This window comes from Rhinoraja longicauda, chromosome 8 (genome assembly GCF_053455715.1).
Source record: "Rhinoraja longicauda isolate Sanriku21f chromosome 8, sRhiLon1.1, whole genome shotgun sequence".
In the NCBI taxonomy this organism is placed as follows: Eukaryota; Metazoa; Chordata; class Chondrichthyes; order Rajiformes; family Arhynchobatidae; genus Rhinoraja; species Rhinoraja longicauda.
In genome coordinates, this window is record NC_135960.1 from 71,565,327 (window position 1) to 71,709,505 (window position 144,179).

A 144,179-nucleotide genomic window follows, 5' to 3' on the forward strand; every position below is an offset into this window, starting at 1 on the left:
GAAGAGGACCAGGCAGAGGCCAATCGGCAGCGGACCAGGCCACGGCTCTGCTCGGCGGGGCCGGGTAATTCAAGTGGAAGCGGAGCCCGGCTGACTGAGATGGCGAGCGGTGACAAGGGGCTGGAGGGCCAGTAGGAGCGGCCAGGGGCCGAAGAGCTGCAGGAAGTGAGGTACGGAGCAGGGGTGCCGAGCCTGGAGGAGCGCAGGAACGGGGAGAGGTGGCGGGACACTCGGAGCGCTGGGCAGGAGCTGGGGACGTGCTGATGGTGCGGGTGAAGCCGAGCTGCAGCAAAGTGCAGCCGCAACATTCAACTGCAACACTCTCTCATTTGGACTGGTGAATTGTTCCACAACAAAAGTAATTCCAAACATAAAATAGAAGAAAAAGACTAAGCAAAGAGCTGCACTGTAAGTGATTACCTGCAGTACACGGCGTGCCCCCCAGTAGGCATTGTGTGGCAACAGTACGGGTCAGGGGTTATGACCTCGCCTGCCATGCAATCCCCCAATTCATGTGGCTCAAAGACAGTGGCCATGGCTGGGGATACACAGTGCAAAGACGCAAGTACACGCCACCTATAGTTAACTGTTTTTGTGTGGAAATAATATGTTGAGTAATTAACACAAATTTTACTGGCTTAGCTGGAGCTATCAGCAGAATTCCATGAATGTCCCAACAAAATATGGATCAATGCAACAATGGCATAACTCTTTTATTTCTAGGAAATTTTACGAGTTACAGCTTCATTATTAATGCATCACCATTATAGTGCAAAGTTTCCAGAAAATTAAGCTCTAACGTTTCAGAAACGGAGTGCAGAAACTTTTTTAAAAACATTGCTTGCAATTCAAAACTGTAATTCAAAAGTTCAGAATTACATTATCTATGTCTGACCAGAATCCAGTTTATCTAAAGCCAGAAGCAAGACATGAGGTGGACTTGACTCCACAGTATCACTTTGTGCAAGGAGGAAGTAACAATATCTTAATAATCACTGTGTTGTTGAGAATGATCAAAAGAAGAAAAACATATTAATCACTTCACTTTGCGAATAGAAAAATGCTTTAAAAATGAAAAAATACACATTTTGTATTGAAACATCATTACATATCCATTTAATATTAAACAAATATGTTGCATTTTTCACTCACCCTCACTATCAGTAAATATATTCATGAAGAGAGAGTTGAATACAAAGAAGGTTAATATTGCACATCAATCTCTTTCTCATCACTCTCATCAATATACCAGACTCATATTTTAACACGTGATATTATCCAATGATTATCCAATGGAAGAGGCCACTGCTTCATCTCTGAGCCTATTTGCTATATTTCTCTTGACGTTTGAGAAAAAGAGGCACTCTGGCTTGTGGAATACATAATGTTCATTTACAGAAGTAATTAGTGACACTAGCACCAGTAATGCAAACTAGCACAAAAACTCACAAATGTAATAAATCATTTTGAAGTATTTAAATTACAAATGTATCTTCGATGCTGGAAGAAAATGTGCTGCATCTCAGTAACTTAAATGCCCTATCATCTTTCTGAAACACGACAATTTGAAATGGCGCTGTGAATGGCCCAACAAAATATCAACTTAAGGCCTTCAACATTAAGCTAATTGACAAACATTTGCTCTTCATATTTTATTGTACTATCCTTTGAGGATATTTTTTCCAAAACTATCAATAAGGTTTTGAATGAATTAAGAATTTGAGCATCATAAAACATCTTAGAATTTACTGAACAGCAAAACATTACAACTCCTGATTTCTGAAGATAATTTTGGTAGTAGTTCTCTTGAACAAGCTTCTAAAATTAATTTTATCTTGTAACTGAATTTATATCTTAGATACAGATAATCTGTTCCTAAACATGATCAAAACAACTTTTCACAGTGCACTATTAATAACTGTTACATTGATTTGTTGTATAATTTTTTTCCAGTATTAGCTCTATAAAGACATTTGCATGAAACTGGAGCATAACATTATTTGCTATTTTCAGGACTATTTACAAATCTATTTCTGTACCCGTGTTACAGCAAAAAAACAAACAAAAGTGCAACAATTGGATAAATACTGCAGTTGAACTTCTTTCTAAAACAGCAAAAAAATATGGCCACTGTTCAGAATTTTGAAAAATCGTTTCAAGCTCCATCTACCCTGAAGATGCATATTGCAGTGGGGCAGTTGAGTCAACACTGAAATTTATCCAATCTTTTACTTACAGGCAGTATAGCTTGAATACAAATACAGAAGTAGCATGTTTTTTTTATATATAGCTTTCACTGAGATTTCTTTTTAAAAATCTCATTATAACATGCATTTTTCTACATTTCGCAAAGGGAATTTTTAAGAAAACAATTACTATGCATGTGTGTACACAGGCTGAACTAGTGTCTGAGAATATTTCTGTGCTTTTGTGAGACAAACCCTCAATGAATTGAGCCTTATCACACAATTCTTTATTTTAAGCACAAAGTAGAAGCAAACTTCAAGTTTAACAGGTCTCATTTACATGGTCTCAAATAGGACCATTTGAAATGTTAAGTACACTCTTATTTTTTAAAAGAGGAACTTTTATCCATTCAAATTACATTTCAAAATTAAACGCTTCTCAGTGAAACTGGCAAATGATTTCTTTCTGTTCTGATGTAATACTGTAGGAAATATTACCGTTCAGTGTCAATGACTCAGTGCTGTTCATGGAATGATCCCTTACAAAATGGACATTTATCCTCCTCGTCAGCATACATTCAGTAATGTTGTAATCTTGAGTGCTGCCATCTTTTCAGCAGTTCACACCCAGGCCTGTCCAGTGATCTGGCACCTTTAGGAAATACTTGTCCATTGCTTCGCAGAATCGTGTTCTATAGAGTTCTGGGGAAACCACAGTTGGCATTTTCCCTATGCAAAGAAATTAGTGATATTATCAATTTTTGCAAAGTTAAGGTGATTTAAGATTTCTATTTAGAACCACATTGAAATTAAACTCGACTCAATTGCTTGAAGCAACATACTTGATAGATTAAAAAATATATAGATCTGAAAAACAACAAAGTTTCACAATCCCTAATTAAATTTGTGCTTGTTTGGATTAGACACCAAGTACAGAAAAAAATACATGCAAGTACATTGAAGGGTCTTGACCTGAAACGTCACCTACCATATTCTCCAGAGATGCTGCCTGACCTGCTGAGTTACTCCAGCACTTTGTGTCCTTTTGTGTATTAACCAGCATCTGCAGTTCTTTGTTTATATACGTATATTATAAACTTGAATCTTAACTATTTATCACTATTGCACTTCGTTACACAAATGCTGAAAACCCCTCCACATTGTCTACATAATACTTGGTTATTCCAACCAGGAAAATTATTAAACTAGAGAAAGACATTTCCAGAAGGAGGAATTGGATGGCAATAAGTGGGAAAAAATGCCACATGTGAAGTGGAAAGCACAATGTATAACAACAAAAACTGAAAGAAATAACAGCAAAGTTATTCTTGTGGTTACAACAAAGGCACAGTACTGCAGAGTAATTTCTTGCACACAAAAGACAAATAGTAGTTGATTGCAAGTAAGCTCTGAAATCCAGAGTTTGTGTTTAGCCTACACTACACAGTTTCAAGGTGGAATATACAGATGTAACAATTCTTCTAAATTATTATATGGATGAAAAGAAACAGGATAAGAACACTTTTTCTCAATCATTTTTGGACTTACCTTGTCCACCCAAGATGCCTGTGGACTTTACAACCATTTCAAGCTTTTTATCCCAAGTAAATGTCCTGATATAATCTAAATTGAAAATAAATTAGTACATTATTTTGAGGGAAATAATCTGGGGGGGATGTTCTTTTCATGTTTATTGACACTTCAGTAAGGATTAAATTTACAAACACAAACTAGATCCATCAAATGCATCTACATGAGGCACTGCCTCAAAAAGGTGACACCTATTTTCAAGGATCCCCGCCACCCAGACCATGCCCTTTTCTCACTGCTACCATTGGGGAGGAAATACAGAAGCCTGAAGTGCCACACCACCAGCCTCAGAACCAGCTAATTTCCTACAACTATCAGGTTCTTGAACCTACCTGCACAGAACACTCCACTCCACTTCATGCACTTTTTATTCCCTAATTTCTATTGCACTAAAGTCTTTATTTTTGCACAATCCTCTTTCGTTTAGAAATATTACGTAATATTTATATAATTTGTTTAGTGTGTTTGAATTTATATGGCTGTGATGCTGCTGCAGTCAAGTTTTTTTCATTGTATCTGTACCTCACCACACTTGTGCATATAATAAACTCGCCCCGACTTGACTTGCTGAGTTTCTAATGAGAAATCTGAAGGAGCACCCTGGGTTATGGAGCTATAGCGCAAATCTGACATTATGCAAATTTTCCAATATATTTTAAAAACATTTATCAAGCTTGTAATAATAATAAACACGTTTCATAGTTTTCAATTCAATAATGATTGGATACAGTATCCGTTCCATTAGTTTAATTATTGGTAGTGTTAAGGTGATTATTCAATGCGGTGAAAGAATTAACGCATGTATGTTGAGCAATACTATATGGGTAGCTGCAGAGAATGACCGATTCACTCAGGGAGAAATTAGATTACAGATGGTTCTCAGGAACAGGATCTATATGTAACCTGAGCTGTTCCATTTTGGATTCCTACCAGGCTTGTATTGGTTCCTGGTATAAGCAAGTTAGCAAGTTTAAAAAAGAGCAATTCTTTTTGCCTATATGAAAAAAGATCCTTCATTCTGCACCACTCAAATCCAGATTCATCCCATGTCTACATAGCTGTGGGAACAATGTCCATATTGCATTAAAAGATTAATATTAGTGCAGCTGTGTATGAGTAGGACATAGAAGGACATAGCAATTGTTTGAATTTTACATTCATAAACTATTTTATGTTTTATTTACCGATAATTCCCACAACTAATTCATTTGTTGTGTCATCCCGGCCCACGAGCAGAGAATAATCAATGATGAGATGGCTTGATAGAAAATATGCATCACTATGAATGGATGCCCGCAGCACAGCTTTGCAGTGTGATCGAATATAAAGAGGATTATCACGAATCATTTTTAAAAGGTTTTCATCCAGTAATACCACGTCACATGTCTCCTTTCCAGTTTCTGTTTTAACATTTCGATTTCTCAAAGAACCTTTTAAATCAAAAACCTGAATGGGAAAAAAACCACAATTATTGTCGTTGACGAGACATTCAAAAACACAAAATTGGCGTGCTTTCATTAAGAAAGTATTAATAATCTAAGTCCAATAAGCCTAATGTGTAGCAGCATTGTTCAAGATGTCTATGGACTGGATATTAGCTTGTTGCACAAAGTTTTAACATGAGTGATGTTTTAGTGAGATTATACCATCTATCTACCATCAGTTATTTATTCACAGGATCAGAATAACGTAGCAATTTATGCATCTTCAGTTGTAAATCTATATACTTTGCAGTGTAATGAAACCATGTACTGCTGTGTATGAGTAGGGCATATAATAAAGACATAGCAATTGTTTTAATGTCACAATTCTTTATCATCCATCAAGAGATAACATATTATGAAAACAATTTTGAATTACAAATCAAAACTGGACGTAAACCATTTTTAATTGTTGCGGTTACATACCTGGGCCATTTTTCTCCCATAGAAAAGATTCTCCATAACCAAAAGATCAAGTTTCTTCTCAGTATTATTCTGCGAGTTTTTGTAGCCTATTCGATATACCCCCAGAATTTTGGCCAGTGCTGTTGGTCTCTGCATATTGGGGGATGGGCGACGAAAATTAATTAGACATGTAATTTTAATCGCTAACCCAGCAAATTAAAATGTGATGCAATACATTAGAAAAATGGTCGCCAGGCAACTCTTCAAACCTTTGGAGTTTCTTTTGTAAGATCAAGTATGACTTTCTACCTCCTACCAGTTTTCCACCATGTTAAAAAAATCATGAATTGTTGTCTTGAACACAGGACTCAGATTTACAGAGAAACCTTCTAAAGAAACATCTCATCTCAGTCTTACATGGCCAACACTTTGTCCTATTGGTGGTTCCTAATTCTAGACTTTCCATGCTAGGGTAACATTCCCAGCATCAACACCATTAAAATGTACAATTAAATCATTCGTTGTATTGTCTGTCAGGGAAGGTTGCCAGCAGGCCCGCTCCAGACTGCAGGCGTATGTGCACTGTACTGAAGCTTGGAGCAGCCAATGCCAAGGCTCTGTGGGGGAGGACAACAGTCTAGGGTCCTTCCGCTGCTGGACATTGTGGGGGGGGGGGGGGGGGTGGAGGTGGGGTGGAGACGCCCCTCAAATGATGAAAGGGATATCACTCCAGGAAGCCACATGAATGGCAAGGGTGATCTTTCTGTGAACGCTACGATACGAATCTAGTGAATGTACTGTATGTACAGGCTCTGAGAATGTCAGGAGTTTTTGCACAGTTCTTGTTTTGTATATATTTTTTATGCTGAATAAAGTTTATTTTGGGGTTTTTTTTAAAATTTGTACTTACATACTACTCAATCTCTCCTCAAAGAACTATCATTTTTGCAATCTACCAAGTGATTCACTATTGCTTACCCTTTAAAGCTAACTTATCCTTCTTTTAGTAAAGGGACTGAAACTGTACAAGGTACTCCAAGTGTGATCCCAACTAAACACTAATAATTGATGATGGAGCTGAGGGCGGCACGGTGGTGCAGCGGCAGAGTTTGTACGTTCTCCCCGTGACCACGTGGGTTTTCTCCATGATATTCGGTTTCCCCTCATATTCCAAAGAGATGCAGGTTTGATTGGGTTTGTTTACTTGGCGTAAGTGTAAATTGTCTCTAGTGTGTGCAGAGATCGCGCTGACATGATGGGCCAAAGGGCCTGTTTCCGTGCTGTATCTCAAAACTAAACTAAACTTCCTTTGTTTTAATTTATCCTTTGCTTTCTCAACTGGTAGAGTTTGTTATAACATAATAGGCAAGACCGTTATGGTGATGTGCTGATTCATACTGTTTTTCCCCCTGAATTTGCAATTGTGGACCCTTGTGCCAGTTAAAGGGCTTGGAATTTCCAATGGGATGCTGCATTCCATGGGAACTCTGTTTCAAAGTGGACACCATCAGCATCTACTGAAATTGTAGAATTGGCTGTAAAATGGCAGAGTATTCCAGAGTTACTGATACCTTACAGTAGAACCAGCCCTATTTCCAGTCCTCCCACACTCCAAAGACGTACAGGTTTGTAGGTTAATTGACTTGGTAAATGTAAAAATTGTCCCTAGTGTGTGTAGGATAGTGTTAGTGGGTGGGGATCGTTGGTCGGCACGGACCCAGTGGGCCTGTTTCCGCCCTAAATCTCTAAATTATATTTTTTGCACAAAAGTACCATAGAACGTGTTTGAATTATGCAGTGCACATTTCCACATTTATCCATATAGGATAATGAGTAGAGATCAATGTTACTGGCATTAACTCGAGGTACTACAGAAACTAAACATTCTACAGCCATGCCACCACAGATCAAAAACCTGGGCATGAAAAGCAAACAACTGGTAGGAAAATCAGTAACTCATCCAGATCCCCACAACCTGCTGCAATTACCTTTTGCTGAACGGCCGTTATAATGTAATTAAAATAATGAGGAGCAAAATCTAGGAAAGACTGGACTTCCAGGCGAGGCATCTGCTTCAGAATAAAGCGGTCATCTGGGAAAAAATAAAGCCAACAAATCTGTCAGATATTCGAATTAGAAGAACTCAAGTAAATTCAACTTGAAGATAAGCAAGATTTCCTAATCAACAAGCATTCGGTAATAATTCTTAAAGAAATATTCCAAATTGCATTTTCAAGTTAAACAGAATTTAAGGTTAATTTAGATCCAATTGCTTTGTTTTGCTTTATCTACCGTATTTCCTTAATATTAACCAGTGAGCACAAGACTCTGATCTGACCCCATTCATGACCTGTGGGTACAAAAACCTATCAACCTAGTTGGCCAGAGTACCTGTTTTCAATTTGAAGTTGAAGATAACGACAGATCGTTTCTCACGTTGGTACTGCTTGGTGGAACTTATCATTAGCTTTTATTATTCTTATAAAAGTAATTGGAGGATGACTAATTGCTTAGTTCTGCTAACTCCCATTGTTCACTCAATATCACGTGAAATTGCCAAATCAAGGTTACTGTTGAAGTTTAAAACGATCCTTTAAACTCTTTACACTTTACAATTAAAATGATAATGCATGCAGTTGTGGTGAGCCATAAATAAATTGCCGATGCTTCCCGAAAATCTACTCAAAGAAATCTCTCAACTCAACAAACATTAAAAATAATAATGTAAGTGAATGTATATTTTGTACTCTTAATTTTGCATTCATAAAATCATTTTGCTCTTTCAAATGAAATATTGCATCAGGATCGCATCTGCCCACATCAGTAAAAATCGCAGAATACCATTTATTATACCGTATATTGCACAATAAATATCAAAAAAGGACTAAACAGATGTCTGGATTTAGGAGGGTATTGTCAAACATCAAACAATATAACCCCACTTAACTGGCCACGACGTCAATGTCTGCATGCATAAGAAGACAGCAATCTTGAAGATATTGTTATGCTTCACCCTCTGTCCTTTGAAGGTACTCAGCGTGGAAACAGGAATTGGAGGTACCTGACTTTTATGATCTAGACCCGACAAATAATCTTGAACCAGGAACTAAAAAGGCACCTTCAGTCTGAAGAAGGGTCTCGACCTGAAACGTCACCTATTCCTTCTCTCTCTCTCTCTCTCTCGAGATGCTGCCTGACCTGCTGAGTTACTCCAGCATTTTGTGAATAAATCGATTTGTACCAGCATCTGCAGTTATTTTCTTATACTAAAAAGGCAGTCTGTTCTCCTTCAAATGAAAGGAAGAGAGTGGCCATACGCAAATACCAGAGTAGAAATATTTTAATATCACAAGTTACAGGAGTATTTTTAAACCCGAGATTAAAAAGAAGCTGAAATTTAAAAAAAAAATTTACTTTGAAATTTAATTTTTTGAAAGTAGTTTTTCAGTGCTTTAAAAACTGTCCTTCACATGCTTTAGGTTTTACTTTAAAACTTTTAAATTTAAACTTAGTCAAAACTGTCACAGCATCAAAAGAATCTGAATATGTTTAACAAATACAAAAAAAAACTTTAAAGTAATCAGACAGCACTTTGTACTGAATATAAACAGCTGGTCATTACTCCATTGGTTGTTTCTGGGGCCTCCATATGCACAAATTGAGTTCCATGCACCCTCATTAAGTACTATCCTGACATCTTAAAAGACTTTATACTTATCTGTATTAAACTTTATTAAACATTCCTCAGCCCACCTGCTCTGATTTCATGACATATATGTCAGCAGTTTTACAATCCTATGGTTTAATCCATGGAATTAAATGCCCCATGTTAACATATTCTATTATGTTGCCTGCCACAACTAAACTTTCCAGATATAAAGTTCAACATTTCCTTCTTAAAAATTATATATTTAACAAATATGCCACATTGAATCTTCATGCCATGATACTGAATCAAAAGATTCCTGTTACCTTCTGTGGCATAAAAAGCTGCTCCTGATTTGCCTCCCCGGGCCTGCCATGGTACACAGTGAGACAGAGATCGGATGAAGTCATCCTCATTGCTTGCCAGAATAACATCCCGCATTTTGTGGAATTCTTCGGCATAATAAATTCGACAGTAGAACTTGGCATTGGCATCTGAAAACTCTGTGCAAAGCAGTTTAAAAATTACAATGAACATCCAATCCAGTGTGGAAATGTACAGTTAATCTGGTAACTTCTGAATGCTGTTAAATAGTTCAGAATGATCAAAGACCACATGCCCTGTCTATTTCCTGCGCTCCACGGCTGCAGTAAATGCTACCAAGTTCCCCTGGTAGCATTTCCCAAACATACAACTTCTACAACCCAAAAGGAAAAAATAGCAGACGCATGGGAAGATCATCACTCACATTACCCTCCAAGTCACAAAGCTGCCTGGCTTGTTTAGTTTTGTTGATTATTGTCACATGTACCGAGGTCCAGTGAAAAGCTTTTTGTTGCGTGCTATCCAGTCAACGGAAAGACTGTACATGGTTACAATCGAGCCGTCCAGTGTACAGATACAGGATAATGGGTACAATATTTAGTGCAAGATAAAGTTAGATCAAGATAGTTCAAAGGTCTCCAATGAGGTAGATGGGAGGTCAGGACCTCACTCGAGCCGGTGAGAAGACTGTTCAGTTGCCTGATAGCAGCTGAGAACAAACTGCGCCTGTATCTGGAAGCATGCATTTTCAAACTTCTGTACCTCTTGCCTGAGGGGAGAAGAGGGAGTGACTGGGGTGAGACAGGTCCTTGATGATGCTGCTGGCCTTGCTGAGGCTGCATGAAGTGTAGATGGAGCCAATGGAAGGGAGGTTGGTTTGTATGATGATTGGGGCCAAGTTCACAACTCTGCAATTTCTTGCAGTCTTGGATGTCAATCATAATTCCTGAAGTCAATCATAATCTCCTTTGTCTTGCCAATATTGAGGGACAGGTTGTTGTCTAGGCACCAGGTTATGAGGTTCTCAATCGCATTAGAGTACTCCATCTCATCATTATTTGATATCTGGCCCACTACGGTGGTGTCTTCTGTGAACTTGTAAATTGAGTTGATTGGTATTTGGCTGCAGTTATGAATGTATAAGGCGTAGAGTCGGGGGCTGAGAACGTATCTTTGTGGGGCACCCATGTTGAGGAGAATCGTCAAGGGTGATTTGTCCCCTATCCTCACTGATTGTTCGGTATTTCATTCGGTATTTATACCGAATGACAATAAAGTTCTGTTATACTGTTATACTGTTGGTCAGGAGGCCGAGGATCCAGTTGCAGAGGGAAGTGCTAACTCCAAGTTCCACGAGTTTGGAGATGAACTTGGTTGGGATAATGGTACTGAAAGCAGAGCTGTAGTCTATGAATAGGAGTCTGATGTAGTTGTCCTTTTTATCTAGGTATTCCAGGGATGAGTGTAGGGCCAGGGAGATGGCATCAGCCGTGGACCTATTGTGGAAGTAGGCGAGCTCCAGTGGAGCAAGGTAGGTTAGATTTAATGTGTGCAACAACCAGCCTCTCAAAGCACTTCATGATGGTGGATGTTAATGCCACTGGATGGTAGTCATTGAGGTATGAGATCTTGCTTTTCTTTGGCACCAGGATGTTAATGGTCTTCTTGAAACAGGTGGATACCTCAGAACGGAGTAGGGAGGGATAAAAGATGACTGTGGCTAGTTGGTCCACGCAATTCCTAATGCCACGGCCAGGGACTCCGTGCGGGCCAGCTGCATTCCTTGGGTTCACCCTCAGGAAGACTGATCTAGTGACCCTGGGAAAAGGTACACTCGAGTCTGGCAGGACAAATATCATCGCCTTGTTGGCCTTCTGCTCAGGGCGAGCATAGAATGCATTATGTTCATCAGGGAGGGCCGCACTATCACCAGCGATACTATCTGGCTTATTCCTTCATTACCAGGTCAAAACCTGAGAACTCCCCAAGATAGAGCAATGGAGGAACACCCCCTACCAAATGGACTCCAGTAATACAATGCTCACATTCTCACGGGCAATTAGTGATGGGCAATAAATGTTGATCTCATGAGTAAAGCCAACAATCCATGGATGAACAATAAAAAAGCAATTCATAATGCCATAAATAGGAAAATTAAAGATATCTTTTGCAGAGGACAGATGATGGTTATGATCTATTGAAGCTAATGATTTTAAATGAAAAGTTTTGCTATCACGTCAAGTCAAATTTTTAGAGTTAGCCAGAGTACAAATTGTCTTCATGAAAGAGATAATTAGAAATTGAATTATTTATAGCTCAATTGAGATTATTTGAAGTTTACAATTCCTTTACAGTTCATTAGCTAGTCGTTTTACTGTAAGATATAAAAAATGTCACTGCCTCAGTTCATACTTTGGACTTGATGCTTCACACGAGAATGCAATGGAGTGAACGTACAGGGAAAAGAGGCTAATGTCTTTCATGGCATGTCATCACGGATGTGGTATAAGGTTCATCGTATTATGTCACAGACTGTTCCTAATGATGCAGTCGCAACATTAAAGCAAATTATTGTAAAGTATAAACAAGTAGTACCAGCAAGAAACTTTAAATCATACATTTCTTGGCCCGAGGATGATTGAAATGCCATGTAGCTAATTAAACAGTCTCCAAGCACGGTCATTGCACAGAGGTGCTCCATTTAAAAAAAAGACCAAATTGTACATTTGGTGAAAGGATAAATATTGTCCAGGATTCAGAAACAAATATTCTCAATTTATTTTGGAATAATACCAGGGGATGGTCTGATGAAGGGTCTCGACCCGAAAAGTCACCTATTCCTTTTCTGCAGAGATGCTGCCTGACCCGCTGAGGGACTCCAGCATTTTGTGTCTATCTTTGGTGTAAACCAGCATCTGCAGTTCCTTCTTGCAGATTTTGTTTAACTGTTTCATTTACAGGACAAAGCAAACAAACAATGCAATACTGATGTGTCAACCTGCAACCTGTAATCTTAACCTATAATCTTCTAACTTTAAAGAGCGCTGATCTAAGATGACACTAAACCTAAAATCTGGAGGGTTTGGAAAGGAAGATTTGGGTGCCTAAATTAATTAACACTAAAGGTGAGTAGGGTTTGTAAGGGGAAGTACCAGATTTACAAAGAACACTTAACATAGAACACCAAACAGTACAGCACAGGAACATGCCCTTTGGCCCACGACGCCTCCACTGCCTGTGATGCCAACTTAAACTGCACATCTGTATGTACATGGTCTATATCCCTCAATTCCTTGTCTGTCATGTGCTTGTCTAAATGCATTGCTATCATATCTGCTTTCACCCTGTTGCCCTGGCAGTGTGTTCCAGACACCTACTACTCTATGTAAATAAACTTGCCTGATAAACCTCCTATAAACTCTCCCCCTTTCACCTTAAAGCTATGTCCCCTATTATTTGACATTTCCACCACTTCCTCCATTTGATATAATTCTATCAGGTTGCCCCTCAGCCTCCAATGTACCAGAGGATACAATCAAAGTTTATTCAACCTCTCCTTATGGTAAATACTCTTTAATCAATGCAACATCTGGGTAACCTCCTTTGCAAAGACTCCACATCCTTCCTGTAATACAGCAATCAGAATGGCATACGATACTTCAAATGTGGCCTATCCAAATTTTATACAACTGCAACATGACGTCCTACTTTTATACTGAACATGCAACAGTTGAAGACATTCACAAGCATGCTATGTTCTAATCAAAAATGGCACTGTAATGCTTCCCTCCAAAAACTGCTCAACTTAACACGTGTACCTTAAGGCAACTTCAAATGTTGTCATCTTTCAAACATAAGTGCCTTTGTCTGCCCTTCCATCAATTATTCATCCAAAAGGTTTATTGGATTTTTTTCACTATTCCATAATTTTAAACTCATGCAGCCACCACAAAATGACGAGTCTTCTGATCTTCAGTTTCATATAAACATATTAAGATAATAAACACTGCACATTTAGAAACCAGGGCGATGCCTTCATGATCAAAATGAACCTATGAAAAGTTTTTGCTTGTTACGTAATTGCCATTTGCTTGAGCCTGATGCAGATATATTAGAAAAATTATATTAAAAAAACATAAACTGGAAGGATTGAGTGCATCAAGTGGCCTTTGTGGAAGCGAAAGCTAAAGTGGTGTCCGGATGCAGGGCCCCGACCTGAAAAGTCCACTTGCACCCTTTGACTCCACAGATGCTGCACCACCTGCTGAGTCCTTCCGACGTTCTGTTTTTTTACTTCAGAATCCAGCAGCTGTAGTCTCTATTGTCTTTGGAAAAATGATACTGTTGTAATAAATTGCTGTAAATAATACTGCTGTAATAAAATGCGGAGACCAGAGTGGAAACTATATTACTCCTTCCCACTCTTGATTGGGCTTACCAAGGACAAAGGTGGCATTTCTGCTGTGATCCCTGGAGGTTAATGAATTTATCTCAAATCAGGAATTCAACTTTGAACTAATCTTGGCCGTATTGCTCAGTGTTAAAAAATGTGCAACTTTATTTATAATTGGCTGTTGGATATATAAGCTGCAAATATTTTATGTACGGTTAAATGAAGAGAGGAGCTCTAGAATAGCTCAGCACATAGTCAATAATACTTACGCAGTTCCACATGAGTGTTTCCAAGCAACTTCTTTTGTTTGTCACCATCACCATCATCTAAAGTAAAGCAAAGCACTTAATGGAGGCACACTTTAATTTTTTTTGATATGCAGCTATATAAACATAGCACAAAAAGTAAGGAAATTTGTGTTTGGTAGATTATTTCTTTATTGTAACAATGCTTCTTGGCAATAAATCTTATACCGTTGGAAAGCCTGTTTATTTCCCTTTTAAATGGTGCCACATTTGTAAGGAACATGCATTTGTGGGATGAGCAGCAGAGCTGAGTATATGGGATGCGCCCATGAAAAATTTGCCAAATCTTCTCTGCCAATGCCAAACAGCTTATTCTGCCATTGACTCTTGTTCGGTGTTGTTTGGTGGATTGGATGATTGGTCTGAAGAAACAAGACATATTGGCAATTTAACAATTTATTCATTTAATAAACAGGAGCCACAGTAGCGTGTGGAAGAACCATACACAGCCACAACAGCCTGGCACCTCCTCCTCATGCCGGTCACCAGCCTGGTCACACACTGTTGTGGGATGGTATCCCATTCTTGTCAGCACCTGGGGGTACCAGAAGCTCAAAACAAGAGTCAATAGCAACAGCAGAATAAGCTGTTTGGCATTGGCAGAGAAGATTTGGCAAATTTTTCATGGGCGCAACCCATATACTCAGCTCTGCTGCTCATCCCACAAATGCATGTTCCTTACAAATGTGGCACCATTTAAAAGGGAAATAAACAGGCTTTCCAACGGTATAAGATTTATTGCCAAGAAGCATTGTTACAACAAAGAAATAATCTACCAAACACAAATTTCCTTACTTTTTGTGCTATGTTTATGAGTAATGCCAGATGACATCACCATTTGGTCTCTTTTATATTTACATGACCAATATGTAATCATATACCGTTGGTACAATTACAAACCATATTTCTTCCTTATAATTCTCTTTTCATGGTACATACTAGAAAAGTGCAAGTCTAAAATAAAGGTATAATTTCTGTTCAAATATATGCACAAACCTACTGACAAATATCTTAAGATAACGGTTAGTAGTACAGATAGTCATGCTATGTTGAGATATTGCACTCCAAAGAAACTTTGTGTTACAGAAAACTGCATTGTAAAAACAATCATGCTAATTGGGAAAAGAGGATTAGAAAAATTTGGACTGACAATAACAGTTATTTCTCCCACAGGAATTTCAAATACAAAGGTCTTTTTAAAACCCACATTTCTATTTGTTATTTGAAGCTAAAATGACTGAAGGCTGTGTTACATTTTTTTTTGAAGAATCATTGCACTAGTGTCAATAGAAGCAACTCTTCAATTTCAATGACCACCCCAGGTGAAACTGACAGACCTTAAGAGACGATGGTATCTGATTACTGTGGGGAGGTTAGATGGAAACAGTTTCTTTTCCCAAGACTGTTTATTTTCCAAGGCAGTTTTCTTTTCTGCTTGTCAATTTCTAAAGTAATTTTTAAATAGTTCTTCAGTTCCCAATAGAAATTGCATTAAAACTAATTTGGCCTTTGTAATACAAAAAGCGTTGCCTAATGCATTTGCTGTGTTATATCCAGAGTTGTTTTAAACAACACGTGTTATAGCAGAACTACCTGTATATCAAGCGTGTAAAACCTCATTAATAAGTAGATACTTTTATATCAGTGCCAGTTATTGTCATAAAACAACCAACAGCGTGCTTATTTTATGTACCTAATCTGATTGCGAATACATCTACAGAAAATAGATTACAATAAAATTGAGTAGGCAATTGAATAATTACAATGATTACTAATTCAATGTAGATCCGTACTTTGCCACAAATCTAAATTCACAATCAATGCATCAGGGTGCAGACAATAAGCCATGTTCTGCACACATTGATACACCTGCAGTGTAGAACCCATTTACAGGCAATCTGGTGTTTAGGAAGGAACTGCAGATGCTGGTTTAAACCGAAGGTAGACACAAAAAGTTGGAATAACTCAGCGGGTCACAGCATCTCTGGAGAAAAGGAATAGGTGACATTTTGGGTCGAGACCTTTCTTCAGAGTCCGAAGAAGGGTCTCGACCTGAAACGTTACCTATCCCTTTTCTCCAGAGATGCTGTCTGACCTGCTGAGTTATTCCAGTTTTTTGTGTCTAACTGCCAGCAATCGGATGAGTTATGGATCATCCTTTCTTTGAAAAAACTGTATGGAGGCAAATCTGCTTTCAGAGTCAAGGAGACTTGCCACTATTGAAAAGGATTTTATATTCATGGCAAAGGGACAAACAAAATTCAATACTTTGAAAGGATTTCAACACATAGCAAACATTTATCAAAAGGTTTTGGAGATCAAGCATTCTGGCAGACATACAGGAGAGAAATTGAGAAGATATGTAAACAATATTTTATAAATGACATGGTATAGATTATAAAGTGTGTCATTACAGATAATCCTGAGGAATACTTTTCAGGAACTAAATAACATTGATTAACAAAATGTTATTGGTCCCAAAGAGAAAAAGATCCCATTTCACATTATTAGAGCAACTGCCCCATTCACAGCCCTCAACACGTCACCCGGTTGGTGCCACGGTCGGAAATCAGTTGTTTCCAGTAATGGTATTAATATAGCAATTTTGCAATAAAATGAAAGAAAAACAAACGTTGTTAGCAATGCAGAAGTTCAAAAGGCACATACAATGTCATTGTATAATGTTTAGTGTGTCAGTGACTGGGACTTCACTGTACCTTGTGGCTCTGCAGCATGATTCTCTGCCCCTTCTTTCCCTGATTGTATGACCTGGGAAAAAGCACTATCTGCACCTTGTAAAGCCTCTTTTCTTTGTATGGACAGTTCAGGGCTTTTACCCCCTGAACCTCGGAAAAATGATAAAACTCCAGAAGTTTTTCTTGCTAGAAAAAAGCAAGAACATTTTATATAATTTTGATTAATTTTTTTGCCAAGATCTAAAAGTAAGCCAGCCAGCCCGCACTAGCAAAATAAAATGTGATGCTGCTGAACTTTTTAAGCTATAATGCTATAAAGCACTCAAAAATAGGCACTGCATTTGAACAAGCCTTTCAAAATAAACTTACGTGTCTGTTCAGAGTCAGCCGTGCGATTCCCTTGATCACTGCTGCTTTCCAAGTGCCTTGCAGGACTGTTGGTTTTCGCTCTGTCTGTATGACTGAAATAAGGAAGAGTTGAAAGATGAAAAATTCTGTTTTGAGGATTATCCTAAAATATATAGGAAATGGTAATTGCACAAAATATTCACTGCTGGACCTCCCTTCATGGAATAAAAAAGGTCAGATTTAACAGTCATTGCACTAAAGCACTGATAGTTGTTAAAGACTGTTTCAGCAAATTCCATCCTGCAATCCTCAGGCTTGCAATTTTCCATTGTTGGATATCAGAAGTAAAGAGTTTGCCGCAGGTTGCAGTGAATCTGACAGCAAACAGTTTTTAAAAAAGCTTTAAAAAAAGTTTAGATAAATAAGCAATACAAATCAGAAGGAATTCCATTGCACAGAAATAAGATTTTTTTAAATCCAGGTGCTACAGCGATTTAAAATAATGGGTAGCATTAAAGTTCCATTTAAAAGAGAGGATGTGAACGTAATTGAAGAACCCAGATATCATTGTGTCACATCCACAACTGAGCAGTGACATTGATAAATGCAACTAAAGAAAGTGTTGCTTCAGCTATATTCTTGACCCCAGCCCAATTACTTTATCTGCTGCATGCTCTCATCACTTCCACTCTTCACAGATTCTCTTCCAAGATCTTCTACGACATTCTTGTATTCTTTACAGCTACAGGGAATATGAAAAGGTTAAAGGCTAGTATTTACTCAATTAAAACAGGTGAAAAAAAAATGTCTTAAAAATTAAAACACTACCTGAGTGCAAATGCAATGATTGAACTTGGCTCCCTCTCACACACGGTAATTGGGACACACTCATGTTCCCACATAAGGTAGTGTTTATCTGGATCACTGTTAAACAATGTAATAAACAAATGGTCACATCGTTTTGCAAAGATTGTATCGGAAGGAACTGCAGATGCTGGTTTAAACCGAAGATAGACACAAAAAGCTAGAGTAACTCAGCGGGTCAGACAGCATTTCTGGAGAGAAGGAATAGGTGACGTTTCAAGCCGAGAGTCAGACTGAGAGTCAGGGGAAAGGGAAACGAGAGATATAGACGGTGATGTAGTCACATTGTAATAATAATAATAATAATAATATGTTCGTTTATTTGTCCCACACCAGGGAAATTTGCAGTATTACAGCAGCAAAGTGGATAGCAAGAGACATTCATTATAAATAAAAATAAAGATAAGGATAATTGTCATCATTTACTGTGTTTTCCTTTACTGTTACTGTTGACTGGTCTGCTGGGAGCAGTGCTGGTTGTGCAGTCTCACAGCAGCGGGAAGGAAGGACCTCCTATATCTCTCCTTCACGCACTTGGGGTGAAGGAGTCTGTCACTGAAGGAGCTACTCAGTGCAGTGACAGTGTCCTGCATGGGGTGGGAGTCGTTGTCCAGCAGCGATGTTAGCTTTGCCATCATCCTCCTCTCTCCCATCGCCTGTACTGAGTCGAGGGGGCAACCCAGGACAGAGCTGGCCTTCCTGATCAGCTTGTCAAGTCTCTTCCCCTCCGCTGCTGAGATGCTGCTGCTCCAGCAGACCACTCCATAGAAAATGGCTGATGCCACCACCGTGTTATAGAAGGTCCTTAGGAGTGCCCCCTGCACTCCAAAGGATCCGAGTCTCCTCAGCAGGTAAAGTCTGCACTGGCCCTTTTTGTACAGTGCATTGATATTTACGGTCCAGTCAAGTTTATTGTTAAGGTAAACACCCAGGTACTTGTTCTCAACTAGCACACAGCTAACAATGGCCTGTTTCCTTTGTCATCTATACTTTTTTGCATATCTTTCATTCATTTGTTCTATATCGCTCTACACCATCTATATCTCTCATTTCCCTTTCCCCCAACTCTCAGTCCGAAGGGTCTCGACCAGAAACGTCACCTATTCCTTTTCTCCAGAAATGCTGTCTGACTCGCTGAGTTACTCCAGCTTTTTGTGTCTATCTTTGTCTTTGCAAACATTTTTATTTTTGCACATTGCCTCATTGTTATTTTTGCAAATTGCACGTTCATTCTTAATACAAAATATAATAATGCTTTAACCTGCTTTAAAAATATTTGTAGATTCTACAGTGCACACAGTACCACAGTGCATCCGGTATATTGATAGTTAAATTTAGAAGCTGGTTATGTTTCACTTCCAAAACTATGAAAGTTATTAACTTCCCCCAACGCTCAATAGTGAAAGATATTTGAAGATATTTCAAATATTTGATATTTGAAAATATTTGAAGATGTTCAATAGTGAAAGTTGACTTATCATGAATTAATAAATTTTAGGCATCGGGTTGACATCCATAGGATCATCTGGTCCATAGTTCTCCATAAAAATTATATCATTGATGTGATCAATGGATACATTGCAATAAAGTGAAATAGTTTTGTACTTTGCACTGAACCATTTTTTTTTAGAATGCAGAAACAAACTCAAATCTCTGGATATATTGTCCAAATTTCAACCCCTTAATTGCAAATGATAGTCTTCAAATCAGAGGAATGTAATTGAGAACGTAAAGCAATCATATGTAATTTTCTTTCAAGTTAAACATGAAACAGTTTGGCTTTTTTCGACAGGAACAAAACTCACAATGGGAAGGGAATGGGGTTATAGCTGCTTCCTGGAAGTAGGTTTGCAAAAATGGCCTTCATAGTTGACTTTTCTTTCACTTGACTGTCACAGGAGCCCAGCAGGTGTCCATCACACACATCTGCAAATGTTAATATAACCTGATCAAACTCATTATATTGAAAACACTAACATGTGATCACAAGATGGTGGAACAATACCAAAATATTAAATGTAGCTTTCCATTTCATTCCCCTTGTCTTTTCCACCAGAATTAAATTTTAATGAGTACAAACTAATTATGCAGCATGAATTCCATATCTTGTCATCATTAAAAGTTCAGCAAAAATAAACAAACATTATACGTTGATTAACAGCATTAACATTTTTAGCCCAAGATCACAATCTTGATTGTTCAGGGCTGTGAACACACATCAGTACAAAGATAAACAAACTATACATCCAAAATTATTGCATCATATGGGAGGCGCATTCCCAATCTCGTTGTACCCCTGTACAATGACAATAAAGATATATTGTATTGTATTGTATTGTATTGTAATAATTTTGTTGAAAGGTCATCAACAATTCATTAACGGCATTCTGCATTTACGATTGCTATTCTGTTCATATACATGCAATATCTGGCATAGGTCATTCAACCCAACCAGTCCATATTGACATTCATATTCTGCCTTTACACACATGTCGGTGAGCTCCTGAGAGTGTGCAAGTGCGGGCCAGATGGCACCAACGAGATAGCTTGCGTTTGAAGCATGTGGAAAACTGTTTTCAAGTTCCGTGTCTCCCGTTTAAAGAACAGCTCATAGTTACTCAAACATCCTTTCTTCCAGTGCTGCAGTTAATGAAGTCAAAGTTCTGGCCAGCCAAAGTGCAAGTATGTCACTGACCTTGAAAATAAAATGTACTTACCATCAACATAATTGCTATCTTGGTCATTGGTAATAGACAGTGCAGGGATGACAAGCCCAGCATATGGCTGCTCTGTGCATACATCTGGAGTGGAGGGCAACTGAGAGCTGCCATTGTTTGTGCAGCAAACAGCCATATTAGTCAATAAACGATCCTCTGTAAAAATACATTTTTACAAATCACAATTTCAAATATTTGACATTACAGAATCTGATGGTAATTTTTTTTATAAACTAGTGCCAATTAATATGAATAAACTTAAAATAAAAAATTGACAAGATATGGAGATTAAACGTTTGATTATAGACCATTTTCAACTATCAATAGCACATACACACCAGTCCACGCAAGAAAGGGATTTATAATAAAAATAACTAAATTAGTAAACTCAATAATATTTCAATTTCTGACCATGTTGAAAATGTTTTGGACAGGAGATAAAAAGACAACTCAACTTTTTTGTGTGGTTGTGCAATGTTGTGCATTCTCAATCCTCAATTGACAGTGCAGAATTGGCATTGAGAATCATTTACAATTCAAGATCCTGGGCTCATCACAAGGAGCAATGCAGAAAGAAAGCGATCTGCTCTCTGTGCAGCAGAGATAAGCAGACATCTGCTGTCATAAGGGGAGATCTCCTTAGATTTTAAATTATCCAGTCATTGCGATAAAGAAACCGGTACAGTAGATGAGAATTAAAATTTTCAAAATACATTTATTTCATACACGAATAATGCAACATTTTATTTTTGATTAGTTTTGCATCCAGAAACTAATCACCATTTTTGAGCGACTCTAAACAAGCTACTGATTAACCCCAAATTTTGCCCACCCAAAAAATAGCACATATTTTGGAAGGGTGGCACAGTGGCGCAGCGGTAGAGTTGCTGCCTTACAGTGCTTGCAGCATCAGACACCCGGGTTCGATCCCGACTACGGGTGCTGTCTGTACGGAATTTGTACGTTCTCCCCGTGACCTGTGTGGGTTTTCTCCAATATCTTCGGTTTCCTCCCACACTCCAAAGACGCACAGGTTTGTAGGTTAATTGCTTGGTTCCTAGTGTGTGTAGGATAGTGTTAATGTGCGGGGATCGCTGGTCGGTGCAGACTCGATGGGCCGAAGGACCTGTTTTCGCGCTGTATCTTTAAACTAAACTAAACATATCATCTCCCTGGGAATACTCTTGGCTCACCCGGATAAATGCCAAGTTTAAAACCTGTGTCTGCAAAAGAGCAAACATCATGATTAAATACTGGATAAATTGCAGCATCTGTGTAAAGAATTATCTCAAACTGAACAGGTCAGTTACTGGTCATTGAGATGGCTCTATTTATCAAGCACATAGGCTCAGAGCTATTCAGCACAGAAACAGGCCCCTTAGCCGAACACATCCATGGTTACAATTTTTATTGCTTTAATGCAGGAAGTCCTTACTGATAGTGCTCCTTGATTTGTATTCAGTCACACAAACTGATCAAAGTTTAAAACATAAGTCAAATCATACCTTTGTCTCCATTCTGCTGTCCTGAGGAAGAATTTCGTGGTGAAGAATCCAGTGTACTACTCTATGAAAAAGTAATAAAATCACATCTTTAAATAAAGGGTAAATCAAAAAAAAAAAGAGAGATCCACAAAGTCAGGTCAAAAGTTAATTTAAAAAATAAGTAATCTGAAGTACAAACAAAACATTTTGTTCGGAATGTGAGATAATTTTACTGAGCACTAAAATTATGCGTAAAGCGGAATTTGTTTTTCCTTAATCTTTTGGAGGTGGAAGAAATGAGAGGTCACCTCAGGGTAACTGAACACTGTAGCAGAGAGAGAGAGATATATGCTATCTGTGGGCTGAGGGAATATATGGGACAGTGATCATCACAAAGATGATCACCCTGAAAGATGCTCAAACTTATTTGTATTGAGGCAATTGAATACCTTTGTTTCTTCAGTTGATCTTAATCTACCAGGACTTGGTGGAACCGCTGGCCTCTTGCGTCCCTTTTCTTGCTGAAATAAATCCTGTAGTCTAAAATAAAGTATTTTGGGGAGAATAATGAAACAATGCTATAAAACTGAAGAGCTAAAGTAAAGAGACTACAAAAATTGTGACAAAATACCAACTCCTTGGCAATTACAACAACTAAATCACATAAACAATGAATACATCCCTTTTTAATTGTCGTAACTACACAGAGTATAACAGCTGGTAGACTGCCTGCCTTATGCTACTGAGTTGAATCCTGACCTGTGAGACAGTGTTTGTTTTCTGTGGGTGTTCTGGTTTTCTCCCACATCCCAAAGATATGGCGATTGTTCTGTTAATTGGCTGCAAATTGCCCCTAGTGTGTAGATGAGTGGTAGAATTTGGTGGTAGTGGTATATGTAGGAAGAATTAAAAAGAGATTAATATACAATTAGTGCAAATGGATGGTTGATGGTTGATGCAGACTCAGTGGCCAAGAGGCGTGGTTCTGTGTTGTATCTCTCCATGACTCTGTAATTGATGTGCTTTGCAAGTAACAGGCTGCATCACGGTAAAACCACATCTCTTTAGCTCACCAGTGTGCCTGGTTTATATGGTTGCACAACATAAACTTAAAATACACTACTCCCCATAGCCTCAGTATAATACAATTATCTTTCAAAGTCTCTGTCCAAGAACTATTCAAGAATGTGATTTATGATTAAAGGAGTTCCAATCTCACCTGTTATTCCAAGCCTGTAATAACTCACACAAGCTCTGCTTCTTGGTAATTAAGCAATCGTTCACAAATAGCAACTGTAGACAGTTGTCGAGTGCAGAGGACAACAATCTTGCCTGGGTTTTCTCAAACCAGTTCTGAAGCTCTGTTTCTTCCATCTACATCAACAAATGCACTTTAGTCTCCAGAACACAAAAGGAAGAAACTGGCATTGTTTTAAATGTCATTTTACACACTCTATTATCAAATTGGTATGAAAATGTTAAGTTACTTGTTTCTGTGCAAATAAATCTTCAATTTTTTCTTCTCTAGTTTTGTTGAATGTGTCAGTTTTCAGAGAGACAAGCCGATCATCCACGGTTAAATAGATCTGCGATATCCTAAATAATAACATCCTTTTGTTAGCAATTAGCTTAATCAAGCAATACCCGAACAAGCAGAGAAAATAGTTTTACCATTTGAGTTCAGACTTACTTTTGTGAAAAATCCTTCAAATCCTGGACAATCAACTGTTTTGATGGCATTTGATGTTTAATATGTATTTCTAGTGGCGGAAGGCAAATTTCAAGCATTCTAATTGGAGAAAAGCTAATAGAATAAAAAGTTAGCATTTCTTAATCATCAGTGTCAGCAACTTGATTTTACATTTAGTATACAAGAAATGAAGACGCTATATGTATTTAACATGGGACCAAATTAACTTGTAATGAAAAAGCAGAACAAACTACATCACAAGAGTCAAGAGTGGTTTATTGTCATGTGTCGCAGATAGAACAATGACATTCTTACTTGCAGCAGCACAACACAATATGTAAACATAGTGCACTGTAAACAAGATAATAAACGAGAGTAAAAAATAGTTCAGTTTGTGTTTTATATATCTACTAGACCAAGTGGACCCGTTGGGCCCAAACCTCTCCTGCATTGGTGCAGCACCCTGTCCTCCCCCCCTCCCCTCTCTCCTCAATCCCCTCTCCCTTCTCCCCCACTCCCTCCTTTCCCCCTCCTTCCCTCCCCTTCTTTTAAACTTTAAAATGTGAATAACTTTAAAAATATAAGACCAATTTCAATAAAACTACTTGCATTATAACTAAAGTGAGTAAGGTGGGCCTAAAATTGTCGCGCTATCGTGTACCGTTTTGGCTGAAGTTCAGTCACAAACAAGATAACAAACGAGTTTTAGTATATAGATATATATCTATCTCTATCTATATATATATATATATATTTATATACACATATACATACATACATATAAATACACACACATAAGTACACGCAAAAAACAAACAATAATAGTGCAATAATGACAATAATAGTCTACGTGGTTCAGAGCTTATTTGTGGTTGTAGTGTTTTATAGCCGAATGGCTGTAAGGAAGAACTGTTCCAGAACTTGGACGTTACAATTGTCAGGCTCCTGTACCTTCTTCCCGATGGCAGGAGTGAAATGAGTGTGTGGCCAGGGTGGTGTGGGTCTCAGATGATGCTGGCTGCCTTAGGAAGCCGTAGGAAAGAAAAAATGTGCCATGACCTTGGTTTAAAGTATGTGGGGCTATTTGGTCCATTTTATTTTACTAGCTTGTGGAGGTAGTGGGCTCAGGATTCCTCAAGTACAGGGTGTAGAGGTTTGACAGGAATAGAACATTGAAGAAACTTGGTCAGATTCGATTTTCTGTGTAATTGAACAATTGTCCACAAATTGCTGAGAGGTATTGAATTGTGAGAGCAACCACCTAGTGTGGGTTATCGCAAACAATCTTGAAACTTTGCTTCTTCAATCTACATTAACAAATACACTTCCGTCACTCAAAGGATGCAAATATTGCCAGCTGCAGGCTATCATGTAAACACATCTTTTGTTCTTTTTTCCCTTGTTTTGTTGAAAGTGTCTAAATTTTAACAATGATGAATGTTGATTTCACCTGATAAGTCACAGAATCATGAGAAAATAATTCAAATCTTAATATCAGAATTCACTTATATATTTTCTTGAGTAATTGAAATGAAAGTCCGAGGGTTCTTTACACTTTTCTGATGTAACTACCAAGCTAACTCCAATTTAAAGCAGCTATGATTTATTGATTGATATAATCACTTGGGTGGTGCAAAAAAAATGGTTACTCATTAAAGTGGCCTGTCAGCCACTTCTTTCATCATTTGACTTTGACTTTGTAATAAGCTGGCCATATAATTTTGTGGTCAATGGCAATGCATTACCGAGTTTCAGCACTATGTACGTAGTGGAAAATGACTGTTCATCCCAAACTAAAACTGCAGTAAAAGTATCCTTTGGATGGAATAGAATTGTACTGGTCTGTGGAATGTATTAAAATGAATAGGTCTTCAATGTTTTTGTTTTACGCTTCTATTTTCACTTTGACCAACAGGAATTTTTAGGATTGCACCAAATTAGAGATGTGAAACAGACAATTTACAATTAATCCTATAGCATTCAAAGTCATATAACCAATTACACAATTGATGCAGATGATTATCTGGCTTTGAATGTGATATGATTAACCATTAATTGTCCACTGCATATCACTAATATCAAACAGGAAAATTCAAGTTGATGCAAGTCAAATCATTGATTTTGATAGAACATTGATTCTATCAGTTAAAATAAAATAGCATATTTCTGGAGTACAAGGGAGGCAATGAGGTAGCTTGGAAGATCGAATCTACACTGTTCATGAGAGGACGGCTCAGTGGTCTGGTAACAGTGGGGAAGAAGATGTTTCTGAATCTGGTGGTAACCAGATAAAAGTTTAAACATGCAACAATTTGTTTCTAGAAAATATTGGTAGCAATTTAAAGTAGATTACAGATTGATCTATTTTAGTTACCTGAAAGAAGCAACCATCTGATTGTAGGAGAAATACTGATGATAATCATGATGCATTGAGTGACCACAAGGTTCTGCATTTGCTCGTCGTGTGTACTGGTGACCATATAACCTCAATTCCAGATACTTAGCAAAAGACATGGACCATGAATCCCTGGACAGTGGAACCACTGGAGTTACCTGTAACGATGTTCAATATATTATATACATTGAAAAAATATAAAACCTAACAAAAAATTATTTAAACCCTATAATATGCAATTTTTTTAACAATAAAATTATTTTGAAAATAATCCCATTGGCACCTGTTTACAGATTCTACACCAAGAGTAGGTAAGAATTGTGTGTTGGTAGCCAGGAACGGGAGAATCAAGCTCTTTCAGTACAATCTGCACACAGCCATTGCCATGTACAAAACGACGTATGTGGTGTACCATAGGTGTTTCACAGAACATGCTAGGACATTGGTAGGATGGCCTGCAAAAAAAAGAAATATTTAACCCCTTAAGTATATTTAAACCCAAAGATTTAAATTATTCTATATGATTCAGCCTTATATTTTACACTTGCAGTACCTCTCCATTCTTGTAAGAAAATAACCTCTCCATTCTTGAGTATGTTTACTCAACTCCTCTCACCGTTGCTCCTAAGATATCCTCATGCTACAAAGCTCTGTTCAACATGGAGAAGTACTGATTCATCAGCTGAAGAAATGCAGTAAGATTTTGTATGTTCTCGCTATACAGGAGACATGGATAGCACAGTGGCACAGCTAGTAGAGCTGCTGCCTTACAGCTTCAGTAACCCAAATTCAATCTTGACCTCTGATGCTGCCTGTTTGGAGTCTGCATCTTCTCCTTGTGCTTGTGTGTGTGTGTGCACGTGTGCATTTCCTCCACGCTTGTGGTTTAATGGGGCACTGTAAATTGCTCTGAGCATGTGGATACTATAACTGAATCTTGAGTAGGGGTTGATGTAAATGTTGGGAGAATAAAATGGGATAGTAGTGTAAAAACAGGAATGTGAAGCTGGCCTTTTTTGGTACTGTATCTATCTGTAAAGTGTGGTCCGTTCAATCTCTTCTCATATGACGAACCTGCCAAACTAGGAACCTGTCTGGAAAATCTTTGCTGCAATACTTTGTAGCAAGCAAAAATTGTAGACGGTACTCCAAGTGTGGCCTCAACAAACCCAATATTCAAATTATTTAATAATTGTTATATTCCGGAAGGCAGAATGAAGAACTAGACTCACACATCAGTTGCCAGTATCACGCACCTTTTTATTACCCAGAATTACCTGCTTATATTGAACACCAACTCATTAACATAAAACATGAATATGTATGAATACGTTACAATAATAAAGAACTATTTCTTTATCTCTCAGTGAATTATGGAAATTTTTCATTCAAAAGGGCATGGAGATAAAATTTATCTGAATTAAACTGATGAAACAGTGTAGGAAAATGATACTGAGATAAAAGCTCTGCAGGAAAATAATTGCAGATGCTGGTACAAATCAAAGGTATCACAAAATGCTGGAGTAACTCAGCAGGTCAGGCAGCATCTACGAGAGGGAATGGGTGACGTTTCGGGTCGAGTCTGAAGAAGGGTCTCGACCCGAAACGTCACCCATTCCCTCTCTCCTAGATGCTGCCTGACCTGCTGAGTTACTCCAGCATTTTGTGATAAAAGCTCTGCCATGATCTTGACAAACACTGGAGCTTGTTCTCATCGCTGTTTATATTCCCACATTATTTGGTAGCATACATAAAATGAAAAATGTTATATTTGGTTCATGGAAGCAAATCTTTGATATAAAGTGTGACCACACAGCCTCTGCAGCTGTCCCTATGGTACCCCACCAGTCACAGCCTGCTAATCCACTAAGCATCCATTTATTCTTACTTTGTTTTCCGTCTCCAATTTGCAAACACCATTATTACACCACTTGCATGCTCCCTAATCTCCTTGACCAGCCTTCTGTGTGGGATCTTACCAAAAGGCTTCAGAAAGTCAAAATACTAACACCCTCCAATTTGTGGGAATTATTCTGGAATCAATAGAAACTTGGAAGATAACTAGATGATCTCATCTCTCCATTGGCACAACTGAGGAATGCAGAACATCAGGTCCTTCGGATTTAATCAGCTTTCAAGTTCTGTAACCTCAAAGACGTTACGATCAATTTGATGCAGCAAATAAAAAATGTCTGCATTCATCAAACATGAATCAAAGTCACAAATTTATATCACATTAGCAGAGAACCACAGGACTCACCGGAAGCAGTATCTCTCTAAAAATATTCCTAAAGTTAGATCATTTTTCCCGTAAAATTCCATTGTGACAATCCTAGAAGCAAAACCACCACAATCAATAAAATATTTGACAAAAGAAAATATATGCTCATGTATAAAAACAGTAAACTTCCAATTGCATTATTGTTAGACAACCCTATCAAAACAAAAATGTCATAAAATCTGTTAGTAAAAATTGGTGCATAAACACTGCTTTTCTGACACCAGGAAAATTATTACATACGTCAATATTTGACGTATTAAGTATGACTAGATCATACACTAAAATTTGGACTTGAAGTAATTAGCTTCAAAACTAATACTGTGAAACTTAAATAAAAATTTGTTGACATATAACGGCCGCTATTGTTGACATATAACGACCCCGTAGAGGTCAGCATGCCAGACTACCACGGCACCTCCCTTTGTGTTTGCTTATAATAGCAGGATTGCTGTAGAGTGGGTGGAGGGCTGTATGTTCAGAGGAGGTGACATTAGAGTAGTTATGGGAGTGGAAAAGTTGAGACGGTTGATGTTACGCCGGCAGTTAGAAATAAAGTGGTCTAGAGAGGGTAGAAGGCCGTTCTGTGGAGTCCAAGAGGAGGGGGACATGGGTCAGCACTGGGTGGTGAGGACTCCTTCCCATAGAAAAAGGTACGGAGGCGGAGGCGACCTGATCTCCCGGTTGCTGGACACTTTAATTCTCCTTCCCATTTCTGAGTTACTCCAGCTTTTTATGTCTATCTTCGGTTTAAACCAGTATCTGCAGTTCCTCCTCACACATGTTCCCAGTGATGGATGGGTCAAGAACTAGAGAACTTCGAATGAAAGCAACTTGAAAAAGAACAAAAACAAAGCAAGGAAACACTTTCGTTGTGTTGAGCACAGCAGAGGCTGGAATCTAGAATGCACTACAATAAAATGGGGAAGTGGGTGGAGGAGGCTGTATAAACTAAAGAACTTTTGATTTCGGAGTAGGAAAAAAAGAATACATTCTACTGTGGATGTCAAATTAGGAATATCTTATAATACACCGTATAAAGTTATAAAAACAAAAATACCAGTCACTCACCATGGACTGACACATGGATTTGGTGCATTGCTCGATTGGGCAGAGGAACTGCTGAAGAGAACACAAAGCTTCTGGTGGTTTGCAGGGCTCAAACAGTCCACCTTAAAAGAAATAAACAAACCTGAAACACTTTGCTATTATTTTCTAAACTACTCTAACCCTTCCTGCTGTCCTTGTCAGTGTTGAGTACAAGGAGAATAATGCTCATGAATAATTCAGTGCTCGTAGTTTTCCTGTGCGCCAAAAGCAAAACACCCGTAATATAAAAGAGCAGATGCTAGGTACACCCAGCTGCCCGGGCAGCATGGAGAGAGAAAGGAAGCTAACATCTGAGGTCAATGACCTTTCATCAGAACGTAAGCTGCCAGTGGCACTTGCTGTTCATAAATCTCTTGGATCTATTGCACATAATGTTCAACTGTTGGGTTCTAGGTATATTAAATCTTGTGGGACAAAGTAATAATTTTTTCGTTTCTGGTGAGACACTTGAGAGAACAGAAATGAATTGATTCACTCACAACTGCCATAATCTGTTGGTTAATTTTTGAGAAACACCCATGGTTTGACATCTGGCTCAATGGATCCCTAAATCCCTTGAATCCCCAGGCTTGGGTGTGTCAAAATACGTGTAAACATCTGCTGTACGAGAATTTTGCCGGAGCAGTCCGTGACCCACCACGCTGAGGCTACAGCGCTGTGTTTAAAGCCCATAGCGCATTGGGCTATAGAGCTATATTTAAAGCCCATAGCGTTGTAGCCCACAGCGCTTTGTTTAAATCCCCACGCTAAGCTAAAAGCGCTCTGTTTAAACCCTTGCGCGCCAAACCGGCAGCGCTGTGTGTATTAACTTCACGCGCCAGCTTTGTAGCACTGTGTGTATTGCTTTATGCGCCAAGTCTGTAGCACTGTGTGTATTGCTTTACACCAGTGCTGTAGTGCTGTGTGTATTGCTTTACACCAGTGCTGCAGTGCTGTGTGTATTGCTTTACACCAGTGCTGTGTGTATTGCTTTACACCAGTGCTGTAGTGCTGTGTGTATTGCTTTACACCAGTGCTGTAGTGCTGTGTGTATTGCTTTATACCAGTGCTGTGTGTATTGCTTTACACCAGTGCTGTAGTGCTGTGTGTATTGCTTTACACTAGTGCTGTGTGTATTGCTTTACACCAGTGCTGTAGTGCTGTGTGTATTGCTTTACACCAGTGCTGTAGTGCTGTGTGTATTGCTTTACACCAGTGCTGTGTGTATTGCTTTACACCAGTGCTGTAGTGCTGTGTGTATTGCTTTACACCAGTGCTGTAGTGCTGTGTGTATTGCTTTACACCAGTGCTGTAGTGCTGTGTGTATTGCTTTACCGGCGCCAGTCTGCGGCCGGTAGCGCTTTGTTTCCGGGGGGGGGGGGGGGGGGCTTGCTCGGATGCAGTCCCCTGCCATTTGGTGCAGTTTGATTTTGGGAGCAGTGCTATTAGTCAGTACTTACTGGCAGTTATTTCAACAGTTGATTTCTGCCTGTATAAAGGCAGGCGTCGGTAAGCCATAAGGTAGTTCATGTACAAGAGGGGTTCACTGACGGGTTGAGCCGTGATCCGGGCCGCGGACGGAGGCAGGGAGAGAAAGAGGTGTGCTGCTGTAATTTGGAATCCGCGCATACCAACACAAGTATTGCTTTTGTTCTCTCTCTTGCCAATAAATCTGATTCGTAAGTAAACAGATGAGTGAGCTTTTTTCTGTGCTACTAGTCAGATCCTTGAACCTGTTCCCTTGTAACAACATCCTAACACCTCTTTTTAAAAACTGAAAGTAGTTCTGTTATTAATAAATATACATCGGCGTTAAGTAAAAAAGTAATCTTTCTTAAAAGATTGGGGCAGTACATTTTATATACCAGACTGCATATTAATAATCTAAATAGCACTTTAATCATAATATTCAAGGTTACTCATCTCCACCAGCCTTAAACTCATTGCATTTTCATCTATTTGTTCCAGCACTGAAAGTCTCCAGTCACTCATCTCCATTTCAAAAGAACATTCGTAGCTCTCCATCTTTCTTGGACCTGACTCTACTGGCACGGCTCCGAATACAACAAAACAAGAGGGCGTGACAGTCAGAGGAGGAAGGAGATGGGGTCAAGGCTGAAATACCAGGGAACCCGCCCTCAGTCAGTTAGAATTGGTCATCATATTTCCTCCACGCTGACCCTCATCACTGATGCCCCTCAAGATCATGAGCTCAGTCCCTTGCTCTCCTCCCAACTTACTCATGATTTTATGGCCAAGTACAATGCCACTCAATCTATAGGTCTGCTAATGACATCACTGTTCCGGATCTGCAATAGCGATGAGATTAAGTACAGGAAAAAGATCAGGAACCGGGTGTCATAGTTGCGGTCACTAATGTCAACAGGACAAGAGAGTTGGCTATTGACCTTAGGAAACAAAGGGGTGAAAACAACCCTGACCTCTTAAATGGAGTGGCAGTAGAAATGGTCGACAGCTCAAATTTCTTGGCATTCGTATCACCAGCAACCTAATCTGGTCCCTTTTCAGTACTGCAGTGATCAAGAAAGCGCACTGGTACATTTACTTTCATAGGCACTTTGGAAGATTCAGTATGTCCGCAAGGACATCAAACGTCTACAGCTGTTCTAAAGTATTCTGACAGGACGCATCTCAGCTGTTAGAGAAACAGCTTAGCTCTTGACTGCCTGAACATACAGAGTGATGAACACAGCCCATTCCATCACAGGCTCGTCACTTCCTTCCATTCAATCCATCTTCATGGTTGTTGCACCATGAAGGCTGGATATCTCATCAAGGATGCCCGTCACCCTGGCCATTCCCATTTCTCTCTTCTACCTTCTGGGAGAAAATGCAGGAATTTGAAAGCTCGGACATCCAATCTCAAGAACAACCCCTTCCCTACTGATATCGAACTCCTGAACCAATCATTCCTTTCGCACAACATTCCCGGAAGCGCTGACTTACTCCAGCTTTGTGTGTCTATCTACTCTTACTCTTAACTCAGGCTCATTCCATTATTCAATTTTTATACTTTAACATTAACACTACTGTTATACTTTAACATTAACACTGGGTCCTGGACTTTCTCACTGCCAGGCCCCAAGTGGTCAGGATGGGGGAACACACATCTAGCTCCCTCACCCTGAACATAGGATCCCCCCAGGGCTGCGTCCTTAGCCCCCTACTGTACTCCCTGTACACACATGACTGTGGGGCCAGGTTCAGCTCAAACGCCATCATCAAGTTTGCTGATGACACTGTGGTGGTGGGCCGGATCTCCAACAACGATGAGAAGGCCTACCGGGAGGAGGTGGCTGATCTGGCACTCTGGTGTCAGGACAATAGCCTCCTCTTGAATGTCACTAAAACAAAGGAGCTGATTGTGGACTTCAGAAGGGCTAAACATCCAAGGACGTACACGCCACTCGAGATAAATGGGTCTATTGTGGATAGGGTGAGCAGTTTCAAATACTTGGGAGTCCGCATCGCAGAGGATCTGACGTGGGCAACGCACATTGCGGCACTGGTGGGTAAGGCTAAGCAGCGCCTTTACCACCTTAGACAACTGAGGAAATTCAGAGTGTCGCTGAGGATCCTTCATTGCTTCTACTCTGGGGCTGTAGAGAGCATCCTGTCCGGCAACATTACAGTCTGGTTTGGGAACAGCTCTGCCCAGGACAGGATGGCCCTGCAGAGAGTAGTGCGTTCGGCAGAACGCACCATGGGAACTACACTCGTCCCCCTGCAGGACCTATACATCAGGAGGTGCAGATCCAGAGCAAGCAAGATCATGAGCGACCCCTGCCACCCCAGTAACGGACTGTTCCAGATGCTACGATCAGGCAAACGCCTCCGCTGTCACGCTGTGAAAACGGAGAGGATGAGACGGAGCTTCTTCCCACAGGCCATCAGGACTGTCAACTTTTATAACCCCAGAGACTAAATTTTTGTCGACACTTTTTGTGCTATGTTTAGTAACTTATTAACTTTATTTATATGCTGTAACTGTAATTCTTTTTGTGCACAACCCGCAGGCATTGCCACTTTCATTTCACTGCACATCGAGTATGTGTATGTGACAAATAAATTTGACTTGACTTGACTACTCTGATTTATCATGACAATCATGCACCATTCTACTGTTTTTCACGTTGTATTTATCATTACTGTATGCATTCCTTTTTCTCTGTGAACTCCATGTGAACAATGAATTTCATTGTACCCCAAACTAATCCAACTTTTCTGTGCAACTGCAGGAGTGTAACAACAGTCCCTGTACCTCCTCCCCCATCCCCATCCATGGACCCCAGTAGTCCTTCCAGGTGAGACAGAGTTCCCGTGCACCACCTCTAACCCCATCTACTGCATCCGATGTTCCAGATATTTTCTCCTGTACACCGAGACCGGGCGTACACGCGGCAACTTTTTGGCAGAACACTTGCTGAACGGGCAGCATGGTAACACGGCGGTAGTGTTGCTGCCTTACAGCGCCGGAGACACGGGTTCAATCCTGACTGTGGGTGCTTGTCTGTACGGAGTTAGTATATTCTCCCGTGACATGTGTAGGTTTTCCCCAGGAACTCTGGTTTCTTCCCACACTTCAAAGACGTACAGGTTTGTAGGTTCATTTGTTTGGTAAAATTGTAAATTGTCCCTAGTGCGTGCAGGATAGCGTTAATGTGCGGGGATTGCTGGTCAGTGCGGACCTGGTGGGCTGAAGGGCCTGTTTCCTCGCTGTAAACTCTGAACTAAACTAAAGCTAAACTTCCAAATGGTGTGCCAAGGCCCACCTGTCTGGCAGAGTGAGGCCATATGCAAAACTGCAGGAACAGCACCTCATGTTCCTCCCGAGAAGCTAACAACCCAGAAGTAAGATCAGTGAATTCGCCAATTTTAAGTAACCTCTAACAACCCCTCTCCTCCCCCACTCCTTTCTCCCCCACACCCACTTTTTTCCACCCCTCCCCTGTGCCCCACCAGGCTCGCACCCATTTCTAGCCCCCTCCCACATTCCTTCCTCTGACTTCACAATTCACAACTCTTCAATCCTTTGTCTCACCTTGTTTTTTTTCATCTGTGCCTTTATCCAACCATCTGCCTTTCAACCACTCCCCCCCCCCACCACCTTGCCTGTGTTCACCTATTACCTGTCACGTTTAGTCCTGCCCCCCCTCTCTTCCAGGATTCATTCCATCCTCAATCAATCTGAAGAAGGGTCTCGACCTGAAACATCATCAATCCATGTTCTCCAGGCCTGCTGAATTACTCCAGCACTGAGCATCTTCAAATGTATTCTAATCATTTTTCCAAAATGCTTTATTTCTTATTTATCATATCATATATATACAGCCGGAAACAGGCCTTTTCGGCCCACCAAGTCCGTGCCGCCCAGCGATCCCCGTACATTAACACTATCCTACACCCACTAGGGACAATTTTTTTAAACATTTACCCAGCCAATTAACCTACATACCTGTACGTCTTTGGAGTGTGGGAGGAAACCGAAGATCTCGGAGAAAACCCACGCAGGTGACGGGGAGAACGTACAAACTCCTTACAGTGCAGCACCCGTAGTCAGGATCAAACCTGAGTCTCCGGCGCTGCATTCGCTGTAAAGCAGCAACTCTACCGCTGCGCTACCGTGCCGCCCAAAACATTTTCCCAATGATAATTATGCAATGACAACTGCTTCGAAATGCAGAATGCCCTTTTTAAAAATACCTGATATGTGAAGACTTCCCAAAATAATATAAATCTTGTTTCTCAGAATACCGTTGCAAAATAAATATTACCTACCACACAGTTTTGCCATCTGTTACATTACACCAAAGGAAATTTAAATTTACATGCCAAAAATAACCATAATTTGTTTCATGTAACAAACCCTTTTTGTTGCTGCTGCAAGAAAGAATTTCATTGTTCGGTTTCGGTACATATGACAATTGAACACTCTTGATTTTCAGATTAACAACACATTAATGATTAGCCCAAAAGTGTGGTGAATCAATAAGTAATTATTAGCTCAATGTTTAATGACTTGGATTGGTTTTAGGACTAATGTACATTCTTCAAAATTAGGAGATACTGTAACAATGGGAAATTAAAACCTCCAATTTAAAGCTAAAAGGATATTGACATCCTTACCTTTGTTGCCCACATCAGCTCGTTCTGGGTCTGTGCTCGCTGGATTTCCTCATCCCCATCTTTCATGGCTGTTTTACTGCTGTTCTCTTTATTCTGTGTAAAAGGATCTATTTCTTCATTCTTTATCCTACCACCCCGAGCTCTGTAATCTGCTAACAACTTTGACAAACTTTGGTTACTTCCCAAGGAATGGGTTATTCTGGTACTCAGCAGATCATGTGATGGAAGAATTTGTGTAGATTTTGCCTGGACATTTCCATTTAGTCCCTGCAGATTTGTCACGTCCTTAAGAAGTTGCTTCTTTCGTCTGCATTCTATCTCCTTCACTTCTTTGTGCAAGAGAGGGGACCAATAGATTTGCTCTGGAAAGTAGTCTCTTGTTGGGCATTTCATGCCTTTCTCAGTCAAAAGGAAAGGTTCTCTGAATGTAATAAAAGGAGATATGCAAAGGATAACATCTTTCAATTCTTGCTTGAAAGCAATAGAATAAGACTTCAGTCGGTCTTCCGAGGAAGTCACCTGCTCAGCGATGAACAGATCTGTATCATCCTGAAGGGGATCACGGAAAAGTTTCGGCTCATTCCCCGCTGACAGATCACGCCCCGCAGAGTTATTTAGTGATTTTGATTGTTCATTTAAAAATCCACAATAATTGTCTGGAGGAATTTGGTCTTCCTTATTTTCAGCTGACAGTGAGTTTATTGGGGATGAATGGACGTCAAAAAAAGGGACATCTAACTCTGGAGGTGCGCTATCTGGTGTGGAACAGCCTGGCTTGGCAAAAACACTGTCCTGAGAAACACTTTTTCTCATCAGTTTATCTTCCTCGCAAAACGCATTTTCTGATGAACACTCAAAACTCAGAGCTTGAGAAAATTCAGGTACCAAGGAAATGCCTTCGATTGCAGCATCAGTGTCTTTGGAAAGATAGCCAATCTTTTCATCATTAAATAAGTCTTGTCCATCATTGTCTGTAGCCTCTCCATCAATTATGGAATTAATTGATCCACTTTTAGATAAACTCGGAGGCATTGCAAATTCATCCATGAGGAAAGAAAGTTCAAGTTGAGAATGGTAAGCTACGCAGACCATGAAAATGAGAATTTCTTTCACCCTTGCTAGCTCATATTCCGATGCACCCCTTAGCTTCACAGTACATCCCAAATGTTGAGCACATCCTTCAAAAAACATAAGCGTCTTTGCGTGACCTGTGTAAGGAAAATGTAAAGTCATTACATTTCCAAAACAAATCCATGGTGTAACAACAATATCAACCACGTATATAAGGTGCTAATAAGCATTGTATTCTGATTGATTATTGCATCAAGCAGAAACTAAGTGCTAATTTGTTAAGAATGGAGCCTCCTACAGCAAAATGAATGGTCATCTGACTACGCAAGGTGTAATTAAGATGTATTTAGTGCAAATGCTGCTGCAGTATCATATTCTATGAATTCCTAAATTTTCAGGTTCCAGCTTGACTTGGACTACAATTGCTCCAAGAAAGTAAAAATGTTGGTTTGCAACTAGTTTATTATAATTAATTATAAGCAGTTATAACAAGTGGGGGTGGGATCTCATACAGGACAGAGGCAGGTGAGAGGTTAGAAGTTGGTATGGAGGGTGGTGTGGGAAAGGTTATTGGACAGAATAGGCGGGTGAAAGGCGGAGAGCGAGGAAGGAGGGTTGGTTTAAACTGCACGTATTGTAATGCAAGGGGCCTGACGGGTAAGGCATATGAGCTTAGGGCATGGATAGGTACGAGCAACTGGGACGTTGTAGCCATGATTGAAACATGGTTAAGGGAGGGGCAGGACTGGCAGCTCAATGTTCCGGGGTACAGGAGCTTCAGGAGAGACAGGGGTGAGGGAAAAAGAGGAGGGGGGGGTAGCATTGTTGGTTAAGGAGGATGTCACAGCAGTGGTCAGAGGTGACATTACGGACGGTTCGTCTAGTGAGGCTATATGGGTGGAGCTGAGGAACAAGAAAGGGATGATCACCTTGTTGGGGGTGTTCTACAGACCCCTGAATAGTCAACGGGAATTAGAAGAACTGTGTCGGGAGATTGCAGACAGCTGCAGGTCAAATCACGTTGTTGTAGTAGTAGGGAATTTTAACTTTCCCAATATTGTCTGGGAAAATCATAGTGCGAGGGGTTTAAATGGGGTTCAATTCCTCAAAAGTGTTTAGGAGAGTTTTCTCAAGCAGTATGTAGAGGCCCCCACATGTGAGAGTGTAACACTGGATCTAGTATTGGGAAATTGGGAAGGGCAAGTTAATGAAGTGTTTGTGGAGGAACCTTTTGGGACCAGTGACCACTGTTTGATTAAGTTTAAGATAATTATGGATAGGGAGGGAGAGGGCCTACGTGTTAAAATGCTCAACTGGGGTAAGGCCAACTTTGAGGATGTGAGAGAAGGTCTCACTCAACCTTGCCTGGAGCAGGTTATTTGAGGGGAAAGGAACATCGGCCAAGTGGGATGTTTTTTAAAGTGTGTAGACAAAAGCTCAGGATACTTACATCCTCGTTAGAGTGAAGGGCAAAGCAGGCAAACGTAAGGAAGCTTGGCTGACGAGGGAAATCGAGGCATTGATCAAAAACAAGAAGGATGCATGGGACAGGTATAAGCAGCTGGGACAAGCTGCCAGAGGAGGTAGTTGAGGCTGGGATTATCCCAGCGTTTAAGAAACAGTTAGTCACGTACATGGATAGAACAGGTTTGGAGGAATATGGACCAAGGGCAGGCAGGCGGGATTAGTGAGGTTGGGACATGTTGGTTGGTGTGGGCAAGTTGGGCCAAAGGGCCTGTTTCCACACTGTATCACTCTATGACTCTATGGCTCTACGACTCTATGTAAAACACTAACGTTGCTGTCATTTATCTACAAAAGGCGACTTTAAAAATACAAGTTTTCCTTAATGGAAATGGAACATATTAAATCAGAATAACTGGAACAATATTTCAATTAACTTAACTTTTAATATTCAAAAAAGATCAATGCAGCAAATAGTGGCACTAAGATATGCCGATCTGTAAAAGCTTTGGTACAGGTAGTTCTGCTATAGTAAAACAGCGTTATAAAAACAATTGTGTCAATGGGGATTGAGCTAGGGAGTTTAAGACTCTCAAAGACAAAGTTTGTTCCCACTGCAGAATTTTCAAAAATAAAGATCTTTTTAATAACTCTAAGTTTAATTTTGTTACTGCAATCTAAAAAAAGCGAAACCTTGTATTTACATTGTTTAATCGTGAAAGGCCTGGATAGAGTGGATGTGGAAAGAATGTTTCCACTAGTGGGAGAGTCTTGGACAAGAGGCCATAGCCTCAGAATAAAAGGACGTCCTTAGAAAGGAGATGAGAAAGAATGACTTTATTCACAAAATGCTGGAGTACTGAAGAAGGGTCTCGACCCGAAACGTCGCCCATTCCTTCTCTCCCGAGATGCTGCCTGACCTGCTGAGTTACTCCAGCATTTTGTGAATAAATACCTTTGATTTGTACCAGAATCTGCAGTTATCTTCTTATAAGGAATGACTTTAGTCCGAGGGTGGTGAATCTGTGGAATTCATTGCCACAGGAGGCTGTGGAGGCCATCAATAGATATTTGTAAGGCAGAGATTGACAGATTTTTGATTAGTAAGGGTATCAGGGGTTATGGGGTGAAGGCAAGAGATTGGGGTTGAAAGGGAAAGACAGACCAGCCACGATTGAATGGCAGAGTAAACTTGAAGAGATCAATAGCCTTATTCTGCTCCTAAAACTTATGAATAGAGTTGTTATTGCACAAGTGTCAATGGAAATGACTGCCTGTCAATTTCAAAGGCCACCTAAAGTGCAATTGCCCTTCTATGTTCTTAAGAGACAATGGAATGGTGCCTGATTACTGTAGGGAGATTACATGGAAACAGTTTATTTTCCCTTGACTCCGCTCCCCCCCAACAACACAGCTTCTTTTCTACTTTTCAATTTTCCAAAGTAACTATTCAGTGATTTTCTAGCTCCCGATTGAATTTGTGTAACAACCACTTTGGCACGCACAATACAAATAGTATTCCCCGACTCATCAATCGAGTTATAAACAACTCACATTATGAAAACACGTGTTACAGCACAACTACCTGTATGCATGTGTGAGAGAGGAAATGTCGAGGAAGAATACATAACAGCCAGAACCCAAAAGTCAACCATATATCTCATAAATAAAGGCCGTTTCTCCCATTAATCACATGCACAAGCCTATCTTCAGGGAGGGAGAGATAATGTGGCCATGCAAAATTTGCAGTTGCTTACCGTTAGAGAGTTGGAATGGCTGAAGAAAAAACTTATGGCATGTACCGAGACGAGGCTTTGTTAGAAGCTGGTCCATTGACATAACTAAGTCACCTTGGGTAACACGGCTCACTCGGTCAAGCACATTCTGTGCACATAAAAAAAGGGGTGTTTTTAATCACAGATTCTTGCAGAAATCAATCAGTAAATCTTAACATGCCTCCACTTCAATTAACATCTTTTTGCACAGAATATGCCAAATCTGTATAAAAATCTAACTAATGAAAAAAAGCTGCAGACTTTCAACGAGAATTGCTGCACACAGTAAATCATGCAGTAGATGAGTTATGAATTGTATTGACTTTCTCACCCACTGAGTAATTTATCACAGCATTGTGGCTGGCAGTTGAAAATAACCCAGAATTAATCCAGGTAATCACTATTCAGTAAAATATTTTTCTCAGCAAACTTTGAAATAGTACCAATAGGAAAGATAGTAATAGATAATCTGCCCATAAAGTTTATTAAAATGCTTCTGAAAAAGTATTTTATGAAAAGGCATCAGATTAAATCTATACCAATGGGAAACTGAGTAGCTGACTCCATGACTCTACAAAACATTTACACATCCATTAGCTTCTCATACAAATCTAGTTTGCCCTTAATACACTTCTGTGTATAAACATGAAAAGCTGGAGTAACTCAGCAAGTCAGACAGCATCTCTGGAAAAAAGGAATAGGTGATGCTTTGGGTTGAGACCTTTCTTCAGACTGATTCCTTCGCACCTATTCCTTCTCTCCAGGGATGCTGTCTGACCCGCTGAGTTACTTTAGTTTTTGTGTCTATCTTCGGTTTAAACCTGCATCTGCAGTTCCTTCCTACCCACTTGTGCGTATAATGTATTGACAGGTGTTAAGAAAACTGAATTTTGAATCCAGCTTGGGGGTGGAGAGTAGGGTGTGTGCAATATGTTGGGGGTACTTACAGGCTTTACATTAATAACTAAGGTGATGCCATTCTCCAGAAGCATATCTTGAGCAATACGAGAAACTGTCTTTTCCACAAGAACCAGATTTGGTCGAACGTCCACTATTCGTTGCACATAATTCTTCAGAAATTCTCTTTCCTAATTATCACACAAAGATTACTGTCACTCTGATGTATTTATAAGTTACAAAAACATAAGAGGTAGCATTTAAAACCAAAATGACAATATATTAACGATTAGCTGGATGCAATATATATAACATATCCAGTTGCACACCAGAATTTAGGAATGAAAAGCATAAGTAGTGAGCAATATTTAAACACAAACCTGGAGAACAATGGGATCAATGCATGTAAACTTTGTTTCCTCTCGATAGAGATATTCAATTGAACATTTCAACAGCAGAATCTTTGGATTTTTTATGTAGGCATTCATCTGTGAAAATTTCAGACACATTGTTATACTAAAACAATATTACCAGCCCCAACATTAAAGGCATAAAAAAATGATTGTCAATAACTGCCCTCTTTCAAAATGCAGAAAAACATAGCAATGGACAATTTTCTTCTCACCTTCTTGTGGGCTATGTTTTTGGTGCAAACAAATCCATTTACAACTGCAGAATCAAATTTTTTTCCACCAGGTATCTCAAAAGAAAGAAAAATAAATAATTTTTGGAAATATCATATGTTTAGCAAGCAAATTCAATTTTGGCTGGAAAATGTATTCAAATTTATAAATTAATTCTGAAATTAAATGTCTGTTTTAAAAGACAAATGCATGGCAGAATCCAAAATCGAACTACACCAATGAGCCAAAACATTATGACCATTGACAGGTGAAGTGAATAACATTGATTATCTATTCATTCACCCATTCCTTCTCTCCTGAGATGCTGCCTGACCTGCCGAGTTACTCCAGCATTTTGTGAATAAACATTGATTATCTTGTTACAATGGTACCTGTCAAGGGGTGGGATATATTAGGCAGCAAGTGAACAGTCAGTTCTTGAAGTTGATGTGTTGGATGCAGGAGAAATGGGCAGGACCTGAGCGACTTTGACAAGGGCCAAATTGTTATGGCCAGACGACTGGATCAGAGCATCTCTTAAACGGCAAGGCTTGTGGGGTGCTCCCGGTCAGTAGTGGCGAGTACCTACTGACAGTGGTCTGAGGAGGGACAAACCACAAACGGGCGACAGGGTGTTGGGCGCCCAAGGCTCATCGATGCGCGAGGGCAACGAAGGCTATCCCGTCTGGTCCGATGGGACCAGATGGCACAAGTCACAGAAAATTTTAATGGTGGTCATGGGAGGAATGTGTCACAATACACAGTGCATCGCACCCTGTTGCGTATAGGGCTGCACACGGAGGACCAACAGCATATTAGGCAGTTGGTCATAATGTTTTGGCTCATCAGGTCATAATGTTTTGGCTCATCGGTTTATATGAGATTCAAGCAAATAGACAATCTTCATACGAAACTAAATTTTACATAATTTTTCATATTGTTGCAAAAGCATGTAGTTATCACTCAGGAATAGCAGCTGATACCTTTTTGATATGAACAAATTGACGGATATCCATGTCATCGTCATTATCCTTAACATCTGGATGCACAGTCTGAACAACTTGCCGGACCACAGGGACAATTATATCTCTCCATGATAACGAGAGGGACTCACTGTACAGGAGCTGCTGTAATAAGGCCATCATATGACTATGATTAGCTGAACTGCATACAAAAAGAGAAAATAAAAATCAATGCATGTTTCTGTTGAAACTAATATGCAGACCACCTGATAATGCACAATGAGCAATTATTTTCAAAGTTAACATTAATTTCTAGGTTCATGTGAGTAATTCTGAGGAAAAACCTCACATCTTTTATGGGTTCATAAAATATTTACCAGTGCAATTCAAAGTTATTACTAGTCAATTCTCCATCCACAAAGTTATAAATTATTAAAGTAATCATCATTTTTACTTTTTGAACAAAATTTTGAGCACCCAAATCTGTCAAATGTAGGAAACCCTGCAATTTACTGCTGTTTTTAAAGAATGCACAAATCAATATTTCTGTAATTATTATACTGGAGATCATCTTAGCTTAAAATAACAGTGTGATATTCTATATAATACAATTCAGATTGATGTTGACATTAAGAAAAACATAAATGAAGTCATGAAATCTGATTTAGAAATAAATATCAAAAAGACTGCTGCTTTTTATATGTCCTTCAAAACAATTATAATAGCATTACCAATTGTTAATTAAAGTTGATCTTCGTTTAAACAAACATTTCTGACTATATTAGTACCAACAACAAGAATAGAAGTTTTATGCATTTTAAACATAGGTGCATTGAGTGCCACACATATCTTCCATACGAGCTAGTTTCAAATTAGCCAATTACAATTTTACTTGGAGTAATTATAATGGAGTAATAACATATTATACTCCATCTTGGATAGATATACTAACAGTAGTCTCTCCATTGCTAGTTTCTCTCCATTTTCTTCCCTGAGGTGTTCCAGTGAGCTGTGATGCCACCCAAGTGGTGTAAAAAGAAGATCTTTTGATTTTTCTTCAACCCGGCGATTAAAGAGAGATTCTGGAAGCAAAACATAAGAATAATTTGAAGATGTCTTTCATTAGCTCAGAAGAAAAAGAGAACACTCTTTTTTTTGAAAATTATAAAAACTGAAGATGCTGGAAATCTGAAACAAAAACAAAAAATGCTGGATAGCTCAGTAAGTCAGACAACATCAGTGGAAAATGAAAGAGTTAATGTTTCAGGTCTGAGGCCCTTTGTCAGAACTGAGAAAGAGTGAGATACAAGCTAGTTTTCAGCAGCAAGAGGGTGGGCTTGGGACGTGTAGAACAAAGGAAATGTCTCTAATAGGATGTCGAAAAGGATGAATTTCAGCAATTAAGAGAACATTGAGCTTTTTGGTCTTTGTTATGTAAAGTATAGAGCCTTACAATATGGAAACAGGTCTTTTGGCTCAACTTGTCCATGCCGACCAACATGTCTATCGAAGCTAGTCCCATTTGCCTGTGCCTGACCCAAATCTATCCAAACTTTTCCTATCCATGTAACTGCCCAAATGTATTTTCAAATGATATTATTGTACCTGCCTGAACCACTTCCTCTGCCAGCTGTTCTAGATACATGCTGTCTTCTGTGCGAAAATGTTGCTCCACACGTTCCTATTAAATCTTTCCCTTCTCACCTTAAACCTATGCCCTCTAGTTCTTAACTCTTGAACCTTGCGATAAAGGCCTATGATTTTATACATCTCTATAAGATCACCCCTCAGTGTCCTCTGCTCCAAGGAATAAAGTCTTAGCCAGCCCTACCATCCTCATTGCTCAGTCTCTTGAGTCCTGGAAAGAATACCAGCCTGCTCAACCTCTCTCTATAGCTCAGATCCACATGTCCTGGCACATTCCTCATAAAAATCTTCTGTGCCCTTTTCAGCTTGACAAGATCTTTCCTGTAACACGGTGCCCACAACTGAAAACAATACTCAAAATGCAGCCTCAACAACATCTTACATAACTGCAACATGATCTCCCAACTTCTGTACTCAGAGGATATATTCTAAAGTTAGATAATGAATATTGTATACATCAGATATAGTATCTAGATAAAAGAAAATATAAGTGAATCACAGCTTCATTTGAAAAGAGTGTTTGGGTTCCTTGGTGGCGGGAAGGCACACGATGAAAGAGCATGTGTTCACCTCCTATGGTGGCATGATGGCAAGTTGTGAGTGGGGACAAAAGACCAGACAGCAGTTTATGAAATGATAACAGGGAAGGGGAATGCACGCATGGTGGTGGAATCTTCTTGGAGCAAGTGGAATTTGCGAAGGCTGATTTGTTGAATGCAGAGGCTGCTTGGGTGGAAGGCAAGGCCCAGGGGAACTCTGTCCTCACTTCTTCAGAAGAGACAGGGAAGAGTAGAGGTGTAGGAAACAGATAAGATACAGTTGAGGGCTTTGTTCACAATGGTAGAGGGGAAGCAATGGTTTAGAAAGAAGGAACACATTTCAGAGAATGTGTGTACAATTCATCATTGAAGCAAATGCAATACAGATAAGTAAGGGTCTGAGGTAATGGAATAAAGTCATTCAGGTAAATAGGATGGAAGTATAAGCAAAACAGCTGTGGGAGTCAGTGCGCTTGTAGTGGATGTGGAGGATAGGCTATCCTTTGCAATGAACTTGGAGAGTTCCAGGATGATGAAAAGTCAGAAATAAAGATTTTGTTGTTAATGTTTTATCATACACTGTACATAGAAACATAGAAAAATAGGTGCAGAAGTAGACCATTTGTCCCATTGAGCCAGCACCGCCATTCAACATGATCATGGCTGATCATCTAAAATCAGTACCCCGTTCCTGCTTTTTCCCCATATCCCTTGATTTCTTTAGCCCCAAGTGCTAAAGTAAAGAGTATGTAAAGGAAATGCAGGGTTTAGCTCAAAGGCATTCTGCCTGGAAATGGGTAGTTGAGGTGGAGGTGGAAGAGCTGGAATAAAGGGGTGTGATTGTGAGATCAAGAAATTTGGAAGTCTGTATGTCCAGCAGAACCTAACTGGAGAAATCCTTTAAGTGGGGTTCCCATACTTGGGAAGCAAGATTTACAAGCTGATCTCATTTCCAAGTAGAAAGCGTGCTTCACAGGAGCACAGTTTGCAATAACCAACAGGGGACAAAAAGGTTTGAGAGAAACAATGCTGATCTTCTTGACTCACAAGTAGTCCTCAAGTGTATTTCGGTTCAGCCTTCGTTGCTTGTTGGCAGCAACTTGGAATCCCAAAACCTGGGAAACATGACTATCCAAATTGAAAAATAGAATGACTGATGAAGTGAAGCTCGCTCATTATGACATTTAGATGGCCATTTCAGTTTCCACCAGCTAGTTTCCTACCTCTACTAAAACAAGATGGGATCAATGCAGGTTCTGTTCCAGATTTTTTTAAATTTAAACTTCACAGCCTTCTCATTTATTGAAGATAAGATTCAGCACAACATAAAAATGTCAGCTTCCATGTTCACAAGTCCATGATTTTAAATGTATATGGGGAAAATTATGGGCTAAAAAAAATACAGACACAGAACTTCTATTCCTTTTGAGCTTATTTTGGAATGTGACAAATTTTAGAGGCACTCTAAACATCCCAAGTCCAAACATTCTGCTGATTATTAAGATCATAAGATCATATCTTTGCATATAACATTGCAAATTCGTGGGAAGCCAGAGGATTGGGATGTTTTTAAAAAACAAAAGGTAACTAAAAGGACAATATGGAGAGAAAAGGTGAGGTATGAATGTAAGCTAGCCAATAATATAAAAGAGGATAGCAAGAGTTTCTCCGGATATATAAAGGGTAAAAAAGAGGTAAGAGTGGACGTTGGGCCGCTGGAGAATGATGCAGGAGAAGTGATGATGGGAAATCAAGAAATAGCAGAGGAATTGAATCCCTTTTTTGCTTCAGTCTTCACAGTGGAAGACAGCAGCACTGTGCCTGCAATCTTAGAGAGTAAAGGGGTGGAAGTTAGTGGAGTGGCTATTAAGAGGAGAAGGTGCTAAGAAAACGGAAAAGTCTTGATTAGAACGGGTGTCAAGGGTTATGGGGAGAAGGTAGGAAAATGGGATTAGGAGGCAGAGATCAGCCATGATTGAATGGCGGAGTGGACTCGAAGGGCCAAATCCAACTCCTATAACTTGTGAACTTATGATAAGTGATACGAGCAGAATTAGGCCAAGTATACTCTGCATTCAATCACGACTGATCTATCTCTCCCTCCTAACCCCATTGTCCTGCCTTCTCCCCATAACCTCTGACACTTGTACTAATCAAGAATCTATCTATCTCTGCCTTAAATATATCCACTGACTTGGCCTCTACAGCCTTCTGTGACAAAGAATTCCACAGATTCACAACCCTCTGACTAAAGAAATTCCTCATCTCTTTCCAAAAAGAACTTTCGTTAATTCTGAGGCTATGACCTCTAGTTCCAAAGTTGCTCACAATATTTCAAATGCAGCCTGACCGGCGCCATATTACATTCCTGTTTTTGTATCCAGCCCTCTCAAAATAAATGCTAGCATTGCGTTTACTTTCTTTACTACTGATTCGATTTGCAGATTAACTTTTTGGGAATCATGCACCAGCACTCCCAAGTCCCTTTGCACCTCCGATTTCTGGATTCTCTCCCCATTTAGAAAATAATCTACACCTTTATTCCTACCACCAAAATGCATGACTCCACACTTCGCTACACTATATTCCATCTACCACTTCTCTGCCTACTCTCCCAACCTATCCAAATCCTTCTGCAGAGTCCCTGCTTTCTCTACACTACCTGCCCCTTCACCAATTTTCATATCATCCACAAACTTGGCCACAAAGCCTTCAATCCCTTCGTCCAAATCATTAATAAACAACGCGAAGAGCAGTGGCCCCAGCACCGACCCCTGCGGAACTCCGCTAGTCACTGGCAGCCACCCAGAAAAAGCCCTCTTTATTGCCACTCTTTGCCTTCTGCCATCCAGCCAACCTGAAACTGGTTATTTGTTTGTACGATATTATTTTTATCACATGCCCATTTAACTGCAAGTCAACATCAGTTCAAGTTGCACCATTCCAAATTTAGTTAGTGTGTTTCATTAACTTTGAATCAATCTATCGTTTGTTTATGCACAGGAGTGATCGAGTTCTAAGATTTAACCCAGCTGATAAGAGCAACATCCATATAATGTCTTGACGATACCTTAAAGTGTTTCAAAGCCAAATGATTTATTTTGCAGTAGTCACTATGGTTCAATAGACTACTGCAAATATGGCGCACGTCACAGAACGTCACGTCTCACTCGCCACGGCACACCAGTCACAAATTTCCTCTTCAAATAAAGTTTCTTTTTTTAAAGATTAAGTGAATAACTCCTGAGATGGGCTTAAACCGGTTGCCCATTTACGATTACACTCAAGTGCAAACAGTGCACCATTTTAAACTTTGATTACATTTTTGACAATGAAAGTTTTCAGACAAACATTTTACATATCATATTCTCAAGAATTTTGTATCTAAAATTTTACTTGCCTTTAATAAAAGCATCACTTATACCGATGATTTGTTGAACTCCATCTTCAGATACCAGGAATTCTGGCAAACAAATGAGGTAAACTGACTTTAACAAGCTGAAAAATCGTGCAGCTGTACAACGTTATTCACAATAGACAAGTAACATGCTGTCATGAAAATGAAATCAATATTTTAGTCTTGTTGTACAATAATAAAATAAAAGCGGGTTGTTCATACAAAATTAAGGTTGGTATACACCATTTCTGAGATTTGCTGAATTAAAACAAAAGTTTATAAACTGAAAGGATTTAATCTTCTGAATAAAGAAATGCATGAATAGGTCAGCCACCAACAAGCAGGACATACACAGAGCACACAACACAAAGCTTGTTATTTCACAAGGTCAGGACAAGAATAAACATTAACAAAATTAAATGCTATATGGTACTCAGCAAATGATGGCATCTTGCAGAAGCAAAGACATTAGCTTAAAGAGGCTGTGATACAACGATAGCTTATGGACATCATCAGCGTAGCGATAACAAATGATTGACTTAACTATATTCTAGGAAGATAAAAGAGAACATGATCAAAACTCAATATAATTTGCAGGCATTCAGCATAGCAAGAAGACAAACCCATAGCATCTGTAAAATGTTAGCCAGTTGCAACGCAAAGATTAGCTGCAAAGCAGGTACAAGAATTGTAATGTTACCATGCAAAGGATATGGCACTGATTATTTTTTTTATATAGAGAGTGGATGAACTGAAGGAGGGTTATGGGCAGTATAAGGAAAAATAATCAGGACTGTTTTACTGGCAAGCCAAGGTGCAAATACAGCCCAGTATTCAGGCATTATTTACTCATTCAATAAAATGAATTCCCTTTTGTTTTAAGAAAAAAAAATAGTTCTTCTGGATTAACCAAGGGGTCAAAACTCTACACTATCTACCAGGAGTCAACAATGACTTATTTTTTAAAATTAAGCATACTTTTATCTTGGGCATTAATTTTATCCCAAACCTCAGACTAAAGAACTAAACTTTATTCCTACCACTGACTTCTCCATTGTGTCTTTTCCCTTCCATACCTTTCTGATCTGCTGGATGTGTTGGGACATACGGGTACTTGGAATGTTTCTTGATATGAAAGTTGACATTGTCCATTTCCACATTTAGGCTGATAGAGGCTGCAGAGTCGCTGTCCATGACTGACTGAAAGCTGCTTACTGATGTACGCTTGCTAGGGCTGGAAAAGCCTGTAAAAAATTACGATGACTGTGTTCGTGGAAATGTAACCAAAGCACCTTCATAGCCATTGCCATTCAAACTGTGTATTAACCCATGTCATGGCTGTTTACCTTTTTGAAAACTTAACACCAAATCACTTGATATTCAATTCTGAATGAATTTATTGTGACCCAATGAAACTTACAGTCATTGTGAACTTGACACAGCTGTCAAGTTGAAAGCAAAGTTAATTCTAGCAGAAACTATCGCTTCCAAATAAATAAACGCCAAATTTTAAGTAAATCTGAGTTTGCTGAAGACATATGTTACAATCCCAAATTGTTGCATGCCACAGCATTTCACCAAATTCACAAAATAAACTGCATAGCAGTTAGTTAATACTTGGGCATGCTCCCAATTAGTTGACTCCACATAGTTAACTGGAATGGGAACAATAATATCAGCACAGGGAAATATACCATTAAATAGGAGAGAGAAGACTCGCTGATGTTGGCACATAATGACATGGTTACACTTCAGTTTGTCACAAAAATGATATCATTTCAGAAAAATATTTGTCATATTACTTTTCTTCTTTAACAGATAATGAGCCCGGAAACAAAACGCTGTTATGTAGTGTGACCATCAGCATAGTTGTTATTTTCCTACATTATCAGATATCCAGCATTTTGATCCCTCTTCCTGAATTTTAGTTTATGTACTCTACATGAGACGATATGTATAATTAGCTGGAAAACTGCATGCTGCTGTGTAGCTATGAATGTTTAGTTTAGTAGGTTTCTCTGCACTGAAATCTCTTCTTAAATCTATTCTGCAACATTGCAGAATAATAAAGCTTAAATGTATTAAAATGGTATTTTGAGGGAGGGAAGAAGCACAAAAAGAGCAGCTTACAAATTAAGTGCAGTAATAATGGCTGTTTACATAAATATTTATAATGCATACCCGGATCTCTACACAATAAGTTATGAACATTTCTACAGCTATGACAGCTGTAGATAGAAGATGAACATTGAAGATGAAGTGTATAAGAATGAATTCTGCAAACTCAGCAACCCAATATTTGTTAGAAAAATGCTAAATGATCAAATAACAAAACTGGATTATTAACAATATAATACATTGTATAACAATTTGATAGTACAATTTTAAAGAAAACATTCTATGCTGTATTAAAAATAAACCTTGCCTACAGATTTTAAAAAACTATCGTTTGCAAAATGGACTGATTAACCTCTTGGCTGCATGGAAAACAGACCCATACAAGTGTGCCGATTGTGGTAATTGCTCAATTTGAAATGACCATATTTTAATATATTGGATGAGCGAATTACATACCCAATTACACACGAGGCTGTTGGACAGTACAATGGACAAAACATAAATACGCAAAAAGCAAAAATCATTCACCACAGCTAAAACTGTGGATAGCACACACACGTCAGAGTTCAAGTGCACAAAAACATAATGCTGAAATTTTATAATTTTTTTTTAAAAAACCCTACGTGCATGTCGAAAGACAAATTTTAAAATTATCTATGAAATGGAGTACATAAATTATAAATGTATTTCTAACAGGATATGCTCATCAATATTAACTTTATTTTCAACAATTTTTCAATACTAAGCTCCACTGAATACATATTTATGTTTAGTTAGTTTACTTTACAACGTGGAAACAGGCCCTTTTGACCCACCGAGTCCGCACTGACCAGCGATCCCCGATCCTACACTCGAGACAATTTCTCAGATTTACACCAAGCCAATTGAACTACAAACCTGTATGTCTTTGGAGTGTGGGAGGAAACCGAAATTCTCAGAGAAAACCCACGCAGGTCATGGGGAGAACGTACAAACTCCGTACAGATAGCACCCTCAGTCAGGACCGAACACAGGTCTCTGAAGCTGTGAGCCAGCAATTCTTCCGCTGCACCACTGGAAGAGCAGTCTTAATTTTCTCTGGGGTCCCTTATTGTTCCTTTCTTGTCCCCTTTTCCAGCCAAGTTAATGAAGGTACCTAGTCTATAAATTCTTCTTCATCCCATGCAGCTTGGCTTTCGAAACACAAGATATAAAGGGAACTGCTGACCATCTCCTCAGATTATTTCCACAGAATGGCACCAGGCAGAATTTTATCTATTTATACCAATGATCACCACATTGTTATTTCACCTACCTCTTTTTTCTAAACAATGGTTTGCAGTTAGTATCTTCCTAAGAAGTTACATATTAGATTGAAACTTTGGATATTACACAAACTATTGTGTCACAATTAGCTCACACGCCATGGAACTGTAAAAGTAAATGAAATAACTTTTTTAATAAGTGATGTTTTACCTCAAAGTTTTTGTCTCCAGAAATTCTCAAAGAATGCCTCATGGCTAATTCCATTTGCATAATGGGACCACAATATTAGTAGTTTATCTCATTCATTTAAACATTAACATTTCAGAGAACCTAGTTCTAATTGTGTTAATCGTACAAAAATCCAATTATTGAAACTACTCTAAACTCCGAAATATGATCTATCGTTAAGATTGTAGGCTGCTGAAAAGACACGAGGAACTCATATTATATTTTCTTTTTTTTTTCATATTTCAGCTACAGCGCGGAAACAGGCCTTTTCGGCCCACCATGTCCGCACCGCCCAGCGATCCCCGCACACTAACACTATCCTACACACACTAGGGACAATTTTTACATTTACCCAGTCAATTAACCTACATACCTGTACGTCTTTGGAGTGTGGGAGGAAACCGAAGATCTCGGAGAAAACCCACGCAGGTCACGGGGAGAACGTACAAACTCCTTACAGACAGCACCCGTAGTCAGGATCGAACCTGAGTCTCCGGCGCTGCATTCGCTGTAAAGCAGCAACTCTACCGCTGCGCTACCGTGCTGCTTGATGTAAATTGACTAACAAATGGATAGGGTTCCAAAGAGTCAAAAAGTGATTTAAACAATCTGAACAATTTTCCCTATTTCTACAGTTTTATAGATCTACTCAAACCAGTGTCAGACTGACAAACCCCTCCCTGAATGTATACTGCACAGCATATTTCCAAACTATAATTCATGCAAAGAAATGCTAGAGACTTTTCTTTTCTCCTTTTGAAAAAAACCTGCCAATGACTATGTTATGAACAAGTACAATAATTGATATGTGCTCCAAATAATTGTTCTGCACTTAAAATTAAATGTTCACCATAAGGGAATAACATTTTCGCCATAAGGGGATAAATGTTCATCATCAGGGGAACAGAAATATCCAATGACCAAAGAATAAGTTCTCACGCTTTTAACCTTCAAAAAGTGTCCTCACCTACTGCATCGTTAAAAATGTAACTTACTTTGCATGATTTCTTCTCCATCATCTTGCATCTGCTCAGTATCACTGTCATCAAACTTGATGTCTTTAAACCAAGATGGTTCAGAATTGCCTTCCACTGAATTTACTGAATCACTGTCTGGAGATGGTGTCTCAGAAAACTCAGTACTCTGAAACATACACATTTATTTTCAAACTAACAGTTAAAATTAACTGGAAAAGAAATCACCACCTATTTGAAAAATTTTCAAAATAACATTATTTTGAAACAGTTGGATTATAAATATCATTGTTCAAATTTAGGAAACTTATGCACATGGAAACATGCACTTATACAATCTAATGCTTTGAACTTTGAATGATGTTCAGAGAAAAATAGTTCCCCAAAATTCAATAACTTCCCTTCATACTACTTCCACTTGACAAACTGGCTTGATGTTTACTACCTCTGGAATTTTGAAACATATTAATAAATGTCATGAAAATGCACAAAAGATTTTACATGTTTTTTCTATTTGAAAATCTTAAAGTTGTTAAAATGGACCATGCAGTCAGCCATTTAGAGAAAACATAATAAAAATCAAGGGACTTTTTCAGCATATACCTTGTTCACTTTGGATTGGAACCAAGATACTTGCACAACTTATCAAAGGACTGCAGTGAGAATGGGAAAAATTCATGCATTGAGACCTACAATTGGTTTGCGGCCCTGGGTATTTCCCAACTCTACGCCATTGCGAAAAGTTATAACCCTATCCCAGAGCCGCATCTGGAACATAGAACAGTAAAGCATGGAAATAGGCTCCTTAGCCAACAATGTCTGCACTGAACAAGTTGCCAAGCTAAATTAATCTCTTCTACCTGCATGATTCAAATCCCTCTATTCCCAGCACATCCACATGCCTATCTAAAAGCTTCCTAAACACCGCTCCCATATCTCCTTTCACTACCATCCCTGGCAGCATGTTCCAGGAAAGTGAAAGTAGGGCCAGAAGCAGCGGCGATTGCTGAGTTTCCTTTGAGTGGCAAGTCTTGTAGTGCAATCCCATCTAACCAAATCTTTCCCAGAATTTATTTTGGAATCTTAATGCCATTTTGGGGGCATCAGCCTCAATGAAATGGCTATACTTGATATGTGTAGGAAAGAACTGCAAATGCTGGTTTAAACCTGAAGAAGGGTCTCGACCCAAAAACGGCACCTATCCCTTTGCTCCCGAGGCACTGTCTGATACACTGAGTTTCTCCAGCTTTTTGTGTCTATCTTCGGATATACTTGGGACTTGGGATGTGCCTCCAATAAAAGGGGTCATCATTGGATTGTACCACATTATTGACAAGGCTGCTGTGCGAGGAATCTGGCATGAAAGAATCCAGCAACAATTTACCTCATTGCTTTGCATGGAGAGACTGCCTGTGAGGGTTAGTATAAGGTGGGTCAGCTAAGATATGGGCTGGCAGAGAGAATATGGCCATTGCTGAGGATTGACAAATGTCTGCTTCAAGTGTTGATGGAGCACCCAGATCTTATATTCACCCTCAGCAACACTTGTTCGATGTGTTGGGAGTTGTTGAAATCCCCCTTCTTCCTTGTTTAACTGTACAGCTCTTACCAGGCCAGAGATCTCTCTGTGGAAACCACAACAGAGGTCGCCGACGTTGCCAGTAGAAAGTGTTTATGTTCTGGAGAGTCGTGCAGCCAAATAAAGTGTAAGGGGAGACAAAAGCTCTCATGACATCCATCAGGCAATGATGAGAGAGAGCATAGGTTCTCAGCTGCATGTGGAACAGCAGCTGCTAATCTTTATACAGATCACCAAACAGCAGTAGGGAGGTTGGGGAGAGCATCAAGCAGGAAATTAGGGATGCGTGTAGCAAAGGTACAGCATTTATCATGGGTGACTTTAATCTACATATAGATTGGGCCAACCAAATTGGTAGCAGCACTGAGGAGGAGGATTTCCTGGAATGTATACGGGATAGTTTTTTAAACCAATATGTAGAAGAACCAACTAGAGGGCAGGCCATGTGTAATGAGGAAGGATTAGTTAGCGATCTAGTTGTGCAGAGCCCCTTGGGCAACAGTGACCAAGGCTAAGCAGCGCCTTTACCACCTTAGACAACTGAGGAAATTCAGAGTGTCGCTGAGGATCCTTCATTGCTTCTACTCTGGGGCTGTAGAGAGCATCCTGTCCGGCAACATTACAGTCTGGTTTGGGAACAGCTCTGCCCAGGACAGGATGGCCCTGCAGAGAGTAGTGCGTTCGGCAGAACGCACCATGGGAACTACACTCGTCCCCCTGCAGGACCTATACATCAGGAGGTGCAGATCCAGAGCAAGCAAGATCATGAGGGACCCCTGCCACCCCAGTAACGGACTGTTCCAGATGCTACGGTCAGGCAAACGCCTCCGCTGTCACGCTGTGAAAACGGAGAGGATGAGACGGAGCTTCTTCCCACAGGCCATCAGGACTGTCAACTTTGATAACCCCAGAGACTAAATTTTTGTCGACACTTTTTGTGCTATGTTTAGTAACTTATTAACTTTATTTATATGCTGTAACTGTAATTATTTTTGTGCACAACCCGCAGGCATTGCCACTTTCATTTCACTGCACATCGAGTATGTGTATGTGACAAATAAATTTGACTTGACTTGACTTGACTTGATGGTGGAATTCTGCATTAGGATGGAGAGTGACACGATTAATTCAGAGACGAGGATCTTGAACTTAAAGAAAGGAGACTTTGAAGGTATGAGACGGGAATTGGCTAGGATAGACTTGCAAATCATACTTAAAGGGTTGACGGTGGAGATGCAATGGCAAAGATTTAAAGACCGCATGGATGAACTCCAAAAATTGTTCATCCCTGTCTGGCGGGGAAGGTGGCTCAACCGTGGCTGACGAGGGAAATCAAGGATAGTGTTAAATCCAAGAGGCATATAAATTAGCTAGAGGAAGCAGCAAACCGGAGGACTGGGATAAAATTAGAACACAACAGAGGAAGACAAAGGGTTTATCATATCATATCATATCATATATCTACAGCCGGAAACAGGCCTTTTCGGCCCTCCAAGTCCGTGCCGCCCAGTGATCCCCGCACATTAACACTATCCTACACCCACTAGGGACAATTTTTTTTTACATTTACCCAGCCAATTAACCTACATACCTGTACGTCTTTGGAGTGTGGGAGGAAACCGAAGATCTCGGAGAAAACCCACGCAGGTCACGGGGAGAACGTACAAACTCCTTACAGTGCAGCACCCGCAGTTTAATTAAGAGGGAGGAAAAAAGAGCATGAAAGAAAGCTTGCGTGGTATATATAAAATAACTCTAAAAGCTTCTTTAGATATGCAAAAAGGAAAAGATTAGTGAAGATGTAGGTCCCTTACAATCAGAGACAGATGAACCTATAATGGGAAACAAGGAAATGGCAGAACAATTAAACGAGTATTCTGGTTTGGTCTTCACTAAGACACAAACAATCTCCCAGACATACAAGGGGGCCGAGGATCTAGTGGGAGGGAGGAACAGAAGGGAATCCACATTAGTCAGGAAATGGTGTTAGGTAAACTGTTGGGACTGAAGGCAGATAAATCCCCAGGGCCTGATGGTCTGCATCCCAGAGTACTCAACGAGGTGGCCCTAAAAATGGATGCATTGGTGTAGGAAAATAACTGCAGATGCTGGTACAAATCGAAGGTATCACAAAAAGCTGGAGTAACTCAGCAGGTCAGGCAGCATCTCAGGAGAGAAGGAATGGGTGACGTTTCAGTTCGAGACTCTTCTTCAGACTGATGTCAGGGAGGGCGGGACAAAGAAAGGATGTAGTTGGAGACAGGAAGACAGTGGGAGAACTGGGAAGGGGAAGGGGAAGAGAGGGACAGAGGAGCTATCTAAAATTAGAGAAGTCAATGTTCATACCGTTGGGCTGTAGGCTACCCAAGCGAAATATGAGGTGCTGTTCCTCCAATTTGCGGCGGGCCTCACTATGACACTGGAGGAGGCCCAGGACAGAAAGGTCAGACTAGGAGTGGGAGAGGGAGTTGAAGTGCTGAGCCACCGGGAGATCAGGCTGGTTAAGGCAGACTGAGCGAAGGTGTTGAGCGAAACGATCGCCGAGCCTGCGTTTGGTCTCGCCGATGTAGAGAAGTTGACATCTGGAACAGCTAGAACAGCAGATACATCTGGGACATCTGGAACAGCAGATACATAGATGAGGTTGGAGGAGGTGCAGGTGAACCTCTGCCTCACCTGGAAAGACTGTTTGGGTCCTTGGATGGAGTCGAGGGGGGGAAGTAAAGGGACAGGTGTTGCATCACCTGCGGTTGCAGTCGAAAGTGCCTGGGTAGGGGGTGGTTTGGGTAGGCAGGGACGAGTGGAACAGGGAGTTATGGAGGGAACGGTCTCTGCGAAAAGCAGAAAGGGGAGATGGAAAGATGTGGCCAGTAGTGGGATCCCGTTGGAGGTGACGGAAATGTTGGAGGATGATTTGTTGAATATGCTGGGTGATGGGGTGGAAGGTGAGGACAAGGGGGACTCTATCCTTGTTATGAATGGGGGGAGGGGGAGCAAGAGCGGAGCTGCGGGATATAGAGGAGGCCCTGGTGAGAGGCCCTGGCCCGGTTTCCAAAAAAATGAGGACATCTCTGATGCCCTAGTGTGAAACACCTCATCCTGGGCGCAGATGCGGCGTAGACAGAGGAATTGGGAGTATTTGTAGGAGACAGGGTGGGAAGAAGTGTAGTCAAGATAGCTGTGGGAGTGGGTTTGTAGTAGATGTCGATCACTAGTCTGTCTCCTGTGATGGAGATGGTGAGATCCAGAACATTAGGGAGATGTCGGAGATAGTCCAAGTATATTTTAAGTGCAGAATGGAAATTAGTGGTGAAATGTATGAAGTCAGTGAGTTCTGCATGGGTACAAGAGAGCACCAATGCAGTCGTCGATGTAGCGGAGGTAGAGTTCGGGGATGGGGCCAGTGTACGTCTGGAACAGGGATTGTTCGACGTACCCGACAAAGAGGCAGGCATAGCTGGGGCCCCTGCGTGTGCCCATCGCAATGCCTTGGGTTTGAAGGAATTGGGAGGAGTCAAAGGAGAAGTTGTTGAGATTAAGAACCAGCTCTGCTAGGCATTTGTGATCATTTTCCAATGTTCTCTCAACTCTGGATCAGTTCCTGTGGACTGGAGGGTAGCCAATGTAACTCTATGTTTTAAGAAAGGAGGGAGAGAGAAAACGGGGAATTATAGACCAGTTAGCCATATATCAGTAGTGGGCAGGATGCTTGAGTCGATTGTTAAATACATTATAGCAGCTCATTCGAAAAGCAGTGACAGGATCGGTCAAAGTCAGCATGGATTTATGAAGGCGAAATAATACTTGACTAATCTTCTGGAATGTTTTGAGGATGTAACAAGTAGAATGGAGAAGGGAGAGCTAGTGGATGTGGTGTATCTGGACTTTCAAAAAGCCTTTGACAAGGTCCCACACAAGAGATTAGTGTGCAAAATTAGAGCACATGGTATTGGGGGTAGGGTATTGACATGATTAGAGAACTGGTTGGCAGACAGGAAGCAAAGAGTAGGAATTAACGGGTCCTTTTCAGAATAGCAGGCAGTGACTAGTTGGTGCTGGGACCCCAGTTATTTACAATATGTATTAACAATTTAGACGAGGGAATTAAATGTGACATCTCCAAGTTTGCGGATGACACATAGCTGGGTGGCAGTGTGAGCTGCGATTAGAATGTTATGAGGCTGCAGGGTGACTTGGATAGGTTGGGTGAGTGGGCAGATTATCCATGGAATGTGGATAAATGTGGGGTTATCCACTTTGGTGGCAAGAACAGGAAGGCAGATTATTATCTGAATGGTGTCAGATTAGGAAAAGGGGAGGTGCAACGAGACCCGAGTGTGCTTGTACATCAGTCACTGAATGTAAGCATGCAAGGACAGCAGGCAGTGACAAAAGCTAATGGCATGCTGGCCTTCATTGCGAGAGGATGTGAGTTTAGAAGCAAAGAGGTCCTACTGCAGGTCCAACCAGGGTCCTGGTGAGCTCACCTGGAGTATTGTGCGCAGTTTTGGTCTACTAATTTGAGGAAGGACATTATTGCTATTGAGGGAGTGCAGTGTAGGTTCACCAGGTTAATTCCTGGGATGGCGCGACTGACATATGATGAAAGAATAGGTCGACGGGGCTTGTGTTCACTGGAATTTAGAAGGATGAGAGGGGATCTTATAGAAACATATAACATTCTGAAGGGATTGGACAGGTAGATGCAGGAAAAATGAACCCAATGTTGGGGGAGTCCAGAACCAGGGGTCACAATTTAAGAATAAGGGGTAGGCCATTTAGGACTGCGATGTGGATTTTATTTTTCATCCAGAGAGTTGGGAATCTGTGGAATTTTCTGCCACAAAAGGCAGTGGAGGTCAATTCACTGGATGTTTTCAAGAGAGTTAGATTTAGCTTTAAGGGCTAAAGGAATCAAAGGATATGGGGAAAAAGCAGGAATGGGGTACTGATTTTAGATGATCAGTCATGATCATATTGAATGGCGGTGCTGGCTCAAAGGGCCGAATGGCCTCCTCCTGCACCTATTTTTCTACGTTTCTATGCAATGGCCTACATTCACTGTGACGGCTGAGGTGCAGCCTTTAACCCCACATCTGAGTGCTGAGACTGAACAATCTTCCCCAGCAAGTGTCACGCACGCCACGCCAACTCTTATTGTCGGACTCTTTGCACCAAGTTATGGAGCAATTCATTGATGGGACAACACCAAACAGAGGGGAGGGATCAGAACCAGATTCCCAATATTCAGCATATGTTCTAGGTGGATGTGTGCTTTAGAGCAGAGGCAAATGTATGCTTGGACTAGAGCACCAGGAGTGCAATAACAAATTAGCACTATGCAGGGTAGCACTTAGCAGGGTTACCAGTATATAGACATCACAAGCTGGATAGAGTCGCTCATGTTCCAAGAAGTAGTGACTCGTTTTGAGGAAAAATCTGTCATCTGTCTTTGAAACGGAAAAGAGTGAAGGAAAGAAAAATAACCCCTGACCAGTTGGTACCTGACAGCAAAACCAAATTTATCTCGCTGTTAAGTAGTGTTTACTTATGTTTCACCATTCATGATGAGTTTATATCAATTAATTAATTGTAATTGTCTCTTCAGGACATTGAGATGGGGCGTTTAATACAGTAAGAGAAATTGAAAAATATTGAAAATGTTCAAGTTAGATTGTACGATATTTCATTGATAATTTAGATGTCTTACCCCATATAACCAAAATGACTGCTTTGTGTAAACACAAACAAGCAATTTGAGTGCTTTATTCACCTACTTGTAAAGGCTTGTACAAGGCATATTCATCTCTGAAAAGTTGATCATGATGAGTTACACAGTCAAGCCATCGTCCATCCAATAATGCCTGGCAAATGGCAATAGCCTGGGCTCTGACAAAGAAAAGATGTTGAATGGTATCTACTATCGTAATACTCAAATGAGAGAATATCAGTGGAAAAAAAAGAAAGAAATTTAGGTACAGAAAATTACAAATTTGTACATTGCTTTTCAACCTCCTGTAAGCGAGATTAACTTCTTAGATAAGATTATAGCTACAAATCTAATCCCTGAGGCATCAGATACTATATATAGGACAAACTCAGATTGTCATTTGTAACATATATTATGAAATATGAATGTCAAGATTTGAAGCATTTTATGCCCTCGTTTTCACAATAAACACAGCATTACAAAGTGTGGAAGTTGATTTGGGGTTATCTGGCAGGAGCCCGGGAGGGTACACCGGGAGCAGTTGCTCTTGGGCAAGTCCACGTCTGACATGTGGGAATCGTTGAAGGGCCAGTGGATCAAAGTTCAGAATTTCTGGTGAGGAACAGTAACGAGGATGGCAAAGTAAGGGAACCTTAGATGACCAAGAGGTTGTAAATTTGGTCAAAAAGTAAAAGGAAGCACATGTAACATTTAAGAGGATGAAATCAGACAGGGACTTTGAGGAATATGGAAAAAAAGAGGAAAGAACAAAGTGGCCACAATTAAAGAAAATCCCAAAGCTTTAAATATCTACATTAAAAACAAGAGGGTAGCCAGGGAGAAGGTCGAATCGTTCTGGGATAAAGGAGGGAAATTGTGCTTGGAGTCTGAGAACATAGGTGAGGTACTAAATGAGCAGTAGCATCTGTTTTCACCAAGGAGGAGGACTGTGTGCTCAGTATGGAGAATAATAATAAACAAGGGCAGTTTGAGATTAAGGAGGTGGTTTTGGGCTCTTGAAGAGCATTAAGGTGTATAATGGACCTGCTGGGATGTTTCCCAGGCAGTTGAGAGAGGCAAGAGAGGAGATTGCAGGAGCCCGACTAAGACCTTTGTGTCTTATCTAGCCACAGGCAAGATCCCGGATGACTGAAAAGTAGCTAATGTTGTTCCCTTTATTAAGGGAAGTATAGAGAATGTCCGGGCTGTTTTCAGGCTGGTGAGCCTCACAACAGTGTTTTTGTTTAAAAAGAGGGTGGAACGTGCGGCAGATATGATAGTGACATTTAAGAGACTTTAGGATAGGCATATGGATATGCAGAGAATGGAGGGATATGGGTTATGTGCAGGTAGATAATTGACAGGCTGGATGTCATATTCGGCACAGACGTTGTGGACCGAAGGCCTGTACTTGTGCTGTACTGTTCTACGTTAAATTGAACCAAAGTACTTCTTGGAAAATCAAATTTCCATTGGTGAATTTTATTTTGAAATTAGCTGAGAGGGTATAAGGAGTTACAAAGAGAAAGTAGAAATAAACTTGAATTTACATCGTATTTTCAGAAAAGCAATCATGTTGTGGAAACCTTTGAAAATTAGCGATCGGACATAGAGCCAAATTTTACAGAGAGCTATCTTTTATTCAATTTTCTTTGACAGTAATATTCAGAAAAAATGGGATCTTTCATTCTCTTTAATTAAGAGAAGAAGTCAAAATTCAAGTTTCATATGAGACCAAAAACAGTATGTGATTGCTATTCAAAGGAAATAGACAACAGGAGCAAATAGAAAATAAAATGGATAAGTACTTATTTGTAAAATACAAAAAGATGAAAACTGCAGAATAGTAGTTTGGAGGACAGAAAAGAACCTTAAGAGGAATGAGTGAATTATACGGAGTATCACACACAGTCAGTGGAAAGACCTGGAGATAAATTGGGCAAACTACATTACGGAAGTTGTGCCACTCTGGGGTAGCAAGTCAGGAGCTGTAGCAGGATGATTTTAACTACTCCATTAAATTGCTCTGGAATAAATGAGTCTTTATGCCAAACTGCTAACTATATTTTTATTTTCAAGAGGAATCTGGGACTGTGGATTTCTCTGCCATTAACCAGTATTACCCCACCAATGTCGATCACTCTCCTGAACTGCTCCGTCTTTTTGAAACACAGATGCTACTAGATCAGAATATTATTTTTTCGCTTCTATTATAGATTTCCAGGATTCACAATAATGTGTTTTTAATATTAGCGTCAAGCAAGTCTGATCCATTTTGTTCCCCTCACTACCAGTTATACAAGTTACCGTGTAGTTATATGTCCATTTCTAATCAACCAGTTCACCAGTTCCTTTCCCACTATGCAATTAGGATATGTTCGCAACCAGTATCGATGATCTTGGAACTCCATGCCAGTGCTGTGATGGCAGATTTTCTTCCACAAATCTTTAAGTTGGACAGAATCCTAAAAAGAAAAAAACAATCCAAAATTTCTAATTGTTAAGTTACATTAAAAGCAATCCTCGCATCGTGATGTCATAATGTACAGTTTATCACTGTATTCCAACGTACAATCAAATACAATCTTAGCACTGCAGATTCCCAAGACTGTGGAAAACAAATACAACTGTAAATGCTGGAATCTGAAAGAAAAATAGAAGATGCTGGAAGAACTACAAACAAGCAGCATCTGTGGAAACAAAAACTAGCTAATGTTTCAGGTTGGAACCCTTCTTCAGACTAAATATTAACTGGTTTCTCTTTCCACAGATCCTGTTTGACTGGCTGAAATCTTCCAGCATTTCTTGGTTTTGCTTTAAGTGCCCGATTTTAACCAGCTTTTTTAGAAATGTACAATGTTAATGATTACTGCAGAACAATGCATAATTGCACATTTTGAGCACTAAACAAGAGAAAATAATTAAACATGACATTGAACAGGAAAAAAATGCTTTCCCCATGATCACAATGGCTCGAAGGGCCAAATGGCCTCCTCCTGCACCTATTTTCTATGTCTATGTGTCAGTCAGTTGGCATTACACTACAGAAAGACATGATCACTCTTCTAAAGATAAAGCTGTTAAACTTTAAAGCTGATAAATAAGTTAAACGAGTACCAGAAGTATTTTCCTTTCTTCTTCATTGGGGTCGGTTTTGATGTATGCCCGGGAAGCTTGAGGACTAATAGAGGTGTCGTAGGAGGGAATCATGGGCGAAGCAGACCGATCCAGAGAAAGATTGGTAATACTTGCAGATCTGTCATGAAAAGAAAAAGAAAATAACCACAAAAAAGCAGTGATTTTTGTAACATCTGACACCTCATTCAAGTTGCCATTCTCCGCAAGATCATAAACAAAACACTGCTGGACTTCATTATCAGTAGTCAAGCATATGCCCTGCATCCATCATCATTCACTTGTAAAAATAATTTTCATTAACTAGCAACCTGACAATTAAAGTGCACTGGAGACCAAAGGTTGCAGATGTTGGAGCCATGAACAAAAAGCAAAGTGCTTGAGGAACTCAAGAGGTCAGAAAACATCTGTGGAGGGAATGGACTTTCGAATTATTCTAAAGAAGGGTCCCGACCCAAATCGTTGTCGGGCCATGCACTCCACAGATGCTGCCAGACCTGCTGAGTTCCTCCAGCACTTTTTTAATTAAAGTGTTCTGTTTTTCTGGCTATATTAACTCTATATGCAAGAATACAAAAATATTTCACTAGCCATATTTTAGTTCTTATTTTGAAAAACAAAGCCCAAAGAGAGCATGGGTCTACTCATAAGGGCAGAGATACAACATTTAATTTAACATAAAAGATAGATACAAAATGCTGGAGTAACCCAGTGGGTCAGGCAGCATCTCTTGGAGAATGCCACTGATACATAAAATGAAATTTATGCTGAAGGTAAAAAAAATACAATAACTTAAGGTGAGGCCAATGAATAACTGCATTCACACTTCCATTTGGATTACATAAATTTAATCAGTATCTTATTGTTCACCCATTCAACTGATAAAAATCAAACTAAAACACAAGCAGCAATGCCTCAGAAGTACAACATACTGTACATAAGATAAGACACGAAAATCTGGAGGAACTCAACAGGTCAGGCTACATCTCTGGAGAAAAGGAATAGGTGACTTTTCACCTATTGTTTCACCTATGAAATGTCACCTAGAGATGCTGCCTTTTGTCTAGAGATGCTGCCTGACCCGCTGAGTTACTCCAGCTTTATGTGTCTATCTTCGGTTTAAACCAGCATCTGCAGTTCCATCCTACACGTACTATACACAGATAGGCTTCAATGGATGCTTATTAACATTCATGCAAGTCACCCTAGTAGCAATCAGCCAATGGAAATTTTCAATAGAAGCCCAATTAAAAGGGGATAGAAGACACAATTTAAGATCTGTGTTAGTGATTGTAAATTAAGTATATATATATATAAACATAGCACAAAAGTAAGGAAATTTGTGTTTGGTAGATTATTTCTTTGTTGTAACAATGCTTCTTGGCAATAAATCTTATACCGTTGGAAAGCCTGTTTATTTCCCTTTTAAATGGTGCCACATTTGTAAGGAACATGCATTTGTGGGATGAGCAGCAGAGCTGAGTATATGGGTTGCGCCCATGAAAAATTTGCCAAATCTTCTCAGCTTATTCTGCTGTTGCTATTGACTCTTGTTTTGAGCTTCTGGTACCCCCAGGTGCTGACAAGAATGGGATGCCATCCCACAACAGTGTGTGACCAGGCTGGTGACCAGCATGAGGAGGAGGTGCCAGGCTGTTGTGGTTGTGTATGGTTCTTCCACACGCTACTGTGGTTCCTGTTTATTAAATGAATAAATTGTTAAATTGCCAATATGTCTTGTTTCTTCAGACTTCAATCATCCAATCCACCAAACAACACCGAACAAGAGTCAATGGCAGAATAAGCTGTTTGGCATTGCAGAGAAGATTTGGCAAATTTTTCATGGGCGCAACCCATATACTCAGCTCTGCTGCTCATCCCACAAATACACGTTCCTTACAAATGTGGCACCATTTAAAAGGGAAATAAACAGGCTTTCCAACGGTATAAGATTTATTGCCAAGAAGCATTGTTACAACAAAGAAATAATCTACCAAACACAAATTTCCTTACTTTTTGTGCTATGTTTATATATATACATACACACACACATATATATACACACACACACAACACCTGTTGCTATACCTCCTCCCTAGACTCTGTCCAGGGATCCCGACAGTCCTTTCAGGTTAGGCAGAGATTCACTTGCACCTCCTCCAACCTCTACTGTATCGTAATGTAAGAATATAACTGCAGATGCTGGTACAAATCGAAGGTATTTATTCACAAAATGCTGGAGTAACTCAGCAGGTCAGGCAGCATCTCTGGAGAGAAGGAATGGATGACGTTTCGGGTCGAGACCCTTCTTCAGACTGATGTCAGGGGGGTGGGACAAAGGAAGGATAATGTATCTGTTGTTCAAGATGTGGACTCTTGTATATCGGCAAGACCAAACGCAGACTGGGCAATCGTTTCGCGGAACACCTTCGCTCAGCCCGCCTGAAGCAACTGATCCGGTTGCTGGACACTTTAATTAGGACCCATTCCTACACAGACCTTTCTGTCCTCGGTCTCCCCCATTGTCAGAGTGAGGCTAAATGCAAATTGGAGGAAAAGTATCTCACATTTCAAATAGGCAGCTTACAGCGCAGTGGTATGAATATTGATTTCTCTCACTTCAGGTAGCCCCGGCATTCCCTCTATCCCCCAAGTCCTTCCCCACCCAAGTCACACTAACCTCATTTTCACCCTACAAACAGCAAACAAGGGCCTGTTTCCTTTATCATCATTACTTTTTTTGCATATCTTTCATTCATTGTTCTTTATCTCTCCACATCACCGTCTAGATCTCTCGTTTCCCTTATCCTTAAGCAGTCTGAAGAAGGGTCTCGACCCGAAACGTCACCCATTCCTTCTCTCCAGAAATGCTGCCTGTCCCACTGAGTTACACCAGCTTTTTGTGTCTATCTTTGGTTTAAACCAACATCTGCAGTTCCTTCTTACATATATATATGTATACGTGTGTAAGAAGGACACATTTACATATATATATATCTATAGGTACAACACAAGTACAAACTGAACCTTTTTTCTAAAAGCATGGTCTGCAACAACTAAAATGGAGAAGAAACATCCCAGAAGCTCCTCAATTCTGTGACAGTTCAAGGAGCACACAGGAAACAGCTCACAATATCCCAAACTACTCACCACCATGTTACACAGTACCTCGACCATCTGTGGTGTTAGATTACACAAAGGAATCTTCATCAACCTCAAACCCCACATAACTGGAAGGTCATAAGTTATTGGAACAGAATTAGGCCATTCGGCCCATTTAGTCTACTCCACCATTCAATCAAGGCTGATCTATTTTTCCCCCCCAACTCCATTCTTCTCCTTCACCCGAGAACCCCTGACATCCGTACTAATCAAGAATCTCTCAATCTCCGCCTTAAAAGTATCCATTGACTTGGGCTCCACAGCCATCTGTGGCAATGAATTCCACAGAATTCACCCCCTGACTAAAAATATTCTTCCTCATCTCCTTTCTAAAGGTACACCCTTTTATTCTGAGGCTATGGCATCTGGTCCTAGACACTCCCACTAGAGGAAACATCCTCTCCACATCCACTCTATCCAAACCTTTGAATAAGTTTCAATGAGGTCCCCCTTCATCCTACTAAACTGAAGCAAGCACAGGCCCAGTGCTGTCAAACACTCATCATATGTTAACCCAATCATCCCTGGGGTCATTCTCATACCTCCTCTGGACCCTCTCCAACGCCAGCACATCCTTCCTCAGATATGGGGCCCAAATCTGCTCACAATACTCCAAATGCGGTCTAACCAGTGCCTTATAAAGGTATCACAAAATGCTGGAGTAACTCAGCGGGTCAGGCAGCATCTCTGGAGAGAAGGAATGGGTGTCGTTTCAGGTCGAGACCCTTCTTCAGACTGATGTCAGGGGGGGGGGGGGCGGGACAAAGGAAGGATATAGGTGGAGACAGGAAGACAGTGGAAGAACTGGGAAGGGGGAGGGGAAGAGAGGGACAGAGGAACTATCTAAAGTTAGAGAAGTCAATGTTCATACCGTTGGGCTGTAAGCTGCCCAAGTGAAATCTGAGGTGCTGTTCCAGTGCCTTATAAAGCCTCACTAGAACATCCCTGATTTTGTAATCTAGCCCATTCGAAATGAATCAACTTGCACATTAACCTTTTGGTAATATTGCACCAGCACGCCCAGGTCCCTTCGCACCTCCAATTTTAGAATCCTCTCCTCATTTAGAAAATAGTCTACGCCTTTATTTCTACTACCAAAATGCGTGACTCCACACTTTGCTATGCTGTATTCCATTGGCCACTTCTTTTCCCACTTTACCAACCTGTTCAAGACCTTCTGCAGAGTCCCTGCTTTCTCTACACTACCTGCCCTTCCACCTATCTTCGTATAATCTGCAAACCTGGCCACAAAGCCTTAAATTCCCTTTTCGAAAACATTGATATATGTGAAAAGTAGCAGCCTCAGCACCGAACCCTGCGGAACTCCACTAGTTACTGGCAGCCAAACAGAAAAAGCCCCCTTTATTGCCACTCTTTGTCTACTGCCATTCAGCGAACCTGCTATCCATGCTAGTATCTTCCCTCTGATACCTTGGGCTCTCATCTTCTTTATCAGCTTCACATGCTGCACCTTATCAAAGGTCTTCTGAAAAGTTATCAAAGGAAGACCTAAAAACACTTCAGACTCTAATCCTGTTAATTTGAAGTCAACATTGCATTTTCATCGAAGGTAGACACAAAATGCTGGAGTAACTCAGCGGGTCAGGCAGCATCTCGGGAGAAATGGAATGGGTGATGTTTCGGGTCGAGTCCCTTCTTCAGACTGATTGCATTTTCATCGCTTTTCACAGCATTTTCCTTGTAGTTCACCAATAAGAGTTCCACAATGGAATCAATAATTAGAATTTATTTTATATCCAAACTATCAATACAAGGGTTCAACTGTTATACAGATAAGCAAAAGTTAACAGTAAGGACACATGACCAGTTAATATTCAGTTTTTGGATTGATACTGAAAGTAGTTTTAAGGTTACAATTGACAGAATATTGCATCTTACAGTCTGTCAAAATTAATTACAAGGGAGACTATTGCAGTGCAGAGGTTGCACTTATATTGTAGTGGCCGGAACGTGGCCAGAAATATGCTGGACGCCAGGCAGCTTTTGAAAGTTCTTTAATGCAGGTTGTGAGCATCCACTTACAACGAGTTCCACCGAAGGGATGAACACTCCCCAATAAGCCCTGAGTAGAAACCCCATAGCCTGTGGGCAGTCCCTCGTCCCTGTCCGTCAAGTGCTGAGGGACTGACCCTAGGAGTGGCCTAATATCCAGGGACCGCCACAGGACCCCCCCCCCCCCCCAAGACCTGGAGGTACGAAACGGACAGGAGGGCGCACGAGGCAACCAGCCCGGGTGCGCAGCATGGCCGGGGCAGGAACCGGCGGACGACCGACAGGTGGAGGGGACGGAGCAGACACTGCAGGAGGTCTCACTCCGACCCCCCCATGTCCAGGACGAATGTGGACGAGCCATGTTGCAGGACCCGGAAGGGGCCCTCATACAACCGCTGGAGAGGTGTCCGATGAGCGTCCCTGCGCAGGAAAACAAACAGGCAGTCCTCCAGAGCAGGAAGAATGTGCGGTTGGAAGGACCCATGACGAGATGTGGGCACCGGCGCCAGCTTGCCCACCGTCTGCCGAAGACGTTGCAGGGCGTCCGAAGGCTGCTCCGCTTGACCCTGTGCCGGTGGGATGAACTCCCCGGGAACCGTCAAAGGGGCCCCATACACCAACTCGGCTGAGGAGGAGGCCAAGGACTCTTTGGGTGCGGTGCGGAAGCCCAGCAAAACCCACGGCAGGGCGTCCACCCAGTCTGGGTCAGTGAGCCGTGCCTTCAGGGCAGCCTTCAGCTGGCGGTGAAACAGTTCCACCAGGCCGCTCGCCTGTGGATGGTACGCCATAGTGTGGTGTAGGCGGACTCCCAGGAGGCGTGCCATAGCCGACCACAGTTCCGACTTAAACTGAAGCCCCCAGTCGGACGTTATGTCCAGCGGCACCCCGAACCGGGCGATCCAGTGCGCCGCCAAGGCCCGAGCGCAGGTGGCCGTCGAGTGTCTGCCAGCGGAATAGCCTCAGGCCCCGCGTGAAGCGGTCGACCACGGTGAAGAGGTGGGTCATGCCCCAGGACAGCAGCAGCCCCACGATGTCCACGTGAATGTGGTCGAACCACTGCCGAGGGACGCCGAACCCCTGCAGCGGCGCACGCACATACCGCTGGACCTTGGCGGTCTGGCACGGGATGCAGGTGCGTGCCCAATGTGCAACCTGCTTGCACAGCCCGTGCCACATGAAGCGGGAGGCTACGAGGGCCGTCGTCGCCCGAATGGAGGGATGTGCAAGCCCGTGGAGCACCTCAAAAACCCTGCGCTGCCAGGCAACGGGGATGATGGGCTGCGGCAGGCCAGTGGAGACGTCGCACAGCAGCATTGCGTCCTCAGGACCACAGATAATGGCCTCCAGCTGCAGGCCTGAAACTGCCGTGCGGTAGGTGGCCGTTTCCTCATCCACCAGCTATGCGGCTGCCAGGGCGGAATAGTCAATACCACTTGGAGAACGGCGTGGACCGTGGGTCTAGACAGGGTGTCGGCCACCCTGTTGTTCTTGCCCTCCACGAATCGGATTGAGGTGGTGTACTCCGACACGTACGCCAACTGCCTCTGCTGCCGCGCAGACCACGGATCCGAAACCTTGGCAAACGCGAAGGTGAGTGCCTTAATAATAATAATAATAATTCATTTATTTTATATAGCGCCTTATCGCATGCTCAAAGCGCTTTACAAAAACAATTAACATAGAAACAAACAGACAAACTATCCTGACGGAAAAGCGGCGAATACACAACGCCAGCGTCCTCTCACGTCAGGGTCCGGCAGTAGACATTAAAAAGCACAAGACACACAGATATAATTTGTGGGGGCTTCCCCTCCCCAGATCTTCCACTGTCTTCCTCTCTCCACCTATATCCTTTCTTTGTCCCGCCCCCTCCCCTGACATCAGTCTGAAGAAGGGTCTCGACCCGAAACGTCACCCATTCCTTCTCTCCTGAGATGCTGCCTGACCTGCTGAGTTACTCCAGCATTTTGTGAATAAATACCCATTTCAAACGATCGTTTCTCTACTTTAGTCAGTTGAACAGCAGGTTCTCCAAGGGTGAAAATCCTTGAATGAGCTTTGATGTCTTAAAAATATTATTTTTACAATGTACTGTGCCTGCAAACATATTTAAAATTGCGAAGTATATAAAACTGTAGATGCTTAAAATCGGAAATAAAAATGCTGAGCAGGTGATGAAGGGTTAGTGACCCAAAATCTTAACCTTGTTTCTCTTTCCAAAGATGCTACCTGGTCTGCTGTGTATTTCCAGCATTTTGTCTTGTAATATTTAAATTGAAATTATCTACAAAAACAGAAAAGATCACAAATAAAGAAACTTACAGGAAGCAGGAATAAAATGAGAATTATTTTCTCAAATACCTTTTACGTGCAGGTGACTTTCCGACATCATCTTGTACCGTTGTGAGACGTGTGGTCAAAGCATTATTCTGTGAATCCTGCTGACCCAAGCTAATTAAAATAAAATCATGCAATCAAATAGAAAATATTTACTGTGCTTAAAATTGAACAGATGGATCATATATGTATTAAACTGTAATTCGAAAGCAACAGTGTACAGATAATCATTCTATGAATCTACTTCATGTCCAAGTGCAGTTTACCCATCCTCGTATGAGATGAAGTTAGTACGTAGGCAGATTTGATGACTGATGCATTACCAGCAACATCTGCAGCTAGAAAAACCTAAGGAGCTTCTTTATAATTATTGAGCATCTGCAGTCTCTTCTGTCCCTTTATAATTATTCACTTCCAACAGGATGTCCACTACAACAATTTTGTTAGAAATGTGTCATATAGCTCTTATAAATGGAAAGCTTAGATTGTGATTGTACCAACTATCAGTTGATGCTATTCATTTAATTTGGCTTCTTTGAATAGAGGCCAGAGAATGATCTTGTGAAATTTTATTGGCCCGCCATAATTGGGAACTTGTCTACAAACAGATGATATTTTGCTTTTACACATTGTCAGACCTTTCTTTGAGTCCCAAAGAAATGAAAAAATATTCAAAAATATTGGATATTCCAATATTAAATGATATATAATGCCTTACATGGCAACTTCTTGTCAAAAGCACTTTGAGGTAAGCTGCCATAGTGTAAGATAAATCTAAGGCATGTGCACGCGTGAAGATGCTATAAACTCACCGAAGGGTTACTATGAAAATGCTGATCCAGAGTATTGATGAACTTTTATAGGTTTAAGGTGAGGGGTGAAAGATTTAATTGGAAATTGAGGGGCAACATTTTTTTAATCCAATGGCTGGTAGGTATATGGAATGAGCTGCCATAGTTGAGGCAGGTAATATCACATCCTTGTTATCCTATTTCTACTCCCTAGCGTTTGAGGCTCATTGAGGAGGCGCTGTGAACTGTTTGCATGCTACTGTATGTTTCTTTTTTTAAATTTAATTAGTACTTAATCAGATGTACAGCACTTTGGTCAACGTGGGTTGTTTTTAAATGTGCTATACAAATAAAATTGACTTGACTTGACATCTAAAAAGCATTTGAACAGATAGAATAGGTTTAGAACAATATGGGCCAAAATGCAGGCAGGTCCAACTAGTGTAGATGGGGCACGTTAGTCGGCGTGCACAAGTTGGGCCGAAGAGCTAGTTTCTACGCTGTATGATTCTATGATTATGGGGCGTACAGTGGCCCAGCAGTAGTTACTGCCTTTCAGCACCAGGGACCTGGGTTTGATCCCGACGACGGGCGCTGTCTGTTCTTCATGTGACCTCATGGGTTTTCTGCGGGTGTTCTGGTTTTCTCCCACATTCCAAAGACGTGCTGGTTTGTAGGTTAATTGATTTGTGTAAATTGTCGCTAGTGTGTAGGATAGAACTAGTATGTGGGTGATCGCTGGTCGGTGCAGACTCGGTGGACCAAAGGGAATGTTTCCACGCTGTATCTCTAAACTAAACAACTCCAATTAGGCAGTTTACATTTTAGATTGTTGTGCATACAAAATGGATTATTGACAATCATATGGAGAATACAGAGATAATGCTGCTCGCAAATGTTTGATCCCATGAGGAGTAAGCCAGAATGCCAATGTTCAGTTGGAAATGATCAATGCAAACAAGCTGAGCATTTGGCTCTTTCATGTTGTTTGAAATATTCTGTCTGGGAGAAATTGCACAAGGAAGTGTGACTAAAATTGATCAGTGACCGACAAGAAAAGTTGCTCTTCCTTCTTTCCAAATGGCACTAATCTAACACTGAGAAAGTAAATTCCAGTCGTCTTCACTTTAATAGAAAATGCAAAACTTTCCTCTCAGGAAGAGAATGCTGTCAAACCCTTCCTCACATCCACCATTATTTTATATTGAAACCAATACAGCATTTTAATCAGTCTGACTAGCATCATCAACATTAATTCCCACCCAACACCGTAAATTGGAAACTGTAATGCATCTCTGCATGATGGTACTAATCAGAAACTTGAAAGTAGCCTTAAATTCACCAAAGCAAATAGGCTGATAATCTTTTTTGCTCCTATTCATAGCATGCACTGTATTAACTGTAGTTAATTCATATGTATTATTAAATCAAAACATAGAATGCTTTCTTATGCACAGATGCAAGGAAAAATAAATTGCAGTTTAAAAAGGGCATTGTTCTTCAGTATTGGAAAGATGCTGGATGAAACAAAAAGTCAGATGAAAAGAAAATCTTAAATAATTTCTTCAACATGAGAGCAAGAATAGCCCCAGACACTAAAATGAACAAGGGGCTACCAAGAGAAAGACACAATGGGACCACAGTGCATTCATTGGATCCATAAAGGCCTGCGTTCAACAGAGAAAAAAATCCGACGTTTAGAGGTTGATAAAATCTGGAATGATTTAAGACATTAGCAACAAAACAAATGGTTCATTGATCATTGATTATCAAACAATTTAGTTTAGTTTAGTTTAATTCAGAGATTCAGTGTGGAAACCAGAGTCCAAACAGCCCGAGTCCAAACTACACACTCAAGTCAGGATTAGTCCAGGGTATCTGGTGCTGCGAGGAAGCAAGTCTATCAGCCGTGCCACCGCCCTTCCAATTTCCCACATGACAAATCTGCATTTAACTATAGCTCATTGCTGAAAAGTATGACAAGGAATACTCAATTATCTCACAATGAGCCAATAGGTGGGCTCTCCCACCTTCAAAAGATTATTATGGCCCATTACAGGAAGGATGTGGAGAGGGTGCAGAAGAGGTTTACCAGAATGCTACCTGGATTAGAGGGTATTAGCTACAAGGAAGGGTTGAACAAAACTTACATTTTCACTGAAACATCAGAGTTTGAGGGGAGACCTAACAGAAATGTATGAAATTGTGAGAGGCATAGACAGCCAGAACCCTTTTGCCCCAGGGAGGAAATGTCAAAGAGCAGAAGGCATGGGTTTAAGGGAGAGGGGCAAAGTTTAAAAGAAGATGTGTGAGGGGGCTGGTGCCTGGAATGTGCTGCCAGGGGAGTGGTGGAGGTAGATATGATCATGCATTTAAGAAGTTTTCAGATAGGTACATGGATGTGCAGGGAATGAAGCATGTACAGGCAGATGAGATTAGTTTATCTTGGCATCATGTTTGGAACACAGATATTGTGGGCCGAAAGGCCTGTCCTGTGCTGGACTGTTCTTTGGGTTCAGGTCCCAATCCCAAATTAAATGCAAGAATGTAGGTTCACATCCAGTTCAGCACTGAAGTGCTTAATGGTTGGAAGTGCCATCTTGTGACTGTGACCCCATCCAATTATGCTTGAATCAGCCAAATAATCATTTTAATGATGCTGCTATCGTTGGACATTTACAGAATACCAACTGGCTGCTGCATTTCTCAAATGATAATACCTTCAGTTCAAATGTACTTAATGAGCTACAAAATTAATTGTGATATAAAGATTGAGAAAAGCATGCAATAAATGTAAGACTGTCTTGCTTTCCAAGATACATTTAACAGTACAGATCAAGACCATCTATTCCTCCTTAAAAGTTATTTTGGGATGTTACACGTACAGGCTTCAATAATGTCCATTTTTCCATGACAATATCCAACTTAATGTTGGGGAGTCCAGAACCAGGGGCCACAGTTTAAGGATAAGGGGTAGGTCATTTACAACGGAAATGAGGAAAAACATTTTCACTCAGAGAGTTGTAAATCTGTGGAATTTACTGCCTCAGAAGGCAGTGGAGGCCAATTCTCGGGATGCTTTCAAGCGAGAGTTAGATAGAGCTCTTAATGATAGCAGTCAGGGGGTATGGGGAGAGGGCAGGAATGGGGTACTGATTGTGAATGATCAGCCATGATCACGTTGAATGGCGGTGCTGGCTCGAAGGGCCGAATGGCCTACTCCTGCACCTATTGTCTATTGAAATCTTTTCCAAAAAGTAAAATACAGATTACAATTCAACAGGCTTCAGCTGTTCATAGGACAATGCTGCAATGTTGCAAAAGCTCACCATAATACACAAATGTATTTTAAAGATATTTTGCTAACCTCAAGGATCACCAGCATCAAACAGATTAGAACAGATTTTTACATAACTAACCAGAAATGGCAAATTTTCTGATCAAACAAGTCTTAAGACATGAAGTTTGGCTTCAGTAGCACTAATGTGAATCTTTCTATTTTCAATAACAAGTTTGTCATTTTATTAACAACTTGTGCTATGAAGCAAGATTAACTAAATGGCACATGTTAAAAAATGTCAAATCAATGTCATGCAACAAATTGGCAAGAAACTTTCACTAGGCTACATTGACTCAAACATACTTATCACATACTTAAAATGCCAAGTCCCCCAAAATATGCTGCATACCTCTGCCAAGCAAGGTCTTCTTCCAAAAATATATTTCTACTGGCTTTCCTTCCACTTACAGGAGTTCTAGGTTCACTAGGATCCAATATGGAGACAGAATACGTTGAATCAGTTAAAACACTGAGATCTTCACCAATGGAGCTGCTGTCTGTGGAATGTGCGTAGTTCAGAGCTATTTTCCTGCAATATGTGCATGCCCGGAGATCACCTGAAGAGAAATACCAATTCAATTTACAGTAGTTTTAATTAAAATAGTATATTGTGGGCTGAATGGCCTGTTCGTGTATTGCACTGTTCTATATTCTACAAAACCAGTGTAGACAAAATGAACCTTTTCTTCCCACTCAGAGCATGTTTTGTTGCAAAATAATGTTGTTTGGTTTTGCAAACAACCCGGTAAAATCATGAGCAAAACTCACCTAGGCAGTACACAAGTTTTGGTGCTAAAGTTGCAAAAGTTCACCAACCAGTCCTATCTACTACCACCTGCCTCCGCACGTGGCAGCAGGCACCCCCTCCCTCACCGAGTTCCCCCTTCATTCTCCACGACCACTCTGTCGGGTCCCCCCTTTGTTCTCGGCAGCCCTGAACGATGAGGGACCCGGCGGAGAGCTGCCGATAATGATGGGGAACCCAGTGGGGGGTTTACCGGGCTGTATACAAAACAAAACCTAGCTACATGTGATAATAAAGTATAATTGAATTGATCATTCAGAGTCTGACATGCACCAGAATAAATAGATCACCAGAATTTAGCATTGCATGCCTTCTTTAATGTTGCAAAATATCCCAGGTCTTCAAAAGGCATTAGCAGCAGTCTAATATTTTTTTAATAGAGGTCAAGAGATTCCTGACAAGCAAGATGCTTAAATGATACAGAAATAAAAGGAATTGCAGATGCTGGTGTACAAAAAAAGACAAAGTGGTGGAGTAACTCAGTGGGTCAGGCAGCATCTCTGGAGAACATTGATAAGTGACGTTTCTGAAGAGGTTCCCGACTGAAAAGTCACCTATCCATGTTCTCCAGGGAGGCTGCCTGACCTGCTTAAATGATAATGGTGGTTCAGAGAGGTTGGAATGCGGAACAGAGCTTACACTTAGTCCAGCCACTGTCATTTTGAATGGCAGAGACAGATTCAAGGGATTAAGTGGCCATGGAGTTCCCAGTTTATATATTCAAATGTTCCCACGTTTCAGACCGATAATAAATGGATTCACTTTGATAGGTTAGTGGACCTATTTTGCACAAGCATGAGCCTTATTTAGATAAACTATAAATTGTTTGTCAACCACTGCAAGATGATTTTGCTTTATACAAATGCATAAAGATAGGTATCAACACAAGATATGCCAGTTCCTTGCAAAACGGTTCTATCCTCAAGGCAAGATCTTCTGTATCTTCTGGGGAACTTGATAGGAACATGGGGAGTATAAAACAAAAAATGTGTGCTCGATGGTTGGCATGGTCTTGGAGGGCTGCTTCCATGTTGTATGCCTGACACATTCTTCTTATATAAGTGGCAATGTGGTGACATGCACCAGAATAAATAGTCCCCGAAAGTGCCTCGTTTAAAGGCACTGCAGGTCAGTGTAGATCAGCAAATACAGAGTTCAAAAGAATTTGGTATTTTCAGATGGAATAAAAAATGTTGAATACTCTTAAGTTCAGATAAAGAGGCTGGCTATGAAGGGAAGTGTGACAGCTGGAGAGAGATCCAGGAAAGATGAAGAGAAAAGTAAAGTTAAGGTAAAATGATTATCATTTGAATAAAATTATAATTTTAATCACTTTTAATGAAAATTATCTTATCCAACTGCAGTCAGATCCACAGTTGAAGTCAAACGTATTCATCAACAGGGGCAAAGCAAGAGGCAAGTTACAAAGACCTGGTTATTAAATTAAGTCACCTCAAAATTATTAGGATGCAAATATCCTGGAGAGAATGGACAATAGCAACAAACAAATAAGGTCATAGTTAAGGCACATTAATCAAACATGACCATCAAATATGCTTGTCAGCAATACTGATGACTACTTAATGGTAGTATGGAGTGAAGGGTAATCATTCTCATTTTGTGATATCTGAATTGACCCGACGATGTTGAAGGCTTGACTGGGTAATGCATTCCACACCAAATCACCATTCATCACCCAGAAATTATTAAGTCATATTATCGAAATATCTCCATTCTAAAATGTTTCTATAATAATCAGTAATTTCACTGCCCATATGCAATAAAGTATAATAGCAACCGAAGATAGACACAAAATGCTGGAGTAACTTCGCGGGTCAGACAGCATCTTTGGGGAAAATGAAGAGGTGACGTTTCAAGTTGTACCATTCTTCAGACAGATTAGCAGGGTCCTGATCCAAAATATCACCTATCCATTTTTTCTAGAGATACTGCCTGACCCGCTAAATTACTCCAGCATTATGTGCCTATCTTTGATATAAACCATCTGCGGTTCCTTTCTATTAAATTTTATTATAATAGCAACGGGTTGGCTGCATTTATCCAGTTGTTTGTTCCACTTTAATGTGTAAAAACTGTAATTTGTCCTACCCAGATGCTTAACCTGATTAATCTTGGTATGTAGCCAAAGATTTAATCTCTGAAAATAGGTTCACAATTCACTTACCAGCATAACCCATGAATTTCCCAGGTATTTCTTGATTGCAGCAACGACTGCAGAAGATCTGTCCACATAAACGGCAGTGGTGTCGACGTCTAAAGGTGGTAAACTTGTCACTGCAGTCATAACACTCTTTGCACTGACTGTCTGGCATCCAGTACTGCTTCAAGTCAGTGTCCTATATTAGAAAGCAAACACTACTTTAGAGATACAGCACACAAACAGGCCCTTCCGTCCGCCGAGTCCGCACTGACCACCGATCACCATTTACACTAACACTATCCTAAACACGAGGGACTATTTTACTGAAGCCAATTAACCTTCAAACCTGCAGGTGTTTGGAGTGTGGGAGGAAACCGGAGCACCCGGAGAAAACCCACGTAGGTCACGGAGAGAACGTACAAACTCCATTCAGACAGCACCCGTAGTCAGGATCGAACTCGGGTCTCTGGCGCTGTCAGGCAGCGGTTCTACCTCTACACCACTGTGCTGCTCCTTATAAACTATAGCACAATAGCTATGCATGCACACATATTTTGGACAGTCTGTTGAAAGTAAATCAACTGAGCATAAAAGGTTTGGGGAATTGCATATAGCATTGTTTGAAATTTTCTTCTGTGTTCTCCACGGATGCTGCCTGATCTGCTGAGTTAGTCCAGCACTGTGTTTTTTTTGTAAACCACCATCTGCAGTTCCTCATTTCTACACTTTTACTGTCAGAATCTTGTGTGCGTTTGTAGTTTCTGCCAAATTGCTACTTGATCCTTTCTAAAGTCCGCATATATTTCATCTTACTGAAGCCATTCATGCCTGTTGAGCTTCTTTGTTCTTTTGCCTTTACAGTGCATTCAGAAAGTATTCAGACTCCTTCACTTTTTCCACATTTTGTTACGTTACAACCTTTTAAAATGGGTTAAATTCATTTTTTTTAATCATCAATCTACATACAATATCCCACAATAAAAAAGCGGAAACAGGTGTTTAGAAATATTTTCAAAGTAATTAAAAAGAAATAACTGAAATATCACATTTACATAAGTATTCAGACCCTTTACTCAGTACTTTGTTGAGGCACCTTTGACAGCGATTACAGCCTCAAGTCTTCTTGGGTATGACGCTACAGGCTTGGCACACCTGTATTTGGGTAATTTCTCCCATTCTTCTCTGCAGATCCTCTTAAGCTCTGTCAAGTTGGATGGGGAGCATCAATGCACGGCTATTTTCAGGTCCCTCCAGAGATGTTCGATCGGGTTCAAGTCCGGGCTCTGGCTGGGCCACTCAAGGACATATACAGACTTGTCACGAAGCCACTCCTGCGTTGTCTTGGCTGTGTGCTTAGGGTCGTTGTCCTGTTGGAAGGTGAACCTCTGCCCCAGTCTGAGGTCCAGAACCCTCTGGAGCAGCTTTTCTTCAAGGATCTCTCTGTACTTTGCCCCGTTCATCTTCCTTCAGTCCTGACTAGTCTCCCAGTTCCTGCCACTGAAAAACATCCCCACAGCATGATGCTGCCACCACCATGCTTCACCATAGGTATGGTATTGGACAAGTGACGAGACCTGGTTTCCTCTAGACGTGACGCTTGGCAAAGAGTTCAATCTTGGTTTCATCAGACCAGAGAATCTTGTTTCTCATGGTCTGAGGGTCTTCAGGTGCCTTTTGGCAAACTCCAAGCTGGCTGTCATGTGTCTTTTAATGAGGAGTGGCTTCTGTCTGGCCACTCTACCATAAAGGCCTGATTGATGGAGTGCTGCAGATATAGTTGACCTTCTGGAAGGTTCTCCCATCTTCAGAGGAACTCTGGAGCTCTGTCAGAGTGACCATCGGGTTCTTGGTCACCTCCCTGACCAAGGCCCTTCTCCCCCGATTGCTCAGTTTGACTGGGCAGCCAGCTCTATGAAGAGTCCTGGTGGTTCCAAAGTTCTTCCATTTAAGAATGACGGAGGCCACTGTGCTCTTCGGGACCTGCAATGCTGCAGAAATTGTTGCATACCTTTCCCCAGATCCGTGTCTCGACACAATCCTGTCTCGGATGTCTACGGACAATTCCTTCATCTTCATGGCTTGGTTTTTGCTCTGACATGCACTGTCAACTGTGGAACCTTGTATAGACAGGTATGTGCCTTTCCAAATCATGTCCAATCAATTTAAGTTACCACTGGTGGACTCCAATCAAGTTGCAGAAACATCTCAAGGATAATCAATGGAAACAGGATGAACCTAAGCTCAATTTTGAGTATCATAGCAAAGGGCCTGAATACTTATGTTATTGTGATATTTCAGTTATTTCTTTTTAATTACTTTGCAAACATTTCTAAACACCTGTTTTCACTTCTTCATTCTGAGGTATTGTGTGTAGTTTGATGATAAAAAAAATGTAATCCATGTTAAAGTAAGGCTGTAACGTAACAAAATATGGAAAAAGTGAAGAGGTCTGAATACTTTCTAAATGCACTGTATATGTTACATTACATTGGTAATCTTATTTTTATTGTGTACTGTACCTGGCTTTTGCCTTCCATTATTTCTTTCAAACGCTTTAAAACTGTAGTAAGGCTCCTCAGTTGTACTGCTGATCGAGGATCATGGCTACCCATAGAAACATCTGGCTTCCTATGACAATCTGATTAATAAAACCAGAAGCAATCTTAAGCATAACGCACTACAACAGGAAATAGAATATTTTGATTAAAGTACCTTTTTATAATGCAATTCAATTTTTTGAGGCGCTGAATGGTTCTTGATTTCCTCTGATTAAAACAAGTCAGCACACATGCCAGTTACAATTAATACCTTGTACATTATGTCACATGGGATTTAAACCAATGATCTTGTTCGCTGTTGATGGCAAAACTCTAAAATAAGATAGCTCCTCACATAAAAGAAAAACGCAAGGTAAATAGCATCGCCCAATAGACAAATGGAAAAGATGCCTATTCATATTCATTCACCATCAATATTGAAAACACCTCAAATGGAACATGGCAGCTACAGAATAAGTTGCTTTATCGCTGGGATTTACAAATCACAACAGTGTAAATCTTTTAATACAATATGAAAACAAAGAAACTAGGAGTTTAAAAAAGGTATTGGCAAGTCCAAACTATTGGCAAAAGGTATTGGCAAGTCTGTTTCTGCACTTTCTGGTGGGCCTAATTCTTGATGGCAGTTCCTGTCTGACGAGTGCTGATGCCACATAATATCAGTTCACAGCAGCGGGGAGGGGAGGCATAACAAGCCTTGTTTCTGAAATAACAGAGAAAACTGACAACTGGCTAAGGCACTGATTAAGCCAGTTGTTAATCTTGCCATAATACCTTCTGAATATAAATTGGTAACGTTTAAGTAAAAAGGGGATTTATTAAAAAAAATCCCAACATTTACTGAAACAATTGCAGTAAATAAATTAGCTAATACCTTGATCCACTGCAAGGAGGGTGGGGGAGGGGATGTTTCTGTTCATGAGGATAAACTGTTATCTGGGATCAGGCCAATCCCTTGGAGTACTGTCAATGGATGTAGAAGCACACTTAAGTCGGTCAAGAGGACTAAATGAGGACACAAGATAGCCTAAGAGACTAAATAAGCATATTAAGAACAAAAAGGGCAACTAGGAAGAGAATAGGTCAGTGGTCAGTTCAGGATCAGTGTGGTCATCTCTGTGTGGAGCACAGGAAATAGTGGGGTCTTAAGTGAATAACTTTCTTCTGTAATTTACTGTAAAGAAGATCATGGAAGCTGGGGTGTCAGGAACGAGAATAGTGATACGCTGAAACATACTTCACCAGAGAGGAGGTGCTGTCAGTGATGAGGCAGATAAATCTATGGGAATTGAGGAAGTGTATCCTACGACGTTGTGAGAAGCAAGAGGAGAAATTGCCGGCCTTTCCTCAGCCATGCAATGAGGTGCCAGATCACACAAGGGTCACTAACATTGTGCCTTTATTTTAAAAGGGTTGCGAGAACAAACCAGGGAACTACAGATCTGTGAACCCAACATCAGTCAGGTGAAGGAAATGGAAGAAAATTCTAAGAGTAAGGAGTAAAGGAAACTTTAAGAAGATTTGCAAAGATAACATTAAGAGCAACAACCCAGGGGCAGCCATTGCGGGATGAGGACTCAAAGTTTGAAACTCAAAGAAGGCTGGAACTGCAAATCAAACATCAAGTTATTGGACGTTTGTGATACACATATAGTAACTCAAGTGCTAATAAAGATTAAGTTGTACTAAACCTTGGTTTAGAGTTTCTTTGTTTCCACGTGTCAGTTGGTAAAATCTTACGGGATAATAGAGTAAAAGAAAGCTGTTTTACATTTTTCAAACTATTCTTCAAAATAAATAAAGTGAAATAATCTCAGTCTTAAATGACAAAGTTTGTTCTCTCATTTGATGCTCAATACTTGCATGCAAATATGAGGAAGGCAAGCACGAGGAAGGGAGATGGCTGCAATAAGCACCATGTACATGTCTTCAAAGATAGCCAAATATACAAGGTCATCATAATCATAATCATAATCATACTTTATTAGCCAAGTATGTTTTGCAACATAAGAGGAATTTGATTTGCCATAGTCATACCAATAAAAAGCAAAACACACAAAATACATTTTAACATGAACATCCACCACAGTGACTCCTCCACATTCCTCACTGTGATGGAAGGCGAAAAAAAAGGTTCAATCTCTTCCCTTCTTTGTCCTCCGCCATTGGGGGCCTTGTGCCTTCTGTTATCGGGGCGATCTTGGCTCCCGCAGCCGGCGGTTAGGATCCCCGCATTGGGGCGATCAAGCTTCCGCATCGGGGGGATTTCAGCTCCCCTTGCCAGGCGATCAGAGTCTGGTCTCTACCCGAGACTGCGAGCTCCTCGATGTTGAAATCCACAGGCCACGATTGGAGCGTCGATCCACGGCAAGGGATAGCTGGCTCCGATGGTAAGTCTACAGCACGCAGTGGGGCTCAAAGTCAGTCTCGAGCAAGGCCGCCAGCTCCATGATGTTAGGCCTCAGAGTGACCGGAGATACGACCCGGAAAACAATCGGATCTCCGGCAAGGTAAGTGATTGAAAAAAAAAGTTTCCCCTGACACCCTCCCCAAAAAAAACAAACCAGAGAACATTAACACATACTTTTGAAAACATACTAAAAATAACAAAAAAGACGAAAAGACAGACAGACCAGCGAGACTGCCATCGCTAACGGCGCCACAAGGCTCAAAAGTCTTAAAAAATGAGTTATGTATGTAATTTGTTCAGCTTGTATAACATTTTTTTAAATGCACTTAATTCTACGAGTGTAGATATTTGATGTTTTATTATTAGTACCTCTATATGCACTTTTAATCATTTATTCCTGCTTATGAACCATACACCAATGATATGAGAAATGCCACTTCAAGTCACTTCTAGAATACATGCTATAGGAAAAAAATTAAAAACAGTAAATACTGCAAATACAGCTAGGGCCTTTCATCAAGACCTTTAATCAATTGTTCTAATTTCAGATTTCCAACATCTGCAGTACTTTGTTTTGCAATACTGTAGTAGACCTGTATTAAATTTAGAAATTTGAACATGGTTGGTAACTGTCCAAGATGGTACTTGTTCACAGTGTTTCTTTGCAGGCTGCCTTCCTTGCAGATGTTCCTTGCATCTATGATAATCGTTGTACATTTATAAATGTACAACAATTATAAGGCTATCAGAATGACTAAAAATGTTCTCTACAATCATACATGCAGCTTCCAGGACAGACCAACTACTCCCCAGCTTTTCAAAGGCCTGGCCCAGACAAAAGCAATATTCAGCGGGCGAAGCCGATCTCAACTCGCCAGAGGTCCACCTGAACATAGGGCCCAACGTCAGAGTGCCTAACACAACAATCCAAAAATGAAGCTCAACATGGTTGAGAGCCCGACCCTCTGCAGTGCCCGATGCCACAACCTGACTCCCAGGCCCCACCAGGCACACCACCTACTTCCCGCAATGATTGACTCCGCACATGGAATCCGGGGCCTGACCTGAAACAGCATGGGACATGCGCTGGTCTGCAAATGAGACTGAAACAATACAGTTTTAAATCTCCCCAGTATCAGCATACTCCTGGCAAACATCCAATAGGCTGGATAAACAAAGCTGGACTCAACACCCAAGGGAACAGAGAGACTGCAGTGTGCTATTTTACAGATATATGGCTCACACCTGCTTCAACTAAGTTTCTCAGATCGCTGGATATACACATGACGTGCCAAGCAAGATAGAGGGGTGAGAAGGTCTGCTGCCTATTCAACGTCTCGTGGTGTTTGGACATGGTAGTCCTGGCAAGGCTCTGCTCTTCAAACTTGGAAGACCTAATGGTAAAGTGCCGTCCCTACTGCCTGCCACTGGAATTTACTTTGGCTATCCTGACAGCAGTTTACATCCCATTCCATTTGGCGTGAAGCTCACAATGGGCTGGCTAACTGTACACAGCTACCAATAGCCTTGCTATGAAGTGAGGTGACCTTGACCTATACAGGAAATCTACGGTTGGCCTTTGCAAGCCACCAGAGATGCCAAGCGACAATACCAGACCAACCTAGAGTCCCAAACTAACCACACAGGCACCCGTTGATTGCCACAAGGCTTGCATGTTATATCGGGCTACCAAGTGGAGGCGGGCTGACACGACGTTGGCAACAACGCATCCCTCCCCAGTCAGCTCAATATTCTATGCTCATTTTAAAATGAAGTGATGTCACCGCACTGACAACCTCAGGTTACCATTGCAGTCTGAAGAAGGGTCTCGACTCGAAACGTCACCCATTCCTTCTCTCCAGAGATGCTGCCTGACCCGCTGAGTTACTCCAGCATTTTGTGATACCTTCGTCACCATTGCAGATGTCAGATCGGCCTTCCTGAGAATGAACCTGTAGAAAGCGACTGGCCCGGATGGAGTTCCTAACCATGTCCTCGGAACATGCATGGACCAGTTGGCAGTAGTATTAGCAGATATCTTTAACTTTTCCCCACTGCAATCTGAGGTTCCCACTTCCCTAAAGCCAACCACCATTGAATGATGCCAAAGCAAGGTTTTGTGCAAATGACTACTTCTCTGACATTTACCATTGAGTACTTTGAGAAGCTGGCCACATCACACATCAATTCCAGTCTTCCAAGCAGCTTAGGTCCATTGCAATTCACCTACTGCTGAAACCAGAGCTTGGAAGACGCCATCTCCCTGGCTCGACATTCATCCCTGGAACATCTAGATAGCAAGGACACCCATGCAGACTATCTATTGACCTTATCTCCACCATTAACACCATAATTTTAAACAAACTCATCTCCAAACTCTGGGACTTGGGACTCAGCACTCCTTTTGACTTCCAGACCTGCAGACTGCAATCTGTGAGGATAGGCACCAAAACATCCTCCACGATAATCATCAACACCGAAGTCCAACAAGACTGCTTATTCAGCCTCTTACTACACTCCCTGTACACTCATGACTCCATATACATTCCATTCCAACAGTTTCAAATATGTACAATTACAGTATTGGGCCAGATCTCAAACAATGACAGTACAAAACATAGCACAGAACTGTAGAGCACAGTAACAAGCCCTAACACCATAATTTCTGAGCCAATCATGATGCCAAGTTAAACTAATTTCCTCTGCCTGCATGTGATCCATATCCATCAATTCCCTGCATATCCATGTGCCAATATAAAAGTCTCTTAAATACCACTATCATATCATATCATATCATATCATATATATACAGCCGGAAACAGGCCTTTTCGGCCCTCCAAGTCCGTGCCGCCCAGCGATCCCCGTACATTAACACTATCCTACACCCACTAGGGACAATTTTTTACATTTTACCCAGCCAATTAACCTACATACCTGTACGTCTTTGGAGTGTGGGAGGAAACCGAAGATCTCGGAGAAAACCCACGCAGGTCACGGGGAGAACGTACAAACTCCTTACAGTGCAGCACCCGTAGTCAGGATCGAACCTGAGTCTCCGGCGCTGCATTCGCTGTAAAGCAGCAACTCTACCGCTGTGCTACCGTGCCGCCCACCATCACCCCAGGCAATACATTTCAGTCATTCACCACAGTGTGTAAAATAAAACTTGCCTAGCACATCTCCTTCAAACGTTGCCCCTCTCACATTAAAACTATGCCCTCTCGTCTTTAACATTGCCACCTGGGAAAAAGGTTCTCACTGTCTACCCTATATATACCTCTCATAATTTGATATATTTCTACCTGGCATCTCCTCAGCCTTCAACGCTCCAGAGAAAACAAGCCAAATTTATCCAAACTCTCCTTATAGCTAATACCTTCTAAACCAGGCAACATACTGATAACCCTATTCTGCACTCACTCCAAAGCCTCCACATTCTTACTATAATGGGGAGATCAGCACCAATACACAATATACCAAATGCGGCATAACCCAAGTCCTGTAAACCAGCATCATGACTTCCTGACTCCTACACTGATCTATGAAACTAGGCATTCCGTATACCTTCTTTACTACCCGATCTACTTGTGTTGCCATCTCCAGGAAGCTATGGACTTGGACATAAAGATCCCACGAATATCAATACTGTTAAGGGACTTCCATTAACTGTAAATTTTCCTTTTACATTCGACCTCCCAAAGTGCAACACCTCACAATTGCTAGAATTAAACTCCATCTGCCATTTTTCCATCCATTTGTGTAGAAGATCTATATCTCCTTTGTATGCCCTGACAATCTTCCTCGTTGTCCTCTACTCCACCAATTTTGGTGTCGTCTGCAAACTTACTAATTTACTTGTCTATATTATAAGAAAATAACTGCAGATGCTGGTACAAATCAAAGGTATTTATTCACAAAATGCTGGAGTAACTCAGCAGGTCAGGCAGCATCTCAGGAGAGAAGGAATGGGCGACGTTTCGGGTCGAGACCCTTCTTCAGACTGATGTCAGGGGGGGCGGGACAAAGGAAGGATATAGGTGGAGACAGGAAGATAGAGGGAGATCTGGGAAGGGGAGGGGAAGAGAGGGACAGAGGAACTACCTAAAGTTGGAGAAGTCGACGTTCATACCGCTGGGCTGCAAGCTGCCTAAGCGAAATATGAGGTGCTGTTCCTCCAATTTCCGGTGGGCCTCACTATGGCACTGGAGGAGGCCCATGACACAAAGGTCAGACTGGGAGTGGGAGGGGGAGTTGAAGTGCTCGGCCACCGGGAGATCAGTTTGTTTAACGCGGACCGAGCGCAGGTGTTGAGCGAAGCGATCGCCGAGCCTGCGCTTGGTTTCGCCGATGTAAATAAGTTGACATCTGGAGCAGCGGATGCAATAGATGAGGTTGGAGGACTCCATCCTATCCCCCTGGTTAAATCCCTCCCCACCTACGTCCAAGACACCTCACACGCTCTCCGTCTCCTCGATAACATCCGGTTTCCAGGCCCCCACTCCCTCATCTTTACCACGCATGTCCAGTCACTCTACACTTCCATCCCCCACAAGGGTGGTCTCGAAGCCCTCCGTTTCTTCCTCGACCGTAGAACCAGCCAATCCCCATCTACTAACACTCTCCTCCGCCTAGCAGAGCTGGTTCTTTCCCTTAACAACTCCTTTGACTTCTCCCACTTCCTCCAAACCAGAGGCTTAGCTATGGGCACTCGCATGGGCCCTAGCTATGCCTGCCTCTTTGTCGGGTACGTCGAACAATCCCTGTTCCGGGCGTACATCGGCCCCATCCCCGAACTCTATCGACGACTGCCCATGCAGAACTCACTGACTTCATACACTTTACTTCCAATTTCCATCCTGCCCTTAAATATACCTGGACTATCTACGACATCTCCCTCCCGTTTCTGGACCTCACCATCTCCATCACAGGAGACAGACTAGTGACTGACATCTACTATAAACCCACTGACTCGCACAGCTATCTGGACTACACTTCCTCCCACCCCGTCTCCTGCAAAAAGTCTATCCCCTACTCCCAATTCCTCCGTCTACGCCGCATCTGCGCCCGGGATGAGGTGTTTCACACTAGGGCATCGGAGATGTCCTCATTCTTCAGGAAACGGGGCTTCCCCTCTTCCCTTATAGATGAAGCTCTCACTAGGGTCTCTTCTACATCCCGAAGCTCCGCTCTTGCTCCCCCTCCCCCCACTCGTAACAAGGACAGAATCCCCCTCGTTCTCACCTTCCACCCCACCAGCCAGCGTATCCAACAAATCATCCGCCAACATTTCCGTCACCTACAACGGGACCCCACTACTGGCCACATCTTCCCATCCCCTCCCCTTTCTGCGTTCCGCAGAGACCGTTCCCTCCGTAACTCCCTGGTCCACTCGTCCCTTCCTACCCAAACCACCCCATCCCCGGGCTCTTTCCCCTGCAACCGCACGAGATGCAACACCTGTCCCTTTACCTCCCCCCTCAACTCCATCCAAGGACCCAAACAGTCTTTCCAGGTGAGACAAAGGTTCACCTGCACCTCCTCCAACCTCATCTATTGCATCCGCTGCTCCAGATGTCAACTTATTTACATCGGCGAAACCAAACGCAGGCTCGGCGATCGCTTCGCTCAACACCTGCGCTCGGTCCGCGTTCGCCAATCTGATCTCCCGGTGGCCGAGCACTTCAACTCCCCCACCCACTCCCAGTCTGACCTTTCTGTCATGGGCCTCCTCCAGTGCCATAGTGAGGCCCACCGGAAATTGGAGGAACAGCACCTCATATTTCGCTTGGGCAGCTTACAGCCCAGTGGTATGAACATCCACTTCTCCAACATTAGATAGTTCCTCTGTCCCTCTCTTCCCCTCCCCCTTCCCAGATCAAGAGGAGTTGAGTATAGGAGCAAAGAAGTCCTTCTGCAGTTGTACAGGGCCCTAGTGAGACCACACCTGGAGTACTGTGTGCAGTTTTGGTCTCCAAATTTGAGGAAGGATATTCTTGCTATTGAGGGCGTGCAGCATAGGTTTCCTAGGTTAATTCCCGGAATGGCGGGACAATCATATGTTGAAAGACTGGAGCGACTAGGCTTGTATACACTGGAATTTAGAAGGATGGGAGGAGATCTTATCGAAACGTATAAGATTATTAAGGGGTTGGACACGTTTGAGGCAGGAAACATGTTCCCAATGTTGGGGGAGTCCAGAACAAGGGGCCACAGTTTAAGAATAAGGGGTAGGCCAATTAGAACTGAGATGAGGAAAAACCTTTTCAGTCAGAGAGTTGTGAATCTGTGGAATTCTCTGCCTCAGAAGGCAGTGGAGGCCAATTCTCTGCATGCATTCAAGAGAGAGCTAGATAGAGCTCTTAAGGATAGCGGAGTCAGGGGGTATGGGGAGAAGGCAGGAACAGGGTACTGATTGAGAATGATCAGCCATGATCACATTGAATGGTGGTGCTGGCTCGAAGGGCCGAATGGCCTCCTCCTGCACCTATTGTCTATTGTCTATCTCCCTCTATCTTCCTTTCTCCACCTATATCCTTCCTGTGTCCCGCCCCCCTGACTTCAGTCTGAAGAAGGGTCTCGACCCGAAACGTCGCCCAATCCTTCTCTCCCAAGATGCTGCCTGACCTGCTGAGTTACTCCAGCATTTTGTGAATAAATACTTGTCTATATTTATATCCAAGTCGTTTATATCTATGCAACAAACAGAGCAAAGATCCCTGCTGAACTCTACTGGTCATAGACCTCTATTGGTCACAGACCTCCAGCCAGAATTACACCTTCCATGAGAACCCTCTTCCTTCTCTGAGTAAGCCAGTTCTAAATCCAAACAACCAAGTTATCATGGAAGCGGGGTTGCAGATAAATGCATTTCACATTTTTGCTGTCAATAGTGAACTTCATACGTTCAGAGAGAGCTGCGACTGTAAAAATTAAAATGATACCCTCAATTAAGCATAGGGAACAAGAAAATTAATGACCGGTTTTAATCATTCATATATATTCTTGAGCAAATTAATTGAACCTTGGGCTGATTTTGTTATTTTATCATATGATGAGTTTCCATGTACACTGTTTGTCCTTATATTTAAAACCGATAACATTCAAAATAAATTAAAAACAAAATAAAAATATTGCATCAACATTGGGTCAGTCAGTATTGCATAATCTGCCCACTGTTTTATCATCATTTGATAAGAACTCGTCAAGCAATTCATAAAATGGATATCACTCCAAAGAGGCGAACAAAGATCATAACCTTGCATTAATGTTGTTTGAAGTCACAGCAAGAGGCCTCAAAGTTGGTAGGGGTGATCCAAGCTTCTGTATGCAGGATTGTTAAACAAGCATCAGAAATTGGATCACTATCGCCTGATCACGATCTCCCATGAGAATAGGCAGGTGCAACTGCAGAAGGTGGACAACTCTAAGAGATGAGGCCTGTACTGGACCACTCAGACAACAAAAACACATATGTCAGGCTGCTGCTGATAGACTGCAACTCAACCTTCGACACAATCATCCCCTTCAAATTGCTTACCAAGCTCACGGGACAGAGTCTCTATACATCCCTCTGCAGCTTGATTGTCGACTTCCTCATCACAGACCACACTCTGTACAAATTGGCAGCAACACTTCCTCCTCGATAACCATCAGCACAGGAGCACCTCAATGGTTTGTGCTCAGCCCCCTGCTCTACTCTCTCTAAACTCACGACTGTGTAGCCCAACACAGTTCCAACTCCATCTTCAAAATCTCTGACAACACTGCCGTTTTGGGAAGTATTACAGGTGATGATGAGTCAGAGCATATGAGAGAGATCGATCGACTGACCAAATAGTGCCAGCACAACAACCCTGCTCTCAACATCAGTAAAACCAAGGAACTGATTGTTGACTTTGGAAGAGGAAGGCCGAGGATCCACAAACCTGTCTTCATCAACGTGATGGTGGTGGAAAGAGTCAAAAACTGAAAATAGTCCTGGGAGTACTCATCTCTGAAGATCTGTCCTGGACCCAGCACAGTGATGCACTCATAAAGGAAGCCCATCAATGCCTTGGAGATTTGGTATGTCAATGAATAATCTCTAGAACTTCTACAGGTGTACAGTAGAGAACATATTGACTGGTTGTATCACGGTCTGGTTCTGCAACTCAAATGTTCAGGAACGAAGAAGGTTGCAAAAAATGGTGAGCACTGACCACCCCATCATTGAAAGGATCTACAGTCACTGCTACAAAATGGCATCCACCATCAGAGACCCACACCACCCTGGCTACACTCTCACTTCACCTAGAGCCATCGGGAAGAAGGTATTGGAGCCTGAAAACTGTAACATCTAGGTTCAGGACCAGATTCCTCCCTACAACCATTAGGCTATTAAACACTATAACCTCAAAATAAGGTCTGGACCACAGAGACTTGAGGGCATTATTTTTATCTTTGCACTATTATTCCAGAGTACTATGTTTACATGTGCTGCTGCAAGTATGAATTTCATTGTTCCGTTTCAGGAGATATGGCAATAAAACATTCTTGACGTTCTAAAGACATAATGGTGTGATGATAATGAATAAAAGGTAGTCCGGTGACATGTATATTGACTTGTTATATCTGAGTGTATGCTTGATACAATTAATTTGCACAAGGATGTACATAAAAGTTGAAATAAAGCAAAGGAAAAATGTAAATGTGAGAGTAATTTTACTCAACATGCTGTCGAAAAATAAACTTTAATTTACCAGATTAACCATTTTGTGATATATTAATAATAACACAAATAGAACTGGAATGATTTAAATATGCAATTTATAAATGAGTGAAAAGGCAGATACACAGCTGCTTTATAGCATTTGTGGGGGGTTTAGACTATTTAGATAGTCATTCAAAGAGAATTTAAAGAGGTTGTGGTGTTAAAGCTGATTGCAAGTAGTAAAATAACCAATTTACCAAATGAGTCATAATTTTTAAACATAATGTGATATGGAGACACACAATGTCTTTGATGCAATTTAAATACTTGCACCAAGATTTTACCTGCACCTTGAGATTTGACTATTGATGCACTAGATGCTCTCCTGTTTTCTCCTGTGCATTGTTTATTGTAGGAAGGTGGTGTCCTTAAATATGGTTGGCCATCATTTTGGTGGTTGGACCAATTTATTCCTGTAACTTGTGGTTCATGCTGCGGTAGCTCCGACTTGTATGAAGAATTAGGTCTTCCATCATCTGACATCCGAGGGAAAAGCAAAACAAGACAGGGAGTTTATTTTGCAGCCTTATACGATAACACTACCAAAATAACAATTCTAATTTTATAATGGATGCAAAGATTCACAGAAACATTACTAAAGCAAAATACGTCAAGATTTTTCAAGTTAATGCATTAATTAGGTGTTTAGTTTTTATTCTCTTCTTTATAATATCTGTTCTGAATTGGTGGTTCACTAATTTACTCTTCTCCCCAATATTTAAAAGAAATCATCCCCATATTACGATTGATCTATGTCAGTGCCAATTGTATCAATTGGACAAGACATTGGTGAGGCCACATTTAGAGTATTGTGTTCAGCTTTGGTCACCCTGTTATAGGAAAAGATGTTGTTGAGCTGGAATGGGTGCAGAGAAGATTTACAAGGATGTTGCCAGGACTCGAGTGCCTGAGCTACTGAGTTATTGGGAGAGGTTAAGCAGGCTCGGGCTTTATTCCTTGGAGCGAAGGAGGAGGAGGGGGGTAATCTTATTGAGGTATAGATTGGGTAATAGAGGAATAGATAGGGTAAATGCACAGTCTTTTACCCAGAGTAGGGGAATCCAGAACCAGAGGAGCTAGGTTTAAGGTAATTGGGGGAAAGATTTAATAGGAACCCGGGAGACAACTTTTTTTTTTACACAATGGGTGGTAGGTATATGGAATGAACTGCAGGAGAAGGAAGGGAAGGGACTATCAAAACCTTTAAAAACATTGAGACAGGTGCATGGATAGGATAGTTTAGAGGGATACGGCAGGTGGGATGAGCGTAGCTCAGGCATGTTGGTTAGCATGGGCAAGTTAGGCCAAAGGGCCTGTTTCCACACGTATGACTCCATGACTCAATTGCTAAACAATATTTATCAAAGTTTTATCAATAATTATCAGAGCTTGGAATTGAAAACACCTCTCTAACATACAATTTATACGACACAAACACACAACTGTTAGCATTTCAGCTTATTTTTCAGAGATGGGTCTTCTTCTCACCTTTGCTAAAACGGAAAAGGCTTACAAATGAGCTATAGGCAGATTTGAAGGGAGGTTCATCTTGATCTGGAGTCAGAGGTTTGAAATGGGTAAGATGTGATGGGCTTGTGGGGGAGCGAGACTGTTCATTACCAAGACCCAGAGCAGATGTTAACTTCTCCTCTGCCATCCTAATCACCTGAAAGAAAAAAATGATTAATTCCAACAAAAATTAAAGATTAAACTTGCACCAGTGACTCAGTGAGTTTGTGAGTTTAAAGTTTAGTTTAGTTTAGTTTTTAGTTTAGAGATACAGCACTCTGGCCCACTGAGTCCGCGCCAACCTGCAATCCCCACACACTAACACTAGGGACAATTTTACCAAGCCAATTAGCCTACAAACCTGTATGTCTTTGGAGTGTGAGGGGAAACCAGAGCTTACGAGAACATTAAAAAAAAACTCCATACAGACAGCACCCATAGTCAGGATTGAACCCAGCTCTCTGGTACTGTAAGGCAGCAACTCTACCGGTGCACCACCATGCAGACCACCATAAAGTGAAGCACGTCTTTTATCTCAGGTAGACACAAGAGATCCAAGTACATAAAAATTATTCCTAATTGCTTAGATACAGAAACACATAGATACATATCATAGATACCTACAACAATGGCACGGCCGAGTCCAGTCGCCGTCGTGGAACGCCCGCGGAGATTGTATGTTTTTTTAACTTGTATATTCTTTAAAAATTTAGTTTTAAGTACTAACACACTAACACTAATAACGTACGACTGGAAAACTCTCGTAAAACGAAACCTTAGCGTAACCGAAGATTTATTAGACACTGTACTCACCGATCCAGCGTGGTCAACGGTGATCAAAAGAGCCGCCGCGGCAACAACAATGGGAGCGCGGTTCCGAGAAAAAGTCTGAGAAAATATCGAGGAAGGCGGGAGGGGGGGGGGGATTCAGAATAGGCTGAGAGCCCAAGCCTTCTGTCCACCTCTGCCCAGCATCCTGCTGGCGAACGTCCAGTCCCGGGAGAACAAGCTGGATGACCTCAGGGCGAGGATAAGATTCCAGCGGGCCATAAGAGACTGCAACATCTTCTGTCTGACCGAGACATGGCTGACCCCGCTGGTGCCGGATCAGGTGATCTACCCAACCGAGTCCTTCACTGTTTTCTGTGCGGACAGAACGGAAGAATCCGGAAAATCCAAGGGTGGAGGAGTTTGCTCATGACCAACAACAACTGGTGCCATCCTGGAAATATTAAGACGCTTTCTCCTTCCTGCTCGCCAGACCGGGAGCATCTGACTATCTCATGCCGTCCATTCTACCTTCCCCGGGAGTTCAGCTCGGTGATCATCACAGCCGTCTATATTCCACCGCATGCGGACACCGACGTGGCACTGTCGGCCCTGCACGATGTGGTGTGTCGACACCAAAACAAGAACCCCGATGCGGCTGTGGTGGTGGCTGGAGATTTCAATAGGGCAAATCTCAAAAAGATCATGCCTAACTTCTGCCAACACATCACGTGTGTCACCAGGGGGGAAATAACTTTGGACCACTGCTACACGCCGTTCAGGAAAGGCTATAAGGCCGTTCCTCTCCCTCCTTTTGGAAAATCTGACCACACTGCCATTTTCCTGCTGCCGGAGTATAAACAACGGATAATACGGGAAACGGCGGTGACGAGGGACGTAAAGCAGTGGTCTGACCATTCAGAGGCCATGCTGCAAGATGCACTGAACAATGTCGACTGGAATATGTTCCAAGCAAGTTCCAGACGTCAATAAGTTTGCGGAAGTGGTTACGGACTTCATTGCAACAATAACCGATAACATCGTCCCAACGGTAAGGGTCAGTATCTTTCCTAATCAAAAACCCTGGATGGACAGGTCTATTCGCGTTGCCTTGAATGCTCGCACCGCTGCTTACAACTCTGGCCTGGCATCCGGCAACATGGACGACTACAAGGTAGAGTCCTACCGACTGCGAAGGGTGGTGAAGGACGCAAAATGAAGGTACAGGGACAGGATGGAGTCGCAGATGGAGCAGCAGGACACCAGGCGCCTTTGGCAGGGGCTACGGACTATAACTAACTACCGGTGCATCCCCCCTCAACCGGAAGTGCCGGCACCTCCTTAGCTGATGACTTGAACTACTACGCACAGTTCGAGACGGGCAACATTACCCCTAGCTCGCCGTCTAAAAACAACACCGCCAGCGCGCTGGCTAGCCGCTCGGGTGTGCAGGCATTCTCGGTGTCCGAGCACGACGTGAGGAGGGCTCTGACGCGTGCAAACACGAGGAAAGCTGGAGGCCCAGATGGTATATCTGGGCGAGTACTAAAGTCTTGTGCTACTTAGGTTGTTCCAGTGCTCACCACAATATTCAACCTCTCCTTGGCCAAGTCCGTGGTCCCTGCATGCTTCAAAAGATCCATCATCGTACCAGTGCCAAAGAATGCCTCTCCAGCTTGTTTGAATGACTATCGACCGGTGGCCCTCACCTCGGTGGTCATGAAATGCTTCGAGAGGCTGATCAAGAACCACATCTGTGCCTTCCTCCCTCGCAATATGGACACGCTGCAGTTCACATACCGTCCGAACAGATCCACGGATGATGCGGTCTCCCAGGTTCTGCACACCGCTCTCTCTCATCTGGACAGCCAGAAGGGGGGCTATGTGACGATGCTGTTCATTGATTTTAGTTCAGCTTTCAACACAATAGTCCCCACCAGACTGGCTGAGAAGCTGCTGAAACTGAGGCTTAACACTCCCCTGTGTGCCTGGGTCCTGGACTTTCTCACCGCCAGGCCCCAAGTGGTCAAGATGGGGAGACATACTTCTAACCCCCTCACCCTGAACACAGGATCCCCCCAGGGTTGCGTCCTTAGCCCCCTACTGTACTCCCTGTACACACATGACTGTGTGGCCAGGTTCAGCTCCAACTCCATCATCAAGTTTGCTGATGACACTGTGGTGGTGGGCCTGATCTCCGATAACGATGAGAAGGCCTACCGGAAGGAGGTGGCTGATCTGGCACTCTGGTGTCAGGACAACAGCCTCCTCTTGAATGTCACAAAAACTAAGGAGCTGATTATAGACTTTAGAAGGGCTCAACATCCGAGGACGTACACGCCACTGGAGTTAAATGGAATTACTGTGGATAGGGTGAGCAGCTTTAAATACCTGGGAGTCCACATCACAGAGGATAAGACATGGACAACACACATTGCCGTACTGGTAAGGCAAGGCAGCACCTTTACCACCTCAGACAGTTGAGGAAATTTAGAGTTCTCTGAGGATCCTTCAGTGCTTCTACTCTGGGGCTGTAGAAAGCATCTTGTCCGGGAACATCACAATCTGGTTTGGGAATAGCTCTGCCCAGGACAGGAAGGCTCTGCGGAGAATAGTGCGATCGGCTGAACGCACTATGGGAACTACATTCACCCCCCTGCAGGACCTATACATCAGGAGGTGCAGATCCAGAGCCAGCAACATTATGGGGGAGCCCTACCACCCCAGCAACGGACTGTTCCAGCTGCTACGGTCAGGCAAACGCATCCGCTGTCACGCTGTGAAAACAGAGGATGAGACGGAGTTTCTTCCCACAGGCCATCAGGACTGTTAACTCTTATATCACCAGGGACTAATTTAATTTACTGTATTCATTTATTTTGTGTTAAAAGATTTTTTTCTATTATTTTGTAGTTTAGCACAATCCGCAGGCGTTGCCACTTTCATTTCACTGCACATCTTGTATATGTATGTGACAAATAAACTTGACTTGACTTGACGTAGATATTTAATCCTCAAACAAATCAAGCAACTCTCCCCTGGCACTGCAGGCATTCAACAGCATCAGAATTATATGCAACCATAATCAACAACCTTATTGCCTGGCATATCCCCAGCTCTAACGTCAACAGCAAATCAGGGGGACGAATGCTGGTTCAATGAAGAATTCAGAGGACACACCAGGAACAACGCTGGACATACTTCAGAATGATGAATCACCCTGGTGAAGCTATAAGACAGGACCAGAAAACAACATATAATAGACAGACACAAACAATCCTGTAACCTGAAGATCAGATCCAAGCTCTGCAGTCCTGCCACACCGACTTGTGAACAGAAGTGGACCATTCAATAACTCACTGAAAGATGCGATTCCACAAATTTCACAATTTCTAATGTCGAGGGTGCCTAGCAGATCAGTGCAAAAGTGAAAGCTGAAGCATTGGCAAGACCTTCAGCAAGGTGCCATGGAGGCAATCCATCGCAACCTACTCCAGTGGTACCCAGCAAAACAGATGACAGCTTTCAGCCAATTTGATACACTCCACGTTATCAAGAAACAGCTAAACATAAAGATACAGCATAGACTGACGGCCCTGACAATATTCCAGCAATAACATTGAAGACATGTGCTTCAGAACTTGCTTGTCCTTGGTCAAATTGTCCCAGTATAGCTACAACACTGGCACCTACCTGAAAATGTGAAAAAATGGCCAGGTATGTCCTGGCCACAAGAAGCAGGACAAATCCGACTGCCCAATTAATCTAATCTTCATCATCAGCCAAGTGATTGAAAAGAAAATCGATGGTGCTATCAAACAGCACTTGCTTAGCAACAACCTGCTCAGTTTGGGTTCTGCTAAAGTCACTCAACTCTTGACCGCAATACAATTTTGGTCCAAACATGGACAAGAGATGAACTATAGAGTGAACTGCCATCAAGGCAGCATTTCATCAAGTATGGCACGCAGAAGACTTAAATAAATTGGAGTCGATTGATGGGGGGGAAAACCTAAAAAAGTGCCCTGACCCAAGATGTCATCTCATCTGTCACGGGGTGGTGAAAACCTATGGGTGAAATGTGTGTGGTGGTGGATGAAACTGGGTGGGTGAGCAGCATAAAAATGGGTGATGGGAGGGCAGAATTAAGAATGCTGAAGTTCATTAGAAATCAATTTTCCTTTCCAGTTTCCCATTTGCAAAATCATCAACATCTTGTTTTTCAACATTACTTTCTTTTCCAGATAGCTCAATATAAATTAACCAATGTTGGAAGTATTACTAAGAGCCAAGGCTACGTCAAGAAATACAATGCCTGGGTGATTCAAAGTGGATTAAACATCCCAAAATTCAGGACTTAAGCTATTCTGAACTATTATGGTGGGGCTCATGTTGTCGACCTCCCCGTGGTGAGCCCTGTCAACTGACCTCAGTCAGACGAACGACAACAAACAGAGACAGCAGAAGCAGCTTCATAACTTCTGTTCCCTCAAACGCAAGAAGAACTATTATGGTCTCCAATAAAATAACATCTACAGCATGTGAAACTACGACTAGGTGTAGACCTTTCATTGAATGAGAAGAAATCATTTTGGAATGCTTGTTGATAATTGTCAACAGCACATATTGAAACAGAGCTGAACAAAATGATGTCCCCTAACTTATGTTGTGAATCTGACGATGCTATTAATGTGCATACACAAAAGTTGCGTATTTCTTTCAGGATATTTCTACAGAGTTTAGTGGGTTTAAAGGGAACTGATTTCAATTGCCTTCTCACTGACTAAGGTATATTAAACTGAAAAAAATTAGATATTTTAGTCTGAGGAACTTGGGGTATTGTGCATGTGAAGAGAATATTTTGGTATGAAGTCAAAGGAAAATATCTATGACCAACAAATAGCAAAAGTCTTCAAAAATATTTAGCTGCATCTTGTTTTGAAGAAGGTTCCCGACCTGAAATATCATCTGTCCATTTTCGATCAGATGCTGCCTGACCCCTGAATTCCTCCAGCAGTTCGATTTTCACTCAAGATTCCAGCAACCCTTAAAGCTGCGTGCTCAGCCCTCTGCTCTATTCACACTATACCCAAGAGTGTGTAGCCAGACACAGTTCCAACTCCGTTCGTCCACCGCTGTTGGACAAATTACAGATGACGATGAGTCAGAGTGGAGGGGGAAGATCAATCAACTGACCGAATGATGCCAGAAAAACAAACCAGCCCTCAAAAGCCAGTAGAACCAAGGAACTGATTGTTGACCGAAAGGATCCACAAAACTTGTCTTCATCGATGGGACTGTGCTGGAGAGACATAAACCTTAAATCCATGAATGTACACATCTCTGAAGATCTATCCTGGACCCAGCACATTGATGCAATTGTAAAGGAAGCACATCAACACCTCTGCTTCCTTAGAAGATGAGGAGATTCGGTATGTCAACGAATATTCTCTTGAACCTCTACAGGGGTACTGTAGAGAGCATATTGACTGGTGGCATCCTAGCCTGGTTCGGCAACTCATACACAAATAAGATTGCAAAAATTGGTGAACACTGCCAAGTCTATCATTGGTACTGACCCACCCCCATCCCCACCATCAAAGGGAGGAGGCAGTGAGATCATCCTGGATCCACACCATCTTGGTTACATAGAAACATAGAAAATAGGTGCAGGAGGAGGCCATACGGTCCTTCGAGCCAGCACCGCCATTCATTGTGATCATGGCTGATCGTCCGCAATCAATAACCCGTGCCTGCCTTCTCCCCATATCCCTTGATTCCACTAGCCCAGTTTATCAGGCGATTAAACATGACAACCTCCAACTAAGCTCTGAACTACATAGCCTTGGGGGATACTGTCTTTGCTAGTACACTATTATTGTCTGTTTGCTTTTTTAATATTGAACTTCTTTTTGTTATTTATTACGGCGTTTACAGTGTACTATGTTTACATATGTGTGCTGCTGCGTTAAGTAAGAATTTCATTGTTTCATTTCTGAACATGTGACAATAAAAGACTCTTGACCTGCAATCTCTTGTGTCGCGATTCCTCTCTCTAGCTCTCTATATATACAGTACATATGGAATTATTTACAATGTTTATCCAGCAGATGAGGCAGTAAAAGAAAAACTGCAGATGGTGGATATCCAAAATTAAAACACAAAACGGGGGGGGGGGGGGGGGGGGGAGAGGAGAAGGGGGGGGGAGGGGAGAGGGGGGAGAGAGGGGGTGGGAGGAGAGAGGAGAGGGGGGGAGGAGGGGGGGGAGAGGAGGAGAGGGGGGGGAGAGGAGGAGAGGGGGGGAGGAGGAGAGGGGGGGGAGGAGAGGGGGAGGAGGAGAGGGGGGGAGGAGGAGAGGGGGGGGAGGAGAGGGGGGGGAGGAGAGGGGGGGGAGGAGAGGGGGGGGGAGGAGAGGGGGGGGGAGGAGAGGGGGGAGGAGGGGGGAGGGAGGGGGGGGAGGAGAGGGGGGGAGGAGAGGGGGGGAGGAGAGGGGGGGGAGGAGAGGGGGGGGGAGGAGAGGGGGGGGGGAGGAGAGGGGGGGGGGAGGAGAGGGGGGGGGAGGAGAGGGGGGGGAGGAGAGGGGGGGGGAGGAGAGGGGGGGGAGGAGAGGGGGGGGGAGGAGAGGGGGGGGGAGGAGAGGGGGGGGGGAGGAGAGGGGGGGGGAGGAGAGGGGGGGGGAGGAGGGGGGGGGGAGGAGAGGGGGGGGGAGGAGAGGGGGGGGAGGAGGGGGGGGGAGGAGAGGGGGGGGAGGAGAGGGGGGGAGGAGAGGGGGGGAGGAGAGGGGGGGAGGAGAGGGGGGAGGAGAGGGGGGGGAGGAGAGGGGGGAGGAGAGGGGGGAGGAGAGGGGGGGAGGAGAGGGGGGGAGGAGAGGGGGGGGAGGAGAGGGGGGGAGGAGAGGGGGGGAGGAGAGGGGGGGAGGAGAGGGGGGGAGGAGAGGGGGGAGGAGAGGGGAGGAGAGGGGGGGAGGAGAGGGGGGGAGGAGAGGGGGGAGGAGAGGGGGGGAGGAGAGGGGGGGAGGAGAGGGGGGGAGGAGAGGGGGGGAGGAGAGGGGGGGAGGAGAGGGGGGAGGAGAGGGGGGGAGGAGAGGGGGGGAGGAGAGGGGGGGAGGAGAGGGGGGGAGGAGAGGGGGGGAGGAGAGGGGGGGAGGAGAGGGGGGGAGGAGAGGGGGGGGGAGGAGAGGGGGGAGGAGAGGGGGGAGGAGAGGGGGGGAGGAGAGGGGGGGAGGAGAGGGGGGGAGGATGAGGGGGGGAGGAGAGGGGGGGAGGAGAGGGGGGGAGGAGAGGGGGGGAGGAGAGGGGGGGAGGAGGGGGGGAGGAGGGGGGGGAGGAGGGGGGGAGGAGAGGGGGGAGGTGGGGGGGGGGAGGGGGGGGGGGAGGTGAGGGGGGGGAGGAGAGGGGGGGGAGGTGAGGGGGGGGAGGAGAGGGGGGGGAGGAGAGGGGGGGGAGGAGAGGGGGGGGAGGTGTGGGGGGGGGAGGAGTGGGGGGGGAGGAGGGGGGGGGGAGGAGAGGGGGGGAGGAGAGGGGGGGGTGGGAGGGGGGGGAGGAGAGGGGGGGAGGAGAGGGGGGGGAGGTGAGGGGGGGTGGTGTGGGGGGGAGGTGAGGGGGGGGTGGTGTGGGGGGGGTGGAGAGGGGGGGGAGGTGAGGGGGGGGGAGGAGAGGGGGGGGGGGAGGAGTGGGGGGGGGGAGGAGTGGGGGGGGGGTGGAGTGGGGGGGGGGGAGGAGGGGGGGGGGGTGGAGTGGGGGGGGGGGTGTGGGGGGGGGGGAGTGGGGGGGGGGGAGGGGGGGGTGGGAGGGGGGGAGGTGTGGGGGGGTGGAGAGGGGGGTGGAGAGGGGGGGAGGGAGAGGGGGGGAGGAGAGGGGGGGAGGAGAGGGGGGGGGGAGAGGGGGGGGGGGGAGAGGGGGGGGGGAGTGGGGGGGGGGAGAGGGGGGGGGAGAGGGGGGGGAGAGTGGGGGGGGAGAGGGGGGGGGAGAGGGGGGGGGAGGGGGGGGGGGAGGGGGGGGGGGAGGGGGGGGGGGAGGGGGGGGGGGAGGGGGGGGGGGGGGAGGGGGGGGGGAGGGGGGGGGGGAGGGGGGGGGGGGGAGGGGGGGGGGGGGGGGGGGAGGGGGGGGGGGGGAGGGGGGGGGGGGGAGGGGGGGGAGGAGAGGGGGGGGGAGGAGGGGGGGGGAGGAGAGGGGGGGGAGGAGAGGGGGGGGGGGAGAGGGGGGGGAGGAGAGGGGGGGGGGATAGTGAGGGGGGGGGGGAGAGTGAGGCAGGGAGGGAGTGAGGGAGTGATGCAGGCGGCAGCAACGGCAGGGAGTGGTAAGGGAAGCAGCAGCAGCAGCAGCAGCAGCAGCAGCATCCACAAACCCGCCCGGCAAACGCTCTCGGTCCCCGACCCGAGTCCACGTCCCCCGGCCTGCCTGCCTCCCTCCCCGCGGCGCTCACCTCTCGCCGCGTCCTCACAGCGAGAGAGCGACGGACAGATGCTGCCCTCCTGTACCTCCTCCTCTCTATCCGGGTGCGGCTAATCACAACATCCGCCGCTCCGGGTGTGGCCTGGACTGTGTCAGTGTGTCCGGGTGTGGGCCGCCGCCGCTCCGGGTTGACACCGCCAGCAGCCGCGCGGCTCCGACTCCCTCCCTCCCGCCCGCTGTCAGCGCGCGCCCAACCGCCGCCAACCGCCGTCCGTCAGTCCGCGCGCGCGCGCCCAACCGCCGCCAACCGCCGTCCGTCAGTCCGCGCGCGCGCGCTCGCGCCCGCCGTCGTGCGTGTGCCCGGGACGCCGGGCGATCCCCGGACGGTGAGAGAGAGCTGAAACGTTAACACACACTTCTCTTTCGCGACAACAAGGCTCTCGACCCCTCGCCCCATTCCGTGTCTGCCTGCCCGTCCCCGGTGAGTTCCTCCAGCATGTTGTGTCCATTCACCCGATACCTCTCACAGATGCATCAGACAGATCAGACAAGTAAGGGAACATCTGCCTCACCTGACAGGATTGTCGGAGTACCTGCACAGTCAGAGTCAGACAGGGAAGGGGGAATAGAAAGAAACAGACAACAGGTGCAGGAGGAGGCCATTCGGCCCTTCGAGCCAGCACCGCCATTCATTGTGATCATGGCTGATCATCCACAATCAGTAACCCGTGCCTGCCTTCTCCCCCATATCCCTCGATGACACTAGCCCCTAGAGCTCTATCTAACTCTTTTAAATTCATCCAGTGAATCGGCCTCCACTGCCCTCTGCGGCAGAGAATTCCACAAATTCACAACTCTTCTAGTGTGCACTTATCAGCTGACAATGATTCTACATTTTCCTTAAATACATCTCTTTTGATGTCTTTTTTTCGCACCTCACACTTCCTTGCCTCCCTCTCCCTTGACTCTCAGTCTGAAGAAGGGTCTCGACCCGAAACATCACCCATTCCTTCTCCCCAGAGATGCTGCCTGTCCCGCTGAGTTACTCCAGCTTTTTGTGTCTATAGATGCAAACCAGCTTCTCCAGTCTGTAGTCTCTTTTGTGCTTTGGTTTATTTTCACCCACATGTTTAGACCGTAATGTTGTATCCTTATTGTTTTAATGTTTATTTATTTATTTAGAGATACAGCGCGGAAACAGGCCCTTCGGCCCACCGGGTCCGCGCCGCCCAACGATCCCCGCACATTAACACTATCTCTACACACACTAGGGACATTTTTTTAACATTTGCCCAGCCAACTAACCTACATACCTGTACGTCTTTGGAGTGTGGGAGGAAACCGAAGATCTCGGAGAAAACCCACGCAGGTCACGGGGAGAACGTACAAACTCCGTACAGACGGCGCCGGTAGTCAGGATCGAACCTGAGTCTCCGGCGCTGCATTCGCTGTAAGGCAGCAACTCTACTGCTGCGCCACCGTGACGCCCAATCAGTATACTTTATTCTTAATTGTTAACTGTCTGTCTGTGTTGTCATTTGTGAGCGCAGCACCAAGGCACATTCCTTGTATATGCACATACTTAGCCAATAAATTTATTCATTCATTCATTCATTCATTCCTACACACGGGATATCCCGGCTGCGTTGTCATTGGATCACCAGCCAGAGAGCTGGCAGGTGCTTCAGGCGAAGGCAGACCTTGGCAAAACTGGAGTGCAAAGTATTTTTCTTAAGTGCGGGTGCTGAAAATCTGAAATAAGAATAGAAAATGATGAAGGGTCTCGACCCGAAACATCCTTCCATCCAAAGATGCTACCTGACCCGCTGAGTTACTCCAGCATTTTGTGTCCATCTTCGACAGAAAATGATGAAGCGTCCAACAACATCTGTGGAAAGAGAAACGGATGTATCATGTTCCAACAGGAATGCATTCTTTTTGGTGTTGCTATTGCTGCAATTCATTGGGCAGGGCTCAGAATGAAAGTTCATTTGTGATATAAATAGATAATGGAGACATTCATGAATGATAAAAGAGTTGAAACGTTAACTCCACTACTCTTTCACAAGAAGAAGGCTCTCGACCGTCTCTCCAGATTTCTTTTCTCCAGAGATGCTGCCTGTCCCGCTGAGTTACTCCAGCATTTTGTGTCTACCATGTAAACCAGCATCTGCCGTTGCTTCCAACACTCTTTCACAAAAGCTGCCTCAGCTACTTTGTGACGAGTGAGGTCACAGTAATATAAGATCTTTAGAACTACATTGTAAAGTTAAAATAAACAATAGACAATAGGTGCAGGAGCAGGCCATTTGGCTCTTTGAGCCAGCACTGCCATTCAACGTGATCATGCACAAACAGTACCCCGTTCCTGCCTTCTCCCCATATCCCTTGACTCCGCTATCATTAAGAGTTCTATCTAACTCTCTCAAGAAAGCATCCAGAGAATTGGCCTGCACTGTCTTCTGATGCAGAGAATTCCACAGCTTGAATAACATTCCACCAATCTCTAATTTGACCAATAGCTTTTCAATATTAGGACCTCTTTTAGATTTTCTCACAATATTCCCACAGTGAATTTCTAATCCACGAGCTGTAATGTCCACGGCTGTTGAAAGGTCATCAATCTGAAACAAAAATACTTTTTTTCTCCCCACCATCCTACTCACTTGCTGAATATTTCCAGCACTTTAGTTCCTATATTTCAGGTTTCCAAAATATGCAGAAGAAAGAAACTGCAAAAGCTGAACTCTTGAGCAAAAAAACAAAGCACTGGAGGAATTTAGCAGGCCAGGCAGCCTTTGTGGAAGAAATGGACAGACAACATTTCTGGTTGAGTCCTTTCTTCAGAGCCAAACGGATATCTGTCCTTTCCCTCCATAGTTACTTTCTTGACCGCTGAGTTCCTCCAGCACTTTGCTTCTTTACCCAAAATCTTTAGTTAGCCTGTGACTAACTTTTCCTATCTATAAAATTTTATCTTAAATCCTTTTTTCCATTGTGGTAAAACTTGGCAGTGATAAATGGGAATTTCAATCCCAAATTCTTCAGTTGCATTGACAGATTCCCACACCAACAAAATGAAATGCTTGAGCAGGAGCAGTGAAAGATAGGGGCAGTACAAAGCCAATTTAAAGGCCACAGCAGAGTTTAGACCCACATCTCTGTACTGTCTTTGAGATTCCATCACTTTTTGTACTTATTTACTTACTGCAGGAGATGTACTGGTTAGGAAGGAATGGAACCATACAAAGAGATTTCTGGAGGAAATGGATAGAAGGTGAGAAGAATAAAAATGACTGCAGAAAGATTGAAATCTAGGAGAAGGGATAAAATACCATGGTTGCAAACGCAAAGAATGTCATTTATTACCAATGAAGTGAGAAATTCTATGACAAAGTAGGAGGAGAAACCAAAAAAGATTAAGACAGAGGTGCAACACACTGCAGATGCTGGATCCTGGAGCAAATAAGATTAATACAAGCTTGGCGAAAAATTGCCATGAAACTCCAAGGCCGCCACGTGTTAAGAATCCTAAAAGAAAGATAAATTGGAGATTGGTGGTAGAAATAATGGACAGATTGCAAATCCTAAAATGGAAAGAAATCGTAAATGAAGAAGAGGAACCATTCACAACATCAGAAATGAAGTTTTGTGGTAACAGGAGAATGCACAAGAGCTGTAGATGCAGGAACCTGGAGAACCTGAGCAGGTCAGGTAGCATCTGTGGTCAAGAACCTTCATCTCGACTGAAGGATTAGATGGGAAGTTGCCAGTATAAAGAGGTGGGGCGAGAGCGAATAAACGATAGATGGATACAGGTGAGGAGGATAGACACAAAAAGCTGGAGTAACTCTGCAGGACAGGCAATATCTCTGGAGAGACCCTTCTTCAGACATGGTTAGGGATAAGGGAAATGAAAGATATAGACAGTGATGTGGAGAGATAAAGAACAATGAATGAAAGATATGAAAAAAGAAACAATGATAAAGGAAACGGGCTATTGTAAGCTGTTTTGTACAGTGAAATGAGCAGCTAATGTGAGGAGTTGATAAGCAGATAACAGTCAGGTGGGTGATGGAGTTGAAGATAGCATTGGAAGCTCAGAGGTGATGTGGAGAACAAAAGCCTACAGTTTCTGGAGTTTGATAGAGGATTGTGAAGTGTGGAAATTGAAAAGGGATGGTAGAAGATGGGGACAATGGAGGAAAGGAGATGCTGGAGTAGGGGAGAAGGCAATTCAGTGGGAGGAGTGTGAGAACAAAACGAGGTGCTAAGGTGGGAAAAAGGGGTGTGTGAAAGAGGACTGGGGTAGATCAGAGGAAAGAGAAAGGGACAGAGGGTGCAGGTTACCTGAAATTGGAGAATTCATTGTTCAAGCCATTGGGCTGTAGACTATTTAGGCTGAATATGAGGTGCTGTTTTTAGTTGTGTTTTACCACACCCTGGCAGTGGGGGAAGCTGAAGACAAACAAGGTGGTATGGATTTTGTAAGGGGAAATAAAATAGCTCACAACTGGGAATTTCAGGTGGCCAGTGCAGGTTGGTCACACTGATGGGAAGGAGGCCACATTCAGAGCATCAAATGCAATAGATGAGTGTGGAGGGGGTGCTTGGGAATTCTGCCTCACCTGGAACACCTGTTTAGATCCCCGAATGGAGGTGAGAGAGGAGGTGTAAGGATAAGTGTCTTGGTTGCAGGAGAAACTGCCTGAGGTGGGAGAGGGATGGGTTGGGAGGGGTGAGTAAACCAGGGAGTCAGGGGAAAAGTGGTGACTGCGGCAAAATAGAAAGGGGAGTGAAGGAGCGATGAGACTGTTGGTGGTCGATCTGCCACCGTCCCGTTTCCACTCCTTATCTTAATTTCCTACTAAGTATCAGAATATGCAGCCATTTGTTCACTGATCACCTTCCAGCCTTTGTTGCACTGATCACCCTTCCATGGGATTGACGGACGATAAATCCCCAGGGCCTGATGGTCTGCATCCCAGGGTACTTAAGGAAGTGGTTCTAGAAATCATAGACGCATTGGTGTAAGAAAATAACTGCAGATGCTGGTACAAATCAAAGGTATTTATTTCACAAAATGCTGGAGTAATTCAGCAGGTCAGGCAACATCTCAGGAGAGAGGGAATGGGTGACGTTTCGGGTCGAGACCCTTCTTCGGACTGATGTCAGCTGCAAGCTGCCCAAGCGAAATATGAGGTGCTGTTCCTCCAATTTCCGGTGGGCCTCACTATGGCACTGGAGGGGGAAACCCTTTTTCACTCAGAGAGTTGTGAATCTGTGGAATTCTCTGCCTCAGAAGGCAGTGGAGGCCACTTCTCTGGATGCTTTCAAGAGAGAGTTAGATAGAGCTCTTAAAGATAGTGGAGTCAAGGGATATGGAGAGAAGGCAGGAACAGGGTACTGATTGCGGATGATCACAGTGAATGGCGGTGCTGGCTCAAAGGGCCGAATAGCCTACTCCTGCACCTATTGTCTATTGTCTATTAAAGTGGAATAACATAGAACTGGTGCAAACTTATGATCAATGGTCAGTGTGAACACAGTGGGCTGAAAGTAGACACAAAATGCTGGAGTAACTGAGCGGGCCAGGCAACATCTCTGGAGAGAAGGAATGCGTGACTTTTCGGGTCGCGACCCTGGGCTGAAAAACTTGTTTCCATACTGTATCTCTAAACTAATACTAAATCACACCATATTTACCTTCATACTTGGTACTACATGGCCGATACCACAAGTATGTCAATATGTGAATAGCTAGTTGGCGGTCACTTTGAAAAGCCATCAACGTCATGTCAATTTATGCAAATAGATAATCTCAACATAATATTGGGATATTGTTATTTTTAGAGAGGTTGATTCTACAGCCTGTAATCAACAGAGGTGGAATTCCTGGTGTGTAGGAAGGAACTGCAGATGCTGGTTTAAATTGAAGATAGACACAAAATGCTGGAGTAATTCAGCAGGCCAGGCATCATCTCTGGAGAGAAGGAATGGGTGACGTTTCGGGTCTCATTTCGGGACTCCAGCTTTTTGTGTTTAGCTTGGAATTCTTGGTGATTTAAGATAAAATTAATTTTTTTAAAACTTATCGGTGAAATGTGTGAATTGGTTATTTCTATGCCACAATTATGAAGACAGACTTCTGAAGTCAGGACTTTCTTTAATGAAGTGGAATTCATGAAATAAAAATTTCAAGGTAATGATACGCATCATTAAAAACTTCAAATTGGACAACGAAAGGCGAGGAAATAAAAAGGTTAACCCAGATTGGATGTTCTCTTCCACGGTACTTTAAGCAGGTTCAGGCCTCTTGAAAACGAGGGAAATATGGTGGAGTGAGGTTAATTTGAACGGTCCTGTTAAGCATTTATCATAATTGATAATCATAGCAAAGGAGGAGTGAAATGTGGGTATTTATTCACAAAATGCTGGAGTAACTCAGCAGGTCAGGCAGCATCTCAGGAGAGAAGGAATGGGTGACGTTTCGGATCGAGACCCTTCTTCAGACTGATATGTGGGTATCAGGACCATGGCCAGCGCTTTAGGACCCCTTTCCAGGAAGCGACCAAATCCACGAGGCGCATTAGCCTCGCAGATAAAGTCTGGAACTGCAGTGGCGCAAACAGGTAAAGCGGCGTGGATTGCAATGTGAAACTCAAAGATTGGATTAACTCAGCAAGTTAGGCAGCATCTGTGCAGACGTTTCTGGTCGGGACCCTTTTTTTTTCCAGAGGTGTATCTGAAGGGTGCCGAGCTGAAATGTCGCCTGAAACTCATTCACTCCAGAGGTGTGCAGGAAGGAACTGCAGATGCTGGTTCACACCGAAGATAGGCACAAATAGCTGGAGGAACTCAGCGGGGAGAAACGAGAGCTGAAGGGACAACAACAGCTACAGTGGTTGGCGAACATTGGCCGTGCAGACTTCAAGATGAAAAAGCTCGAGAATTATAGTGTTTGCTCACTGCATTTCATCAACAGTAAGGCATTGTGTTTTTTATTGATTCCTATGGTATCTAAAACGTTTTTGAAGTGACAAAACTGGCTGTAAAATAGTAAAATCGCCCCTGGTTCTCAAGTGTGCTTTTTACATGCATAAAGAAAACGCTTCTGAAGCTAAATTTATCATTAAAAAAATCTCAAACTATTCGTGGGCTGAATTACATTTTACTCAGATGCATGCCAAGGAATGGCATAATTGTCAGCTAGTAATTGGACATAATCCAGCTCAGTAAATTGACAATATCTTTGAAAGGGAGTGGGTGTTTAAACTGTCAGGACATGTTATTATTTGCCAAAATATACATTTCAATTTTTGTTGTTTAATGCCTACTCACAATTATTTACATTTATCTATTTATTTATTTTTGCATCACAGAAAAGCCTGCAGCATGGAACGATGTTACCAATCCTGATTGGGGACCAACTGTGAATATGGCACACGGTGATGAAAATTAGCAGGTTGGACAACGTATACAAGAACGCCATGCGCGACCGACAAGAAGAGAGATTTATAATATAAGAAAATAACTGCAGAACTGCAGATGCTGGTACAAATCGAAGGTATTTATTCACAAAATGCTGGAGTAACTCGGCAGGTCAGGCAGCATCTCGGGAGAGGAGGAATGGGTGACGTTTCGGGTCGAGACCCTTCTTCAGACTGATGTCAGGGGGGCTGAACAAAGGAAGGATATAGGTGGAGACAGGAAGATAGAGCGAGATCTGGGAAGGAGGAGGGGAAGAGAGGGACAGAGGAACTATCTAAAGTTGGAGAAGTCGATGTTCATACCGCTGGGCTGCAAGCTGCCCAGGCGAAATATGAGGTGCTGTTCCTCCAATTTCCGGTGGGCCTCACTATGGCACTGGAGGAGGCCCATGACAGAAAGGTCAGACTGGGAATGGGAGGGGGAGTTGAAGTGCTCGGCCACCGGGAGATCAGTTTGGTTAATGCGAAGCGATCGCCGAGCCTGCGCTTGGTATCGCCGATGTAAATTAGTTGACATCTAGAGCAGCGGATGCAATAGATGAGGTTGGAGGAGGTGCAGCTGAACCTTTGTCTCACCTGGAAAGACTGTTTGGGTCCTTGGATGGAATTGGGGGGGAGGTAAAGGGACAGGTGTTGCATCCCGTGCGGTTGCAGGGGAAAGTGCCTGGGGATGGAGTGGTTTGGGTAGGAAGGGATGAGTGGACCAGGGAGTTACGGAGGGAACGGTCTCTGCGGAATGCAGAGAGGGGAGGGGATGGGAAGATATGGCCAGTGGTGGGGTCCCGTTGTAGGTGACGGAAATGTTGGCAGATGGCTGGGTAAAATGTTTAAAAAAATTGTCCCTAGTGTGTGTAGGATAGTGTTAATAGTGTTAGTGTGCGGGGATCGCTGGGCGGCGCGGACTTGGTGGGCCAAAAAGGCCTGTTTCCGCGTTGTATATATATGATATGATATGATATGATTTGTTGAGAGATTTGATCGCAGCTCAAGCACTCGTTGCTCCGCAAGATGATGATGGTTAATGATGAAGAAACCTTTGAACCGCAGCTGCAAGTACACCATGAACTTCACATGGGAACACAAACACCAGTCAAGGAGACAATGGACACATCAACACAAACAGAAATATGTGCAGCAGACATAACAGGAAGACATACAGGAAGCACAAGCAGACAGCAACAATAAAGAGCTCGCTAAAGCAAGGCAAGAAGCTGCCCAAATTAACCTTACTGAAGAAAGCTTTTCCAAGAACGACAAAAAGGTTAAGTTCTACATGGGTTTACCAACGTTTGCCGTTTTGATGGTGGTCTTCAATAGACAATAGACAATAGGTGCAGGAGTAGGCCATTCAGCCCTTCGAGCCAGCACCGCCATTCAATGCGATCATGGCTGATCACTGTCAATCAGTACCCCGTTCCTGCCTTCTCCCCATACCCCCTCACTCCGCTATCCTTAAGAGCTCTATCCAGCTTTCAAATATGCTAAGGACAAGCTCCACACTAGACATTCATTAACACATTTTCAGCAGTTGCTGATCATCTTGATGAAGCTCAGACTTGCAGTGCCTCATGAAGATCTTGCGTGTCGATTCCTTGTTAGTGAATCCACAATGTCGCGCGTATTCAATACTGGGATTGATGCACTTCACGGCATATCCAAGATAATTGCTTGGCCTGAAAGAGAGGTTCTGTGGAAGACCATGCCCATGCAGTCTCGGCAGACATTTAGAAAACGTGTGGCAGTGATTATAGATTGCTTAGAAATATTTTGTAATAGACCTACGAGTTTAGAGTCGCGCGCCCAGACTTGGTCAAACTATAAACACCACAACACCATGAAATTTTTAATGACACCATGTGGTGTCATTTCATTTTTATCTGCGGCATGGGGGGACAGAGGCACAGATAAAACAATTACACTTTCATCTAACCTTTTTGACCACCTGCTCCCTGGGGATGTCATTTTAGCTGATCGCGGTATTGACATAAAAGATGATGCTGGATTTTACGGTTGTGAAGCCAAAATTTCTGCATTTACAAGAGGGAAAGCACAACTATCTGCAGTGAATGTGGAAAAAACGCATGGAATTGCACATTTACGCATTCAAGTAGAGCGTGTGATTGGTGCTGTCAAGCAAAAATACCTAATTCTAAGTCATACTGTACCACTGGAGTACATGATGACCAACTCTGAAATTCTAGTACCCAAAATTGATAAAATTGCAAGGATCTGTTGTGCACTTTTCAACTTAAATGAATCCATAGTTCCACAGTAGGTACAGATAGTTGTGATTTCGTATTAGGCATATACGTCTGTAGTCTCTTTTTGGTCTGTTTTATTTCACGCACATGTTTAAACTTTAATGTTGTATTCTTAATGTTTTAATGTTTTATGATTTTTTTCTTAATTGTTTACTGTTTGTTCGTGTTGTTAATTGCGAGCGGAACAGTAAGGCAGTCTGAAGAAGGGTCTCGACCCGAAACGTCACCCATTCCTTCTCTCCTAGATGCTGCCGACCTGCTGAGTTACTCCAGCATTTTGTGATACCTTCGATTTGTACCAGCATCTGCAGTTATTTTCCTACACAAGGCACATTACTTGTATGTGTACAGAGTTGGCCAATAAACTTATTCATTCATTCATTTATTCATTCATAAGAACAGAAAAAACTTTCAAAAAAATAACTTGGCTCATCAGCATTCATTATGAATGAAATTGTAAGTAATTGTCAAATCTTTGAATAACAAACAAAATCTTTAACATTAAACTTAAATTTAACAGTTTGAAAAATAGACGTGTGAAAACGACCACAAAATGTCGTATTATAATAATAATAATAATAATATATTTATTTTATATAGCGCCTTAACACATGCACAAAGCGCTTTACAAATACAATTAACATAGAAACAAACAGACAAACAGACAAACTATCCTGACGGAAAAGCGGCGAATAATCAACGCCAGCGTCCTCTCACGTCAGGGTCCGGCAGTAGACATTAAAGAACACAAGACACACAGATACAATTTTTTACACAAAACAGCCATCACAGTGATTGCTCTAGGCATACCCTCACTGTGATGTAAGGCAAAGTCTTATCTCCTCCTCGTTCTTCTCCCGTGGCGCCACGAGGCGATCGAGGCTCCCAACCCCTTGAAGCCCCCACCGGGCGATGGAAAGTCCCAGGGTCGAGCCGAGCAGGCCGATGAAAGTTCTGAGCCCCCACCGGGCGATGGAAAATGCCGCGGCCGAGCCACGCAGGGCGATGTGGTTTTATGCAATGCAAGACTTGGTATTTATGTTCTGCACAAGTGTGCTGATGAGCCAAGTTATTTTTTTGAAAGTTTTTTCTGCTTGGGATACTTTCCTAAGACCCAGTCTTGCATTGCACCGCATAAAACTACATAATACAACATTTTGTGGTCGTTTTCACACAACAGTCTATTTTTCAAACTGTTAAATTTAAGTTTAATGTTAAAGATTTTGAAGTGCATTTTAACTGTGCTTGGTATTCAAAGATTTGACAATTACTTACAATTTCATTCATAATGAATGCTGGACCTCCCATTAAGTTGACGTCCACGGTAAATGCTGAACTGCAGCACACGGCTTGCCCTCCGGACGGCGTTGCGTGGCAACAGCGCTGGTCAGGGGGCGCGGCCTCGCCTGCCGTGCAACCACCCTATTGGATTGATATCCGTTACTGGGGGTGATGCCATGGTCGCGCCATGCGATTGGAGGAAGCGCGTCACGTGTGTGGGGGCGTTGGTGTGAGGAGGGGCATGGAGGGTTAGCCCCGTCCCCCCGCCCCGCCCCTACCGCGCGCCGGGGACATTCGGGCAGTGGCAGTTGGAGTCAGGGCGGCGGGGACGACGGCAATAACAACAACGACGGCAATAACAACAACGACGGCAATAACGACAACGACAACTCCTTCTCGTCTCCTCACCAGCTCAGTCAGGTGAGGAGTTTTCCGTGGGCGGCCCCTGGTGGGAGCAGCCCTGTGAAGGGACTCTCCGTGCAGCCAGACTGGCGTCTCTCCCGCAGTGGCGCCGGTTGTCACCGTGAGCCGCCCCACCCCTCTACCCTTGTTCCCCGATCCATCCACCCAGGCACCCACCCAGCCTTGCAATGACCGAGTCTCACTGCGGCGGTGCTTCTGCAATAAACGCAGCTGGCTGTTTGTGTGCGGGCGGCTCCTCCTCCTCCATTTCTGTTCTCCATCGTTTTCCACCGTTTCGGATTTGGTGTCGCAATCCTTGACCTGTTGCCAATAGTTTTAAACTCCTCTCCGAAGGCAAGCCCCTTCCTTGCCTTGCTCCCGCATCTTTGTCGGAAAGCGTGTGTTCACTCACCTGGCTCAAAGCATCAATTGTGGTTGCATGTCAAGTATTATCCTCACAGCAGCAACTAATATCTGCGTAGGAAAGAACTGCAGATGCTGGGTTACACCGAAGGTATACACAAAATGCCGGAGACAGGCAGCATCTCTGGAGAGAAGGAATGGGTGACGTTTCGGGTCGAGACCCTTCTTCAGACGAATATCTGACTAGCCTGTTGGGGAAGAAGGGCTCGCCAATGTACTTAAGTCTTTCGAAATGCTCAATGTGGAATGTGAATTGGATACAGGGAGGTCCCACAAGCACTGGCTTGTTAATGACCTGCTGTTCTATTTGCTGGGTCATAACTCCTCCATGTTTTGGATGTAGGAGATCCTTCGACTCAACCTAAGAATGGACGGAGGCTCCACTAACAGGATTGTTGGTAGTGGGATTAATTCAATTAGACATTACCTTGAAGTCACGTTGGTTGTTTTATTTAGGTCACCATGTTTCTTTAATATACGTTGATCTTGATTGTTTCACTGTCACTTGGCACCGAAACAGGGAATTAGCAGTGGTCGTGAAAGTGTCGGTGAGTCTATGTCCCTTTGCCTATAACAATACGATACAACTTTATCCCAGGAGGGAAATTGATCTGCCAACAGTCATAAAAACACAAAATACATGAGCCTATATAAAGTCTCATAGTCTGGTGATGATTTGGACAATCCCTTTTCCTTTTGGTATGATTGTATTATTGACAGATCATTTTTTGCTAATTGATGGAAAGTTGACTGCAGTGATGCGATTAAAGCAAAATCATAAAAGTGGTTGCGTGAGTTTACAGCACAGAAGTGTTTTAAAGTTGTAAAACCAGTTTTGTGGAATTCACATTGCCTTATCTATTCTATTTTGTGATTTGAGTCATAAAGATACCTTCCAAAGTTCTTTAGTGCTATACCGAAATTGAACTGTTGAAATTTGAGATCTAATGTGTAAAGAATTATATTTGGCAGTATCCTGACAAAATGGAAACCTGATAGCAAGAAAACCTAACTTCATGGATTAATTTGTCATTAATGCCTATCTACATTTTTCTACAGAATCTAACACAACACAACAATGTCAGCCAAAAAGATCCAAGTTGGTTCTGTGGTGGAAATGAAAGGAGATGAGATGACCAGAGTTATATGGGATCTGATTAAAGAGAAGCTCCTCTTTCCCTATTTGGAGATTAAACTACACAGGTTGTAATTTGATGAATATTGAAGACATACATTTTATTAATCGTGTTTTGAGTGGTCAAACCAAGTGGAAATTAATGTTATTTTACATAATTGTAAATGTTTATATTTTGGAACGCTTTTCACTATTTGGGCTATTTTTGTTGTTGGCTGTCTAAAAAAAAAAAAAGGGAATTCTAATTGCTGCATTGACGATGAGACTCATTGTGACTCAGCATTTTCTTTTGGGTTGAGTTACTTCAATGCAGTTCAATTTCCTTTTGTATGATTCTGCAATTATTTCATATATAAGTAAAAGGTGCTATTAGTTTGGTCACGTTTATCATTTGAATATATATTGACACGTCTTGAATGTTTTCTAAAGGTTTATAGATGTGTTCCAGATTTTTTTAAAGTACAGATTGATGTACTTAAGAGATTTCTGTTTTTTTGTCTTATTTTGCTTTTCCTGGCAGTTTATGATTCCTAAGATACCAGAAATTAAGTTGCCTCACAGTCTTTTGACAAGCTTTCATCTATAACCCAAACCTGATTGTACATTGAGGAGAAGTTATTCATTTTGAGATTTAGTTGAGTCTCATTGCATTTCTCTAATGATGTCTCCATGCAGCACACATAAAAACAAGATGCAGGAGAACAGTCCAAAGCAGATCATGGCTGCCGTGAGCAATTTTCTGATTTGGTTGCACTGTAATGTTAAGGGCAATGCAATGCTATAATGCTGTACCTTGCACTATCTTTGTTGTCGTTATCTAACTATGTACAAAGAGTACTTATGCTATCAATGGAATGTTTGATGTGACAAATTATTGACTAGTAAGTAAAAAAAAAATCTAATATCCCTCTGAGTAAATAGCTTCCTTTGGGAAAGTATAGCAAATATATAAAATTATAGAAATGTACAGTGTACAGGTGTAGAGTAGGTTACTTGATTAACAGCCAGAGTTCCGAACGAGACATCCAGAGTTCAAATTCCACCAAGCCAGGTGGGTATTGTAAATTTAGAAAATCATATCAGGATTTAAAAAAAATAATAAGGCTATGTGTGACTTCAGACTCACCAGTGTGGTTAACTTGCTCCTCTTTTCATGCATTCACTCATGGACCAAATAACCTGTTTATAGCTTATCCCCACAGTCTTGGTATTATCCCATCAGCGACATATCCCTGCTCCTAGCAACTGAACAAGGTTCTCTTCTCCTTCCCTGTTCAGATGAAGGGTCCTCAATCTGAACTGTTGGCTCTGTTTCTCTTCCCACAGATCATAGATGTGGTTGACCACCTGAGTATTTCCACCAGTTTCCATTTTATTTTGGATTTCCAGCATCTGCATTTTATTTTTTGACGGTTCCTTGTCCATATTTTGCAGAATTTTGTTAAGCTGCTTGCACTATATCATGTGCACTATACCAAATGCCCTCTCCTTGCCAACTCTGTATTTCATCTCAAAATAATTCAGTTGTTAGGCTTATGCAGTGTTCAAGGACAACCAGCGTAAATTTGTTAAGTGAATTAGTTGTGTCTTTCTGTTAACTTATGCGCTCCCCTTTTCCAATAATTTGACCTCCACTGATGTAGAGCTAACAGGGCTGCTATGTGCCATCTGTTTCCTCTTTTTAAACTACATCATGTTAGCCAACTTCTGTTGGGAAACAAGGGCAGAGCCTGCATTCTATCCTCCTTTCGTTCTTCTGTTCTATGCAAGTAGTTAATGATATACCATCTCACTTCAAAATGCATATAATTAAGTTGAAAAAATAATATTTGCTTAATTTTTATTGAAATAAAAAGATTTTGACTATCTTGTAACGTGCATTCAAAATGCCCAAAATATAATTGATACATAGATTTGGATTTAACCTTTTTATCTATTTTAACTGGATGGGTGGAATGTAGCTATTGCAAAATAAGTGGACTTTGGATTCTGCTGGACCATCAGATAGGTGCCATTTTCTTGGGATGAATTCAAACTCCCTTCTGTGTGCTGTTTGTAAAGATAACCAATGTAAAGATCAGCTGTTGAGGTATTGCTTTGGATGGTAAATACAATCCAAATGAGTTCTTTATGATAGAAATATTTGTAAGCTGTTATTTTATGAAATATTTTATCATTAAGCGCTTATTTCATAGATAAGAACAATAATTCAAAAATGTCAAGGATTTTGTTGATATGGTGAGAAAACGGAGATGGGTAAAATTTGAAGCTGGGGAGATTTATGTTGTATGAATTGTGGTTAAATAAATGCCTATGAATTAGGGCAGTGTAGTGGGCAGCACAGTGGGGGAGCAGTAGAATTGCTGTCTCAGTGCTCGAGGCTTGGTTTTGATCCTGATGCTGTGACTTCCTCTCACATTCTAAAGGCGTGTGGGTTTGTAGGTTAATTGGCCTCTACAAACTGCCCCTCATGCGTAGGGAGTGGATGGAAAAAGTGGGATAATACTTTTAAACATAACAAATAAGAGAATGCAATTCCAGAGGAAATAGACAATAGACAATAGGTGCAGGAGTAGGCCATTCAGCCCTTCGAGCCAGCACCACCATTCAATGCGATCATGGCTGATCACTCTCAATCAGTACCCCGTTCCTGCCTTCTCCCCATACCCCCTAACTCCGCTATCCTTAAGATCTCTATCCAGCTCTCTCTTGAAATGGGTGAGCAGCCTTGATTCTACCTTTCTGAATCATTTCTCTTAACCCTCTTAGCATTCAGGAATACATTGATCTCTTTCCTGAACATAAAATCTTGCCCCAACAGTCCTTTCAAGTAAGGCAGAGGTTCACTTGCACCTCCTCCAACCTCACACTGACCTTTCTGTGTCGGAACAAACTGCAGATGCTTGTTTAAACCGAAGATAGACACAAAATGCTGGAATAACTCAGCGGGACAGGCAACATCTCCGGAGAGAAGGAATGGGTGATGTTTTGGGTCGAGACCCTTCAGACTGATGTCGGGAGTGAGAGGTACATAAATAAGGAATTGTGAGGTGTGAAAATAGGACAAAGGGAATGAAGTTCAAGGAAAATGTAGAATAGAAAGTTAGATATGGACCCAAAATTAATTATATTAGGATTATCAGAACATACTACAAATTTTACAGTAAGTCAGGTACATTTTTTTGATTACAGTCTAATAACTGCGAAAAAATTAATACTTAAATTTTGGAAAAAACCAATAACCCCCACAATTAAAATGTGGACTACGGAAATGACAGAGACCCTGCATTTGGAAAAAATAAGGTTTGCCTTAATCGACAAACCTGAGCTATTTTTAAAAATATGGTCTCCATTTATTGAATTTTTAGAAAAGTAAATGTGTTTGGCACAGGACTAAAATAAAAAATTTAAATTAAAAGTTGAAAATTGAGTTAGGGGTTGGATGTACAACTGTGGTTATTGTCTCCCGGATCTACTCCCTTTAATTTTTATTGTTAGATCCGTTTTTTTTAACCCTTTTACTCTCCCCAAGTTTATAGTTTTTTAAATTTTATTTTTACTTTCTCTCTCCAAAAATTTAAAAATTGAAGCTATGTAAGAACTTTGTAACAAATGTGTTTTTTTATTTCTATTTGTACATATGCTTTTCAAAAATAAAAAATATAAAAAAAAAAAAAAGAATAGATCATTGTTGGGAGAAGGTAAGAACATAGCAAACAGATGAAATGTAGTCGGAGACAGTAAGACTGGTCGGGGAAGAGGGAGGGGATGGAGAGAGAAGGAAAGCGAAGGTTACTTTAAGTTGGAAAAGTCAATGTTCATACCGTTGGAGTGTGAGCTGCCCAAGCGAAATATGAGGTGCTGTTCCTCCAATTTACGCTGGGCCTCACTCTGACAATGGAGGAGGCCGAGGACAAAAAGGTCAGTGTGGGAATGGGAGGGGGAGTTAAAGTATTGAGCAACCAGGAGATCAGGTAGGTTTAGGCGGACTGAGTGGAGATGTTCAGCGAGTCGATCACTGAGCCTGCGCTTGGTCTCACCAATATACAGGAGTCCACAAATAGATGAGGTTGGAGGAGGTGCAAGTGACCCTCTGCCCCACTTTGGACCTTTCTGTCGTGGGCCGCCTCCACTGTCAGAGTGAGGCCCAACACAAATTGGAGAAATAGAATCTCATATTTTGCTTGAGTAGCTTGCAACCCAACGGTATGAATATTCATTTCTCTCTTTTCAACAAACCCTTGCCTTTTCTCCCGCTCTCTGACCCTCCTCCACTCTTGTCATCCTGCTTAGTTTCATTGTTTGTATCCTCTCGTTATCACCTTTTCCACAGCCAACAATGGACCATTGCTGGCTCCACCTTTCCTTGATCTGTGCTGGCTTTGATTTGTTCTTTTCATACCTTTCATTCATTTGTTCTTTGTACCTTTTCATACCTCTAGTCTCCCTCTCCCCTGCCTCTCAGTCTGAAGAAGGGTCTCAACCTGAAATGTCACCTATTCCTATTCTCCAGAGATGCTGCCTAACCCGCTGAGTTACCCCAGCATTTTGCATCTGTCTTCGGTGTAAACCAGCATCTGCAGTTCCTTCCTACACATGGTGGTGAAGAAGGCATTCAGCACACTTGCCTTCATTGAATGGGGCCTTGAGTACAAAGGTTGGGATGTTACAGCTGTACAGTGATGGTGAGCTCGTACCAGGGTTATGCTGTGCAGTTCTTGTTACCATTCTATAGGAAGCATGCGAGTACGCTAAGGAGGGTGCAGAAAAGATTCACAAGAATGTTACCAGGACCTAGTGGGCATGAGTTAAGGAGAGACGATACAGAGGAATTGTTTTCCCTGGAGCAAAGGAGGCTAAGGGGTGACCTTAAGCTGTTTATAAAATCATGAGAGGCATACATTGGAAAGATTCAAAGAGAGAATGAGAGTGCAAGAGCTGAAGATGGTGGGTATCTGGTATTCCAGAGGAGGAGAGTGAAGTACAATTGCAATATTGTATAGGGAAATTCAGGGAAATGGGACTGGCTTAGAGACACCATGGTCGCCATTGACGAGTTACGTCGAATGGCCTACCTCTGTGCTGTTTGACTCTGACTCTATATCCATGTGGTTGTGATAAATCATTTCTTCTAAACAGTCTCTTAAAAAAATGACGTTGCTGGTGTGAAGTCATATTCCAGCAGAAAAAATGTACTCTGTTTTGTTTTTTATCCGACCCTAGTTTAATCCCATCTTTTTTTGTTTTCTAGTTTATATTTCCTAGTCTAATTTCTGCAGGCCTACGAGGGGGATGCTCCACTGTGGTTGAAGATGCTTGGGGTTTTGTTTTGTTCACATTTGCCGAGGATTTGGTGTTCAGAGTGCCATATTGAATTAGATGTAGTTCTAAGAAAAGTCTGCATGGACGTGCCCAAACAAAGTCTGTTGGCAACTGTCAGTTAGTGAAATTCCTTAGCTGCAGGAAGGAAAGCCCAAGGTAGTACTTGTATTAAAATGGGCTGCAAAGTTTGGACCAAAATTGTCCATAATTCTGACCAGAAAATGAGAGATTCCTCCTTTGATTTCACTCTAAAAAAAAATAATTTAAAGGTTATTGTAAATAAAGAAAGATCCATACTGTGAAATAGTATCAATGGTGCGGGCCATAAAATGACCAGACTGTCATAAGTTTAGTTTAGTTTATTGTCACGTGTACCGAGGTACAGTGAAAAGCTTTTGTTGCATGCTATCCAGACAGCAGAAAGACAATACATGATTACAATCGAACCATTTACAGTGTATGGATACATGATAAGGGAATAACGTTTAGTGCAAGGTCAAGCCAGCAAAATCTGATCAAGGATAGTCTGAGGGTCACCAAAGAGGTAGATAGTAGTTCAACACTGTTCTGGTTGTGATAGGATAATAGTTGCTTGATAACAGCTGGGAAGAAACTGCCCCTGAATCTGGAGGTGTGCGTTTTCACACTTCTATAACTTGTGGCTGATAGGAGCGGGGAGAAGAGGGAGTGGCCAGGGTGCAACTTGTCCTTGACTATGCTGCTGGCCTTGCTGAGGCAGAGTGAGGTATAAATGGAGTAAATAGAAGGGAGGTTGGTTTGTGTGATAGTCTGGGCTGCATCCGCAATTCGCTACCTTTCCAGCAGAGGAAATCTGCCACGTTTATTTAATCTATTTTATGTCCTCGGGGGCCTCTTGGTTTGAGAGATATTAGATGCAGAAAAAATTACTGACTTGGCAGTAAGAGTCACGTATTGTAAATTAGTTAAAATGTTCAAGCATTTAATGTTTAAATGTTGCATGTTTTGCTCATTGAAGGATTAATACATTTATATAATTATAATTACAAGAAAAATAAAGAAATGTCATTTAGAAAATGTCAAATTTCCAGATTAAGATTTGAACTTGTTGTTATTTTCCATTTAAGTTATGACCTAGGAATTGAGCACCGTGATGCTACCAATGACCAGGTGACCATTGATGCTGCCGAGGCTGTGAAAAAATATAATGTAGGAATAAAATGTGCCACTATCACGCCTGATGAAAGCAGAGTGACGGAATTTAAGCTAAAGAGTATGTGGAAATCGCCCAACGGAACCATCCGTAACATCCTTGGAGGTACGGTGTTTCGAGAAGCAATCATCTGCAAGAACATTCCTAAACTTGTACCTGGTTGGGTCAAGCCAATCATTATTGGACGACATGCATATGGTGACCAGGTAAGCCAAAATCATTTCAACTCAACATTTTAGTTAGTGTGAACTTGCTTTCTAGATAACCTTTTATCAGGCATGTGAATTTTCCGCGGATTTCCGCGTTTTTAAAATCCATTTTCCGCGCTTTTTGCATGATTTCCGCGTTTTTCACTTTGCCAAAATCGCGTTTACCAACAGAGAAATCGGATCGAAAAAATGACTAACTTGGCAGTAAGAAAAAAAAAAAAAAAAAGAAAATAAAGATTTATAGCAGCGTTTCTCAACCGGGATTCCCCGGAACACTAGGGTTCCACTGAAAGTCGCTAGGGGTTCCATGAGAAATAGCCGCTAATCATTGAAATCCGGACAAAATTACGAGAGCCCACTTGAAATCCCCCTGCCCTGGAAGTCTCCCCGAAAATGTGGCACCTAGGCTGGGCAAGGCAGACAATCTCAACCTCATCAGGACTTGCACGGCTGATCGGTGGGTTGAATTTGCAACCTGCGGCCGGGGCTCTGGAACTCCAGCCCAGCTGGAGCCAGAACATCTATCCCCATAGTCGACTTCCTTGGCCTGCTGGATAAACCAGCAAAGCTCTGGAACCAAGAGTGTCAGAAAATCAGTGGTGGAACTGTAATGAGTAAAAATTAAATTTAAGTGCAAGATTATATAACTAAATTAATTAAAATAATAAAAATGTTATTAGTACACAGTGACAAATTCACATTATTTTGTAATGTCTGTTTTTACTTTGAAATGCACTAAAAGAGGCTTGAAACTGGTAATTTTGTGTGTAAATTTTCAAACAAAATCCAGTTTTTTGACCCCCGCTGTATGCCTCGCGCAAGCGCTCGGCTCTTTTCCTCTTTTTTTTTACCTCAATCACATGCCTGTTTCATTTTATGAATCCCTGAAGCAAAATATAAAAAGATTTAGGATCTCTTCATTGATTCTGAAGACTTTATCGCCTTGGTCGAGTATGTTTGAATTATTATAGAGCCAGAAGTTTGTGCAACACAAAAATGGGCCTTTTGATCCATAACATTCATGACATCATTGTGCCTTTCTACACTAATCAGCTTTATTTGCACCTAATCCATGCCTTGGTCCTTGTCTAGATGCAGGTTGAATCTGGTTATCTGCCTCTTCCACCTTCCGGCAGTGAAATCCTGTCACCAACCATCCTTTGGGGTGGGGGAAATTTTCCCCACAAATCCTCTTTTAAACCTTTATCTTTTACCCCATGCTCTCTATTCTTACACATCCCACCAATTGGAAAAATATTTAGCATTTTCTACTGGTAGAAAGAATTGCTACATTTCTAATTTCCTCCAGTCCAATATGAAGCCATTCTATTTGAAGCAGACGTAAGCTATTTGTTCCTTCATTTATCTCATCTGGCCTGTCTATATTTGAACCTTGATTATGTGAAGGTGGGAGTATGCACATGGCCACACAAATCTGTAATTTGGAATCTCCTTTGTATATGGAGTGCCCGTCTGAATCAATGTTAGGAGTATTGTACAACTTGCATAAAAGTTGGTGCTTTGATTTCTGGAGAAAATCACTTTAAAAGAAGCATGTTGCACAGTCAGACTGTGATTTCATTTGTGCACAGTTATTTGTTTTTTGTATGGATTCACTCTCACAAGGTACAACTTAATTATGAGGCATTATGGATCCGTCCTGAAAGTTGTTTACTCCCTGCCAACCATTTATGTATTTTACAAGATCTATTTGCAGAGTGCTTTTAAAGAACATGCACACTGTGTAAATGGAGGCCCAGTGTTATCTTGGGTACCCACAAATTGGTAATTGGGCCAGTCTGAAACATGACCTTCAAGGACAAACTGCAGTACTGGAAGGCAATTAACATGGAAAACTATTATTTTCACGTGTTAAAAAATGCACGTTAAGTAGTTTTTACAGGAGGCTACTTTATACAGAGGGCACCCCCACCCGTCCTCTGATTTGCTGTCTTTTGCCTTTATCTGATGAGTGGATGGCACAACTAGTTGAGCTGCCTCAGCTCCAAGTCACTCAAGTTCAGCCCTGACCTGTGGTGCTATCTGTGTGAGGTTTACACATTCCACTGGTCATGATGGGCATATCATGCGGATACTTTGTTTTCTTCCTCGGTCCCAAAATTGTGTGGGTTTGTAGGTTAATTGGCCACTGCAAATTGCTCCTGGTGCATATGTAAGTGGCAGGATCTGGAGGGGGTTGAAAATATTTTTTTAGAAGTGTAGATGGTAGATATAAACACGATGGGAAAAATGTGCCTTTATTTGTGCTGTACAACTATAAAGTGTTTGGATATTGTACTGCAGAAATGAAAAAAATACAGTTGTGGATAAAATCAAATAACGACTGGACATCCCATCTTTGGGAAATTAACTAAGTTAGTGCCAGAGACTCTGGTTCGATCTTGACTACGTGTGCTGTCTATACAGAGGTTGTACGTTCTCCCCGTGTTCTGCGTGGGCTTTTTCGGGGTGCTCTAGTTTCCTCCCACACTCAAAAGATGTACAGGTTTGTAGGTTAATTGTAAATTGTTCCTAGTGTGTAGGATAGTGTTAGTGTGCGGGGATCGCTGGTTGGCGCGGACTCGGTGGGCCGGAGGGCCGGTTTCTGTGCTGTATCTCTAAACTAATGTAAAGTAAACTCCTTGTACATTTGAATGCACAAGTATGATGGGGGTTGGGGTTGTGTTCTCAGAAAGTTAATAGGTTTCGTGACTCTTCATTGTGCAAAGCCACGACATCTGCAAGTGCATCTCGAAGAGTGGAATTACTTATTTTTCACAAATTCTGAACACAAATTGTATTCTGCATCTCAAACTATTGGGTAGGGATTTATGAATTCTGTACGAGCAAAATTTAGTAGTACAGGAGTTGTACATTTCCTTGAACATTTTTCTTCCTTTTTGTTTCAACTTTCAATGGAGTGGAATAGATATGTTCTGTCATGTTTTTTGATATACTGGGAATGCTAGAGCAGAAACAAAAATATTTTAAATATTGGAAAAGGGGAATCTATGGGGTGATGTGTTTCTATCTATCGTTTGTTCTTGGAAGAAATACAGTGGCACCTAAGGAGATAGATAAAATATTGTTGAGAGTTTGTAAAATGATTCAGCAACAATATTGCGACATTAAAACCAATATCATGTGATCCTTAAACTTCCATCTGTATGAAACAAAGTGACTGCTTTGCAAGGTTCGTTATATTATGCAATTAAACTGAAGGTTAACAAATTCAGCAATCAATGACAATTTTATTTACATTTCCATGAATCGCTTTTAACGTGTTTAATGTTGCAAATTATTGTAAAATATTGGACAGTATCCTGTGTAATATTATGGAAGAAATAAAATCATCCATAAAATGCCGCTTTCCCATTCCATTCTCAATCCTGTATTTTCCTCATGCTCCTTGACATTTTTGGTTTATTTGCATAATTTTGCCCCTCAGTTTTCCAGATTTTATAATTTATTTCTTATCCTTGTTTTCTCTGCCCATAGCAATAATGTAATTTGCATTTTCAAAGATTGATTTGATTTGGTCAATTTTTGTCTTGTTGATTTTCTGTAAAATGTCCTAAAAGCACTTTCTGTATTAAAGAATGCAAGATGTCTAATTGGGAACGTAGGTGATAACTGAACCTGAAACCTAACAAGCTGCCTTTAGTAGGATGTGAATTGTGCAGAGATAGAGTAAATGAAAATATAGTACTAAAATAAATAAGTTAATGTTTCCTAGCACCTGCTGGGGCACTGATTCCAATGCTCTCTGACTGCTCACTACGTCCCAATTCCCATTCTCCTCTCTACTTGCCAGGCTTCTGATTCCTGCACACTGCACTCTGCTTGCCCCTGGTTCCCATGCTCCCTTTTAATTTTCCTTCTGCGACCATACTTCTTTGAACAGCCTTATCTCTTTCGTGCACTCCCTTTGAACTTACCAGGTTACCTGAAATAATTACTATATAACAAGTTGAAAATAAATGTGAATTATTATCATAACAAAACTTGCAAATGCTTGGAGAAAATTCTCAGCCGGTCAGGCGGCTTTTATGGTCTATGAACTTCATCAGAATCAAGTGTTGGGGTACTAAAAGGATGATATATGGATTGAAAAATAAACATTTTTATATAATGTATAAATAACATTCATTAGTCTAACACCAGTAAAGCTCCCAGCTTGCTGGATTATTGTAACTTTACTGTATTTCTTCTGCTCTGCAGTATAGAGCTACAGACTTTGTTGTACCTGGCCCTGGTAGAGTTGAAATAAAATACATACCTGATCAAGGTGAACCTGTTACCTATACTGTTCATGACTTCAAAGGTAAGATCTGTGTGATGAAAACATGCATAGTTTAAAATCAGTACATTTCCATTTACTGAACTATATCACCCCTTCCTCATGTAGTAATCAGACATATAATATAATTCTGCGTATTAATTGCTGGTACAGAGGCAAAAACTTCAGTCTCAAGGAGATGTTAAATGTGCACTTTTCACGGTTAAGTTTGCACATAATTTAATTAAAATGGGCAAGAAAAGTTCCATGGAAACTGAGATGTACTTGTGAATGTAAATCAGGTTTATTGTTACAGGAAAGAAGGACCTAGGAGCTTCAATTATTTTCAATAGCTCTCAAATTTCAAAAGCAATTGGAGGATATTAGCACAAACAGATCAATTTTTGTATATTTAGTGTGGCTTTATTTAAAATAAAATCACTAACTGTTTTCTATTACAGATGGTGGAGGAGTTGCTCTGGGAATGTACAACACAGATTGCTCCATTAGGGACTTTGCTCATAGCTCTTTCCAACAAGCTCTTGCTAAAGGTTGGCCATTATACTTGAGCACAAAGAACACTATACTGAAGCGATATGATGGACGATTCAAGGACATATTCCAGGAAATCTATGAAAAGTAACTTTCTCCTTGCATAAACATTCCAAAAATAATCTCCCACTCCTCCCTCTTTCATAATCATACTGTACTAGCCAAGTATGTTTTGCAACCTACGAGGAATTTGATTTGCCATACAGTCATACCAATAAAAAGCAACAAAACACACAAAGTACATTTTAATATAAACATCCACCACAGTGACTCCTCCACATTCCTCAATGTGATGGAAGGCGAAAAAAAAGTTCAATCTTCCCTTTATTCTCCTGCGGTCGGGGGCCTCTAGACTTCCGTCGGCAGGACGATCTTGGCTCCTGTAGCCGGCGGTCGGGCCCTCTGCGTCGGGGCAATCAAGCTCCCACATAGGGGGATCTCAACTTCCCCCACGCTGGGCGATCGGACCTCGGGTCGGGGCTAGTCGAACCTCTTGTGACTGGAGCTTCCCGACATCAGCCTCTCCCCGAGACTGCGAGTTCCTCGATGGTGAAATCCACAGGCCGTGATTGGAGCGTTGATCCCAGGCAAGGGATCGCAGGCTCCGATGGCAAGTCCACAGCCCCCGTGGTGGGGCTCAAAGTCAGTCTCGAGCAAGGCCACCAGCTCCATGATGTTAGGCCACAGAGCGACCGGAGATACGATCCGGAAAACTAAATCGCATCTCCGGCAAGGTAAGAGATTGAAAAAAGTTTTCCCCGACCACCTCCCTCACCCCCCACATAAAACAAACCGGAGAACATTAACACAGACTTTTAAAACACACTAAAAATAACAAAAAAGTCGAAAAGTCAAAGACCGTTGGTGAGGCTGCCATCGCTGAAGGCGCCACCCGGTGGATTCCTTTCAAACATTCCGTGTTTAACTTTACAACCAGAAACAATACTGTTTAAAAGGGGAAAACGCAGTGGCAAAAGTCAACAGCTGAGTACTCAAATGATAAGGGCAGTGTAAATTTAAATGCTTGGAAAGCTTGACTTTGAGGAATGAATGTTGAGGTAAGGCATCCAACAGCACATCTTTGTTTTGGACCTTAAATATTTTTTCTTTAACCAAGAATTGCTTTCTTTTACAGACAATACAAAGCTAATTTTGAGGCTAAAAGAATCTGGTATGAGCACAGATTAATTGATGACATGGTAGCTCAAGCACTGAAATCTGAGGGTGGTTTCATATGGGCCTGCAAGAATTATGATGGCGATGTGCAATCTGACGCTATTGCGCAAGGTAATGTGCCGAAAGCAGCTATTTGTGGTATAAATAGCTGTTTATAATGAGATCCATAGATTTATAGTTTGGGGTTGCACGGTAGCGCAGTGGTAGAATTGTTGCATTACAACACTTGCAGCGCGGAGATCCGAGTTCGATCCCAACTACGGGTGCTGTCTGTAAGGAGTTTGCACGTTCCTCCCCTGACCGCATGGGTTTTCTCCGAGATTTTTGTTTTCTTGTAAAGGGGTTTGTAGATTATAAGAAAATAAGAAAATAACTGCAGATGCTGGTACAAATCGATTTATTCACAAAATGCTGGAGTAACTCAGCAGGTCAGGCAGCATCTCGGGAGAGAAGGAATGGGTGACGTTTCGGGACGAGACCCTTCAGACTGATGTCGGGGGTGGGACAAAGGAAGGATATAGGTGGAGACAGCTTTGTAGATTAATTGGCTTGGTATAAGTGTAAAATTGTCTCTAGTGTGTGTAGGATAGTGTTAATGTGCAGGGATCTCTGGTCGGTGTGGACTCGGTGGGCCGAAGGGCCTGTTTCCGTGCCCTATCTCCAAACTAAACTAAAACTAGACAGATAACTTCATCAAATAACTTGTTAAATTTCCAAGTTTAACAATGCACATAAAATACTAAACTTCCTTCTTTCAGGAACCCTACAGGTCAATTAAAGTATTAAGAAAATATTAAATTCAGCTCTAGTAAATTGACGGACTGAACAGAAATGAAAAAAACAGCTCTACCTTTATTAATTTTATTAATATTCTACAGAAGCATTGGTTTAATTTAATTGTAGTCTTTTTAAGACAATTTTCTATTTGTCCACAGGATATGGGTCACTAGGAATGATGACAAGTGTATTAACTTGTCCTGATGGTAAGACAGTGGAAGCGGAGGCTGCCCATGGCACTGTAACACGCCATTACCGTATGCACCAGCAGGGCAAGGAAACCTCAACTAATCCCATTGGTAACATGCTTTTGCTGTTTTTCCTTATTAAAATAGTATTTTCAAGGATAATGTTCTATTTGATGTACAATAATGCTGTAACTTAAGTGAGTTTCATGGTGGACACAGGATGTGTGTTGTCTGGAAAGAAATTGAAAATTTGCATGATCTATGTCCTTCACAGAAATTTATAACACCTATTTCTGTGCAAATTTTAGTTTTGAAATCTTTTAGTCAAAAAGAAAGAGATACAATGTTTTAATTTATGTTCAATGCAAGGCGGTCCATACAGATTTTGGCAATACCAATGTATAAGGCTGAATTTTCATTGAGGTTCTTTACTTCATCCAATGTCACTTAAAGCTGAGAATCCTGGTAAACAGTTTTTTGCTGAGAATCCTATCGGCAGGCATGTGAATTTTCCATGGATTTCCGCATTTTAAAAATCCATTTCCCGTGCTTTTTGCATGGTTTCCGCGTTTTTCACTTTGCCAAATAAACGGAGAAATCAGATCGAAAAAAAAGAAAGAAAAACAAACGATGTATAGACTTGTAATGAACACTAGATTCCGCTAGAGGTTGCTAAGGGTTCTGCAACCCCCCGCACTTCAACCCCCCGCACGCCCTGGAAGTCTCCCTGGAAATGTGGCACCTAGGCTGGGCAAGGCAGCCAATCCCGACCTCATCGGGACTTCCACGGCGGATCGGTGGGTTGAAGTTGCAACCTGCGGCTGGGGCTCTGGAACTCCAGCCCAATTTTTGACCCCCGTTGTACGCCTCGGATTTTTGACCCCCGTTGTACGCCCCAGATCTTTTCCTCTTTTTTTAATTTTTACCTCGCTCGCATGCCTGTATTGGGCACCTACTGAGTTTGGGTGCTCAAGTTGGCAAAGGTGCTCCTTTTTAGATGTTTAAAAACAATCCATTTGGAATACTCAAGATTTTTGAAAATTAAGATTTACTAGATAAGATAATAACTTGATAATGTAACAGGAACTAAAGTATAAATGGTATAATTTTACTTTTCGGGTGTGGTTAGTGCTGGCAAGCATTTATTGCACAATTCTTGCTGTGTGAGCATGAATAATTACAGTGACTGGAACTGGACAACTCAGCAAACCAATCAAAATTGGGTTGATAGGCGCTGTTCTGGGAAAGCAGAATATGTTCAAATGGACTTAATTACAGAAATGCAAGTCGTGAAGCTTCATTACATGGTCCTGACTTCCAAATTACCAAAAGGCTTGCATTTAATTTTGTATGTTTCTATGGTAAAACCTGAATTAAAGACATCCAAGTTGTTAGTGTGGGACAGAACTGCAGATGCTGGTTTAAACTGAAGATAGATACAGAAAGCTGGGCTAATTCAGCGGGACAGGCAGTATCTATGGAGAAAAGGAATAGGTGATGTTTCGGGCCGAGACCCTTCTTCATACTGTGTCACCTGGATTATCTGGGTCTCCACCCAATTACAGATACCCCTCCCACACCTGCATCCCATCTGCAACTTTAAACATGCAGGTTTTCTCAATTTTCCATTTCTCTTGAGGGACATAGATCTGAAATGCTGACCCAATTTCTTACTCCACTAACGGTGACTGACATGCTGAATATTTTGTTGCAGATTTCTGGTCACTGCAGTTCAGTTAGGAGCCTGAAAACTGTAACGTCCAGATTGAGGAGAAGCTTCCCAACAACCATCCAGGCTTTTAAACACTACAATCTCCAACTAAGCTCTGAATTGTGTGTGTGCGTGTGCGCGAGCGCTCGTGTCTTGTTTTACACTCTGCACTATTTTTGTTTTTTTATATATACTGTTCCTGCTTTCACCGCCACCTTCTCTGACAGCACATTCCAGATGCTAACGACTTTGTGGGGAAATATGTTCCCTTCAGATTCCCTTTAAAGAATTCCCTCTCACTTGAGGGCATAGGTTTAAAATTTTACCATAGTCTGGCTATTCACCTTATTGCCTGTCAACATTTTATAAAACTCTTTCATGTCGTCTCTCAGCCTCCTCTGCTCCAGAGAAAATGGATCCGGTCTATTCAATATCTTAGTATACCTCAAGGCCTCCACTCCAAGCAACATACTTGTGAATTATTCTGCTCCCTCTCTAGCTTAATCATATCTTTTGTACCGTGTACTACACAAAACTGCACACAATACACTAAGTGCAGTCTAACCAAAGTTTTGTGCATCTGGACAATTGAGGCCTCAAGTCTTTTACTTAGTGTCCTGACCAATTGAAGGCAAGTGTACCCATATGCTGCCTTTATCACCTTATCTACCTATATTGTCACTTTTGGGTACTTGCACCCTTAGGCCTCCATTCAGTCACTTCCCAAAGGCCATGGCATTCACTACATGCCCTGCCTGTTTTAAATTCTTAAAATCGCTTCACATTTAGAAAAACAGAGAACGTGGAAAGGGCCCTTTGGCCCACATGTTTGTGCCTCACACGATATCAAGTTAAACTGATCTCATCTCTGTACATGATTTCATGCACTTCCATGTACCTATCTAAGAGCCTGTGAAATGCCATGATCGTATCTGCTTCTGCCACCACCCCTAGCAATGTGCTCCAGGCCCCCACTACTCTCTCTGTAAAGAAAAAGCTTCCCCTGCACATCTCCATTAACTTCCCCCTCTCACCGTATAGCTACACCTTCTAGCGTTGGACATTTCTACCCAGGGAAAAGGGTTCTGACTGACTACCCTATCTATGCCTCTCATAATTTCTATCAAGACTCCCTCAATCTTTGTTCCAAAAGCAATCCAAGTCTCCTCTCAACTTCTCCCTGTCGCTGAAACTCTAATCCAGGTAGCATTCCAGTAAACCTCTGCACCCACTCCAAAGTCTCATCTTTCCTGTAATGCACGCAATACTCCAAATGCGGCCTAACTGAAGTCCTAGGAACTGCATCATAATTTCCTGACTCTTTTATTCAATACCCCCTGCAGTGAAGGCAAGCATACCGTTCCCCTTCACCCTATCTACTTGCACTGCCACATTCGGTGAGCTATGAACTTAGACTCCAAGATCCCTCTGTACATCAATGCTGTTTTTCCATTCACTGTATACTTCACCTTACATTCAACCTTCCAATGTGCAAAACCTTGCACTTACTCTGGTTAAACTCCATCTGCCATTTCTGGAGCTGATCTATATCCCGCTGTATTTTCTGACCGCCTTCCTCACTACAGCTCCAAATTTGGTGTCATCAGCAAACGTACTTGCCAAACCATCTACATTTACATCCAGGTCATTCTCCGAACCTCCCTTACTGCCCTTGGTCTTCGTGATCAGTTTTTAATTGATGATTCCAAAATTGACTCCAAGAATTTAAAAACAGAAAATGCTGAAAACATGTAGTAGGTCAGGCAACATCTATGGTGAGATAAAACAGTTCACATTTCAGATTGAAGAATCTTTATCGATTTCTTTTTTGTGTTCCAATCACTGCTCTGATTTCTGACCAACTCTTTCTTTCACTCTAATTTGGTAATTCTTTCTCCTTTCCCCAAATTCTTCATTAACATCTCAAATTGCTCCCCCTAAAATCCTCAACACATTTATATCCAATTTAACTCACCAGTGTTCTTTCCCTTGTGGCATAGTATCAATTCCAATTTTCCTTCAGCTGAGAAATACCAAGTATTTATAATGGTAGATAGTTTATTGAACCAAAGATTAATGACTCTTTCCTGCCTTTATACAAGTATAATTATTTTCCTTTCATTCTGTTAAGCCTCAATCTTTGCTTGGTCTCGAGGATTATCCCATAGAGCAAAGCTGGATGACAATTCTGCACTGAAGAAGTTCTGTATTACATTAGAGGATACATGTGTAGATACCATCGAGTCTGGTTTTATGACTAAAGATTTGGCTGCATGTATCAAGGGTCTGCCAAAGTAAGTATAAACACTTCTTGGGGCTGATTCATTATTTTACCCAATCTTAAATATTTATTGGAAATTGATGACTCTTTCGGCAATGATAGGTCTATTCTAGATTGTTAATTACTCATGCCTGCTAGTCATAACCCATGCCTGGTTCACATTAATTGCTGTGTTCCGAATCATGCAACAGCAGAGTTATCGTGGTGAGACAATGGCATCACAGATGTAACTTTATAGTTAGATTTTATCATTTATATATGACAATCTTCGTGATTAATGCTGTCATCTAATAAGTATTGCTGCAATCATGGGTCTATACGCGCGGACGCGCACAGATGCCACACCATTCAATTTAATTCTCATAGTCTATATAATTAACATCTGGAAATCTTTTAAACTTTGGCCTATGATCCTTCACAATGACCTATCAAGCAAAGTTTTTGTTAATCCTTGTGGATAACTCTGCTAAAGTCTTGGACATTCCCAGTCTCTAACTTTGTAATCAATGTCCCAGTTGTCATGAAATAACTGGAGTCAGGACTTAATCAAAGAACTTTGGCACTTATTACCATGATATCCTGACCAAAAAAGTGTTTCAGATTTTGTTAAACTCACCCAGTGGTTTATTGTCTCTCTATTTTTTGTTTCTTACCCTGAAATCATAATGAATGTAGAGTGTTTTCTGCAGTATTGATCCTTTTGCATGTGTCCAGATTAGTGAAAAGATGAAAACATTTGGGTTTAAGTGTGAGGATTAGTGTTTTATGACACTGGACCTAAATGATATTAATAACTTGTGTACATAAAATGGAAATATAAGGAGGGAACATTAGCCCAATATGAACTTAAAGATTCTCCTGAATGTTAGTAAATTATAATAAGCCAAAGCAAAGAATTTTGATGATGCTATCCATTTAAATTTGCATAAGCTATAGAAGATTGTGAAATGCAAGTTAGAAAAATATCTAGCTTTTAAACATGAAACCAATTTTAAATGTCTAACTTTTGTGCTTTTACTTTATTTGTAATTCACTGTTTTTTGTTTTGAAGTGTGCAACGCTCGGATTATCTGAGCACTTTCGAATTCATGGACAAACTTGCAGAAAATCTCAAACAGAAGCAATTGTCTTTACATAAGCTTTAAAACTTGCTTCATATGCACTGTAAAACGGACACTGCATTGTTAATCATGGTCACTTCAATGCACTGAATGAGTGTCCTATCCCAAGTCAGATCTTTCATTAGATCCTGAATGTTAAAATGGCACTTAGAAATTTGTTAAATTTAGCAGATAACACTTGGAACGCATCATATAAGTATTGAGCTAATGGAAAAGTTGCTGGATTCGATCATGACTTGTTTTTATTGGGATTAAGCATAATACTGTGTAATGTGGACAGCAAGAGATTTTCACTACAATTAACAAAAAGGGCACGTTATAGTTAATAACATAAAGGAAAGAATTAATACCAAAAAAATCAGATGTAATGTAATCTTTAGTTTATGTTAAAACTTTATCAGTTTTTAAACAAAGGGATATAATATAATGATGGGAGTACTTTGTTCAAGACTCTCTTTTTGGAATATTGGCCTTGGAAATTTGAATGACCATTGAAAAATCTTTGCTATCTGTGCTAAAGAAAAATTGGATTCCACTCCAAAATTAGATGAGATTTGGTAAATGTTGGGGATATGGAAGCAAAATATAAAACAAGCTTGAATTCCTGGGGACATTGTGGAATATCTCCAAGATGGTTTAAAACCAAAGTACTTAATTTACAATCACTAAAATGTTTTTGGTCTGGAAACTATATATGGTCATAAAATTTCAATGTAAAGATCTTGAGGCTAATGTTTCAAAGTGGGAGTGTCTAAAATCTTGTTTTCTGCTTTTGTTTTGATGACCAGGTTTAATTTCATAATAATTGAATTTATCTGTCGAATTAAAGAATACAATTATTAATATATGTTGCACATAAATGTATAATTGCACATTTGTATAACCATACCTGTTTCTACCTTGATAAACTTATACTACCTAGCATTTGTTATCCATTAGTTCCACATACCTGTGTTTATATTTGTGTAACAATCTCGTGCTATGCTAGTACTGTAGAGTCATACTATAGAGCCCTTCGGCCAGTTCATCCATGCTGACCAAGATAGGCCTCTACAGTAATTCCATTTTCCTGCAATTGCCCCACATGTCTCGACTCCTTTTCTATCAAATGTCTTAAACACTGATTGCACCTACCTCCACCAGCAACTTCCTGGTAATCTTTTTCCATACACGCAAAATGTATTTATTTCAATGCAAGAGGCCTGACCATCAAGGCAGATGAATTTGGGGCATGCGACTGATATATTGCAGCTATTACAGAAATGTGGTTGTGGGAGGGATAGGACTGGCAGCTCAATGTTCTGCGGTACAAATGGGAGCTTCACTGTTCAGGGAAGAACAGAAGTGTTTTTTTATTAGAGAGAACGTTGTGGTCACACTCATGAAAAGCATATTCCTAGGAGATTGTCCAGTGAGATGATACGGATGGACCTGTAAGAAATTGTGTGATCAATTTGATGGGATTGTGTTTTTGGTTCCAATATTCAGCAGGAAGTTTGTGAAATATGAAGAAAGAACACAGTCTGCAAAAATAATTGGGTTATAATTGTGGGGGATTTTAACTTTCCAAACATAAAATGGAGCTGCCATAGCGCTAGGCATCGCATAGGGTGGAATTTAAGTACATTCGGGAACATTTTCAAATGATATGTGGATGGTCCAACTGGCGAAGAGGCAAAACTCGACCACTTCTTGGAAAACAAGATGGGGCAAGTGACCAAAGTATGTTGGTATGAGTGACCATAATTCTACTGGCCGTAAAATTATAGAAAAGGTAAAGACTGGTCAATAAGTTGAAGTCCTACATGGGGCAATGGCAATTTTCATTGTAAACAACAGGAACTTTCAAAAGTTGGTTGGGGAAGAGTGTCGGCAGATGAAGCGACATCTGGTAAGTGAAAATCTTTAAAATTAAGATAGAGAAATGTCATGGGCAGCCTGGTCCTGTTGGAGTGAAGGGCAAGGTTTATTATTGTCACACGAAATGAGGTACAATGAAAGCTTTGTTTTGCATGCTATCCAATCAGATAATACTACATAAATAGGATTGTCAAACTCAAGTATAATAGGTCGAGCAAAGATGGATGATGTGGAGTGCAGAATATAGTTCTCAACCATGATCCAGATCCATAGACAAAGTCCAAATTGGGGTTGAGGTGAATCAGACAGTACCCCAGTTTATTGTAGGACTGTTCAGAAGCCTGATTTGGGGTGTGGGGGTTTGAAAGCAGCGGTACCTGAGTCTGCTGGTGTGAACTTTCAAGCTTCTTGATCATCTGACGGACGGGAGCAGGGCGAAGGAGGAAAGAATGGGGTGGGAAGTCTTTGATTATGCTCTCTGCTTTTCTGAGGCATTTGGATGTGTAGATGGAGTCAGTTGTGCTGAAAATTGTACAGGACACATCGCCTATCTTAGAAACATAGAATATAGGTGCAGGAGGAGGCCATTCGGCCCTTCGAGCCAGCACCACCATTCATTGTGGTCATGGCTGATCATCCACAATCAGTAAACCGTGCCTGCCTTCTCCCCATATTCCTTGATTCCACTAGCCCCCAGAGCTCTATCTAACTCTCTTAAACTCATCCAGTGATTTGGCCTCCACTGCCCTCTGGGGTAGAGAATTCCACAAATTCACAACTCTGGGTGAAAACGTTCCTTCTCACCTCAGTTTTAAGTAGCCTCCCCTTTATTCTAAGACTCTGGTTCTGGACTCCCCCATCATTGGGCCCATTTTTCCTGCATCTAGCTTGTCCAGTCCTTTTATAATTTTATATGTCTCTATAAGATCCCCTGTCATCCTTCTAAACTCCAGTGAATACAAGCCTAGTCTTTTCAATCTTTCCTCATGTAACAGTCCTGCCATCCCAGGGATCAATCTCGTGAACCTATCTTCACCCATCGTGGTCAAGGATCAGTGATCCGGGGGGTGGATGACTTTACGGTGCTGATTGTTGGGTCAGGAGTTTGGATGGGATTATGGGGTTGAAGGCAGAGCTGCAGTCGATAAATAGGAATCTAAAGGAGCAGTCTGTTGTCTAGGTACTCCGGCGTTGAGTTCAGGGCCAGGGTGATGGAGCCTGTTGTGATGGTGAGCAAAGTACTGTGCATCAAGGCTGACTAGAAGACTGAGTTAATGTGTGCCATCACCACTCTGGAAACACTTCATGATATTGGATGTCAAAGCCACTGGAGGGTAGTCATTAAGGCATGTTACCATACAATTCTTTGGCACTGGGATTACGGTGCAAGGCTTGCTTGCTTCCTGCAAGCTGATCACACGGAAAGTCAGAACTGCTTGGTTGTCCCAAGGATGTGCATCTTCATGTTCATAATCATATTTACAAATGAGGCTCAACCTTTCAGCAAGTACTTATTGTGCAAACTCTGCTACGTTAATTCCTAAACAGTGCAGCGTACTGCCTTGCAGTGCCAAAGACCCAGGTTTGATCCCGACTACGGGTGCTGTCTGTATGGCGTTTGTATGTTCTCCCCGTGACCGCATTGGTTTTCTCCCCCACACTGGTTACCCTTTTCCCCTTTATATGTGTATAAATCACTGGGGAGTATGGTATGGATTGGTACTTCATTTGTCAAATGTACAGTGAAATTCATTTTTGTATATTGTACAGTACAAGTATCACTATACATACACACTTAGATACATCTTAGATAAGCATCACAGATACAGTGCAAGTGTATAGCAGGTGTATACTGAGAGGGTATACAGAGTCGCCAGTTTGGCACCATTTTCAAGTCATGTTGTAAGTGTAGGGTTCTTGGCCTGACCATGAAGGCCCGTTGTCTAGATGGCGTTCACGGTCGGCCTGGCGAAGTGTTGCTGTTGGTGTCCTCCGCTGCTACTCCACTGCTGTAGGCCACGTGTGGTCCATGCGCTCGGTATCCTTAATGCTATCTGCCAGAGCTCTCTCCTGACTCCTTTTTGCCCTTCTGATTTACTTTATTAGCTTGCTCCCGAGTTCCTGAAACTCCTCCAGGGATGCACTTGATCCCAGCTGCCTATGCCTCCTCCTTACTCGACGAAAGCCTCCATTTCCCTCGTCATCCAGGCTGCTTTACGTTTGCCTGCCTCGCCCTTCGCTCAGACTCCTGGCGAGCTGCGAGCTGGGGCACGCGGTCAGACGACGGAGGAGGACCACGGAGAAGCCGGCTGGTCAAGGCCAGGACGAGTCGGGTCGGACCCCCGAGGTCAAACCAGGTCGGATCAGAGTCCTCGCGGTCGGGTCTGAGCCTAGAGGTCGGAGTACAGCTAACTAGGTCATTGAGGTGATGGCACATGGATTGCTAGCGGCCGGGGTGAGGTGCGGATTGGCAGAGTCATTGGTTGCAGCCCACAGGTATATCCAAAATCAGTTATAAAGAGGGCTGTAAAAACGAGAGGTTACTGTTCTTGAATTGGTGGTTCGAAGAACCCTACTACATACAAACCGACCTTGAGCTGAACAGGCGTGATCCACATTATAAATTTCTGTTCCCACCTTTTCAGATCCCATGTCAATTCATCAACTATGTTTTGTCCCAAGGTACATTTTGTAACCAGGAAGCTGAATTCCACTGTTGGCAAATACGTTCTGCCCAATACATATCTTTCAGCACACTGGTCCCTACTAGGTGTGAATGGTGTGACCTGGAGTTAAATTGGTCATGTATACTCTCACATTTGAGCCATTACTTACTTGGTGGTTTAATTAGGTCTCAAAGCCTTAATGCCATAATATTTGTATCAAGAACAAAAAGTCCAATGTGGGTTTTCTAGATCTGAGCCACTGTCCACTACTTTTTAAACCTTTCTCGATTCAAAACTTTCAAGTATTTGGACTGGTTTATAATTTTTAACCTTTCTTGCAAATACTGTGATCTTTCTCTGCAACATGTACAAGCTTGGCTTCTTTGCTTAGCCACTGCATTTTCAACCAGGGTTATAGCCCCAACCGCCCCGATGTGGCAACTCCAACAGCCTGACCGCGGGAAAAGACAGCAGGGGAAGAGAAAAGACATTCTGGCCTTCCATCACAGTGAGGAGGGGACTGGAGGAGGCTCACTGTGATGGATGTTTCTTTTTGTTTGGTGTTAGTTTATGATTGTATGTGTTATTGCATTTTTATTGATTATTCTTATTGGTCTTATTGTTGAACTGCGGGTAATGTTTCATTTCACTACACATTTATGTGTATGTGACAAATAAACGACTATTGACTATTGAACTGGATGAAAATGCCAAGTGAATTCTCTGAGTGCAAGTAAAGAAGCACAATTCTTCAACTGATGTTAAATTGGTATGTTTTGACAGTATTTGGATTTTGAATTGGGAGGTAAATGTACATATTTTTTCTGGGGTGGTTCTCTATAGCGTACAGTTACAGAGGCTTGACGTTCACTGCATAAGCACACTAGTCCTAGTTTCCCTTTGGAGGGGTGTGACTGGCAATCTAGTTTGCTAGGAGATAAATTTGTCACATCGTTAAGAACTTTATATTTTTCCTTCTCTGTATGAAAAGGGCCATTGATATATTACTACAAATAGCAACGAAAACAGTTAATGTCACATCCAATTGATGAACAAAATCCAGTTAAGTAATTAAAAAAATAATAATTCCAATAAATCCATTGCAAAATGGTCCACTTATTTTATACATTAATGCGGGGATGATGAAGACTTAAAAAAAAAATCATTCAGTGCGAAATCTGAAGAAAAATGCATTTGTTGGCTCTCCTCCCCACCTTGAGATGATTGGATTTCAGTTTAGGTATTTGTTATGACCACCAAAGCCATCTCATTTAACATGGAAGTTATTATTAATGCTGTGATGGAGCTGAAACATTTAACATTAGCTCCTAGGTAGACACAAAATGCTGGAGTAACTCAGCGGGTCAGGCAGCAGCATCTCAGGAGAGAAGGAATGGGTGACGTTTCGGGTCGAGACCCTATCAGTCTGAAAAAGGATCTCGACCCGAAACGTCACCCATTCCTTCTCTCCAGAGATGCTGCCTGACCTGCTGAGTTACTCCAGCATTTTGTGTCTACCTTTGATTTAAACCAGCATCTGCAGTTTTTTTTCCTAACATTAACTCCTGTTAAGTAATCAAACTTTGCTTTTGAAATTGATTTTGCTGATAGCAAAAGAAATGCTGAATTATGAGGTTCTATAAATTTGCGTTATTCTGCAATAAATTGCACACGTTTAATACGAAATTGGAAGTCCATTTTAGGGGTTTCAGTTTATTGCCACGTGAAAAGCTTTTTGTGTGCTGACCAGTCAGCAGAAAGACAATACATGATTACAATTGAGCCGTTTACAGTGTACAGATACATGATAAGGGAATAATGTTTAGTGCAAGGTAAAGCCAGTAAAGTCCAGTCAAGGATAGTCCTAGGGTCACCAATGAGGTATATAGTAGTTCAGCACTGCTCTCTGGTGCTGGTAGGATGATTCAGTTGCCTGATAACAGCTGGGAAGAAACTGTCCCTGAATCTGGAGCTGTGCGTTTTCACACTTCTGTACCTTTTACCTGATGGGAGAGGGGAGAAGAGGGAGTGGCCAGGGTGCGACTGGTCCTTGATTATGCTGCTGGCCTTGCCGAGGCAGCGTGAAGTATAAATAGAGTCAACAGAAGGGAGGTTGGTTTGTGTGATGGTCTGGGCTGCGTCCACAATTCGTCTACAATGGGACCCCTTCGTGTTGAAGGAGCTCCCACTGTGGTGCTTGGTGGGGAATACCATAATTCAGACTATGTAACAATAAAAAGGAAATACTTCCAAAATTGGGTGGCCTGTGACCCAAAAGATGGACCCCACAACACAAGCCAGCCTGGAATATTTATCTAACTGTTAAGAACACTCTGCTATCGTTTTTGCATTTAAATTATTTCTGGAGCTACATAAAAAGCTGAAAGAGTTTGAATTTATTCTTTTATCATTTGGGAGAATTAATTTACTGAATTTGTAGCAGACATGTGTCAAAATTAGTACTTCTTGCAAGTTTGGAAATGTTCATATCCGAGAATGCTCGGGACACTTCTAGTGGGTGCTTCGGGCATGAGCAGGAAAGCTTTTGATATCCACTGCACAACTTGAAACCAGACAACTGATGTTAATTGATGTGACCAAGGTAGGTGTCGACAGATGTGAACAGGAAGAGTGAAACAGAAATGGGGCACTTCTCCACTTTCAGCATTGACCCCTTAAATTGTTCTGTCATAAATCTTTCCAGTCCACATCATTTTACATTTCAGAAAGCTTGGTTATCCTTTTTCTTTGCATTATTCTCATTCGGGTTAACCATAGGATTAAGCTCCACTTTTCCAGACTAAATTATATGACTAATAAACTCAAATTTGAATGTCGATAAGAAATCACATTTTCTCTTTTCAAACACATTTTATTCATATTTTTCCCACACATGCAAGTCAAATCAAGTCAAGTTTATTTGTCACATACACATATACGATGTGCAGTGAAATGAAAGTGGCAATGCCTGCGGATTGTGCACAAAAAAGAATTACAGTTACAGCATATAAATAAAGTTAATAAGTTACTATAGTGTAGACAAAAATTTAGTCTCTGGAGTTATAAAAGTTGACAGTCCTGATGGTCTGTGGGAAGAAACTCCGTCTCATCCTCTCCGTTTTCACAGCGTGACAGCGGAGGCGTTTGCCTGACCGTAGCAGTTGGAACAGTCCATTGCTGGGGTGGCAGGGGTCCCTCATAATCTTGCTTGCTCTGGATCTGCACCTCCTGATGTATAGGTCCTGCAGGGGGACGAGTGTAGCTCCCATGGTGCGTTCTGCCGAATGCACTACTCTCTGCAGGGCCATCCTGTCCTGGGCAGAGCTGTACCCAAACCAGACTGTAATGTTGCCGGACAGGATGCTCTCTACAGCCCCAGAGTAGAAGCAATGAAGGAACCTCAGAGACACTCTGAATTTCCTCAGCTGTCTAAGGTGGTAAAGGCGCTGCTTTGCCTTGCCCACCAGTGCGGCAATGTGCGTTGCCCATGTCAGATCCTCTGTGATGCGGACTCCCAAGTATTTAAAACTGCTCACCCTATCCACAGTAGACCCATTTATCTCCAGTGGCATGTACGTCCTTGGATGTTTAGCCCTTCTAAAGTCCACAATCAGCTCCTTCATTTTAGTGACATTCAAGAGGAGGCTATTGTCCTGACACCAGAGTGCCAGATCAGCCACCTCCTCCCGGTAGGCCTTCTCATCATTGTCGGAGATCCGGCCCACCACCACAGTGTCATCAGCAAACTTGATGATGGAGTTTGAGCTGAACCTGGCCCCACAGTCATGTGTGTACAGGGAGTACAGTATGGGGCTAAGGACGCAACCCTGGGGGGATCCTATGTTCAGGGTGAGGGAGCTAGATGTGTGTTCCCCCATCCTGACCACTTGGGGCCTGGCGGTGAGAAAGTCCAGGACCCAGGCACACAGGGGTGCTAAGCCCCAGTTCCAGCAGCTTCTCAACCAGTCTGCTGGGGACTATTGTGTTGAATGCTGAACTAAAGTCAATGAACAGCATCCTCACATAGCCCCCCTGGCTGTCCAGATGAGAGAGAGTGGTGTGCAGAACCTGGGAGACCGCATCATCCGTGGACCTGTTCGGACGGTATGTGAACTGCAGCGGGTCCATATTGCGAGGAAGGAGGGCGCAGATGTGCTTCTTGACTAGCCTCTCAAAGCATTTCATGACAACCGAGGTGAGGGCCACCGGTCGGTAGTCATTTAAACACGCTGGAGAGGCATTCTTTGGCACCGGTACAATGATGGATCTTTTGAAGCATGCAGGGACCACGGACTTGGCCAAGGAGAGGTTGAATTGTAAATTGAGTTATTGTAGCATTCAGTTATTGTAGGTTTTTTTTTGGAACATTGAGAAAATGACTTTCAGAACGTTTTACATCAAACAATTGTTTAGTTTAGTTTAGAGATACAACGCGGAAACAGGCCCTTCAGACCACTGAGTCCGTGCCAACCAGTGGTTCCTGCACACACTAGGGACAATTTACAATTATACCAAGCCGATTAACCTACAAAACTACATTTTTGGACTGGGAGAAAACCCACGCAGGTTACGGGGAGAACGTACGAACTCCGTACTGACAGCACCCGTAGTCAGGATCGAACCCAGGTCTCTGGTGCTGTAAGGCCGCAACTCTACCACTGAGCCATGGTGCTGCCCCCTTTGAACAAAGATAAAGGCATATCTACTGCTGCAAGATTCACTACAATGTTGTCCTTTTTCAATGGTTTTTCATTGGAGCTACTAACAGATATTTTTACACAAGCTCGTTTCCTTTTTTTTTGAAACAGCCATCTGATCACTTCTCAAATTCACACATGTTCTCACGCAGTTCCATTTCATCATCCATTTTCTAATGCCTTGGGTTTTTTTCTGGCACAATTGAATGAGTTGGGTTTTCAGTGCTTTATAAAAAAACAGTTGATCTAATCAACCCAAGTTTCGGGTTTTCTGGAGGTGCATTCAAGTTGCAATAATTATGATTCCTCAATGATTCAAACGCTGATTAATCTCCATAGGATTTTCTTTGCTTCTCCCCAGGTTGATTAGATTAATTTCTAACATAGTTAAGCATTTTGTATGTTGGCAACGTCATTTTACCTGAGATTTCCTTTACACCTTGTGACATGTCGACAGTTTAATTACTATCTTTTGAACTTGGCAGATTTTCGTCTATCATGTACTATTGTTCATATTTATCTTTAATTAGTGCAGAGGGACCCTCGTGAATATTTCATGCTGTTTACATATTACAAACGTTCTTATTCACAAAATGCTGGAGTAACTCAGCAGGTCAGGCAGCATCTGAGGAGAGAAGGAATGGGTGACGTTTCGGGTCGAGACCCTTCAGACTGATTCGAAGAGAGGAGGAGAACTTCAAAGTGGACATACCTTGATGAGAAATCGCAGTGGAGCAACAGGTAGTCTGAAGAAGGGT

General features: G+C 42.1%; 2 protein-coding genes across 15 annotated transcripts; one reads left to right on the forward strand and one right to left on the reverse strand.

The window, feature by feature from the left end:
* Positions 1 to 717: 717 nt before the first annotated feature.
* Positions 718 to 102,611, reverse strand: pikfyve (phosphoinositide kinase, FYVE finger containing). 11 transcript variants are annotated; one of them, XM_078404229.1, is made up of 42 exons: positions 102,485 to 102,611; positions 93,217 to 93,394; positions 92,013 to 92,204; positions 80,531 to 80,649; positions 78,036 to 78,207; positions 75,395 to 75,602; positions 70,939 to 71,028; positions 63,385 to 63,523; positions 62,575 to 62,732; positions 60,335 to 60,446; positions 53,000 to 53,147; positions 49,490 to 49,657; positions 48,417 to 48,479; positions 43,783 to 43,912; positions 42,852 to 43,032; positions 41,871 to 41,945; positions 41,626 to 41,733; positions 41,296 to 41,436; positions 40,331 to 40,457; positions 36,039 to 37,246; positions 29,874 to 29,974; positions 28,785 to 28,856; positions 26,808 to 26,979; positions 26,504 to 26,682; positions 24,130 to 24,243; positions 23,927 to 24,050; positions 23,659 to 23,813; positions 22,889 to 22,979; positions 22,461 to 22,521; positions 20,956 to 21,111; positions 20,044 to 20,164; positions 18,203 to 18,298; positions 18,033 to 18,116; positions 17,396 to 17,487; positions 17,048 to 17,212; positions 14,295 to 14,351; positions 9,635 to 9,811; positions 7,651 to 7,754; positions 5,684 to 5,812; positions 4,961 to 5,222; positions 3,735 to 3,809; positions 718 to 2,915 (listed from the first exon to the last, which is right to left on the reverse strand). In XM_078404229.1, exons 2-42 carry the CDS (start codon positions 93,383 to 93,385, stop codon positions 2,800 to 2,802), a joined length of 6,411 nt encoding a protein of 2,136 aa, XP_078260355.1. In that variant the 5' UTR covers positions 93,386 to 93,394; positions 102,485 to 102,611; the 3' UTR covers positions 718 to 2,799. The 11 variants fall into 11 exon arrangements, with proteins under 11 accessions (XP_078260355.1, XP_078260356.1, XP_078260357.1 ...); XM_078404230.1 differs by having other exon boundaries at positions 92,019 to 92,204; positions 102,430 to 102,611; XM_078404231.1 differs by having other exon boundaries at positions 23,927 to 24,035; positions 102,430 to 102,611.
* An 11,061-nt stretch (positions 102,612 to 113,672) lies between these two features.
* idh1 (isocitrate dehydrogenase (NADP(+)) 1) lies at positions 113,673 to 139,379 on the forward strand. Of its 4 annotated transcripts, none has more exons than XM_078404241.1 (9): positions 113,673 to 113,850; positions 115,315 to 115,458; positions 121,819 to 122,110; positions 126,335 to 126,437; positions 126,854 to 127,031; positions 128,080 to 128,231; positions 129,056 to 129,196; positions 132,928 to 133,090; positions 134,129 to 139,377. In XM_078404241.1, the coding sequence occupies exons 2-9, from the start codon at positions 115,334 to 115,336 to the stop codon at positions 134,220 to 134,222; spliced, it is 1,248 nt and encodes a 415-aa protein (XP_078260367.1). In that variant the 5' UTR covers positions 113,673 to 113,850; positions 115,315 to 115,333; the 3' UTR covers positions 134,223 to 139,377. The 4 variants fall into 4 exon arrangements, with proteins under 4 accessions (XP_078260367.1, XP_078260368.1, XP_078260369.1 ...); XM_078404242.1 differs by lacking the exon at positions 113,673 to 113,850 and adding an exon at positions 114,206 to 114,346 and having other exon boundaries at positions 134,129 to 139,378; XM_078404243.1 differs by lacking the exons at positions 113,673 to 113,850; positions 115,315 to 115,458 and adding an exon at positions 118,351 to 118,417 and having other exon boundaries at positions 134,129 to 139,379.
* Positions 139,380 to 144,179: the final 4,800 nt, after the last annotated feature.

Coding starts and splice junctions, on each gene's coding strand:
- pikfyve (XM_078404229.1), bottom strand. CDS start 93,385: ATGGCAGAGGAGAAGTTAACATCTGCTCTGGGTCTTGGTAATGAACAG. Junction 20,165..20,955: donor AGATAGCAATTATGTTGATG/GTAAGTACATTT, acceptor TAACATTTGCAG/ATGTGTGTGATGGACACCTG. Junction 17,488..18,032: donor GAGAGCATGCAGCAGATAAA/GTAATTGGGCTG, acceptor TCCTTATTTCAG/TCATACAGACAGAGCGAAAA.
- idh1 (XM_078404241.1), top strand. CDS start 115,334: ATGTCAGCCAAAAAGATCCAAGTTGGTTCTGTGGTGGAAATGAAAGGA. Junction 115,459..121,818: donor TTGGAGATTAAACTACACAG/GTTGTAATTTGA, acceptor TTTCCATTTAAG/TTATGACCTAGGAATTGAGC. Junction 127,032..128,079: donor TTCCAGGAAATCTATGAAAA/GTAACTTTCTCC, acceptor TTTCTTTTACAG/ACAATACAAAGCTAATTTTG.